The sequence below is a fragment of the Stegostoma tigrinum genome, assembly GCF_030684315.1.
Source record: "Stegostoma tigrinum isolate sSteTig4 chromosome 35 unlocalized genomic scaffold, sSteTig4.hap1 SUPER_35_unloc_1, whole genome shotgun sequence".
Taxonomy (NCBI): Eukaryota; Metazoa; Chordata; class Chondrichthyes; order Orectolobiformes; family Stegostomatidae; genus Stegostoma; species Stegostoma tigrinum.
The window spans coordinates 1,309,141-1,438,755 of record NW_026728047.1 but is presented as its reverse complement, the minus strand read 5'-3'; positions in this window follow the sequence as shown (position 1 = coordinate 1,438,755).

Here is a 129,615-nt window from a genome sequence, read left to right as displayed (position 1 = left end):
TCTGTTTCAGCCCCACTGTTTCTCGCCCTCTGTTTCTCGCCCTCTGTTTCAGCCCCTCTGTTTCAGCCCCTCTGTTTCTCGCCCTCTGTTTCTCGCCCACTGTTTCTCGCCCTCTGTTTCAGCCCCTCTGTTTCAGCCCCTCTGTTTCAGACCCTCTGTTTCAGCCCCTCTGTTTCTCGCCCTCTGTTTCAGCCCCTCTGTTTCAGCCCCTCTGTTTCAGCCCCTCTGTTTCAGCCCCCTGTTTCTCGCCCTCTGTTTCAGCCCCTCTGTTTCAGCCCCTCTGTTTCAGCCCCTCTGTTTCAGCCCCTCTGTTTCTCGCCCTCTGTTTCTCGCCCTCTGTTTCAGCCCCTCTGTTTCAGCCCCTCTGTTTCAGCCCCTCTGTTTCAGCCTCTCTGTTTCTCGCCCTCTGTTTCAGCCCCTCTGTTTCAGCCCCTCTGTTTCAGCCCCTCTCTATCAGCCCCTCTGTTTCTCGCTCTCTGTTTCTCGCCCTCTGATTCTCGCCCTCTGTTTCTCGCCCTCTGTTTCAGCCCCTCTGTTTCAGCCCCTCTGTTTCTCGCCCTCTGTTTCTCGCCCTCTGTTTATCGCCCTCTGTTTCAGCCCCTCCTTATCAGCCCCTCTGTTTCAGCCCCTCTGTTTCTCGCCCTCTGTTTCAGCCCCACTGTTTCTGCCCCTCTGTTTCAGCCCCTCTGTTTCAGCCCCTCTGTTTCAGCTCCTCTGTTTCTCGCCCTCTGTTTCTCGCCCTCTGTTTCAGCCCCTCTGTTTCGCACCCTCTGTTTCAGCCCCTCTGGTTCTTGCCCTCTGTTTCAGCCCCTCTGTTTCTCGCCCTCTGTTTCTCGCCCTCTGTTTCAGCCCCTCTGTTTCAGCCCCTCTGTTTCAGCCCCTCTGTTTCTCGCCCTCTGTTTCTCGCAAACTGTTTCTCGCCGTCTGTTTCAGGCCCTCTGTTTCAGCCCCTCTGTTTCAGCCCCTCTGTTTCAGCCCCTCTGTTTCTCGCCCTCTGTTTCAGCCCCACTGTTTCAGCCCCTCTGTTTCTCGCCCTCAGTTTCAGCCCCTCTGTTTCAGCACCTCTGTATCAGCCCCTCTGTTTCAGCCCCTCTGTTTCTCGCCCTCTGTTTCTCGCTCTCTGTTTCTCGCCCTCTGTTTCTCGCCCTCTGTTTCAGCCCCTCTGTTTCAGCCCCTCTGATTCAGCCCCTCTGTTTTTAGCCCCTCTGTTTCTCGCCCTCTGTTTCAGCCCCTCTGTTTCTCGCCTCCTGTTTCAGCCCCTCTGTTTCAGCCCCTCTGTATCAGCCCCTCTGTTTCAGCCGCTCTGTTTCTCGCCCTCTGTTTCTCGCCCTCTGTTTCAGCCACTCTGTTTCAGCCCGTCTCTTTCGGCCCCTCTGTTTCAGCCCCTCTGTTTCTCGCCCTCTGTTTCTCGCCCTCTGTTTCTCGCCCTCTGTTTCTCGCCCTCTGTTTCAGCCCCTCTGTTTCAGCCTCTCTGTTTCAGCCCCTCTGTTTCTCGCCCTCTGTTTCTCGCCCACTGTTTCTCGCCCTCTGTTTCAGCCCCTCTGTTTCAGCCCCTCTGTTTCAGACCGTCTGTTTCAGCTCCTCTGTTTCTCGCCCTCTGTTTCAGCACCTCTGTTTCAGCCCCTCTGGTTCAGCCCCTCTGTTTCTCGCCCTCTGTTTCAGCCCCTCTGTTTCAGCCCCTCTGTTTCAGCCCCTCTGTTTCACCCCCTCTGTTTCTCGCCCTCTGTTTCTCGCCCTCTGTTTCTCGCCCTCTGTTTCAGCACCTCTGTTTCAGCCCCTCTGTTTCAGCCCCTCTGTTTCAGCCTCTCTGTTTCTCGCCCTCTGTTTCAGCCCCTCTGTTTCAGCACCTCTGTTTCAGCCCCTCTGTTTCAGCCCCTCTGTTTCTCGCTCTCTGTTTCTCGACCTCTGTTTCTCGCCCTCTGTTTCTCGCCCTCTTTTTCTCGCCCTCTGTTTCAGCCCCTCTGTTTCAGCCCCTCTGTTTCTCGCCCTCTGTTTCTCGCCCTCTGTTTCTCGCCCTCTGTTTCAGCCCCTCTGTTTCAGCCCCTCTGTATCAGCCCCTCTGTTTCAGCCCCTCTGTTTCTCGCCCTCTGTTTCTAGCCCTCTGTTTCAGCCCCTCTGTTTAAGCTCCTCTCTTTCAGCCCCTATGTTTCAGCCCCTCTGTTTATCGCCCTCTGTTTCTCGCCCTCTGTTTCTCGCCCTCTGTTTCTCGCTTTCTGTTTCTCGCCCTCTGTTTCTCGCCCTCTGTTTCAGCCCCTCTGTTTCAGCCCCTCTGTTTCAGCCCCTCTGTTTCTCGCCCTCTGTTTCTCGCCCACTGTTTCTCGCCCTCTGTTTCAGGCCCTCTGTTTCAGCCCCTCTGTTTCAGCCCCTCTGTTTCAGCCCCTCTGTTTCTCGCCCTCTGTTTCAGCCCCTCTGTTTCAGCCCCTCTGTTTCTCGCCCTCTGTTTCAGCCCCTCTGTTTCAGCCCCTCTGTATCAGCCCCTCTGTTTCAGCCCCTCTGTTTCTCGCCCTCTGTTTCAGCCCCTCTGTTTCAGCCCCTCTGTTTCTCGCCCTCTGTTTCAGCCCCTCTGTTTCAGCCCCTCTGTTTCTCGCCCCTCTGTTTCAGCCCCTCTGTTTCAGCCCCTCTGTATCAGCCCCTCTGTTTCAGCCCCTCTGTTTCTCGCCCTCTGTTTCAAACCCTCTGTTTCAAACCCTCTGTTTCAGCCCCTCTGTTTCAGCCCCTCTGTTTCAGCCCCTCTGTTTCAGCCCCTCTGTTTCTCACCCTCTGTTTCTAGCCCTTTCTTTCTCGCTCTCTGTTTCTCGCCCTCTGTTTCTCGCCCTGTGTTTCAGCCCCTCTGTTAAAGACCCTCTGGTTCAGCCCCTCTGTTTCAGCCCCTCTGTTTCTCGCCCTCTGTTTCAGCCCCTCTGTTTCAGCCCCTCTGTATCAGCCCCTCTGTTTCAGCCCCTCTGTTTCTCGCCCTCTGTTTCTAGCCCTCTGTTTCAGCCCCTCTGTTTCAGCCCCTCTCTTTCAGCCCCTTTGTTTCAGCCCCTCTGTTTATCGCCCTCTGTTTCTCGCCCTCTGTTTCTCGCCTTCTGTTTCTCGCCCTCTGTTTCAGCCCCTCTGTATCAGACCCTCTGTTTCAGCCCCTCTGATTCTCGCCCTCTGTTTCTAGCCCTCTGTTTTAGCCCCTCAGGTTAAGCCCCTCTCTTTCAGCCCCTCTGTTTCAGCCCCTCTGTTTATCGCCCTCTGTTTCTCGCCCTCTGTTTCTCGCTTTCTGTTTCTCGCCCTCTGTTTCTCGCCCTCTGTTTCAGCCCCTCTGTTTCAGCCCCTCTGTTTCAGCCCCTCTGTTTCTCGCCCTCTGTTTCTCGCCCACTGTTTCTCGCCCTCTGTTTCTGGCCCTCTGTTTCAGCCCCTCTGTTTCAGCCCCTCTGTTTCAGCCCCTCTGTTTCTCGCCCTCTGTTTCAGCCCCTCTGTTTCAGCCTCTCTGTTTCTCGCCCTCTGTTTCAGCTCCTCTGTTTCAAACCCTCTGTATCAGCCCCTCTGTTCCAGCCCCTCTGTTTCTCGCCCTCTGTTTCACGCCCTCTGTTTCAGCCCCTCTGTTTCAGCCCCTCTGTTTCAGCCCCTCTGTTTCAGCCCTTCTGTTTCAGCCCCTCTGTTTCTCGCCCTCTGTTTCTCGCCCTCTGTTTCTCGCTCTCTGTTTCTCGCCCTCTGTTTCTCACCCTCTGTTTCAGCCCCTTTGATTCAGCCCCTCTGTATCAGCCCCTCTGTTTCAGCCCCTCTGTTTCTCGCACTCTGTTTCTCGCCCTCTGTTTCTCGCCCTCTGTTTCAGCCCCTCAGTTTCAGCCCTTCTGTTTCAGCCCCTCTGTTTCTCGCCCTCTGTTTCTCGCCCTCTGTTTCAGCGCCTCTGTTTCAGCCCCTCTGTTTCTCGCCCTCTGTTTCAGCCCCTCTGTTTCAGCCCCTCTGTATCAGCCCCTCTGTTTCAGCCCCTCTGTTTCTCGCACTCTGTTTCTCGCCCTCTGTTTCAGCCCCTCTGTTTCAGCCCCTCTGTTTCAGCCCCTCTGTTTCAGCCCCTCAGTTTCTCGCCCTCTGTTTCTCGCTCTCTGTTTCTCGCTCTCTGTTTCTCGCCCTCTGTTTCTCGCCCTCTGTTTCAGCCCCTCTGTTTCAGCCCCTCTGGATCAGCCCCTCTGTTCCCGCCCCTCTGTTTCAGCCCCTCTGTTTCTCGCCCTCTGTTTCAGCCCCTCAGTTTCAGCCCCTATGTATCAGCCCCTCTGTTTCAGCCCCTCTGTTTCTCTCACTCTGTTTCTCGCCCTCTGTTTCAGCCCCTCTGTTTCAGGCCCTCTGTTTCATCCCCTCTGTTTCAGCCCCTCTGTTTCTCGCCCTCTGTTTCTCGCCCTCTGTTTCTCGCCCTCTGTTTCTCGCTCTCTGTTTCTCGCCCTCTGTTTCTCGCCCTCTGTTTCAGCCCCTCTGTTTCAGCCCCTCTGTTTCAGCCCCTCTGTTTCTCGCCCTCTGTTTCTCGCCCACTGTTTCTCGCCCTCTGTTTCAGCCCGTCTGTTTCAGCCCCTCTGCTTCAGCCCCTCTGTTTCAGCCACTCTGTTTCTCGCCCTCTGTTTCAGCCCCTCTGTTTCAGCCCCTCTGTTTCAGCCCCTCTGTTTCAGCCCCTCTGTTCCTCGCCATCTGTTTCTCGCCCACTGTTTCTCGCCCTCTGTTTCAGCCCCTCTGTTTCTCGCCCTCTGTTTCAGCCCCTCTGTTTCAGCCCCTCTGTTTCTCGCCCTCAGTTTCTCGCCCACTGTTTCTCGCCCTCTGTTTCAGCCCCTCTGTTTCAGCCCCTCTGCTTCAGCCCCTCTGTTTCAGCCCCTCTGTTTCTCGCCCTCTGTTTCAGCCCCTCTGTTTCAGCCCCTCTGTTTCAGCCCCTCTGTTTCAGCCCCTCTGTTCCTCGCCATCTGTTTCTCGCCCACTGTTTCTCGCCCTCTGTTTCAGCCCCTCTGTTTCTCGCTCTCTGTTTCAGCCCCTCTGTTTCAGCCCCTCTGTTTCTCGCCCTCTGTTTCAGCCCCTCTGTTTCAGCCCCTCTGTTTCAGCCCCTCTGTTTCAGCCCCTCTGTATCAGCCCCTCTGTTTCAGCCCGTCTGTTTCTCGCCCTCTGTTTCTCGCCCTCTGTTTCAGCCCCTCTGTTTCAGCCCCTCTGTTTCAGCCCCTCTGTTTCAGCCCCTCTGTTTCTCGCCCTCTGTTTCTAGCCCTCTGTTTCTCGCTCTCTGTTTCTCGCCCTCTGTTTCTCGCCCTGTGTTTCAGCCCCTCTGTTTCAGCCCCACTGGTTCAGCACCTCTGTTTCAGCCCCTCTGTTTCTCGCCCTCTGTTTCAGCCCCTCTGTTTCTCGCCTCCTGTTTCAGCCCCTCTGTTTCAGCCCCACTGTTTCTCGCCCTCTGTTTCTCGCCCTCTGTTTCAGCCCCTCTGTTTCAGCCCCTCTGTTTCAGACCCTCTGTTCCAGCCCCTCTGTTTCTCGCCCTCTGTTTCAGCCCCTCTGTTTCTCGCCCTCTGTTTCAGCCCCTCTGTTTCTCGCCCTCTGTTTCAGCCCCTGTGTTTCAGCCCGTCTCTTTCAGCCCCACTGTTTCAGCCCCTCTGTTTCTCGACCTCTGTTTCTCGCCCTCTGTTTCTCGCCCTCTGTTTCAGCCCCTCTGTTTCAGCCCCTCTGTTTCAGCCCCTCTGTTTCTCGCCCTCTGTTTCTCGCCCACTGTTTCTCGCCCTCTGTTTCAGCCCCTCTGTTTCAGCCCCTCTGTTTCAGACCCTCTGTTTCAGCCCCTCTGTTTCTCGCCCTCTGTTTCAGCCCCTCTGTTTCAGCCCCTCTGTTTCAGCCCCCTGTTTCTCGCCCTCTGTTTCAGCCCCTCTGTTTCAGCCCCTCTGTTTCAGCCCCTCTGTTTCTCGCCCTCTGTTTCTCGCCCTCTGTTTCTCGCCCTCTGTTTCAGCCCCGCTGTTTCAGCCCCTCTGTTTCAGCCCCTCTGTTTCAGCCTCTCTGTTTCTCGCCCTCTGTTTCAGCCCCTCTGTTTCAGCCCCTCTCTTTCAGACCCTCTGTTTCAGCCCCTCTGTTTCTCGCTCTCTGTTTCTCGCCCTCTGATTCTCGCCCTCTGTTTCTCGCTCTCTGTTTCAGCCCCTCTGTTTCAGCCCCTCTGTTTCTCGCCCTCTGTTTCTCGCCCTCTGTTTCTCGCCCTCTGTTTCAGCCCCTCTGTATCAGCCCCTCTGTTTCAGCCCCTCTGTTTCTCGCCCTCTGTTTCAGCCCCTCTGTTTCAGCCCCTCTGTTTCAGCCCCTCTGTTTCAGCCCCTCTGTTTCAGCTCCTCTGTTTCTCGCCCTCTGTTTCTCGCCCTCTGTTTCAGCCCCTCTGTTTCTCGCCTCCTGTTTCAGCCCCTCTGTTTCAGCCCCACTGTTTCTCGCCCTCTGTTTCTCGCCCTCTGTTTCAGCCCCTCTGTTTCAGCCCCTCTGTTTCAGACCCTCTGTTCCAGCCCCTCTGTTTCTCGCCCTCTGTTTCAGCCCCTCTGTTTCTCGCCCTCTGTTTCAGCCCCTCTGTTTCTCGCCCTCTGTTTCAGCCCCTGTGTTTCAGCCCGTCTCTTTCAGCCCCACTGTTTCAGCCCCTCTGTTTCTCGACCTCTGTTTCTCGCCCTCTGTTTCTCGCCCTCTGTTTCAGCCCCTCTGTTTCAGCCCCTCTGTTTCAGCCCCTCTGTTTCTCGCCCTCTGTTTCTCGCCCACTGTTTCTCGCCCTCTGTTTCAGCCCCTCTGTTTCAGCCCCTCTGTTTCAGACCCTCTGTTTCAGCCCCTCTGTTTCTCGCCCTCTGTTTCAGCCCCTCTGTTTCAGCCCCTCTGTTTCAGCCCCCTGTTTCTCGCCCTCTGTTTCAGCCCCTCTGTTTCAGCCCCTCTGTTTCAGCCCCTCTGTTTCTCGCCCTCTGTTTCTCGCCCTCTGTTTCTCGCCCTCTGTTTCAGCCCCTCTGTTTCAGCCCCCTGTTTCTCGCCCTCTGTTTCAGCCCCTCTGTTTCAGCCCCTCTGTTTCAGCCCCTCTGTTTCAGCCCCTCTGTTTCTCGCCCTCTGTTTCTCGCCCTCTGTTTCAGCCCCTCTGTTTCAGCCCCTCTGTTTCAGCCCCTCTGTTTCAGCCTCTCTGTTTCTCGCCCTCTGTTTCTCGCCCACTGTTTCTCGCCCTCTGTTTCAGCCCCTCTGTTTCAGCCCCTCTGTTTCAGACCCTCTGTTTCAGCCCCTCTGTTTCTCGCCCTCTGTTTCAGCCCCTCTGTTTCAGCCCCTCTGTTTCAGCCCCCTGTTTCTCGCCCTCTGTTTCAGCCCCTCTGTTTCAGCCCCTCTGTTTCAGCCCCTCTGTTTCTCGCCCTCTGTTTCTCGCCCTCTGTTTCTCGCCCTCTGTTTCAGCCCCTCTGTTTCAGCCCCCTGTTTCTCGCCCTCTGTTTCAGCCCCTCTGTTTCAGCCCCTCTGTTTCAGCCCCTCTGTTTCAGCCCCTCTGTTTCTCGCCCTCTGTTTCTCGCCCTCTGTTTCAGCCCCTCTGTTTCAGCCCCTCTGTTTCAGCCCCTCTGTTTCAGCCTCTCTGTTTCTCGCCCTCTGTTTCTCGCCCTCTGTTTCTCGCCCTCTGTTTCAGCCCCTCTGTTTCAGCCCCTCTGTTTCAGCCCCTCTGTTTCTCGCCCTCTGTTTCTCGCCCACTGTTTCTCGCCCTCTGTTTCAGCCCCTCTGTTTCAGCCCCTCTGTTTCAGCCCCTCTGTTTCAGCCCCTCTGTTCCTCGCCATCTGTTTCTCGCCCACTGTTTCTCGCCCTCTGTTTCAGCCCCTCTGTTTCTCGCCCTCTGTTTCAGCCCCTCTGTTTCAGCCCCTCTGTTTCTCGCCCTCTGTTTCAGCCCCTCTGTTTCAGCCCCTCTGTTTCAGCCCCTCTGTTTCAGCCCCTCTGTATCAGCCCCTCTGTTTCAGCCCGTCTGTTTCTCGCCCTCTGTTTCTCGCCCTCTGTTTCAGCCCCTCTGTTTCAGCCCCTCTGTTTCAGCCCCTCTGTTTCAGCCCCTCTGTTTCTCGCCCTCTGTTTCTAGCCCTCTGTTTCTCGCTCTCTGTTTCTCGCCCTCTGTTTCTCGCCCTGTGTTTCAGCCCCTCTGTTTCAGCCCCACTGGTTCAGCACCTCTGTTTCAGCCCCTCTGTTTCTCGCCCTCTGTTTCAGCCCCTCTGTTTCTCGCCTCCTGTTTCAGCCCCTCTGTTTCAGCCCCACTGTTTCTCGCCCTCTGTTTCTCGCCCTCTGTTTCAGCCCCTCTGTTTCAGCCCCTCTGTTTCAGACCCTCTGTTCCAGCCCCTCTGTTTCTCGCCCTCTGTTTCAGCCCCTCTGTTTCTCGCCCTCTGTTTCAGCCCCTCTGTTTCTCGCCCTCTGTTTCAGCCCCTGTGTTTCAGCCCGTCTCTTTCAGCCCCACTGTTTCAGCCCCTCTGTTTCTCGTCCTCTGTTTCTCGCCCTCTGTTTCTCGCCCTCTGTTTCAGCCCCTCTGTTTCAGCCCCTCTGTTTCAGCCCCTCTGTTTCTCGCCCTCTGTTTCTCGCCCACTGTTTCTCGCCCTCTGTTTCAGCCCCTCTGTTTCAGCCCCTCTGTTTCAGACCCTCTGTTTCAGCCCCTCTGTTTCTCGCCCTCTGTTTCAGCCCCTCTGTTTCAGCCCCTCTGTTTCAGCCCCCTGTTTCTCGCCCTCTGTTTCAGCCCCTCTGTTTCAGCCCCTCTGTTTCAGCCCCTCTGTTTCTCGCCCTCTGTTTCTCGCCCTCTGTTTCTCGCCCTCTGTTTCAGCCCCGCTGTTTCAGCCCCTCTGTTTCAGCCCCTCTGTTTCAGCCACTCTTTTTCTCGCCCTCTGTTTCAGCCCCTCTGTTTCAGCCCCTCTGTTTCAGCCCCTCTGTTTCAGCCTCTCTGTTCCTCGCCATCTGTTTCTCGCCCACTGTTTCTCGCCCTCTGTTTCAGCCCCTCTGTTTCTCGCCCTCTGTTTCAGCCCCTCTGTTTCAGCCCCTCTGTTTCTCGCCCTCAGTTTCTCGCCCACTGTTTCTCGCCCTCTGTTTCAGCCCCTCTGTTTCAGCCCCTCTGCTTCAGCCCCTCTGTTTCAGCCCCTCTGTTTCTCGCCCTCTGTTTCAGCCCCTCTGTTTCAGCCCCTCTGTTTCAGCCCCTCTGTTTCAGCCCCTCTGTTCCTCGCCATCTGTTTCTCGCCCACTGTTTCTCGCCCTCTGTTTCAGCCCCTCTGTTTCTCGCCCTCTGTTTCAGCCCCTCTGTTTCAGCCCCTCTGTTTCTCGCCCTCTGTTTCAGCCCCTCTGTTTCAGCCCCTCTGTTTCAGCCCCTCTGTTTCAGCCCCTCTGTATCAGCCCCTCTGTTTCAGCCCGTCTGTTTCTCGCCCTCTGTTTCTCGCCCTCTGTTTCAGCCCTTCTGTTTCAGCCCCTCTGTTTCAGCCCCTCTGTTTCTCGCCCTCTCTTTCTCGCCCACTGTTTCTCGCCCTCTGTTTCAGCCCCTCTGTTTCAGCCCCTCTGTTTTAGACCCTCTGTTTCAGCCCCTCTGTTTCTCGCCCTCTGTTTCAGCCCCTCTGTTTCAGCCCCTCTGTTTCAGCCCCTCTGTTTCAGCCCCTATGTTTCTCGCCCTCTGTTTCAGCCCCTCTGTTTCAGCCCCTTTGTTTCAGCCCCTCTGTTTCAGCCCCTCTGTTTCTCGCCCTCTGTTTCTCGCCCTCTGTTTCTCGCCCTCTGTTTCTAGCCCTCTGTTTCACGCTCTCTGTTTCTCGCCCTCTGTTTCTCGCCCTGTGTTTCAGCCCCTCTGTTTGAGCCCCACTGGTTCAGCACCTCTGTTTCAGCCCCTCTGTTTCTCGCCCTCTGTTTCAGCCCCTCTGTTTCTCGCCTCCTGTTTCAGCCCCTCTGTTTCAGCCCCACTGTTTCTCGCCCTCTGTTTCTCGCCCTCTGTTTCAGCCCCTCTGTTTCAGCCCCTCTGTTTCTCGCCCTCTGTTTCTCGCCCACTGTTTCTCGCCCTCTGTTTCAGCCCCTCTGTTTCAGCCCCTCTGTTTCAGACCCTCTGTTTCAGCCCCTCTGTTTCTCGCCCTCTGTTTCAGCCCCTCTGTTTCAGCCCCTCTGTTTCAGCCCCTCTGTTTCAGCCCCCTGTTTCTCGCCCTCTGTTTCAGCCCCTCTGTTTCAGCCCCTCTGTTTCAGCCCCTCTGTTTCAGCCCCTCTGTTTCTCGCCCTCTGTTTCTCGCCCTCTGTTTCAGCCCCTCTGTTTCAGCCCCTCTGTTTCAGCCCCTCTGTTTCAGCCTCTCTGTTTCTCGCCCTCTGTTTCAGCCCCTCTGTTTCAGCCCCTCTGTTTCAGCCCCTCTCTATCAGCCCCTCTGTTTCTCGCTCTCTGTTTCTCGCCCTCTGATTCTCGCCCTCTGTTTCTCGCCCTCTGTTTCAGCCCCTCTGTTTCAGCCTCTCTGTTTCAGCCCCTCTGTTTCTCGCCCTCTGTTTATCGCCCTCTGTTTCAGCCCCTCCTTATCAGCCCCTCTGTTTCAGCCCCTCTGTTTCTCGCCCTCTGTTTCAGCCCCACTGTTTCTGCCCCTCTGTTTCAGCCCCTCTGTTTCAGCCCCTCTGTTTCAGCTCCTCTGTTTCTCGCCCTCTGTTTCTCGCCCTCTGTTTCAGCCCCTCTGTTTCTCACCCTCTGTTTCAGCCCCTCTGGTTCTTGCCCTCTGTTTCAGCCCCTCTGTTTCTCGCCCTCTGTTTCTCGCCCTCTGTTTCAGCCCCTCTGTTTCAGCCCCTCTGTTTCAGCCCCTCTGTTTCTCGCCCTCTGTTTCTCGCAAACTGTTTCTCGCCGTCTGTTTCAGGCCCTCTGTTTCAGCCCCTCTGTTTCAGCCCCTCTGTTTCAGCCCCTCTGTTTCTCGCCCTCTGTTTCAGCCCCACTGTTTCAGCCCCTCTGTTTCTCGCCCTCAGTTTCAGCCCCTCTGTTTCAGCACCTCTGTATCAGCCCCTCTGTTTCAGCCCCTCTGTTTCTCGCCCTCTGTTTCTCGCTCTCTGTTTCTCGCCCTCTGTTTCTCGCCCTCTGTTTCAGCCCCTCTGTTTCAGCCCCTCTGATTCAGCCCCTCTGTTTTTAGCCCCTCTGTTTCTCGCCCTCTGTTTCAGCCCCTCTGTTTCTCGCCTCCTGTTTCAGCCCCTCTGTTTCAGCCCCTCTGTATCAGCCCCTCTGTTTCAGCCGCTCTGTTTCTCGCCCTCTGTTTCTCGCCCTCTGTTTCAGCCACTCTGTTTCAGCCCGTCTCTTTCGGCCCCTCTGTTTCAGCCCCTCTGTTTCTCGCCCTCTGTTTCTCGCCCTCTGTTTCTCGCCCTCTGTTTCTCGCCCTCTGTTTCAGCCCCTCTGTTTCAGCCTCTCTGTTTCAGCCCCTCTGTTTCTCGCCCTCTGTTTCTCGCCCACTGTTTCTCGCCCTCTGTTTCAGCCCCTCTGTTTCAGCCCCTCTGTTTCAGACCGTCTGTTTCAGCTCCTCTGTTTCTCGCCCTCTGTTTCAGCACCTCTGTTTCAGCCCCTCTGGTTCAGCCCCTCTGTTTCTCGCCCTCTGTTTCAGCCCCTCTGTTTCAGCCCCTCTGTTTCAGCCCCTCTGTTTCACCCCCTCTGTTTCTCGCCCTCTGTTTCTCGCCCTCTGTTTCTCGCCCTCTGTTTCAGCACCTCTGTTTCAGCCCCTCTGTTTCAGCCCCTCTGTTTCAGCCTCTCTGTTTCTCGCCCTCTGTTTCAGCCCCTCTGTTTCAGCACCTCTGTTTCAGCCCCTCTGTTTCAGCCCCTCTGTTTCTCGCTCTCTGTTTCTCGACCTCTGTTTCTCGCCCTCTGTTTCTCGCCCTCTGTTTCTCGCCCTCTGTTTCAGCCCCTCTGTTTCAGCCCCTCTGTTTCTCGCCCTCTGTTTCTCGCCCTCTGTTTCTCGCCCTCTGTTTCAGCCCCTCTGTTTCAGCCCCTCTGTATCAGCCCCTCTGTTTCAGCCCCTCTGTTTCTCGCCCTCTGTTTCTAGCCCTCTGTTTCAGCCCCTCTGTTTAAGCTCCTCTCTTTCAGCCCCTCTGTTTCAGCCCCTCTGTTTATCGCCCTCTGTTTCTCGCCCTCTGTTTCTCGCCCTCTGTTTCTCGCTTTCTGTTTCTCGCCCTCTGTTTCTCGCCCTCTGTTTCAGCCCCTCTGTTTCAGCCCCTCTGTTTCAGCCCCTCTGTTTCTCGCCCTCTGTTTCTCGCCCACTGTTTCTCGCCCTCTGTTTCAGGCCCTCTGTTTCAGCCCCTCTGTTTCAGCCCCTCTGTTTCAGCCCCTCTGTTTCTCGCCCTCTGTTTCAGCCCCTCTGTTTCAGCCCCTCTGTTTCTCGCCCTCTGTTTCAGCCCCTCTGTTTCAGCCCCTCTGTATCAGCCCCTCTGTTTCAGCCCCTCTGTTTCTCGCCCTCTGTTTCAGCCCCTCTGTTTCAGCCCCTCTGTTTCTCGCCCTCTGTTTCAGCCCCTCTGTTTCAGCCCCTCTGTTTCTCGCCCCTCTGTTTCAGCCCCTCTGTTTCAGCCCCTCTGTATCAGCCCCTCTGTTTCAGCCCCTCTGTTTCTCGCCCTCTGTTTCAAACCCTCTGTTTCAAACCCTCTGTTTCAGCCCCTCTGTTTCAGCCCCTCTGTTTCAGCCCCTCTGTTTCAGCCCCTCTGTTTCTCACCCTCTGTTTCTAGCCCTTTCTTTCTCGCTCTCTGTTTCTCGCCCTCTGTTTCTCGCCCTGTGTTTCAGCCCCTCTGTTAAAGACCCTCTGGTTCAGCCCCTCTGTTTCAGCCCCTCTGTTTCTCGCCCTCTGTTTCAGCCCCTCTGTTTCAGCCCCTCTGTATCAGCCCCTCTGTTTCAGCCCCTCTGTTTCTCGCCCTCTGTTTCTAGCCCTCTGTTTCAGCCCCTCTGTTTCAGCCCCTCTCTTTCAGCCCCTTTGTTTCAGCCCCTCTGTTTATCGCCCTCTGTTTCTCGCCCTCTGTTTCTCGCCTTCTGTTTCTCGCCCTCTGTTTCAGCCCCTCTGTATCAGCCCCTCTGTTTCAGCCCCTCTGTTTCTCGCCCTCTGTTTCTAGCCCTCTGTTTTAGCCCCTCAGGTTAAGCCCCTCTCTTTCAGCCCCTCTGTTTCAGCCCCTCTGTTTATCGCCCTCTGTTTCTCGCCCTCTGTTTCTCGCTTTCTGTTTCTCGCCCTCTGTTTCTCGCCCTCTGTTTCAGCCCCTCTGTTTCAGCCCCTCTGTTTCAGCCCCTCTGTTTCTCGCCCTCTGTTTCTCGCCCACTGTTTCTCGCCCTCTGCTTCTGGCCCTCTGTTTCAGCCCCTCTGTTTCAGCCCCTCTGTTTCAGCCCCTCTGTTTCTCGCCCTCTGTTTCAGCCCCTCTGTTTCAGCCTCTCTGTTTCTCGCCCTCTGTTTCAGCTCCTCTGTTTCAAACCCTCTGTATCAGCCCCTCTGTTCCAGCCCCTCTGTTTCTCGCCCTCTGTTTCACGCCCTCTGTTTCAGCCCCTCTGTTTCAGCCCCTCTGTTTCAGCCCCTCTGTTTCAGCCCTTCTGTTTCAGCCCCTCTGTTTCTCGCCCTCTGTTTCTCGCCCTCTGTTTCTCGCTCTCTGTTTCTCGCCCTCTGTTTCTCACCCTCTGTTTCAGCCCCTTTGATTCAGCCCCTCTGTATCAGCCCCTCTGTTTCAGCCCCTCTGTTTCTCGCACTCTGTTTCTCGCCCTCTGTTTCTCGCCCTCTGTTTCAGCCCCTCAGTTTCAGCCCTTCTGTTTCAGCCCCTCTGTTTCTCGCCCTCTGTTTCTCGCCCTCTGTTTCAGCGCCTCTGTTTCAGCCCCTCTGTTTCTCGCCCTCTGTTTCAGCCCCTCTGTTTCAGCCCCTCTGTATCAGCCCCTCTGTTTCAGCCCCTCTGTTTCTCGCACTCTGTTTCTCGCCCTCTGTTTCAGCCCCTCTGTTTCAGCCCCTCTGTTTCAGCCCCTCTGTTTCAGCCCCTCAGTTTCTCGCCCTCTGTTTCTCGCTCTCTGTTTCTCGCTCTCTGTTTCTCGCCCTCTGTTTCTCGCCCTCTGTTTCAGCCCCTCTGTTTCAGCCCCTCTGGATCAGCCCCTCTGTTCCCGCCCCTCTGTTTCAGCCCCTCTATTTCTCGCCCTCTGTTTCAGCCCCTCAGTTTCAGCCCCTATGTATCAGCCCCTCTGTTTCAGCCCCTCTGTTTCTCTCACTCTGTTTCTCGCCCTCTGTTTCAGCCCCTCTGTTTCAGGCCCTCTGTTTCATCCCCTCTGTTTCAGCCCCTCTGTTTCTCGCCCTCTGTTTCTCGCCCTCTGTTTCTCGCCCTCTGTTTCTCGCTCTCTGTTTCTCGCCCTCTGTTTCTCGCCCTCTGTTTCAGCCCCTCTGTTTCAGCCCCTCTGTTTCAGCCCCTCTGTTTCTCGCCCTCTGTTTCTCGCCCACTGTTTCTCGCCCTCTGTTTCAGCCCGTCTGTTTCAGCCCCTCTGCTTCAGCCCCTCTGTTTCAGCCACTCTGTTTCTCGCCCTCTGTTTCAGCCCCTCTGTTTCAGCCCCTCTGTTTCAGCCCCTCTGTTTCAGCCCCTCTGTTCCTCGCCATCTGTTTCTCGCCCACTGTTTCTCGCCCTCTGTTTCAGCCCCTCTGTTTCTCGCCCTCTGTTTCAGCCCCTCTGTTTCAGCCCCTCTGTTTCTCGCCCTCAGTTTCTCGCCCACTGTTTCTCGCCCTCTGTTTCAGCCCCTCTGTTTCAGCCCCTCTGCTTCAGCCCCTCTGTTTCAGCCCCTCTGTTTCTCGCCCTCTGTTTCAGCCCCTCTGTTTCAGCCCCTCTGTTTCAGCCCCTCTGTTTCAGCCCCTCTGTTCCTCGCCATCTGTTTCTCGCCCACTGTTTCTCGCCCTCTGTTTCAGCCCCTCTGTTTCTCGCCCTCTGTTTCAGCCCCTCTGTTTCAGCCCCTCTGTTTCTCGCCCTCTGTTTCAGCCCCTCTGTTTCAGCCCCTCTGTTTCAGCCCCTCTGTTTCAGCCCCTCTGTATCAGCCCCTCTGTTTCAGCCCGTCTGTTTCTCGCCCTCTGTTTCTCGCCCTCTGTTTCAGCCCCTCTGTTTCAGCCCCTCTGTTTCAGCCCCTCTGTTTCAGCCCCTCTGTTTCTCGCCCTCTGTTTCTAGCCCTCTGTTTCTCGCTCTCTGTTTCTCGCCCTCTGTTTCTCGCCCTGTGTTTCAGCCCCTCTGTTTCAGCCCCACTGGTTCAGCACCTCTGTTTCAGCCCCTCTGTTTCTCGCCCTCTGTTTCAGCCCCTCTGTTTCTCGCCTCCTGTTTCAGCCCCTCTGTTTCAGCCCCACTGTTTCTCGCCCTCTGTTTCTCGCCCTCTGTTTCAGCCCCTCTGTTTCAGCCCCTCTGTTTCAGACCCTCTGTTCCAGCCCCTCTGTTTCTCGCCCTCTGTTTCAGCCCCTCTGTTTCTCGCCCTCTGTTTCAGCCCCTCTGTTTCTCGCCCTCTGTTTCAGCCCCTGTGTTTCAGCCCGTCTCTTTCAGCCCCACTGTTTCAGCCCCTCTGTTTCTCGACCTCTGTTTCTCGCCCTCTGTTTCTCGCCCTCTGTTTCAGCCCCTCTGTTTCAGCCCCTCTGTTTCAGCCCCTCTGTTTCTCGCCCTCTGTTTCTCGCCCACTGTTTCTCGCCCTCTGTTTCAGCCCCTCTGTTTCAGCCCCTCTGTTTCAGACCCTCTGTTTCAGCCCCTCTGTTTCTCGCCCTCTGTTTCAGCCCCTCTGTTTCAGCCCCTCTGTTTCAGCCCCCTGTTTCTCGCCCTCTGTTTCAGCCCCTCTGTTTCAGCCCCTCTGTTTCAGCCCCTCTGTTTCTCGCCCTCTGTTTCTCGCCCTCTGTTTCTCGCCCTCTGTTTCAGCCCCGCTGTTTCAGCCCCTCTGTTTCAGCCCCTCTGTTTCAGCCTCTCTGTTTCTCGCCCTCTGTTTCAGCCCCTCTGTTTCAGCCCCTCTCTTTCAGACCCTCTGTTTCAGCCCCTCTGTTTCTCGCTCTCTGTTTCTCGCCCTCTGATTCTCGCCCTCTGTTTCTCGCTCTCTGTTTCAGCCCCTCTGTTTCAGCCCCTCTGTTTCTCGCCCTCTGTTTCTCGCCCTCTGTTTCTCGCCCTCTGTTTCAGCCCCTCTGTATCAGCCCCTCTGTTTCAGCCCCTCTGTTTCTCGCCCTCTGTTTCAGCCCCTCTGTTTCAGCCCCTCTGTTTCAGCCCCTCTGTTTCAGCCCCTCTGTTTCAGCTCCTCTGTTTCTCGCCCTCTGTTTCTCGCCCTCTGTTTCAGCCCCTCTGTTTCTCGCCCTCTGTTTCAGCCCCTCGGTTTCTCGCCCTCTGATTCAGCCCCTCTGTTTCAGCCCCTCTGTTTCAGCCCCTCTGTTTCTCGCCCTCTGTTTCAGCCCCTCTGTTTCAGCCCCTCTGTATCAGCCCCTCTGTTTCAGCCCGTCTGTTTCTCGCCCTCTGTTTCTCGCCCTCTCTTTCAAACCCTCTGTTTCAGCCCCTCTGTTTCAGCCCCTCTGTTTCAGCCCCTCTGTTTCAGCCCCTCTGTTTCTCGCCCTCTGTGTCTAGCCCTCTGTTTCTCGCTCTCTGTTTCTCGCCCTCTGTTTCTCGCCCTGTGTTTCAGCCCCTCTGTTTCAGCCCCACTGGTTCAGCCCCTCTGTTTCAGCCCCTCTGTTTCTCGCCCTCTGTTTCAGCCCCTCTGTTTCTCGCCCTCTGTTTCAGCCCCTCTGTTTCAGCCCCTCTGTATCAGCCCCTCTGTTTCAGACCCTCTGTTTCTCGCCCTCTGTTTCTTGCCCTCTGTTTCTGCCCCTCTGTTTAAGCCCCTCTCTTTCAGCCCCTCTGTTTCAGCCCCTCTGTTTATCGCCCTCTGTTTCTCGCCCTCTGTTTCAGCCCCTCTGTTTCTCGCCCTTTGTTTTATCCCCTCTGTTTCTCGCCCTCTGTTTCTCGCCCTCTGTTTCAGCCCCTCTGTTTCTCGCCCTCTGTTTCAGCCCCTCTGTTTCTCGCCCTCTGTTTCAGCCCCTCTGTTTCAGCCCCTCTGTTTCTCGCCCTCTGTTTCAGCCCCTCTGTTTCAGCCCCTCTGTTTCTCGCCCCTCTGTTTCAGCCCCGCTGTTTCAGCCCCTCTGTATCAGCCCCTCTGTTTCAGCCCCTCTGTTTCTCGCCCTCTGTTTCAAACCCATTGTTTCAAACCCTCTGTTTCAGCCCCTCTGTTTCAGCCCCTCTGTTTCAGCCCCTCTGTTTCTCGCCCTCTGTTTCTAGCCCTTTCTTTCTCGCTCTCTGTTTCTCGCCCTCTGTTTCTCGCCCTGTGTTTCAGCCCCTCTGTTAAAGACCCTCTGGTTCAGCCCCTCTGTTTCAGCCCCTCTGTTTCTCGCCCTCTGTTTCAGCCCCTCTGTTTCAGCCCCTCTGTATCAGCCCCTCTGTTTCAGCCCCTCTGTTTCTCGCCCTCTGTTTCTAGCCCTCTGTTTCAGCCCCTCTGTTTCAGCCCCTCTCTTTCAGCCCCTTTGTTTCAGCCCCTCTGTTTATCGCCCTCTGTTTCTCGCCCTCTGTTTCTCGCCCTCTGTTTCTCGCTTTCTGTTTCTCGCCTTCTGTTTCTCGCCCTCTGTTTCAGCCCCTCTGTATCAGCCCCTCTGTTTCAGCCCCTCTGTTTCTCGCCCTCTGTTTCTAGCCCTCTGTTTCAGCCCCTCAGGTTAAGCCCCTCTCTTTCAGCCCCTCTGTTTCAGCCCCTCTGTTTATCGCCCTCTGTTTCTCGCCCTCTGTTTCTCGCCCTCTGTTTCTCGCTTTCTGTTTCTCGCCCTCTGTTTCTCGCCCTCTGTTTCAGCCCCTCTGTTTCAGCCCCTCTGTTTCAGCCCCTCTGTTTCTCGCCCTCTGTTTCTCGCCCACTGTTTCTCGCCCTCTGTTTCTGGCCCTCTGTTTCAGCCCCTCTGTTTCAGCCCCTCTGTTTCAGCCCCTCTGTTTCTCGCCCTCTGTTTCAGCCCCTCTGTTTCAGCCTCTCTGTTTCTCGCCCTCTGTTTCAGCTCTCCTGTTTCAAACCCTCTGTGTCAGCCCCTCTGTTCCAGCCCCTCTGTTTCTCGCCCTCTGTTTCACGCCCTCTGTTTCAGCCCCTCTGTTTCAGCCCCTCTGTTTCAGCCCCTCTGTTTCAGCCCTTCTGTTTCAGCCCCTCTGTTTCTCGCCCTCTGTTTCTCGCCCTCTGTTTCTCGCTCTCTGTTTCTCGCCCTCTGTTTCTCACCCTCTGTTTCAGCCCCTTTGATTCAGCCCCTCTGTATCAGCCCCTCTGTTTCAGCCCCTCTGTTTCTCGCACACTGTTTCTCGCCCTCTGTTTCTCGCCCTCTGTTTCAGCCCCTCTGTTTCAGCCCTTCTGTTTCAGCCCCTCTGTTTCTCGCCCTCTGTTTCTCGCCCTCTGTTTCAGCGCCTCTGTTTCAGCCCCTCTGTTTCTCGCCCTCTGTTTCAGCCCCTCTGTTTCAGCCCCTCTGTATCAGCCCCTCTGTTTCAGTCCCTCTGTTTCTCGCACTCTGTTTCTCGCCCTCTGTTTCAGCCCCTCTGTTTCAGCCCCTCTGTTTCAGCCCCTCTGTTTCAGCCCCTCAGTTTCTCGCCCTCTGTTTCTCGCTCTCTGTTTCTCGCTCTCTGTTTCTCGCCCTCTGTTTCTCGCCAACTGTTTCAGCCCCTCTGTTTCAGCCCCTCTGGATCAGCCCCTCTGTTCCAACCCCTCTGTTTCAGCCCCTCTGTTTCTCGCCCTCTGTTTCAGCCCCTCAGTTTCAGCCCCTCTGTATCAGCCCCTCTGTTTCAGCCCCTCTGTTTCTCTCACTCTGTTTCTCGCCCTCTGTTTCAGCCCCTCTGTTTCAGCCCCTCTGTTTCAGCCCATCTGTTTCAGCCCCTCTGTTTCTCGCCCTCTGTTTCTCGCCCTCTGTTTCTCGCCCTCTGTTTCTCGCTCTCTGTTTCTCGCCCTCTGTTTCTCGCCCTCTGTTTCAGCCCCTCTGTTTCAGCCCCTCTGCTTCAGCCCCTCTGTTTCTCGCCCTCTGTTTCTCGCCCACTGTTTCTCGCCCTCTGTTTCAGCCCGTCTGTTTCAGCCCCTCTGCTTCAGCCCCTCTGTTTCAGCCACTCTTTTTCTCGCCCTCTGTTTCAGCCCCTCTGTTTCAGCCCCTCTGTTTCAGCCCCTCTGTTTCAGCCCCTCTGTTCCTCGCCATCTGTTTCTCGCCCACTGTTTCTCGCCCTCTGTTTCAGCCCCTCTGTTTCTCGCCCTCTGTTTCAGCCCCTCTGTTTCAGCCCCTCTGTTTCTCGCCCTCAGTTTCTCGCCCACTGTTTCTCGCCCTCTGTTTCAGCCCCTCTGTTTCAGCCCCTCTGCTTCAGCCCCTCTGTTTCAGCCCCTCTGTTTCTCGCCCTCTGTTTCAGCCCCTCTGTTTCAGCCCCTCTGTTTCAGCCCCTCTGTTTCAGCCCCTCTGTTCCTCGCCATCTGTTTCTCGCCCACTGTTTCTCGCCCTCTGTTTCAGCCCCTCTGTTTCTCGCCCTCTGTTTCAGCCCCTCTGTTTCAGCCCCTCTGTTTCTCGCCCTCTGTTTCAGCCCCTCTGTTTCAGCCCCTCTGTTTCAGCCCCTCTGTTTCAGCCCCTCTGTATCAGCCCCTCTGTTTCAGCCCGTCTGTTTCTCGCCCTCTGTTTCTCGCCCTCTGTTTCAGCCCCTCTGTTTCAGCCCCTCTGTTTCAACCCCTCTGTTTCTCGCCCTCTCTTTCTCGCCCACTGTTTCTCGCCCTCTGTTTCAGCCCCTCTGTTTAAGCCCCTCTGTTTTAGACCCTCTGTTTCAGCCCCTCTGTTTCTCGCCCTCTGTTTCAGCCCCTCTGTTTCAGCCCCTCTGTTTCAGCCCCTCTGTTTCAGCCCCTATGTTTCTCGCCCTCTGTTTCAGCCCCTCTGTTTCAGCCCCTTTGTTTCAGCCCCTCTGTTCAAGCCCCTCTGTTTCTCGCCCTCTGTTTCTCGCCCTCTGTTTCTCGCCCTCTGTTTCTAGCCCTCTGTTTCTCGCTCTCTGTTTCTCGCCCTCTGTTTCTCGCCCTGTGTTTCAGCCCCTCTGTTTGAGCCCCACTGGTTCAGCACCTCTGTTTCAGCCCCTCTGTTTCTCGCCCTCTGTTTCAGCCCCTCTGTTTCTCGCCTCCTGTTTCAGCCCCTCTGTTTCAGCCCCACTGTTTCTCGCCCTCTGTTTCTCGCCCTCTGTTTCAGCCCCTCTGTTTCAGCCCCTCTGTTTCTCGCCCTCTGTTTCTCGCCCACTGTTTCTCGCCCTCTGTTTCAGCCCCTCTGTTTCAGCCCCTCTGTTTCAGACCCTCTGTTTCAGCCCCTCTGTTTCTCGCCCTCTGTTTCAGCCCCTCTGTTTCAGCCCCTCTGTTTCAGCCCCTCTGTTTCAGCCCCCTGTTTCTCGCCCTCTGTTTCAGCCCCTCTGTTTCAGCCCCTCTGTTTCAGCCCCTCTGTTTCAGCCCCTCTGTTTCTCGCCCTCTGTTTCTCGCCCTCTGTTTCAGCCCCTCTGTTTCAGCCCCTCTGTTTCAGCCCCTCTGTTTCAGCCTCTCTGTTTCTCGCCCTCTGTTTCAGCCCCTCTGTTTCAGCCCCTCTGTTTCAGCCCCTCTGTATCAGCCCCTCTGTTTCTCGCTCTCTGTTTCTCGCCCTCTGATTCTCGCCCTCTGTTTCTCGCCCTCTGTTTCAGCCCCTCTGTTTCAGCCCCTCTGTTTCTCGCCCTCTGTTTCTCGCCCTCTGTTTATCGCCCTCTGTTTCAGCCCCTCCTTATCAGCCCCTCTGTTTCAGCCCCTCTGTTTCTCGCCCTCTGTTTCAGCCCCACTGTTTCTGCCCCTCTGTTTCAGCCCCTCTGTTTCAGCCCCTCTGTTTCAGCTCCTCTGTTTCTCGCCCTCTGTTTCTCGCCCTCTGTTTCAGCCCCTCTGTTTCTCACCCTCTGTTTCAGCCCCTCTGGTTCTTGCCCTCTGTTTCAGCCCCTCTGTTTCAGCCCCTCTGTTTCAGCCCCTCTGTTTCTCGCCCTCTGTTTCAGCCCCTCTGTTTCAGCCCCTCTGTATCAGCCCCTCTGTTTCAGCCCGTCTGTTTCTCGCCCTCTGTTTCTCGCCCTCTCTTTCAAACCCTCTGTTTCAGCCCCTCTGTTTCAGCCCCTCTGTTTCAGCCCCTCTGTTTCAGCCCCTCTGTTTCTCGCCCTCTGTTTCTAGCCCTCTGTTTCTCGCTCTCTGTTTCTCGCCCTCTGTTTCTCGCCCTGTGTTTCAGCCCCTCTGTTTCAGGCCCTCTGTATCAGCCCGTCTGTTTCAGACCCTCTGTTTCTCGCCCTCTGTTTCAGCCCCTCTGTTTCTCGCCCTCTGTTTCAGCCCCTCTGTTTCAGCCCCTCTGTATCAGCCCCTCTCTTTCAGACCCTCTGTTTCTCGCACTCTGTTTCTAGCCCTCTGTTTCTGCCCCTCTGTTTAAGCCCCTCTCTTTCAGCCCCTCTGTTTCAGCCCCTCTGTTTATCGCCCTCTGTTTCTCGCCCTCTGTTTCAGCCCCTCTGTTTCTCGCCGTGTGTTTCAGCCCCTCTGTTTCTCGCCCTCTGTTTCTCGCCCTCTGTTTCAGCCCCTCTGTTTCTCGCCCTCTGTTTCAGCCCCTCTGTTTCTCGCCCTCTGTTTCAGCCCCTCTGATTCAGCCCCTCAGTTTCAGCCCCTCTGTTAAAGCCCCTCTGTTTCAGCCCCTCTGTTTCTCGCCCTCTGTTTCAGCCCCTCTGTTTCAGCCCCTCTGTATCAGCCCCTCCGTTTCAGCCCCCCTGTTTCTCGCCCTCTGTTTCTCGCCCTCTGTTTCAAACCCTCTGTTTCAGCCCCTCTGTTTCAGCCCCTCTGTTTCAGCCCCTCTGTTTCAGCCCCTCTGTTTCTCGCCCTCTGTTTCTAGCCCTTTGTTTCTCGCTCTCTGTTTCTCGCCCTCTGTTTCTCGCCCTGTGTTTCAGCCCCTCTGTTTCAGCCCCTCTGGTTCAGCCCCTCTGTTTCAGCCCCTCTGTTTCTCGCCCTCTGTTTCAGCCCCTCTGTTTCTCGCCCTCTGTTTCAGTCCCTCTGTTTCAGCCCCTCTGTATCAGCCCCTCTGTTTCATCCCCTCTGTTTCTCGCCCTCTGTTTCTAGCCCTCTGTTTCAGCCCCTCTGTTTCAGCCCCTTTCTTTCAGCCCCTCTGTTTATCGCCCTCTGTTTCTCGCCCTCTGTTTCTCGCCCTCTGTTTCTCGCTTTCTGTTTCTCGCCATCTGTTTCTCGCCCTCTGTTTCAGCCCCTCTGTTTCAGCCCCTCTGTTTCAGCCCCTCTGTTTCTCGCCCTCTGTTTCTCGCAAACTGTTTCTCGCCGTCTGTTTCAGGCCCTCTGTTTCAGCCCCTCTGTTTCAGCCCCTCTGTTTCAGCCCCTCTGTTTCTCGCCCTCTGTTTCAGCCCCACTGTTTCAGCCCCTCTGTTTCTCGCCCTCAGTTTCAGCCCCTCTGTTTCAGCACCTGTGTATCAGCCCCTCTGTTTCAGCCCCTCTGTTTCTCGCCCTCTGTTTCTCGCTCTCTGTTTCTCGCCCTCTGTTTCTCGCCCTCTGTTTCAGCCCCTCTGTTTCAGCCCCTCTGATTCAGCCCCTCTGTTTTTAGCCCCTCTGTTTCTCGCCCTCTGTTTCAGCCCCTCTGTTTCTCGCCTCCTGTTTCAGCCCCTCTGTTTCAGCCCCTCTGTATCAGCCCCTCTGTTTCAGCCCCTCTGTTTCTCGCCCTCTGTTTCTCGCCCTCTGTTTCAGCCACTCTGTTTCAGCCCGTCTCTTTCGGCCCCTCTGTTTCAGCCCCTCTGTTTCTCGCCCTCTGTTTCTCGCCCTCTGTTTCTCGCCCTCTGTTTCTCGCCCTCTGTTTCAGCCCCTCTGTTTCAGCCTCTCTGTTTCAGCCCCTCTGTTTCTCGCCCTCTGTTTCTCGCCCACTGTTTCTCGCCCTCTGTTTCAGCCCCTCTGTTTCAGCCCCTCTGTTTCAGACCGTCTGTTTCAGCTCCTCTGTTTCTCGCCCTCTGTTTCAGCCCCTCTTTTTCAGCCCCTCTGGTTCAGCCCCTCTGTTTCTCGCCCTCTGTTTCAGCCCCTCTGTTTCAGCCCCTCTGTTTCAGCCCCTCTGTTTCACCCCCTCTGTTTCTCGCCCTCTGTTTCTCGCCCTCTGTTTCTCGCCCTCTGTTTCAGCACCTCTGTTTCAGCCCCTCTGTTTCAGCCCCTCTGTTTCAGCCTCTCTGTTTCTCGCCCTCTGTTTCAGCCCCTCTGTTTCAGCACCTCTGTTTCAGCCCCTCTGTTTCAGCCCCTCTGTTTCTCGCTCTCTGTTTCTCGACCTCTGTTTCTCGCCCTCTGTTTCTCGCCCTCTGTTTCTCGCCCTCTGTTTCAGCCCCTCTTTTTCAGCCCCTCTGTTTCTCGCCCTCTGTTTCTCGCCCTCTGTTTCTCGCCCTCTGTTTCAGCCCCTCTGTTTCAGCCCCTCTGTATCAGCCCCTCTGTTTCAGCCCCTCTGTTTCTCGCCCTCTGTTTCTAGCCCTCTGTTTCAGCCCCTCTGTTTAAGCTCCTCTCTTTCAGCCCCTCTGTTTCAGCCCCTCTGTTTATCGCCCTCTGTTTCTCGCCCTCTGTTTCTCGCCCTCTGTTTCTCGCTTTCTGTTTCTCGCCCTCTGTTTCTCGCCCTCTGTTTCAGCCCCTCTGTTTCAGCCCCTCTGTTTCAGCCCCTCTGTTTCTCGCCCTCTGTTTCTCGCCCACTGTTTCTCGCCCTCTGTTTCAGGCCCTCTGTTTCAGCCCCTCTGTTTCAGCCCCTCTGTTTCAGCCCCTCTGTTTCTCGCCCTCTGTTTCAGCCCCTCTGTTTCAGCCCCTCTGTTTCTCGCCCTCTGTTTCAGCCCCTCTGTTTCAGCCCCTCTGTATCAGCCCCTCTGTTCCAGCCCCTCTGTTTCTCGCCCTCTGTTTCACGCCCTCTGTTTCAGCCCCTCTGTTTCAGCCCCTCTGTTTCAGCCCCTCTGTTTCAGCCCTTCTGTTTCAGCCCCTCTGTTTCTCGCCCTCTGTTTCTCGCCCTCTGTTTCTCGCTCTCTGTTTCTCGCCCTCTGTTTCTCACCCTCTGTTTCAGCCCCTCTGTTAGAGCCCCTCTGTATCAGCCCCTCTGTTTCAGCCCCTCTGTTTCTCGCACTCTGTTTCTCGCCCTCTGTTTCAGCCCCTCTGTTTCAGCCCCTCTGTTTCAGCCACTCTGTTTCAGCTCCTCAGTTTCTCGCCCTCTGTTTCTCGCTCTCTGTTTCTCGCTCTATGTTTCTCGCCCATCGTTTCTCGCCCTCTGTTTCAGCCCCTCTGTTTCAGCCCTTCTGTTTCAGCCCCTCTGTTTCTCGCCCTCTGTTTCTCGCCCTCTGTTTCAGCCCCTCTGTTTCAGCCCCTCTGTTTCTCGCCCTCTGTTTCAGCCCCTCTGTTTCAGCCCCTCTGTATCAGCCCCTCTGTTTCAGCCCCTCTGTTTCTCGCACTCTGTTTCTCGCCCTCTGTATCAGCCCCTCTGTTTCAGCCCCTCTGTTTCAGCCCCTCTGTTTCAGCCCCTCTGTTTCTCGCCCTCTGTTTCAGCCCCTCTGTTTCAGCCCAACTGTTTCAGCCCCTCTGTTTCAGCCCCTCTGTATCAGCCCCTCTGTTTCAGCCCGTCTGTTTCTCGCCCTCTGTTTCTCGCCCTCTGTTTCAGCCCCTCTGTTTCAGCTCCTCTGTTTCAGCCCCTCTGTTTCAGCCCCTCTGTTTCAGCCCCTCTGTTTCTCGCCCTCTGTTTCTTGCCCTCTGTTTCTCGCTCTCTGTTTCTCGCCCTCTGTTTCTTGCCCTCTGTTTCAGCCCCTCTGTTTCAGCCCCACTGGTTCAGCCCCTCTGTTTCAGCCCCTCTGTTTCTCGCCCTCTGTTTCAGCCCCTCTGTTTCTCGCCTCCTGTTTCAGCCCCTCTGTTTCAGCCCCACTGTTTCTCGCCCTCTGTTTCTCGCCCTCTGTTTCAGCCCCTCTGTTTCAGCCCCTCTGTTTCTCGCCCTCTGTTTCTCGCCCTCTGTTTCTCGCCCTCTGTTTCAGCCCCTCTGTTTCAGCCTCTCTGTTTCAGCCCCTCTGTTTCTCGCCCTCTGTTTCTCGCCCACTGTTTCTCGCCCTCTGTTTCAGCCCCTCTGTTTCAGCCCCTCTGTTTCAGACCGTCTGTTTCAGCTCCTCTGTTTCTCGCCCTCTGTTTCAGCCCCTCTTTTTCAGCCCCTCTGGTTCAGCCCCTCTGTTTCTCGCCCTCTGTTTCAGCCCCTCTGTTTCAGCCCCTCTGTTTCAGCCCCTCTGTTTCACCCCCTCTGTTTCTCGCCCTCTGTTTCTCGCCCTCTGTTTCTCGCCCTCTGTTTCAGCACCTCTGTTTCAGCCCCTCTGTTTCAGCCCCTCTGTTTCAGCCTCTCTGTTTCTCGCCCTCTGTTTCAGCCCCTCTGTTTCAGCACCTCTGTTTCAGCCCCTCTGTTTCAGCCCCTCTGTTTCTCGCTCTCTGTTTCTCGACCTCTGTTTCTCGCCCTCTGTTTCTCGCCCTCTGTTTCTCGCCCTCTGTTTCAGCCCCTCTTTTTCAGCCCCTCTGTTTCTCGCCCTCTGTTTCTCGCCCTCTGTTTCTCGCCCTCTGTTTCAGCCCCTCTGTTTCAGCCCCTCTGTATCAGCCCCTCTGTTTCAGCCCCTCTGTTTCTCGCCCTCTGTTTCTAGCCCTCTGTTTCAGCCCCTCTGTTTAAGCTCCTCTCTTTCAGCCCCTCTGTTTCAGCCCCTCTGTTTATCGCCCTCTGTTTCTCGCCCTCTGTTTCTCGCCCTCTGTTTCTCGCTTTCTGTTTCTCGCCCTCTGTTTCTCGCCCTCTGTTTCAGCCCCTCTGTTTCAGCCCCTCTGTTTCAGCCCCTCTGTTTCTCGCCCTCTGTTTCTCGCCCACTGTTTCTCGCCCTCTGTTTCAGGCCCTCTGTTTCAGCCCCTCTGTTTCAGCCCCTCTGTTTCAGCCCCTCTGTTTCTCGCCCTCTGTTTCAGCCCCTCTGTTTCAGCCCCTCTGTTTCTCGCCCTCTGTTTCAGCCCCTCTGTTTCAGCCCCTCTGTATCAGCCCCTCTGTTCCAGCCCCTCTGTTTCTCGCCCTCTGTTTCACGCCCTCTGTTTCAGCCCCTCTGTTTCAGCCCCTCTGTTTCAGCCCCTCTGTTTCAGCCCTTCTGTTTCAGCCCCTCTGTTTCTCGCCCTCTGTTTCTCGCCCTCTGTTTCTCGCTCTCTGTTTCTCGCCCTCTGTTTCTCACCCTCTGTTTCAGCCCCTCTGTTAGAGCCCCTCTGTATCAGCCCCTCTGTTTCAGCCCCTCTGTTTCTCGCACTCTGTTTCTCGCCCTCTGTTTCAGCCCCTCTGTTTCAGCCCCTCTGTTTCAGCCACTCTGTTTCAGCTCCTCAGTTTCTCGCCCTCTGTTTCTCGCTCTCTGTTTCTCGCTCTATGTTTCTCGCCCATCGTTTCTCGCCCTCTGTTTCAGCCCCTCTGTTTCAGCCCTTCTGTTTCAGCCCCTCTGTTTCTCGCCCTCTGTTTCTCGCCCTCTGTTTCAGCCCCTCTGTTTCAGCCCCTATGTTTCTCGCCCTCTGTTTCAGCCCCTCTGTTTCAGCCCCTCTGTATCAGCCCCTCTGTTTCAGCCCCTCTGTTTCTCGCACTCTGTTTCTCGCCCTCTGTATCAGCCCCTCTGTTTCAGCCCCTCTGTTTCAGCCCCTCTGTTTCAGCCCCTCTGTTTCTCGCCCTCTGTTTCAGCCCCTCTGTTTCAGCCCAACTGTTTCAGCCCCTCTGTTTCAGCCCCTCTGTATCAGCCCCTCTGTTTCAGCCCGTCTGTTTCTCGCCCTCTGTTTCTCGCCCTCTGTTTCAGCCCCTCTGTTTCAGCTCCTCTGTTTCAGCCCCTCTGTTTCAGCCCCTCTGTTTCAGCCCCTCTGTTTCTCGCCCTCTGTTTCTTGCCCTCTGTTTCTCGCTCTCTGTTTCTCGCCCTCTGTTTCTTGCCCTCTGTTTCAGCCCCTCTGTTTCAGCCCCACTGGTTCAGCCCCTCTGTTTCAGCCCCTCTGTTTCTCGCCCTCTGTTTCAGCCCCTCTGTTTCTCGCCTCCTGTTTCAGCCCCTCTGTTTCAGCCCCACTGTTTCTCGCCCTCTGTTTCTCGCCCTCTGTTTCAGCCCCTCTGTTTCAGCCCCTCTGTTTCTCGCCCTCTGTTTCTCGCCCACTGTTTCTCGCCCTCTGTTTCAGCCCCTCTGTTTCAGCCCCTCTGTTTCAGACCCTCTGTTTCAGCCCCTCTGTTTCTCGCCCTCTGTTTCAGCCCCTCTGTTTCAGCCCCTCTGTTTCAGCCCCTCTGTTTCAGCCCCCTGTTTCTCGCCCTCTGTTTCAGCCCCTCTGTTTCAGCCCCTCTGTTTCAGCCCCTCTGTTTCAACCCCTCTGTTTCTCGCCCTCTGTTTCTCGCCCTCTGTTTCTCGCCCTCTGTTTCAGCCCCTCTGTTTCAGCCCCTCTGTTTCAGCCCCTCCGTTTCAGCCTCTCTGTTTCTCGCCCTCTGTTTCAGCCCCTCTGTTTCAGCCCCTCTGTTTCAGCCCCTCTGTTTCAGCCCCTCTGTTTCTCGCTCTCTGTTTCTCGCCCTCTGATTCTCGCCCTCTGTTTCTCGCCCTCTGTTTCAGCCCCTCTGTTTCAGCCCCTCTGTTTCTCGCCCTCTGTTTCTCGCCCTCTGTTTCAGCCCCTCCTTATCAGACCCTCTGTTTCAGCCCCTCTGTTTCTCGCCCTCTGTTTCAGCCCCTCTGTTTCAGCCCCTCTGTTTCAGCCCCTCAGTTTCAGCCCCTCTGTTTCAGCTCCTCTGTTTCTCGCCCTCTGTTTCTCGCCCTCTGTTTCAGCCCCTCTGTTTCTCACCCTCTGTTTCAGCCCCTCTGGTTCTCGCCGTCTGTTTCAGCCCCTCTGTTTCAGCCCCTCTGTATCAGCCCCTCTGTTTCAGACCTTCTGTTTCTCGCCCTCTGTTTCAGCCACTCTGTTTCTCGCCCTCTGTTTCCGCCCCTCAGTTTCAGCCCCTCTGTATCAGCCCCTCTGTTTCAGACCCTCTGTTTCTCGCCCTCTGTTTCTAGCCCTCTGTTTCTGCCCCTCTGTTTAAGCCCCTCTCTTTCAGCCCCTCTGTTTCAGCCCCTCTGTTTATCGCCCTCTGTTTCTCGCCCTCTGTTTCAGCCCCTCTGTTTCTCGCCCTGTGTTTCAGCCCCTCTGTTTCAGCCCCTCTGGATCAGCCCCTCTGTTCCAGCCCCTCTGTTTCAGCCCCTCTGTTTCTCGCCCTCTGTTTCAGCCCCTCAGTTTCAGCCCCTCTGTATCAGCCCCTCTGTTTCAGCCCCTCTGTTTCTCTCACTCTGTTTCTCGCCCTCTGTTTCAGCCCCTCTGTTTCAGCCCCTCTGTTTCATCCCCTCTGTTTCAGCCCCTCTGTTTCTCGCCCTCTGTTTCTCGCCCTCTGTTTCTCGCCCTCTGTTTCTCGCTCTCTGTTTCTCGCCCTCTGTTTCTCGCCCTCTGTTTCAGCCCCTCTGTTTCAGCCCCTCTGTTTCAGCCCCTCTGTTTCTCGCCCTCTGTTTCTCGCCCACTGTTTCTCGCCCTCTGTTTCAGCCCGTCTGTTTCAGCCCCTCTGCTTCAGCCCCTCTGTTTCAGCCACTCTGTTTCTCGCCCTCTGTTTCAGCCCCTCTGTTTCAGCCCCTCTGTTTCAGCCCCTCTGTTTCAGCCCCTCTGTTCCTCGCCATCTGTTTCTCGCCCACTGTTTCTCGCCCTCTGTTTCAGCCCCTCTGTTTCTCGCCCTCTGTTTCAGCCCCTCTGTTTCAGCCCCTCTGTTTCTCGCCCTCAGTTTCTCGCCCACTGTTTCTCGCCCTCGGTTTCAGCCCCTCTGTTTCAGCCCCTCTGCTTCAGCCCCTCTGTTTCAGCCCCTCTGTTTATCGCCCTCTGTTTCTCGCCCTCTGTTTCAGCCCATCTGTTTCTCGCCGTGTGTTTCAGCCCCTCTGTTTCTCGCCCTCTGTTTCTCGCCCTCTGTTTCAGCCCCTCTGTTTCTCGCCCTCTGTTTCAGCCCCTCTGTTTCTCGCCCTCTGTTTCAGCCCCTCTGATTCAGCCCCTCAGTTTCAGCCCCTCTGTTAAAGCCCCTCTGTTTCAGCCCCTCTGTTTCTCGCCCTCTGTTTCAGCCCCTCTGTTTCAGCCCCTCTGTATCAGCCCCTCCGTTTCAGCCCCCCTGTTTCTCGCCCTCTGTTTCTCGCCCTCTGTTTCAAACCCTCTGTTTCAGCCCCTCTGTTTCAGCCCCTCTGTTTCAGCCCCTCTGTTTCAGCCCCTCTGTTTCTCGCCCTCTGTTTCTAGCCCTTTGTTTCTCGCTCTCTGTTTCTCGCCCTCTGTTTCTCGCCCTGTGTTTCAGCCCCTCTGTTTCAGCCCCTCTGGTTCAGCCCCTCTGTTTCAGCCCCTCTGTTTCTCGCCCTCTGTTTCAGCCCCTCTGTTTCTCGCCCTCTGTTTCAGTCCCTCTGTTTCAGCCCCTCTGTATCAGCCCCTCTGTTTCATCCCCTCTGTTTCTCGCCCTCTGTTTCTAGCCCTCTGTTTCAGCCCCTCTGTTTCAGCCCCTTTCTTTCAGCCCCTCTGTTTATCGCCCTCTGTTTCTCGCCCTCTGTTTCTCGCCCTCTGTTTCTCGCTTTCTGTTTCTCGCCATCTGTTTCTCGCCCTCTGTTTCAGCCCCTCTGTTTCAGCCCCTCTGTTTCAGCCCCTCTGTTTCTCGCCCTCTGTTTCTCGCAAACTGTTTCTCGCCGTCTGTTTCAGGCCCTCTGTTTCAGCCCCTCTGTTTCAGCCCCTCTGTTTCAGCCCCTCTGTTTCTCGCCCTCTGTTTCAGCCCCACTGTTTCAGCCCCTCTGTTTCTCGCCCTCAGTTTCAGCCCCTCTGTTTCAGCACCTGTGTATCAGCCCCTCTGTTTCAGCCCCTCTGTTTCTCGCCCTCTGTTTCTCGCTCTCTGTTTCTCGCCCTCTGTTTCTCGCCCTCTGTTTCAGCCCCTCTGTTTCAGCCCCTCTGATTCAGCCCCTCTGTTTTTAGCCCCTCTGTTTCTCGCCCTCTGTTTCAGCCCCTCTGTTTCTCGCCTCCTGTTTCAGCCCCTCTGTTTCAGCCCCTCTGTATCAGCCCCTCTGTTTCAGCCCCTCTGTTTCTCGCCCTCTGTTTCTCGCCCTCTGTTTCAGCCACTCTGTTTCAGCCCGTCTCTTTCGGCCCCTCTGTTTCAGCCCCTCTGTTTCTCGCCCTCTGTTTCTCGCCCTCTGTTTCTCGCCCTCTGTTTCTCGCCCTCTGTTTCAGCCCCTCTGTTTCAGCCTCTCTGTTTCAGCCCCTCTGTTTCTCGCCCTCTGTTTCTCGCCCACTGTTTCTCGCCCTCTGTTTCAGCCCCTCTGTTTCAGCCCCTCTGTTTCAGACCGTCTGTTTCAGCTCCTCTGTTTCTCGCCCTCTGTTTCAGCCCCTCTTTTTCAGCCCCTCTGGTTCAGCCCCTCTGTTTCTCGCCCTCTGTTTCAGCCCCTCTGTTTCAGCCCCTCTGTTTCAGCCCCTCTGTTTCACCCCCTCTGTTTCTCGCCCTCTGTTTCTCGCCCTCTGTTTCTCGCCCTCTGTTTCAGCACCTCTGTTTCAGCCCCTCTGTTTCAGCCCCTCTGTTTCAGCCTCTCTGTTTCTCGCCCTCTGTTTCAGCCCCTCTGTTTCAGCACCTCTGTTTCAGCCCCTCTGTTTCAGCCCCTCTGTTTCTCGCTCTCTGTTTCTCGACCTCTGTTTCTCGCCCTCTGTTTCTCGCCCTCTGTTTCTCGCCCTCTGTTTCTCGCCCTCTGTTTCAGCCCCTCTGTTTCAGCCCCTCTGTATCAGCCCCTCTGTTTCAGCCCCTCTGTTTCTCGCCCTCTGTTTCTAGCCCTCTGTTTCAGCCCCTCTGTTTAAGCTCCTCTCTTTCAGCCCCTCTGTTTCAGCCCCTCTGTTTATCGCCCTCTGTTTCTCGCCCTCTGTTTCTCGCCCTCTCTTTCTCGCTTTCTGTTTCTCGCCCTCTGTTTCTCGCCCTCTGTTTCAGCCCCTCTGTTTCAGCCCCTCTGTTTCTCGCCCTCTGTTTCTCGCCCACTGTTTCTCGCCCTCTGTTTCAGGCCCTCTGTTTCAGCCCCTCTGTTTCAGCCCCTCTGTTTCAGCCCCTCTGTTTCTCGCCCTCTGTTTCAGCCCCTCTGTTTCAGCCCCTCTGTTTCTCGCCCTCTGTTTCAGCCCCTCTGTTTCAGCCCCTCTGTATCAGCCCCTCTGTTCCAGCCCCTCTGTTTCTCGCCCTCTGTTTCACGCCCTCTGTTTCAGCCCCTCTGTTTCAGCCCCTCTGTTTCAGCCCCTCTGTTTCAGCCCTTCTGTTTCAGCCCCTCTGTTTCTCGCCCTCTGTTTCTCGCCCTCTGTTTCTCGCACTCTGTTTCTCGCCCTCTGTTTCTCACCCTCTGTTTCAGCCCCTCTGTTTCAGCCCCTCTGTATCAGCCCCTCTGTTTCAGCCCCTCTGTTTCTCGCACTCTGTTTCTCGCCCTCTGTTTCAGCCCCTCTGTTTCAGCCCCTCTGTTTCAGCCACTCTGTTTCAGCTCCTCAGTTTCTCGCCCTCTGTTTCTCGCTCTCTGTTTCTCGCTCTATGTTTCTCGCCCATCGTTTCTCGCCCTCTGTTTCAGCCCCTCTGTTTCAGCCCTTCTGTTTCAGCCCCTCTGTTTCTCGCCCTCTGTTTCTCGCCCTCTGTTTCAGCCCCTCTGTTTCAGCCCCTCTGTTTCTCGCCCTCTGTTTCAGCCCCTCTGTTTCAGCCCCTCTGTATCAGCCCCTCTGTTTCAGCCCCTCTGTTTCTCGCACTCTGTTTCTCGCCCTCTGTATCAGCCCCTCTGTTTCAGCCCCTCTGTTTCAGCCCCTCTGTTTCAGCCCCTCTGTTTCTCGCCCTCTGTTTCAGCCCCTCTGTTTCAGCCCCTCTGTTTCAGCCCCTCTGTTTCAGCCCCTCTGTATCAGCCCCTCTGTTTCAGCCCGTCTGTTTCTCGCCCTCTGTTTCTCGCCCTCTGTTTCAGCCCCTCTGTTTCAGCTCCTCTGTTTCAGCCCCTCTGTTTCAGCCCCTCTGTTTCAGCCCCTCTGTTTCTCGCCCTCTGTTTCTTGCCCTCTGTTTCTCGCTCTCTGTTTCTCGCCCTCTGTTTCTTGCCCTCTGTTTCAGCCCCTCTGTTTCAGCCCCACTGGTTCAGCCCCTCTGTTTCAGCCCCTCTGTTTCTCGCCCTCTGTTTCAGCCCCTCTGTTTCTCGCCTCCTGTTTCAGCCCCTCTGTTTCAGCCCCACTGTTTCTCGCCCTCTGTTTCTCGCCCTCTGTTTCAGCCCCTCTGTTTCAGCCCCTCTGTTTCTCGCCCTCTGTTTCTCGCCCACTGTTTCTCGCCCTCTGTTTCAGCCCCTCTGTTTCAGCCCCTCTGTTTCAGACCCTCTGTTTCAGCCCCTCTGTTTCTCGCCCTCTGTTTCAGCCCCTCTGTTTCAGCCCCTCTGTTTCAGCCCCTCTGTTTCAGCCCCCTGTTTCTCGCCCTCTGTTTCAGCCCCTCTGTTTCAGCCCCTCTGTTTCAGCCCCTCTGTTTCAACCCCTCTGTTTCTCGCCCTCTGTTTCTCGCCCTCTGTTTCTCGCCCTCTGTTTCAGCCCCTCTGTTTCAGCCCCTCTGTTTCAGCCCCTCCGTTTCAGCCTCTCTGTTTCTCGCCCTCTGTTTCAGCCCCTCTGTTTCAGCCCCTCTGTTTCAGCCCCTCTGTTTCAGCCCCTCTGTTTCTCGCTCTCTGTTTCTCGCCCTCTGATTCTCGCCCTCTGTTTCTCGCCCTCTGTTTCAGCCCCTCTGTTTCAGCCCCTCTGTTTCTCGCCCTCTGTTTCTCGCCCTCTGTTTCTCGCCCTCTGTTTCAGCCCCTCCTTATCAGACCCTCTGTTTCAGCCCCTCTGTTTCTCGCCCTCTGTTTCAGCCCCTCTGTTTCAGCCCCTCTGTTTCAGCCCCTCTGTTTCAGCCCCTCTGTTTCAGCTCCTCTGTTTCTCGCCCTCTGTTTCTCGCCCTCTGTTTCAGCCCCTCTGTTTCTCACCCTCTGTTTCAGCCCCTCTGGTTCTCGCCCTCTGTTTCAGCCCCTCTGTTTCAGCCCCTCTGTATCAGCCCCTCTGTTTCAGACCTTCTGTTTCTCGCCCTCTGTTTCAGCCACTCTGTTTCTCGCCCTCTGTTTCCGCCCCTCAGTTTCAGCCCCTCTGTATCAGCCCCTCTGTTTCAGACCCTCTGTTTCTCGCCCTCTGTTTCTAGCCCTCTGTTTCTGCCCCTCTGTTAAAGCCCCTCTCTTTCAGCCCCTCTGTTTCAGCCCCTCTGTTTATCGCCCTCTGTTTCTCGCCCTCTGTTTCAGCCCCTCTGTTTCTCGCCCTGTGTTTCAGCCCCTCTGTTTCAGCCCCTCTGGATCAGCCCCTCTGTTCCAGCCCCTCTGTTTCAGCCCCTCTGTTTCTCGCCCTCTGTTTCAGCCCCTCAGTTTCAGCCCCTCTGTATCAGCCCCTCTGTTTCAGCCCCTCTGTTTCTCTCACTCTGTTTCTCGCCCTCTGTTTCAGCCCCTCTGTTTCAGCCCCTCTGTTTCATCCCCTCTGTTTCAGCCCCTCTGTTTCTCGCCCTCTGTTTCTCGCCCTCTGTTTCTCGCCCTCTGTTTCTCGCTCTCTGTTTCTCGCCCTCTGTTTCTCGCCCTCTGTTTCAGCCCCTCTGTTTCAGCCCCTCTGTTTCAGCCCCTCTGTTTCTCGCCCTCTGTTTCTCGCCCACTGTTTCTCGCCCTCTGTTTCAGCCCGTCTGTTTCAGCCCCTCTGCTTCAGCCCCTCTGTTTCAGCCACTCTGTTTCTCGCCCTCTGTTTCAGCCCCTCTGTTTCAGCCCCTCTGTTTCAGCCCCTCTGTTTCAGCCCCTCTGTTCCTCGCCATCTGTTTCTCGCCCACTGTTTCTCGCCCTCTGTTTCAGCCCCTCTGTTTCTCGCCCTCTGTTTCAGCCCCTCTGTTTCAGCCCCTCTGTTTCTCGCCCTCAGTTTCTCGCCCACTGTTTCTCGCCCTCTGTTTCAGCCCCTCTGTTTCAGCCCCTCTGCTTCAGCCCCTCTGTTTCAGCCCCTCTGTTTCTCGCCCTCTGTTTCAGCCCCTCTGTTTCAGCCCCTCTGTTTCAGCCCCTCTGTTTCAGCCCCTCTGTTCCTCGCCATCTGTTTCTCGCCCACTGTTTCTCGCCCTCTGTTTAAGCCCCTCTGTTTCTCGCCCTCTGTTTCAGCCCCTCTGTTTCAGCCCCTCTGTTTCTCGCCCTCTGTTTCAGCCCCTCTGTTTCAGCCCCTCTGTTTCAGCCCCTCTGTTTCAGCCCCTCTGTATCAGCCCCTCTGTTTCAGCCCGTCTGTTTCTCGCCCTCTGTTTCTCGCCCTCTGTTTCAGCCCCTCTGTTTCAGCCCCTCTGTTTCAGCCCCTTGGTTTCAGCCCCTCTGTTTCTCGCCCTCTGTTTCTAGCCCTCTGTTTCTCGCTCTCTGTTTCTCGCCCTCTGTTTCTCGCCCTGTGTTTCAGCCCCTCTGTTTCAGCCCCACTGGTTCAGCACCTCTGTTTCAGCCCCTCTGTTTCTCGCCCTCTGTTTCAGCCCCTCTGTTTCTCGCCTCCTGTTTCAGCCCCTCTGTTTCAGCCCCACTGTTTCTCGCCCTCTGTTTCTCGCCCTCTGTTTCAGCCCCTCTGTTTCAGCCCCTCTGTTTCAGACCCTCTGTTCCAGCCCCTCTGTTTCTCGCCCTCTGTTTCAGCCCCTCTGTATCTCGCCCTCTGTTTCAGCCCCTCTGTTTCTCGCCCTCTGTTTCAGCCCCTCTGTTTCAGCCCGTCTCTTTCAGCCCCACTGTTTCAGCCCCTCTGTTTCTCGACCTCTGTTTCTCGCCCTCTGTTTCTCGCCCTCTGTTTCAGCCCCTCTGTTTCTCGCCCTCTGTTTCAGCCCCTCTGTTTCAGCCCCTCTGTTTCAGCCCCCTGTTTCTCGCCCTCTGTTTCAGCCCCTCTGTTTCAGCCCCTCTGTTTCAGCCCCTCTGTTTCTCGCCCTCTGTTTCTCGCCCTCTGTTTCTCGCCCTCTGTTTCAGCCCCGCTGTTTCAGCCCCTCTGTTTCAGCCCCTCTGTTTCAGCCTCTTTGTTTCTCGCCCTCTGTTTCAGCCCCTCTGTTTCAGCCCCTCTGTTTCAGACCCTCTGTTTCAGCCCCTCTGTTTCTCGCTCTCTGTTTCTCGCCCTCTGATTCTCGCCCTCTGTTTCTCGCTCTCTGTTTCAGCCCCTCTGTTTCAGCCCCTCTGTTTCTCGCCCTCTGTTTCTCGCCCTCTGTTTCTCGCCCTCTGTTTCAGCCCCTCTGTTTCTCGCCCTCTGTTTCAGCCCCTCTGTTTCAGCCCCTCTGTTTCAGCCCCCTGTTTCTCGCCCTCTGTTTCAGCCCCTCTGTTTCAGCCCCTCTGTTTCAGCCCCTCTGTTTCTCGCCCTCTGTTTCTCGCCCTCTGTTTCTCGCCCTCTGTTTCAGCCCCGCTGTTTCAGCCCCTCTGTTTCAGCCCCTCTGTTTCAGCCTCTTTGTTTCTCGCCCTCTGTTTCAGCCCCTCTGTTTCAGCCCCTCTGTTTCAGACCCTCTGTTTCAGCCCCTCTATTTCTCGCTCTCTGTTTCTCGCCCTCTGATTCTCGCCCTCTGTTTCTCGCTCTCTGTTTCAGCCCCTCTGTTTCAGCCCCTCTGTTTCTCGCCCTCTGTTTCTCGCCCTCTGTTTCTCGCCCTCTGTTTCAGCCCCTCTGTTTCAGCCCCTCTGTTTCAGCCCCTCTGTTTCAGCCCCTCTGTTTCAGCTCCACTGTTTCTCGCCCTCTGTTTCTCGCCCTCTGTTTCAGCCCCTCTGTTTCTCGCCCTCTGTTTCAGCCCCTCTGTTTCTCGCCCTCTGTTTCAGCCCCTCTGTTTCTCGCTCTCTGTTTCTCGCCCTCTGATTCTCGCCCTCTGTTTCAGCCCCTCTGTTTCTCGCTCTCTGTTTCTCGCCCTCTGATTCTCGCCCTCTGTTTCTCGCTCTCTGTTTCAGCCCCTCTGTTTCAGCCCCTCTGTTTCTCGCCCTCTGTTTCTCGCCCTCTGTTTCTCGCCCTCTGTTTCAGCCCCTCTGTTTCAGCCCCTCTGTTTCAGCCCCTCTGTTTCAGCCCCTCTGTTTCAGCTCCTCTGTTTCTCGCCCTCTGTTTCTCGCCCTCTGTTTCAGCCCCTCTGTTTCTCGCCCTCTGTTTCAGCCCCTCTGTTTCTCGCCCTCTGTTTCAGCCCCTCTGTTTCAGCCCCTCTGTTTCAGCCCCTCTGTTTCTCGCCCTCTGTTTCTCGCCCACTGTTTCTCGCCCTCTGTTTCTCGCCCTCTGTTTCAGCCCATCTGTTTCTCGCCGTGTGTTTCAGCCCCTCTGTTTCTCGCCCTCTGTTTCTCGCCCTCTGTTTCAGCCCCTCTGTTTCTCGCCCTCTGTTTCAGCCCCTCTGTTTCTCGCCCTCTGTTTCAGCCCCTCTGATTCAGCCCCTCAGTTTCAGCCCCTCTGTTAAAGCCCCTCTGTTTCAGCCCCTCTGTTTCTCGCCCTCTGTTTCAGCCCCTCTGTTTCAGCCCCTCTGTATCAGCCCCTCCGTTTCAGCCCCCCTGTTTCTCGCCCTCTGTTTCTCGCCCTCTGTTTCAAACCCTCTGTTTCAGCCCCTCTGTTTCAGCCCCTCTGTTTCAGCCCCTCTGTTTCAGCCCCTCTGTTTCTCGCCCTCTGTTTCTAGCCCTTTGTTTCTCGCTCTCTGTTTCTCGCCCTCTGTTTCTCGCCCTGTGTTTCAGCCCCTCTGTTTCAGCCCCTCTGGTTCAGCCCCTCTGTTTCAGCCCCTCTGTTTCTCGCCCTCTGTTTCAGCCCCTCTGTTTCTCGCCCTCTGTTTCAGTCCCTCTGTTTCAGCCCCTCTGTATCAGCCCCTCTGTTTCATCCCCTCTGTTTCTCGCCCTCTGTTTCTAGCCCTCTGTTTCAGCCCCTCTGTTTCAGCCCCTTTCTTTCAGCCCCTCTGTTTATCGCCCTCTGTTTCTCGCCCTCTGTTTCTCGCCCTCTGTTTCTCGCTTTCTGTTTCTCGCCATCTGTTTCTCGCCCTCTGTTTCAGCCCCTCTGTTTCAGCCCCTCTGTTTCAGCCCCTCTGTTTCTCGCCCTCTGTTTCTCGCAAACTGTTTCTCGCCGTCTGTTTCAGGCCCTCTGTTTCAGCCCCTCTGTTTCAGCCCCTCTGTTTCAGCCCCTCTGTTTCTCGCCCTCTGTTTCAGCCCCACTGTTTCAGCCCCTCTGTTTCTCGCCCTCAGTTTCAGCCCCTCTGTTTCAGCACCTGTGTATCAGCCCCTCTGTTTCAGCCCCTCTGTTTCTCGCCCTCTGTTTCTCGCTCTCTGTTTCTCGCCCTCTGTTTCTCGCCCTCTGTTTCAGCCCCTCTGTTTCAGCCCCTCTGATTCAGCCCCTCTGTTTTTAGCCCCTCTGTTTCTCGCCCTCTGTTTCAGCCCCTCTGTTTCTCGCCTCCTGTTTCAGCCCCTCTGTTTCAGCCCCTCTGTATCAGCCCCTCTGTTTCAGCCCCTCTGTTTCTCGCCCTCTGTTTCTCGCCCTCTGTTTCAGCCACTCTGTTTCAGCCCGTCTCTTTCGGCCCCTCTGTTTCAGCCCCTCTGTTTCTCGCCCTCTGTTTCTCGCCCTCTGTTTCTCGCCCTCTGTTTCTCGCCCTCTGTTTCAGCCCCTCTGTTTCAGCCTCTCTGTTTCAGCCCCTCTGTTTCTCGCCCTCTGTTTCTCGCCCACTGTTTCTCGCCCTCTGTTTCAGCCCCTCTGTTTCAGCCCGTCTGTTTCAGACCGTCTGTTTCAGCTCCTCTGTTTCTCGCCCTCTGTTTCAGCCCCTCTTTTTCAGCCCCTCTGGTTCAGCCCCTCTGTTTCTCGCCCTCTGTTTCAGCCCCTCTGTTTCAGCCCCTCTGTTTCAGCCCCTCTGTTTCACCCCCTCTGTTTCTCGCCCTCTGTTTCTCGCCCTCTGTTTCTCGCCCTCTGTTTCAGCACCTCTGTTTCAGCCCCTCTGTTTCAGCCCCTCTGTTTCAGCCTCTCTGTTTCTCGCCCTCTGTTTCAGCCCCTCTGTTTCAGCACCTCTGTTTCAGCCCCTCTGTTTCAGCCCCTCTGTTTCTCGCTCTCTGTTTCTCGACCTCTGTTTCTCGCCCTCTGTTTCTCGCCCTCTGTTTCTCGCCCTCTGTTTCTCGCCCTCTGTTTCAGCCCCTCTGTTTCAGCCCCTCTGTATCAGCCCCTCTGTTTCAGCCCCTCTGTTTCTCGCCCTCTGTTTCTAGCCCTCTGTTTCAGCCCCTCTGTTTAAGCTCCTCTCTTTCAGCCCCTCTGTTTCAGCCCCTCTGTTTATCGCCCTCTGTTTCTCGCCCTCTGTTTCTCGCCCTCTCTTTCTCGCTTTCTGTTTCTCGCCCTCTGTTTCTCGCCCTCTGTTTCAGCCCCTCTGTTTCAGCCCCTCTGTTTCAGCCCCTCTGTTTCTCGCCCTCTGTTTCTCGCCCACTGTTTCTCGCCCTCTGTTTCAGGCCCTCTGTTTCAGCCCCTCTGTTTCAGCCCCTCTGTTTGAGCCCCTCTGTTTCTCGCCCTCTGTTTCAGCCCCTCTGTTTCAGCCCCTCTGTTTCTCGCCCTCTGTTTCAGCCCCTCTGTTTCAGCCCCTCTGTATCAGCCCCTCTGTTCCAGCCCCTCTGTTTCTCGCCCTCTGTTTCACGCCCTCTGTTTCAGCCCCTCTGTTTCAGCCCCTCTGTTTCAGCCCCTCTGTTTCAGCCCTTCTGTTTCAGCCCCTCTGTTTCTCGCCCTCTGTTTCTCGCCCTCTGTTTCTCGCACTCTGTTTCTCGCCCTCTGTTTCTCACCCTCTGTTTCAGCCCCTCTGTTTCAGCCCCTCTGTATCAGCCCCTCTGTTTCAGCCCCTCTGTTTCTCGCACTCTGTTTCTCGCCCTCTGTTTCAGCCCCTCTGTTTCAGCCCCTCTGTTTCAGCCACTCTGTTTCAGCTCCTCAGTTTCTCGCCCTCTGTTTCTCGCTCTCTGTTTCTCGCTCTATGTTTCTCGCCCATCGTTTCTCGCCCTCTGTTTCAGCCCCTCTGTTTCAGCCCTTCTGTTTCAGCCCCTCTGTTTCTCGCCCTCTGTTTCTCGCCCTCTGTTTCAGCCCCTCTGTTTCAGCCCCTCTGTTTCTCGCCCTCTGTTTCAGCCCCTCTGTTTCAGCCCCTCTGTATCAGCCCCTCTGTTTCAGCCCCTCTGTTTCTCGCACTCTGTTTCTCGCCCTCTGTATCAGCCCCTCTGTTTCAGCCCCTCTGTTTCAGCCCCTCTGTTTCAGCCCCTCTGTTTCTCGCCCTCTGTTTCAGCCCCTCTGTTTCAGCCCCTCTGTTTCAGCCCCTCTGTTTCAGCCCCTCTGTATCAGCCCCTCTGTTTCAGCCCGTCTGTTTCTCGCCCTCTGTTTCTCGCCCTCTGTTTCAGCCCCTCTGTTTCAGCTCCTCTGTTTCAGCCCCTCTGTTTCAGCCCCTCTGTTTCAGCCCCTCTGTTTCTCGCCCTCTGTTTCTTGCCCTCTGTTTCTCGCTCTCTGTTTCTCGCCCTCTGTTTCTTGCCCTCTGTTTCAGCCCCTCTGTTTCAGCCCCACTGGTTCAGCCCCTCTGTTTCAGCCCCTCTGTTTCTCGCCCTCTGTTTCAGCCCCTCTGTTTCTCGCCTCCTGTTTCAGCCCCTCTGTTTCAGCCCCACTGTTTCTCGCCCTCTGTTTCTCGCCCTCTGTTTCAGCCCCTCTGTTTCAGCCCCTCTGTTTCTCGCCCTCTGTTTCTCGCCCACTGTTTCTCGCCCTCTGTTTCAGCCCCTCTGTTTCAGCCCCTCTGTTTCAGACCCTCTGTTTCAGCCCCTCTGTTTCTCGCCCTCTGTTTCAGCCCCTCTGTTTCAGCCCCTCTGTTTCAGCCCCTCTGTTTCAGCCCCCTGTTTCTCGCCCTCTGTTTCAGCCCCTCTGTTTCAGCCCCTCTGTTTCAGCCCCTCTGTTTCAACCCCTCTGTTTCTCGCCCTCTGTTTCTCGCCCTCTGTTTCTCGCCCTCTGTTTCAGCCCCTCTGTTTCAGCCCCTCTGTTTCAGCCCCTCCGTTTCAGCCTCTCTGTTTCTCGCCCTCTGTTTCAGCCCCTCTGTTTCAGCCCCTCTGTTTCAGCCCCTCTGTTTCAGCCCCTCTGTTTCTCGCTCTCTGTTTCTCGCCCTCTGATTCTCGCCCTCTGTTTCTCGCCCTCTGTTTCAGCCCCTCTGTTTCAGCCCCTCTGTTTCTCGCCCTCTGTTTCTCGCCCTCTGTTTCTCGCCCTCTGTTTCAGCCCCTCCTTATCAGACCCTCTGTTTCAGCCCCTCTGTTTCTCGCCCTCTGTTTCAGCCCCTCTGTTTCAGCCCCTCTGTTTCAGCCCCTCTGTTTCAGCCCCTCTGTTTCAGCTCCTCTGTTTCTCGCCCTCTGTTTCTCGCCCTCTGTTTCAGCCCCTCTGTTTCTCACCCTCTGTTTCAGCCCCTCTGGTTCTCGCCCTCTGTTTCAGCCCCTCTGTTTCAGCCCCTCTGTATCAGCCCCTCTGTTTCAGACCTTCTGTTTCTCGCCCTCTGTTTCAGCCACTCTGTTTCTCGCCCTCTGTTTCCGCCCCTCAGTTTCAGCCCCTCTGTATCAGCCCCTCTGTTTCAGACCCTCTGTTTCTCGCCCTCTGTTTCTAGCCCTCTGTTTCTGCCCCTCTGTTAAAGCCCCTCTCTTTCAGCCCCTCTGTTTCAGCCCCTCTGTTTATCGCCCTCTGTTTCTCGCCCTCTGTTTCAGCCCCTCTGTTTCTCGCCCTGTGTTTCAGCCCCTCTGTTTCAGCCCCTCTGGATCAGCCCCTCTGTTCCAGCCCCTCTGTTTCAGCCCCTCTGTTTCTCGCCCTCTGTTTCAGCCCCTCAGTTTCAGCCCCTCTGTATCAGCCCCTCTGTTTCAGCCCCTCTGTTTCTCTCACTCTGTTTCTCGCCCTCTGTTTCAGCCCCTCTGTTTCAGCCCCTCTGTTTCATCCCCTCTGTTTCAGCCCCTCTGTTTCTCGCCCTCTGTTTCTCGCCCTCTGTTTCTCGCCCTCTGTTTCTCGCTCTCTGTTTCTCGCCCTCTGTTTCTCGCCCTCTGTTTCAGCCCCTCTGTTTCAGCCCCTCTGTTTCAGCCCCTCTGTTTCTCGCCCTCTGTTTCTCGCCCACTGTTTCTCGCCCTCTGTTTCAGCCCGTCTGTTTCAGCCCCTCTGCTTCAGCCCCTCTGTTTCAGCCACTCTGTTTCTCGCCCTCTGTTTCAGCCCCTCTGTTTCAGCCCCTCTGTTTCAGCCCCTCTGTTTCAGCCCCTCTGTTCCTCGCCATCTGTTTCTCGCCCACTGTTTCTCGCCCTCTGTTTCAGCCCCTCTGTTTCTCGCCCTCTGTTTCAGCCCCTCTGTTTCAGCCCCTCTGTTTCTCGCCCTCAGTTTCTCGCCCACTGTTTCTCGCACTCTGTTTCAGCCCCTCTGTTTCAGCCCCTCTGCTTCAGCCCCTCTGTTTCAGCCCCTCTGTTTCTCGCCCTCTGTTTCAGCCCCTCTGTTTCAGCCCCTCTGTTTCAGCCCCTCTGTTTCAGCCCCTCTGTTCCTCGCCATCTGTTTCTCGCCCACTGTTTCTCGCCCTCTGTTTAAGCCCCTCTGTTTCTCGCCCTCTGTTTCAGCCCCTCTGTTTCAGCCCCTCTGTTTCTCGCCCTCTGTTTCAGCCCCTCTGTTTCAGCCCCTCTGTTTCAGCCCCTCTGTTTCAGCCCCTCTGTATCAGCCCCTCTGTTTCAGCCCGTCTGTTTCTCGCCCTCTGTTTCTCGCCCTCTGTTTCAGCCCCTCTGTTTCAGCCCCTCTGTTTCAGCCCCTTGGTTTCAGCCCCTCTGTTTCTCGCCCTCTGTTTCTAGCCCTCTGTTTCTCGCTCTCTGTTTCTCGCCCTCTGTTTCTCGCCCTGTGTTTCAGCCCCTCTGTTTCAGCCCCACTGGTTCAGCACCTCTGTTTCAGCCCCTCTGTTTCTCGCCCTCTGTTTCAGCCCCTCTGTTTCTCGCCTCCTGTTTCAGCCCCTCTGTTTCAGCCCCACTGTTTCTCGCCCTCTGTTTCTCGCCCTCTGTTTCAGCCCCTCTGTTTCAGCCCCTCTGTTTCAGACCCTCTGTTCCAGCCCCTCTGTTTCTCGCCCTCTGTTTCAGCCCCTCTGTATCTCGCCCTCTGTTTCAGCCCCTCTGTTTCAGCCCCTCTGTTTCAGCCCCTCTGTTTCTCGCCCTCTGTTTCTCGCCCTCTGTTTCTCGCCCTCTGTTTCAGCCCCTCTGTTTCAGCCCCTCTGTTTCAGCCCCTCTGTTTCAGCCCCTCTGTTTCAGCTCCTCTGTTTCTCGCCCTCTGTTTCTCGCCCTCTGTTTCAGCCCCTCTGTTTCTCGCCCTCTGTTTCAGCCCCTCTGTTTCTCGCCCTCTGTTTCAGCCCCTCTGTTTCTCGCTCTCTGTTTCTCGCCCTCTGATTCTCGCCCTCTGTTTCAGCCCCTCTGTTTCTCGCTCTCTGTTTCTCGCCCTCTGATTCTCGCCCTCTGTTTCTCGCTCTCTGTTTCAGCCCCTCTGTTTCAGCCCCTCTGTTTCTCGCCCTCTGTTTCTCGCCCTCTGTTTCTCGCCCTCTGTTTCAGCCCCTCTGTTTCAGCCCCTCTGTTTCAGCCCCTCTGTTTCAGCCCCTCTGTTTCAGCTCCTCTGTTTCTCGCCCTCTGTTTCTCGCCCTCTGTTTCAGCCCCTCTGTTTCTCGCCCTCTGTTTCAGCCCCTCTGTTTCTCGCCCTCTGTTTCAGCCCCTCTGTTTCAGCCCCTCTGTTTCAGCCCCTCTGTTTCTCGCCCTCTGTTTCTCGCCCACTGTTTCTCGCCCTCTGTTTCTCGCCCTCTGTTTCAGCCCATCTGTTTCTCGCCGTGTGTTTCAGCCCCTCTGTTTCTCGCCCTCTGTTTCTCGCCCTCTGTTTCAGCCCCTCTGTTTCTCGCCCTCTGTTTCAGCCCCTCTGTTTCTCGCCCTCTGTTTCAGCCCCTCTGATTCAGCCCCTCAGTTTCAGCCCCTCTGTTAAAGCCCCTCTGTTTCAGCCCCTCTGTTTCTCGCCCTCTGTTTCAGCCCCTCTGTTTCAGCCCCTCTGTATCAGCCCCTCCGTTTCAGCCCCCCTGTTTCTCGCCCTCTGTTTCTCGCCCTCTGTTTCAAACCCTCTGTTTCAGCCCCTCTGTTTCAGCCCCTCTGTTTCAGCCCCTCTGTTTCAGCCCCTCTGTTTCTCGCCCTCTGTTTCTAGCCCTTTGTTTCTCGCTCTCTGTTTCTCGCCCTCTGTTTCTCGCCCTGTGTTTCAGCCCCTCTGTTTCAGCCCCTCTGGTTCAGCCCCTCTGTTTCAGCCCCTCTGTTTCTCGCCCTCTGTTTCAGCCCCTCTGTTTCTCGCCCTCTGTTTCAGTCCCTCTGTTTCAGCCCCTCTGTATCAGCCCCTCTGTTTCATCCCCTCTGTTTCTCGCCCTCTGTTTCTAGCCCTCTGTTTCAGCCCCTCTGTTTCAGCCCCTTTCTTTCAGCCCCTCTGTTTATCGCCCTCTGTTTCTCGCCCTCTGTTTCTCGCCCTCTGTTTCTCGCTTTCTGTTTCTCGCCATCTGTTTCTCGCCCTCTGTTTCAGCCCCTCTGTTTCAGCCCCTCTGTTTCAGCCCCTCTGTTTCTCGCCCTCTGTTTCTCGCAAACTGTTTCTCGCCGTCTGTTTCAGGCCCTCTGTTTCAGCCCCTCTGTTTCAGCCCCTCTGTTTCAGCCCCTCTGTTTCTCGCCCTCTGTTTCAGCCCCACTGTTTCAGCCCCTCTGTTTCTCGCCCTCAGTTTCAGCCCCTCTGTTTCAGCACCTGTGTATCAGCCCCTCTGTTTCAGCCCCTCTGTTTCTCGCCCTCTGTTTCTCGCTCTCTGTTTCTCGCCCTCTGTTTCTCGCCCTCTGTTTCAGCCCCTCTGTTTCAGCCCCTCTGATTCAGCCCCTCTGTTTTTAGCCCCTCTGTTTCTCGCCCTCTGTTTCAGCCCCTCTGTTTCTCGCCTCCTGTTTCAGCCCCTCTGTTTCAGCCCCTCTGTATCAGCCCCTCTGTTTCAGCCCCTCTGTTTCTCGCCCTCTGTTTCTCGCCCTCTGTTTCAGCCACTCTGTTTCAGCCCGTCTCTTTCGGCCCCTCTGTTTCAGCCCCTCTGTTTCTCGCCCTCTGTTTCTCGCCCTCTGTTTCTCGCCCTCTGTTTCTCGCCCTCTGTTTCAGCCCCTCTGTTTCAGCCTCTCTGTTTCAGCCCCTCTGTTTCTCGCCCTCTGTTTCTCGCCCACTGTTTCTCGCCCTCTGTTTCAGCCCCTCTGTTTCAGCCCCTCTGTTTCAGACCGTCTGTTTCAGCTCCTCTGTTTCTCGCCCTCTGTTTCAGCCCCTCTTTTTCAGCCCCTCTGGTTCAGCCCCTCTGTTTCTCGCCCTCTGTTTCAGCCCCTCTGTTTCAGCCCCTCTGTTTCAGCCCCTCTGTTTCACCCCCTCTGTTTCTCGCCCTCTGTTTCTCGCCCTCTGTTTCTCGCCCTCTGTTTCAGCACCTCTGTTTCAGCCCCTCTGTTTCAGCCCCTCTGTTTCAGCCTCTCTGTTTCTCGCCCTCTGTTTCAGCCCCTCTGTTTCAGCACCTCTGTTTCAGCCCCTCTGTTTCAGCCCCTCTGTTTCTCGCTCTCTGTTTCTCGACCTCTGTTTCTCGCCCTCTGTTTCTCGCCCTCTGTTTCTCGCCCTCTGTTTCTCGCCCTCTGTTTCAGCCCCTCTGTTTCAGCCCCTCTGTATCAGCCCCTCTGTTTCAGCCCCTCTGTTTCTCGCCCTCTGTTTCTAGCCCTCTGTTTCAGCCCCTCTGTTTAAGCTCCTCTCTTTCAGCCCCTCTGTTTCAGCCCCTCTGTTTATCGCCCTCTGTTTCTCGCCCTCTGTTTCTCGCCCTCTCTTTCTCGCTTTCTGTTTCTCGCCCTCTGTTTCTCGCCCTCTGTTTCAGCCCCTCTGTTTCAGCCCCTCTGTTTCAGCCCCTCTGTTTCTCGCCCTCTGTTTCTCGCCCACTGTTTCTCGCCCTCTGTTTCAGGCCCTCTGTTTCAGCCCCTCTGTTTCAGCCCCTCTGTTTGAGCCCCTCTGTTTCTCGCCCTCTGTTTCAGCCCCTCTGTTTCAGCCCCTCTGTTTCTCGCCCTCTGTTTCAGCCCCTCTGTTTCAGCCCCTCTGTATCAGCCCCTCTGTTCCAGCCCCTCTGTTTCTCGCCCTCTGTTTCACGCCCTCTGTTTCAGCCCCTCTGTTTCAGCCCCTCTGTTTCAGCCCCTCTGTTTCAGCCCTTCTGTTTCAGCCCCTCTGTTTCTCGCCCTCTGTTTCTCGCCCTCTGTTTCTCGCACTCTGTTTCTCGCCCTCTGTTTCTCACCCTCTGTTTCAGCCCCTCTGTTTCAGCCCCTCTGTATCAGCCCCTCTGTTTCAGCCCCTCTGTTTCTCGCACTCTGTTTCTCGCCCTCTGTTTCAGCCCCTCTGTTTCAGCCCCTCTGTTTCAGCCACTCTGTTTCAGCTCCTCAGTTTCTCGCCCTCTGTTTCTCGCTCTCTGTTTCTCGCTCTATGTTTCTCGCCCATCGTTTCTCGCCCTCTGTTTCAGCCCCTCTGTTTCAGCCCTTCTGTTTCAGCCCCTCTGTTTCTCGCCCTCTGTTTGTCGCCCTCTGTTTCAGCCCCTCTGTTTCAGCCCCTCTGTTTCTCGCCCTCTGTTTCAGCCCCTCTGTTTCAGCCCCTCTGTATCAGCCCCTCTGTTTCAGCCCCTCTGTTTCTCGCACTCTGTTTCTCGCCCTCTGTATCAGCCCCTCTGTTTCAGCCCCTCTGTTTCAGCCCCTCTGTTTCAGCCCCTCTGTTTCTCGCCCTCTGTTTCAGCCCCTCTGTTTCAGCCCCTCTGTTTCAGCCCCTCTGTTTCAGCCCCTCTGTATCAGCCCCTCTGTTTCAGCCCGTCTGTTTCTCGCCCTCTGTTTCTCGCCCTCTGTTTCAGCCCCTCTGTTTCAGCTCCTCTGTTTCAGCCCCTCTGTTTCAGCCCCTCTGTTTCAGCCCCTCTGTTTCTCGCCCTCTGTTTCTTGCCCTCTGTTTCTCGCTCTCTGTTTCTCGCCCTCTGTTTCTTGCCCTCTGTTTCAGCCCCTCTGTTTCAGCCCCACTGGTTCAGCCCCTCTGTTTCAGCCCCTCTGTTTCTCGCCCTCTGTTTCAGCCCCTCTGTTTCTCGCCTCCTGTTTCAGCCCCTCTGTTTCAGCCCCACTGTTTCTCGCCCTCTGTTTCTCGCCCTCTGTTTCAGCCCCTCTGTTTCAGCCCCTCTGTTTCTCGCCCTCTGTTTCTCGCCCACTGTTTCTCGCCCTCTGTTTCAGCCCCTCTGTTTCAGCCCCTCTGTTTCAGACCCTCTGTTTCAGCCCCTCTGTTTCTCGCCCTCTGTTTCAGCCCCTCTGTTTCAGCCCCTCTGTTTCAGCCCCTCTGTTTCAGCCCCCTGTTTCTCGCCCTCTGTTTCAGCCCCTCTGTTTCAGCCCCTCTGTTTCAGCCCCTCTGTTTCAACCCCTCTGTTTCTCGCCCTCTGTTTCTCGCCCTCTGTTTCTCGCCCTCTGTTTCAGCCCCTCTGTTTCAGCCCCTCTGTTTCAGCCCCTCCGTTTCAGCCTCTCTGTTTCTCGCCCTCTGTTTCAGCCCCTCTGTTTCAGCCCCTCTGTTTCAGCCCCTCTGTTTCAGCCCCTCTGTTTCTCGCTCTCTGTTTCTCGCCCTCTGATTCTCGCCCTCTGTTTCTCGCCCTCTGTTTCAGCCCCTCTGTTTCAGCCCCTCTGTTTCTCGCCCTCTGTTTCTCGCCCTCTGTTTCTCGCCCTCTGTTTCAGCCCCTCCTTATCAGACCCTCTGTTTCAGCCCCTCTGTTTCTCGCCCTCTGTTTCAGCCCCTCTGTTTCAGCCCCTCTGTTTCAGCCCCTCTGTTTCAGCCCCTCTGTTTCAGCTCCTCTGTTTCTCGCCCTCTGTTTCTCGCCCTCTGTTTCAGCCCCTCTGTTTCTCACCCTCTGTTTCAGCCCCTCTGGTTCTCGCCCTCTGTTTCAGCCCCTCTGTTTCAGCCCCTCTGTATCAGCCCCTCTGTTTCAGACCTTCTGTTTCTCGCCCTCTGTTTCAGCCACTCTGTTTCTCGCCCTCTGTTTCCGCCCCTCAGTTTCAGCCCCTCTGTATCAGCCCCTCTGTTTCAGACCCTCTGTTTCTCGCCCTCTGTTTCTAGCCCTCTGTTTCTGCCCCTCTGTTAAAGCCCCTCTCTTTCAGCCCCTCTGTTTCAGCCCCTCTGTTTATCGCCCTCTGTTTCTCGCCCTCTGTTTCAGCCCCTCTGTTTCTCGCCCTGTGTTTCAGCCCCTCTGTTTCAGCCCCTCTGGATCAGCCCCTCTGTTCCAGCCCCTCTGTTTCAGCCCCTCTGTTTCTCGCCCTCTGTTTCAGCCCCTCAGTTTCAGCCCCTCTGTATCAGCCCCTCTGTTTCAGCCCCTCTGTTTCTCTCACTCTGTTTCTCGCCCTCTGTTTCAGCCCCTCTGTTTCAGCCCCTCTGTTTCATCCCCTCTGTTTCAGCCCCTCTGTTTCTCGCCCTCTGTTTCTCGCCCTCTGTTTCTCGCCCTCTGTTTCTCGCTCTCTGTTTCTCGCCCTCTGTTTCTCGCCCTCTGTTTCAGCCCCTCTGTTTCAGCCCCTCTGTTTCAGCCCCTCTGTTTCTCGCCCTCTGTTTCTCGCCCACTGTTTCTCGCCCTCTGTTTCAGCCCGTCTGTTTCAGCCCCTCTGCTTCAGCCCCTCTGTTTCAGCCACTCTGTTTCTCGCCCTCTGTTTCAGCCCCTCTGTTTCAGCCCCTCTGTTTCAGCCCCTCTGTTTCAGCCCCTCTGTTCCTCGCCATCTGTTTCTCGCCCACTGTTTCTCGCCCTCTGTTTCAGCCCCTCTGTTTCTCGCCCTCTGTTTCAGCCCCTCTGTTTCAGCCCCTCTGTTTCTCGCCCTCAGTTTCTCGCCCACTGTTTCTCGCACTCTGTTTCAGCCCCTCTGTTTCAGCCCCTCTGCTTCAGCCCCTCTGTTTCAGCCCCTCTGTTTCTCGCCCTCTGTTTCAGCCCCTCTGTTTCAGCCCCTCTGTTTCAGCCCCTCTGTTTCAGCCCCTCTGTTCCTCGCCATCTGTTTCTCGCCCACTGTTTCTCGCCCTCTGTTTAAGCCCCTCTGTTTCTCGCCCTCTGTTTCAGCCCCTCTGTTTCAGCCCCTCTGTTTCTCGCCCTCTGTTTCAGCCCCTCTGTTTCAGCCCCTCTGTTTCAGCCCCTCTGTTTCAGCCCCTCTGTATCAGCCCCTCTGTTTCAGCCCGTCTGTTTCTCGCCCTCTGTTTCTCGCCCTCTGTTTCAGCCCCTCTGTTTCAGCCCCTCTGTTTCAGCCCCTTGGTTTCAGCCCCTCTGTTTCTCGCCCTCTGTTTCTAGCCCTCTGTTTCTCGCTCTCTGTTTCTCGCCCTCTGTTTCTCGCCCTGTGTTTCAGCCCCTCTGTTTCAGCCCCACTGGTTCAGCACCTCTGTTTCAGCCCCTCTGTTTCTCGCCCTCTGTTTCAGCCCCTCTGTTTCTCGCCTCCTGTTTCAGCCCCTCTGTTTCAGCCCCACTGTTTCTCGCCCTCTGTTTCTCGCCCTCTGTTTCAGCCCCTCTGTTTCAGCCCCTCTGTTTCAGACCCTCTGTTCCAGCCCCTCTGTTTCTCGCCCTCTGTTTCAGCCCCTCTGTATCTCGCCCTCTGTTTCAGCCCCTCTGTTTCTCGCCCTCTGTTTCAGCCCCTCTGTTTCAGCCCGTCTCTTTCAGCCCCACTGTTTCAGCCCCTCTGTTTCTCGACCTCTGTTTCTCGCCCTCTGTTTCTCGCCCTCTGTTTCAGCCCCTCTGTTTCTCGCCCTCTGTTTCAGCCCCTCTGTTTCAGCCCCTCTGTTTCAGCCCCCTGTTTCTCGCCCTCTGTTTCAGCCCCTCTGTTTCAGCCCCTCTGTTTCAGCCCCTCTGTTTCTCGCCCTCTGTTTCTCGCCCTCTGTTTCTCGCCCTCTGTTTCAGCCCCGCTGTTTCAGCCCCTCTGTTTCAGCCCCTCTGTTTCAGCCTCTCTGTTTCTCGCCCTCTGTTTCAGCCCCTCTGTTTCAGCCCCTCTGTTTCAGACCCTCTGTTTCAGCCCCTCTGTTTCTCGCTCTCTGTTTCTCGCCCTCTGATTCTCGCCCTCTGTTTCTCGCTCTCTGTTTCAGCCCCTCTGTTTCAGCCCCTCTGTTTCTCGCCCTCTGTTTCTCGCCCTCTGTTTCTCGTCCTCTGTTTCAGCCCCTCTGTTTCAGCCCCTCTGTTTCAGCCCCTCTGTTTCAGCCCCTCTGTTTCAGCTCCTCTGTTTCTCGCCCTCTGTTTCTCGCCCTCTGTTTCAGCCCCTCTGTTTCTCGCCCTCTGTTTCAGCCCCTCTGTTTCTCGCCCTCTGTTTCAGCCCCTCTGTTTCTCGCTCTCTGTTTCTCGCCCTCTGATTCTCGCCCTCTGTTTCAGCCCCTCTGTTTCTCGCTCTCTGTTTCTCGCCCTCTGATTCTCGCCCTCTGTTTCTCGCTCTCTGTTTCAGCCCCTCTGTTTCAGCCCCTCTGTTTCTCGCCCTCTGTTTCTCGCCCTCTGTTTCTCGCCCTCTGTTTCAGCCCCTCTGTTTCATCCCCTCTGTTTCAGCCCCTCTGTTTCAGCCCCTCTGTTTCAGCTCCTCTGTTTCTCGCCCTCTGTTTCTCGCCCTCTGTTTCAGCCCCTCTGTTTCTCGCCCTCTGTTTCAGCCCCTCTGTTTCTCGCCCTCTGTTTCAGCCCCTCTGTTTCAGCCCCTCTGTTTCAGCCCCTCTGTTTCTCGCCCTCTGTTTCTCGCCCACTGTTTCTCGCCCTCTGTTTCAGCCCGTCTGTTTCAGCCCCTCTGCTTCAGCCCCTCTGTTTCAGCCACTCTGTTTCTCGCCCTCTGTTTCAGCCCCTCTGTTTCAGCCCCTCTGTTTCAGCCCCTCTGTTTCAGCCCCTCTGTTCCTCGCCATCTGTTTCTCGCCCACTGTTTCTCGCCCTCTGTTTCAGCCCCTCTGTTTCTCGCCCTCTGTTTCAGCCCCTCTGTTTCAGCCCCTCTGTTTCTCGCCCTCAGTTTCTCGCCCACTGTTTCTCGCCCTCTGTTTCAGCCCCTCTGTTTCAGCCCCTCTGCTTCAGCCCCTCTGTTTCAGCCCCTCTGTTTCTCGCCCTCTGTTTCAGCCCCTCTGTTTCAGCCCCTCTGTTTCAGCCCCTCTGTTTCAGCCCCTCTGTTCCTCGCCATCTGTTTCTCGCCCACTGTTTCTCGCCCTCTGTTTAAGCCCCTCTGTTTCTCGCCCTCTGTTTCAGCCCCTCTGTTTCAGCCCCTCTGTTTCTCGCCCTCTGTTTCAGCCCCTCTGTTTCAGCCCCTCTGTTTCAGCCCCTCTGTTTCAGCCCCTCTGTATCAGCCCCTCTGTTTCAGCCCGTCTGTTTCTCGCCCTCTGTTTCTCGCCCTCTGTTTCAGCCCCTCTGTTTCAGCCCCTCTGTTTCAGCCCCTTGGTTTCAGCCCCTCTGTTTCTCGCCCTCTGTTTCTAGCCCTCTGTTTCTCGCTCTCTGTTTCTCGCCCTCTGTTTCTCGCCCTGTGTTTCAGCCCCTCTGTTTCAGCCCCACTGGTTCAGCACCTCTGTTTCAGCCCCTCTGTTTCTCGCCCTCTGTTTCAGCCCCTCTGTTTCTCGCCTCCTGTTTCAGCCCCTCTGTTTCAGCCCCACTGTTTCTCGCCCTCTGTTTCTCGCCCTCTGTTTCAGCCCCTCTGTTTCAGCCCCTCTGTTTCAGACCCTCTGTTCCAGCCCCTCTGTTTCTCGCCCTCTGTTTCAGCCCCTCTGTATCTCGCCCTCTGTTTCAGCCCCTCTGTTTCTCGCCCTCTGTTTCAGCCCCTCTGTTTCAGCCCGTCTCTTTCAGCCCCACTGTTTCAGCCCCTCTGTTTCTCGACCTCTGTTTCTCGCCCTCTGTTTCTCGCCCTCTGTTTCAGCCCCTCTGTTTCTCGCCCTCTGTTTCAGCCCCTCTGTTTCAGCCCCTCTGTTTCAGCCCCCTGTTTCTCGCCCTCTGTTTCAGCCCCTCTGTTTCAGCCCCTCTGTTTCAGCCCCGCTGTTTCAGCCCCTCTGTTTCAGCCCCTCTGTTTCAGCCTCTCTGTTTCTCGCCCTCTGTTTCAGCCCCTCTGTTTCAGCCCCTCTGTTTCAGACCCTCTGTTTCAGCCCCTCTGTTTCTCGCTCTCTGTTTCTCGCCCTCTGATTCTCGCCCTCTGTTTCTCGCTCTCTGTTTCAGCCCCTCTGTTTCAGCCCCTCTGTTTCTCGCCCTCTGTTTCTCGCCCTCTGTTTCTCGCCCTCTGTTTCAGCCCCTCTGTTTCAGCCCCTCTGTTTCAGCCCCTCTGTTTCAGCCCCTCTGTTTCAGCTCCTCTGTTTCTCGCCCTCTGTTTCTCGCCCTCTGTTTCAGCCCCTCTGTTTCTCGCCCTCTGTTTCAGCCCCTCTGTTTCTCGCCCTCTGTTTCAGCCCCTCTGTTTCTCGCTCTCTGTTTCTCGCCCTCTGATTCTCGCCCTCTGTTTCAGCCCCTCTGTTTCTCGCTCTCTGTTTCTCGCCCTCTGATTCTCGCCCTCTGTTTCTCGCTCTCTGTTTCAGCCCCTCTGTTTCAGCCCCTCTGTTTCTCGCCCTCTGTTTCTCGCCCTCTGTTTCTCGCCCTCTGTTTCAGCCCCTCTGTTTCAGCCCCTCTGTTTCAGCCCCTCTGTTTCAGCCCCTCTGTTTCAGCTCCTCTGTTTCTCGCCCTCTGTTTCTCGCCCTCTGTTTCAGCCCCTCTGTTTCTCGCCCTCTGTTTCAGCCCCTCTGTTTCTCGCCCTCTGTTTCAGCCCCTCTGTTTCAGCCCCTCTGTTTCAGCCCCTCTGTTTCTCGCCCTCTGTTTCAGCCCCTCTGTTTCAGCCCATCTGTATCAGCCCCTCTGTTTCAGCCCCTCTGTTTCTCGCCCTCTGTTTCAGCCCCTCTGTTTCAGCCCCTCTGTTTCAGCCCCTCTGTTTCAGCCCCTCTGTTCCTCGCCATCTGTTTCTCGCCCACTGTTTCTCGCCCTCTGTTTAAGCCCCTCTGTTTCTCGCCCTCTGTTTCAGCCCCTCTGTTTCAGCCCCTCTGTTTCTCGCCCTCTGTTTCAGCCCCTCTGTTTCAGCCCCTCTGTTTCAGCCCCTCTGTTTCAGCCCCTCTGTATCAGCCCCTCTGTTTCAGCCCGTCTGTTTCTCGCCCTCTGTTTCTCGCCCTCTGTTTCAGCCCCTCTGTTTCAGCCCCTCTGTTTCAGCCCCTTGGTTTCAGCCCCTCTGTTTCTCGCCCTCTGTTTCTAGCCCTCTGTTTCTCGCTCTCTGTTTCTCGCCCTCTGTTTCTCGCCCTGTGTTTCAGCCCCTCTGTTTCAGCCCCACTGGTTCAGCACCTCTGTTTCAGCCCCTCTGTTTCTCGCCCTCTGTTTCAGCCCCTCTGTTTCTCGCCTCCTGTTTCAGCCCCTCTGTTTCAGCCCCACTGTTTCTCGCCCTCTGTTTCTCGCCCTCTGTTTCAGCCCCTCTGTTTCAGCCCCTCTGTTTCAGACCCTCTGTTCCAGCCCCTCTGTTTCTCGCCCTCTGTTTCAGCCCCTCTGTATCTCGCCCTCTGTTTCAGCCCCTCTGTTTCTCGCCCTCTGTTTCAGCCCCTCTGTTTCAGCCCGTCTCTTTCAGCCCCACTGTTTCAGCCCCTCTGTTTCTCGACCTCTGTTTCTCGCCCTCTGTTTCTCGCCCTCTGTTTCAGCCCCTCTGTTTCTCGCCCTCTGTTTCAGCCCCTCTGTTTCAGCCCCTCTGTTTCAGCCCCCTGTTTCAAGCCCTCTGTTTCAGCCCCTCTGTTTCAGCCCCTCTGTTTCAGCCCCTCTGTTTCTCGCCCTCTGTTTCTCGCCCTCTGTTTCTCGCCCTCTGTTTCAGCCCCGCTGTTTCAGCCCCTCTGTTTCAGCCCCTCTGTTTCAGCCTCTCTGTTTCTCGCCCTCTGTTTCAGCCCCTCTGTTTCAGCCCCTCTGTTTCAGACCCTCTGTTTCAGCCCCTCTGTTTCTCGCTCTCTGTTTCTCGCCCTCTGATTCTCGCCCTCTGTTTCTCGCTCTCTGTTTCAGCCCCTCTGTTTCAGCCCCTCTGTTTCTCGCCCTCTGTTTCTCGCCCTCTGTTTCTCGCCCTCTGTTTCAGCCCCTCTGTTTCAGCCCCTCTGTTTCAGCCCCTCTGTTTCAGCCCCTCTGTTTCAGCTCCTCTGTTTCTCGCCCTCTGTTTCTCGCCCTCTGTTTCAGCCCCTCTGTTTCTCGCCCTCTGTTTCAGCCCCTCTGTTTCTCGCCCTCTGTTTCAGCCCCTCTGTTTCAGCCCCTCTGTTTCAGCCCCTCTGTTTCTCGCCCTCTGTTTCAGCCCCTCTGTTTCAGCCCATCTGTATCAGCCCCTCTGTTTCAGCCCGTCTGTTTCTCGCCCTCTGTTTCTCGCCCTCTCTTTCAAACCCTCTGTTTCAGCCCCTCTGTTTCAGCCCCTCTGTTTCAGCCCCTCTGTTTCAGCCCCTCTGTTTCTCGCCCTCTGTGTCTAGCCCTCTGTTTCTCGCTCTCTGTTTCTCGCCCTCTGTTTCTCGCCCTGTGTTTCAGCCCCTCTGTTTCAGCCCCACTGGTTCAGCCCCTCTGTTTCAGCCCCTCTGTTTCTCGCCCTCTGTTTCAGCCCCTCTGTTTCTCGCCCTCTGTTTCAGCCCCTCTGTTTCAGCCCCTCTGTATCAGCCCCACTGTTTCAGACCCTCTGTTTCTCGCCCTCTGTTTCTTGCCCTCTGTTTCTGCCCCTCTGTTTAAGCCCCTCTCTTTCAGCCCCTCTGTTTCAGCCCCTCTGTTTATCGCCCTCTGTTTCTCGCCCTCTGTTTCAGCCCCTCTGTTTCTCGCCCTGTGTTTAAGCCCCTCTGTTTCTCGCCCTCTGTTTCTCGCCCTCTGTTTCAGCCCCTCTGTTTCTCGCCCTCTGTTTCAGCCCCTCTGTTTCTCGCCCTCTGTTTCAGCCCCTCTGTTTCAGCCCCTCTGTTTCTCGCCCTCTGTTTCAGCCCCTCTGTTTCAGCCCCTCTGTTTCTCGCCCCTCTGTTTCAGCCCCGCTGTTTCAGCCCCTCTGTATCAGCCCCTCTGTTTCAGCCCCTCTGTTTCTCGCCCTCTGTATCAAACCCTCTGTTTCAAACCCTCTGTTTCAGCCCCTCTGTTTCAGCCCCTCTGTTTCAGCCCCTCTGTTTCTCGCCCTCTGTTTCTAGCCCTTTCTTTCTCGCTCTCTGTTTCTCGCCCTCTGTTTCTCGCCCTGTGTTTCAGCCCCTCTGTTAAAGACCCTCTGGTTCAGCCCCTCTGTTTCAGCCCCTCTGTTTCTCGCCCTCTGTTTCAGCCCCTCTGTTTCAGCCCCTCTGTATCAGCCCCTCTGTTTCAGCCCCACTGTTTCTCGCCCTCTGTTTCTAGCCCTCTGTTTCAGCCCCTCTGTTTCAGCCCCTCTCTTTCAGCCCCTTTGTTTCAGCCCCTCTGTTTATCGCCCTCTGTTTCTCGCCCTCTGTTTCTCGCCCTCTGTTTCTCGCTTTCTGTTTCTCGCCTTCTGTTTCTCGCCCTCTGTTTCAGCCCCTCTGTATCAGCCCCTCTGTTTCAGCCCCTCTGTTTCTCGCCCTCTGTTTCTAGCCCTCTGTTTCAGCCCCTCAGGTTAAGCCCCTCTCTTTCAGCCCCTCTGTTTCAGCCCCTCTGTTTATCGCCCTCTGTTTCTCGCCCTCTGTTTCTCGCCCTCTGTTTCTCGCTTTCTGTTTCTCGCCCTCTGTTTATCGCCCTCTGTTTCAGCCCCTCTGTTTCAGCCCCTCTGTTTCAGCCCCTCTGTTTCTCGCCCTATGTTTCTCGCCCACTGTTTCTCGCCCTCTGTTTCTGGCCCTCTGTTTCAGCCCCTCTGTTTCAGCCCCTCTGTTTCAGCCCCTCTGTTTCTCGCCCTCTGTTTCAGCCCCTCTGTTTCAGCCTCTCTGTTTCTCGCCCTCTGTTTCAGCTCTCCTGTTTCAAACCCTCTGTATCAGCCCCTCTGTTCCAGCCCCTCTGTTTCTCGCCCTCTGTTTCACGCCCTCTGTTTCAGCCCCTCTGTTTCAGCCCCTCTGTTTCAGCCCCTCTGTTTCAGCCCTTCTGTTTCAGCCCCTCTGTTTCTCGCCCTCTGTTTCTCGCCCTCTGTTTCTCGCTCTCTGTTTCTCGCCCTCTGTTTCTCACCCTCTGTTTCAGCCCCTTTGATTCAGCCCCTCTGTATCAGCCCCTCTGTTTCAGCCCCTCTGTTTCTCGCACACTGTTTCTCGCCCTCTGTTTCTCGCCCTCTGTTTCAGCCCCTCTGTTTCAGCCCTTCTGTTTCAGCCCCTCTGTTTCTCGCCCTCTGTTTCTCGCCCTCTGTTTCAGCGCCTCTGTTTCAGCACCTCTGTTTCTCGCCCTCTGTTTCAGCCCCTCTGTTTCAGCCCCTCTGTATCAGCCCCTCTGGTTCAGCCCCTCTGTTTCTCGCACTCTGTTTCTCGCCCTCTGTTTCAGCCCCTCTGTTTCAGCCCCTCTGTTTCAGCCCCTCAGTTTCTCGCCCTCTGTTTCTCGCTCTCTGTTTCTCGCTCTCTGTTTCTCGCCCTCTGTTTCTCGCCCTCTGTTTCAGCCCCTCTGTTTCAGCCCCTCTGGATCAGCCCCTCTGTTCCAGCCCCTCTGTTTCAGCCCCTCTGTTTCTCGCCCTCTGTTTCAGCCCCTCAGTTTCAGCCCCTCTGTATCAGCCCCTCTGTTTCAGCCCTTCTGTTTCTCTCACTCTGTTTCTCGCCCTCTGTTTCAGCCCCTCTGTTTCAGCCCCTCTGTTTCAGCCCCTCTGTTTCAGCCCCTCTGTTTCTCGCCCTCTGTTTCTCGCCCTCACTTTTCTCGCCCTCTGTTTCTCGCTCTCTGTTTCTCGCCCTCTGTTTCTCGCCCTCTGTTTCAGCCCCTCTGTTTCAGCCCCTCTGCTTCAGCCCCTCTGTTTCTCGCCCTCTGTTTCTCGCCCACTGTTTCTCGCCCTCTGCTTCAGCCCGTCTGTTTCAGCCACTCTGTTTCTCGCCCTCTGTTTCTAGCCCTTTCTTTCTCGCTCTCTGTTTCTCGCCCTCTGTTTCTCGCCCTGTGTTTCAGCCCCTCTGTTAAAGACCCTCTGGTTCAGCCCCTCTGTTTCAGCCCCTCTGTTTCTCGCCCTCTGTTTCAGCCCCTCTGTTTCAGCCCCTCTGTATCAGCCCCTCTGTTTCAGCCCCACTGTTTCTCGCCCTCTGTTTCTAGCCCTCTGTTTCAGCCCCTCTGTTTCAGCCCCTCTCTTTCAGCCCCTTTGTTTCAGCCCCTCTGTTTATCGCCCTCTGTTTCTCGCCCTCTGTTTCTCGCCCTCTGTTTCTCGCTTTCTGTTTCTCGCCTTCTGTTTCTCGCCCTCTGTTTCAGCCCCTCTGTATCAGCCCCTCTGTTTCAGCCCCTCTGTTTCTCGCCCTCTGTTTGTAGCCCTCTGTTTCAGCCCCTCAGGTTAAGCCCCTCTCTTTCAGCCCCTCTGTTTCAGCCCCTCTGTTTATCGCCCTCTGTTTCTCGCCCTCTGTTTCTCGCCCTCTGTTTCTCGCTTTCTGTTTCTCGCCCTCTGTTTATCGCCCTCTGTTTCAGCCCCTCTGTTTCAGCCCCTCTGTTTCAGCCCCTCTGTTTCTCGCCCTATGTTTCTCGCCCACTGTTTCTCGCCCTCTGTTTCTGGCCCTCTGTTTCAGCCCCTCTGTTTCAGCCCCTCTGTTTCAGCCCCTCTGTTTCTCGCCCTCTGTTTCAGCCCCTCTGTTTCAGCCTCTCTGTTTCTCGCCCTCTGTTTCAGCTCTCCTGTTTCAAACCCTCTGTATCAGCCCCTCTGTTCCAGCCCCTCTGTTTCTCGCCCTCTGTTTCACGCCCTCTGTTTCAGCCCCTCTGTTTCAGCCCCTCTGTTTCAGCCCCTCTGTTTCAGCCCTTCTGTTTCAGCCCCTCTGTTTCTCGCCCTCTGTTTCTCGCCCTCTGTTTCTCGCTCTCTGTTTCTCGCCCTCTGTTTCTCACCCTCTGTTTCAGCCCCTTTGATTCAGCCCCTCTGTATCAGCCCCTCTGTTCCAGCCCCTCTGTTTCTCGCACACTGTTTCTCGCCCTCTGTTTCTCGCCCTCTGTTTCAGCCCCTCTGTTTCAGCCCTTCTGTTTCAGCCCCTCTGTTTCTCGCCCTCTGTTTCTCGCCCTCTGTTTCAGCGCCTCTGTTTCAGCACCTCTGTTTCTCGCCCTCTGTTTCAGCCCCTCTGTTTCAGCCCCTCTGTATCAGCCCCTCTGGTTCAGCCCCTCTGTTTCTCGCACTCTGTTTCTCGCCCTCTGTTTCAGCCCCTCTGTTTCAGCCCCTCTGTTTCAGCCCCTCAGTTTCTCGCCCTCTGTTTCTCGCTCTCTGTTTCTCGCTCTCTGTTTCTCGCCCTCTGTTTCTCGCCCTCTGTTTCAGCCCCTCTGTTTCAGCCCCTCTGGATCAGCCCCTCTGTTCCAGCCCCTCTGTTTCAGCCCCTCTGTTTCTCGCCCTCTGTTTCAGCCCCTCAGTTTCAGCCCCTCTGTATCAGCCCCTCTGTTTCAGCCCTTCTGTTTCTCTCACTCTGTTTCTCGCCCTCTGTTTCAGCCCCTCTGTTTCAGCCCCTCTGTTTCAGCCCCTCTGTTTCAGCCCCTCTGTTTCTCGCCCTCTGTTTCTCGCCCTCTGTTTCTCGCCCTCTGTTTCTCGCTCTCTGTTTCTCGCCCTCTGTTTCTCGCCCTCTGTTTCAGCCCCTCTGTTTCAGCCCCTCTGCTTCAGCCCCTCTGTTTCTCGCCCTCTGTTTCTCGCCCACTGTTTCTCGCCCTCTGCTTCAGCCCCTCTGTTTCAGCCACTCTGTTTCTCGCCCTCTGTTTCAGCCCCTCTGTTTCAGCCCCTCTGTTTCAGCCCCTCTGTTTCAGCCCCTCTGTTCCTCGCCATCTGTTTCTCGCCCACTGTTTCTCGCCCTCTGTTTCAGCCCCTCTGTTTCTCGCCCTCTGTTTCAGCCCCTCTGTTTCAGCCCCTCTGTTTCTCGCCCTCAGTTTCTCGCCCACTGTTTCTCGCACTCTGTTTCAGCCCCTCTGTTTCAGCCCCTCTGCTTCAGCCCCTCTGTTTCAGCCCCTCTGTTTCTCGCCCTCTGTTTCAGCCCCTCTGTTTCAGCCCCTCTGTTTCAGCCCCTCTGTTTCAGCCCCTCTGTTCCTCGCCATCTGTTTCTCGCCCACTGTTTCTCGCCCTCTGTTTCAGCCCCTCTGTTTCTCGCCCTCTGTTTCAGCCCCTCTGTTTCAGCCCCTCTGTTTCTCGCCCTCTGTTTCAGCCCCTCTGTATCAGCCCCTCTGTTTCAGCCCCTCTGTTTCAGCCCCTCTGTATCAGCCCCTCTGTTTCAGCCCGTCTGTTTCTCGCCCTCTGTTTCTCGCCCTCTGTTTCAGCCCCTCTGTTTCAGCCCCTCTGTTTCAACCCCTCTGTTTCTCGCCCTCTCTTTCTCGCCCACTGTTTCTCGCCCTCTGTTTCAGCCCCTCTGTTTCAGCCCCTCTGTTTTAGACCCTCTGTTTCAGCCCCTCTGTTTCTCGCCCTCTGTTTCAGCCCCTCTGTTTCAGCCCCTCTGTTTCAGCCCCTCTGTTTCAGCCCCTATGTTTCTCGCCCTCTGTTTCAGCCCCTCTGTTTCAGCCCCTTTGTTTCAGCCCCTCTGTTTCAGCCCCTCTGTTTCTCGACCTCTGTTTCTCGCCCTCTGTTTCTCGCCCTCTGTTTCTAGCCCTCTGTTTCTCGCTCTCTGTTTCTCGCCCTCTGTTTCTCGCCCTGTGTTTCAGCCCCTCTGTTTGAGCCCCACTGGTTCAGCACCTCTGTTTCAGCCCCTCTGTTTCTCGCCCTCTGTTTCAGCCCCTCTGTTTCTCGCCTCCTGTTTCAGCCCCACTGTTTCAGCCCTACTGTTTCTCGCCCTCTGTTTCTCGCCCTCTGTTTCAGCCCCTCTGTTTCAGCCCCTCTGTTTCTCGCCCTCTGTTTCTCGCCCACTGTTTCTCGCCCTCTGTTTCAGCCCCTCTGTTTCAGACCCTCTGTTTCAGCCCCTCTGTTTCTCGCCCTCTGTTTCAGCCCCTCTGTTTCAGCCCCTCTGTTTCAGCCCCTCTGTTTCAGCCCCCTGTTTCTCGCCCTCTGTTTCAGCCCCTCTGTTTCAGCCCCTCTGTTTCAGCCCCTCTGTTTCAGCCCCTCTGTTTCTCGCCCTCTGTTTCAGCCCCTCTGTTTCAGCCCCTCTGTTTCAGCCCCTCTGTTTCAGCCCCTCTGTTTCAGCCTCTCTGTTTCTCGCCCTCTGTTTCAGCCCCTCTGTTTCAGCCCCTCTGTTTCAGCCCCTCTGTATCAGCCCCTCTGTTTCTCGCTCTCTGTTTCTCGCCCTCTGATTCTCGCCCTCTGTTTCTCGCCCTCTGTTTCAGCCCCTCTGTTTCAGCCCCTCTGTTTCTCGCCCTCTGTTTCTCGCCCTCTGTTTCTCGCCCTCTGTTTCAGCCCCTCCTTATCAGCCCCTCTGTTTTAGCCCCTCTGTTTCTCGCCCTCTGTTTCAGCCCCACTGTTTCTGCCCCTCTGTTTCAGCCCCTGTGTTTCAGCCCCTCTGTTTCAGCTCCTCTGTTTCTCGCCCTCTGTTTCTCGCCCTCTGTTTCAGCCCCTCTGTTTCTCACCCTCTGTTTCAGCCCCTCTGGTTCTCGCCCTCTGTTTCAGCCCCTCTGTTTCAGCCCCTCTGTTTCAGCCCCTCTGTTTCTCGCCCTCTGTTTCTCGCCCTCTGTTTCAGCCCCTCTGTATCAGCCCCTCTGTTTCAGCCCGTCTGTTTCTCGCCCTCTGTTTCTCGCCCTCTCTTTCAAACCCTCTGTTTCAGCCCCTCTGTTTCAGCCCCTCTGTTTCAGCCCCTCTGTTTCAGCCCCTCTGTTTCTCGCCCTCTGTTTCTAGCCCTCTGTTTCTCGCTCTCTGTTTCTCGCCCTCTGTTTCTCGCCCTGTGTTTCAGCCCCTCTGTTTCAGGCCCTCTGTATCAGCCCGTCTGTTTCAGACCCTCTGTTTCTCGCCCTCTGTTTCAGCCCCTCTGTTTCTCGCCCTCTGTTTCAGCCCCTCTGTTTCAGCCCCTCTGTATCAGCCCCTCTGTTTCAGACCCTCTGTTTCTCGCCCTCTGTTTCTAGCCCTCTGTTTCTGCCCCTCTGTTTAAGCCCCTCTCTTTCAGCCCCTCTGTTTCAGCCCCTCTGTTTATCGCCCTCTGTTTCTCGCCCTCTGTTTCAACCCCTCGGTTTCTCGCCGTGTGTTTCAGCCCCTCTGTTTCTCGCCCTCTGTTTCTCGCCCTCTGTTTCAGCCCCTCTGTTTCTCGCCCTCTGTTTCAGCCCCTCTGTTTCTCGCCCTCTGTTTCAGCCCCTCTGATTCAGCCCCTCAGTTTCAGCCCCTCTGTTTCAGCCCCTCTGTTTCAGCCCCTCTGTTTCTCGCCCTCTGTTTCAGCCCCTCTGTTTCAGCCCCTCTGTATCAGCCCCTCCGTTTCAGCCCCCCTGTTTCTCGCCCTCTGTTTCTCGCCCTCTGTTTCAAACCCTCTGTTTCAGCCCCTCTGTTTCAGCCCCTCTGTTTCAGCCCCTCTGTTTCAGCCCCTCTGTTTCTCGCCCTCTGTTTCTAGCCCTTTGTTTCTCGCTCTCTGTTTCTCGCCCTCTGTTTCTCGCCCTGTGTTTCAGCCCCTCTGTTTCAGCCCCTCTGGTACAGCCCCTCTGTTTCAGCCCCTCTGTTTCTCGCCCTCTGTTTCAGCCCCTCTGTTTCTCGCCCTCTGTTTCAGTCCCTCTGTTTCAGCCCCTCTGTATCAGCCCCTCTGTTTCATCCCCACTGTTTCTCAACCTCTGTTTCTAGCCCTCTGTTTCAGCCCCTCTGTTTCAGCCCCTTTCTTTCAGCCCCTCTGTTTATCGCCCTCTGTTTCTCGCCCTCTGTTTCTCGCCCTCTGTTTCTCGCTTTCTGTTTCTCGCCATCTGTTTCAGCCCCTCTGTTTCAGCCCCTCTGTATCAGCCCCTCTGTTTCAGGCCCTCTGTATCAGCCCGTCTGTTTCAGACCCTCTGTTTCTCGCCCTCTGTTTCAGCCCCTCTGTTTCTCGCCCTCTGTTTCAGCCCCTCTGTTTCAGCCCCTCTGTATCAGCCCCTCTGTTTCAGACCCTCTGTTTCTCGCCCTCTGTTTCTAGCCCTCTGTTTCTGCCCCTCTGTTTAAGCCCCTCTCTTTCAGCCCCTCTGTTTCAGCCCCTCTGTTTATCGCCCTCTGTTTCTCGCCCTCTGTTTCAACCCCTCGGTTTCTCGCCGTGTGTTTCAGCCCCTCTGTTTCTCGCCCTCTGTTTCTCGCCCTCTGTTTCAGCCCCTCTGTTTCTCGCCCTCTGTTTCAGCCCCTCTGTTTCTCGCCCTCTGTTTCAGCCCCTCTGATTCAGCCCCTCAGTTTCAGCCCCTCTGTTTCAGCCCCTCTGTTTCAGCCCCTCTGTTTCTCGCCCTCTGTTTCAGCCCCTCTGTTTCAGCCCCTCTGTATCAGCCCCTCCGTTTCAGCCCCCCTGTTTCTCGCCCTCTGTTTCTCGCCCTCTGTTTCAAACCCTCTGTTTCAGCCCCTCTGTTTCAGCCCCTCTGTTTCAGCCCCTCTGTTTCAGCCCCTCTGTTTCTCGCCCTCTGTTTCTAGCCCTTTGTTTCTCGCTCTCTGTTTCTCGCCCTCTGTTTCTCGCCCTGTGTTTCAGCCCCTCTGTTTCAGCCCCTCTGGTACAGCCCCTCTGTTTCAGCCCCTCTGTTTCTCGCCCTCTGTTTCAGCCCCTCTGTTTCTCGCCCTCTGTTTCAGTCCCTCTGTTTCAGCCCCTCTGTATCAGCCCCTCTGTTTCATCCCCACTGTTTCTCAACCTCTGTTTCTAGCCCTCTGTTTCAGCCCCTCTGTTTCAGCCCCTTTCTTTCAGCCCCTCTGTTTATCGCCCTCTGTTTCTCGCCCTCTGTTTCTCGCCCTCTGTTTCTCGCTTTCTGTTTCTCGCCATCTGTTTCTCGCCCTCTGTTTCAGCCCCTCTGTTTCAGCCCCTCTGTTTCAGCCCCACTGTTTCTCGCCCTCTGTTTCTCGCAAACTGTTTCTCGCCGTCTGTTTCAGGCCCTCTGTTTCAGCCCCTCTGTTTCAGCCCCACTGTTTCAGCCCCTCTGTTTCTCGCCCTCTGTTTCAGCCCCACTGTTTCAGCCCCTCTGTTTCTCGCCCTCAGTTTCAGCCCCTCTGTTTCAGCACCTCTGTATCAGCCCCTCTGTTTCAGCCCCTCTGTTTCAGACCGTCTGTTTCAGCTCCTCTGTTTCTCGCCCTCTGTTTCAGCCCCTCTGTTTCAGCCCCTCTGGTTCAGCCCCTCTGTTTCTCGCCCTCTGTTTCAGCCCCTCTGTTTCAGCCCCTCTGTTTCAGCCCCTCTGTTTCACCCCCTCTGTTTCTCGCCCTCTGTTTCTCGCCCTCTGTTTCTCGCCCTCTGTTTCAGCACCTCTGTTTCAGCCCCTCTGTTTCAGCCCCTCTGTTTCAGCCTCTCTGTTTCTCGCCCTCTGTTTCAGCCCCTCTGTTTCAGCACCTCTGTTTCAGCCCCTCTGTTTCAGCCCCTCTGTTTCTCGCTCTCTGTTTCTCGACCTCTGTTTCTCGCACTCTGTTTCTCGCCCTCTGTTTCTCGCCCTCTGTTTCAGCCCCTCTGTTTCAGCCCCTCTGTTTCTCGCCCTCTGTTTCTCGCCCTCTGTTTCTCGCCTTCTGTTTCAGCCCCACTGTTTCAGCCCCTCTGTATCAGCCCCTCTGTTTCAGCCCCTCAGTTTCTCGCCCTCTGTTTCTAGCCCTCTGTTTCAGCCCCTCTGTTTAAGCTCCTCTCTTTCAGCCCCTCTGTTTCAGCCCCTCTGTTTATCGCCCTCTGTTTCTCGCCCTCTGTTTCTCGCCCTCTGTTTCTCGCTTTCTGTTTCTCGCCCTCTGTTTCTCGCCCTCTGTTTCAGCCCCTCTGTTTCAGCCCCTCTGTTTCAGCCCCTCTGTTTCTCGCCCTCTGTTTCCCGCCCACTGTTTCTCGCCCTCTGTTTCAGGCCCTCTGTTTCAGCCCCTCTGTTTCAGCCCCTCTGTTTCAGCCCCTCTGTTTCTCGCCCTCTGTTTCAGCCCCTCTGTTTCAGCCCCTCTGTTTCAGCCCCTCTGGTTCAGCCCCTCTGTTTCAGCCCCTCTGTTTCTCGCCCTCTGTTTCAGCCCCTCTGTTTCTCGCCCTCTGTTTCAGTCCCTCTGTTTCAGCCCCTCTGTATCAGCCCCTCTGTTTCATCCCCTCTGTTTCTCGCCCTCTGTTTCTAGCCCTCTGTTTCAGCCCCTCTGTTTCAGCCCCTTTCTTTCAGCCCCTCTGTTTATCGCCCTCTGTTTCTCGCCCTCTGTTTCTCGCCCTCTGTTTCTCGCTTTCTGTTTCTCGCCATCTGTTTCTCGCCCTCTGTTTCAGCCCCTCTGTTTCAGCCCCTCTGTTTCAGCCCCACTGTTTCTCGCCCTCTGTTTCTCGCAAACTGTTTCTCGCCGTCTGTTTCAGGCCCTCTGTTTCAGCCCCTCTGTTTCAGCCCCTCTGTTTCAGCCCCTCTGTTTCTCGCCCTCTGTTTCAGCCCCACTGTTTCAGCCCCTCTGTTTCTCGCCCTCAGTTTCAGCCCCTCTGTTTCAGCACCTCTGTATCAGCCCCTCTGTTTCAGCCCCTCTGTTTCAGACCGTCTGTTTCAGCTCCTCTGTTTCTCGCCCTCTGTTTCAGCCCCTCTGTTTCAGCCCCTCTGGTTCAGCCCCTCTGTTTCTCGCCCTCTGTTTCAGCCCCTCTGTTTCAGCCCCTCTGTTTCAGCCCCTCTGTTTCACCCCCTCTGTTTCTCGCCCTCTGTTTCTCGCCCTCTGTTTCTCGCCCTCTGTTTCAGCACCTCTGTTTCAGCCCCTCTGTTTCTCGACCTCTGTTTCTCGCACTCTGTTTCTCGCCCTCTGTTTCTCGCCCTCTGTTTCAGCCCCTCTGTTTCAGCCCCTCTGTTTCTTGCCCTCTGTTTCTCGCCCTCTGTTTCTCGCCTTCTGTTTCAGCCCCACTGTTTCAGCCCCTCTGTATCAGCCCCTCTGTTTCAGCCCCTCTGTTTCTCGCCCTCTGTTTCTAGCCCTCTGTTTCAGCCCCTCTGTTTAAGCTCCTCTCTTTCAGCCCCTCTGTTTCAGCCCCTCTGTTTATCGCCCTCTGTTTCTCGCCCTCTGTTTCTCGCCCTCTGTTTCTCGCTTTCTGTTTCTCGCCCTCTGTTTCTCGCCCTCTGTTTCAGCCCCTCTGTTTCAGCCCCTCTGTTTCAGCCCCTCTGTTTCTCGCCCTCTGTTTCTCGCCCACTGTTTCTCGCCCTCTGTTTCAGGCCCTCTGTTTCAGCCCCTCTGTTTCAGCCCCTCTGTTTCAGCCCCTCTGTTTCTCGCCCTCTGTTTCAGCCCCTCTGTTTCAGCCCCTCTGTTTCTCGCCCTCTGTTTCAGCCCCTCTGTTTCAGCCCCTCTGTATCAGCCCCTCTGTTCCAGCCCCTCTGTTTCTCGCCCTCTGTTTCACGCCCTCTGTTTCAGCCCCTCTGTTTCAGCCCCTCTGTTTCAGCCCCTCTGTTTCAGCCCTTCTGTTTCAGCCCCTCTGTTTCTCGCCCTCTGTTTCTCGCCCTCTGTTTCTCGCTCTCTGTTTCTCGCCCTCTGTTTCTCACCCTCTGTTTCAGCCCCTCTGTTTCAGCCCCTCTGTATCAGCCCCTCTGTTTCAGCCCCTCTGTTTCTCGCACTCTGTTTCTCGCCCTCTGTTTCAGCCCCTCTGTTTCAGCCCCTCTGTTTCAGCCACTCTGTTTCAGCTCCTCAGTTTCTCGCCCTCTGTTTCTCGCTCTCTGTTTCTCGCTCTCTGTTTCTCGCCCTCTGTTTCTCGCCCTCTGTTTCAGCCCCTCTGTTTCAGCCCTTCTGTTTCAGCCCCTCTGTTTCTCGCCCTCTGTTTCTCGCCCTCTGTTTCAGCCCCTCTGTTTCAGCCCCTCTGTTTCTCGCCCTCTGTTTCAGCCCCTCTGTATCAGCCCCACTGTTTCAGACCCTCTGTTTCTCGCCCTCTGTTTCTTGCCCTCTGTTTCTGCCCCTCTGTTTAAGCCCCTCTCTTTCAGCCCCTCTGTTTCAGCCCCTCTGTTTATCGCCCTCTGTTTCTCGCCCTCTGTTTCAGCCCCTCTGTTTCTCGCCCTGTGTTTCAGCCCCTCTGTTTCTCGCCCTCTGTTTCTCGCCCTCTGTTTCAGCCCCTCTGTTTCTCGCCCTCTGTTTCAGCCCCTCTGTTTCTCGCCCTCTGTTTCAGCCCCTCTGTTTCAGCCCCTCTGTTTCTCGCCCTCTGTTTCAGCCCCTCTGTTTCAGCCCCTCTGTTTCTCGCCCCTCTGTTTCAGCCCCGCTGTTTCAGCCCCTCTGTATCAGCCCCTCTGTTTCAGCCCCTCTGTTTCTCGCCCTCTGTTTCAAACCCTCTGTTTCAAACCCTCTGTTTCAGCCCCTCTGTTTCAGCCCAACTGTTTCAGCCCCTCTGTTTCTCGCCCTCTGTTTCTAGCCCTTTCTTTCTCGCTCTCTGTTTCTCGCCCTCTGTTTCTCGCCCTGTGTTTCAGCCCCTCTGTTAAAGACCCTCTGGTTCAGCCCCTCTGTTTCAGCCCCTCTGTTTCTCGCCCTCTGTTTCAGCCCCTCTGTTTCAGCCCCTCTGTATCAGCCCCTCTGTTTCAGCCCCACTGTTTCTCGCCCTCTGTTTCTAGCCCTCTGTTTCAGCCCCTCTGTTTCAGCCCCTCTCTTTCAGCCCCTTTGTTTCAGCCCCTCTGTTTATCGCCCTCTGTTTCTCGCCCTCTGTTTCAGCCCCTCTGTTTCAGGCCGTCTCTTTCAGCCCCACTGTTTCAGCCCCTCTGTTTCTCGACCTCTGTTTCTCGCCCTCTGTTTCTCGCCCTCTGTTTCAGCCCCTCTGTTTCTCGCCCTCTGTTTCAGCCCCTCTGTTTCAGCCCCTCTGTTTCAGCCCCCTGTTTCTCGCCCTCTGTTTCAGCCCCTCTGTTTCAGCCCCTCTGTTTCAGCCCCTCTGTTTCTCGCCCTCTGTTTCTCGCCCTCTGTTTCTCGCCCTCTGTTTCAGCCCCGCTGTTTCAGCCCCTCTGTTTCAGCCCCTCTATTTCAGCCTCTCTGTTTCTCGCCCTCTGTTTCAGCCCCTCTGTTTCAGCCCCTCTGTTTCAGACCCTCTGTTTCAGCCCCTCTGTTTCTCGCTCTCTGTTTCTCGCCCTCTGATTCTCGCCCTCTGTTTCTCGCTCTCTGTTTCAGCCCCTCTGTTTCAGCCCCTCTGTTTCTCGCCCTCTGTTTCTCGCCCTCTGTTTCTCGCCCTCTGTTTCAGCCCCTCTGTATCAGCCCCTCTGTTTCAGCCCCTCTGTTTCTCGCCCTCTGTTTCAGCCCCTCTGTTTCAGCCCCTCTGTTTCAGCCCCTCTGTTTCAGCCCCTCTGTTTCAGCTCCTCTGTTTCTCTCCCTCTGTTTCTCGCCCTCTGTTTCAGCCCCTCTGTTTCTCGCCCTCTGTTTCAGCCCCTCTGTTTCTCGCCCTCTGTTTCAGCCCCTCTGTTTCAGCCCCTCTGTTTCAGCCCCTCTGTTTCTCGCCCTCTGTTTCAGCCCCTCTGTTTCAGCCCATCTGTATCAGCCCCTCTGTTTCAGCCCGTCTGTTTCTCGCCCTCTGTTTCTCGCCCTCTCTTTCAAACCCTCTGTTTCAGCCCCTCTGTTTCAGCCCCTCTGTTTCAGCCCCTCTGTTTCAGCCCCTCTGTTTCTCGCCCTCTGTGTCTAGCCCTCTGTTTCTCGCTCTCTGTTTCTCGCCCTCTGTTTCTCGCCCTGTGTTTCAGCCCCTCTGTTTCAGCCCCACTGGTTCAGCCCCTCTGTTTCAGCCCCTCTGTTTCTCGCCCTCTGTTTCAGCCCCTCTGTTTCTCGCCCTCTGTTTCAGCCCCTCTGTTTCAGCCCCTCTGTATCAGCCCCTCTCTTTCAGACCCTCTGTTTCTCGCCCTCTGTTTCTTGCCCTCTGTTTCTGCCCCTCTGTTTAAGCCCCTCTCTTTCAGCCCCTCTGTTTCAGCCCCTCTGTTTATCGCCCTCTGTTTCTCGCCCTCTGTTTCAGCCCCTCTGTTTCTCGCCCTGTGTTTCAGCCCCTCTGTTTCTCGCCCTCTGTTTCTCGCCCTCTGTTTCAGCCCCTCTGTTTCTCGCCCTCTGTTTCAGCCCCTCTGTTTCTCGCCCTCTGTTTCAGCCCCTCTGTTTCAGCCCCTCTGTTTCTCGCCCTCTGTTTCAGCCCCTCTGTTTCAGCCCCTCTGTTTCTCGCCCCTCTGTTTCAGCCCCGCTGTTTCAGCCCCTCTGTATCAGCCCCTCTGTTTCAGCCCCTCTGTTTCTCGCCCTCTGTTTCAAACCCTCTGTTTCAAACCCTCTGTTTCAGCCCCTCTGTTTCAGCCCCTCTGTTTCAGCCCCTCTGTTTCTCGCCCTCTGTTTCTAGCCCTTTCTTTCTCGCTCTCTGTTTCTCGCCCTCTGTTTCTCGCCCTGTGTTTCAGCCCCTCTGTTAAAGACCCTCTGGTTCAGCCCCTCTGTTTCAGCCCCTCTGTTTCTCGCCCTCTGTTTCAGCCCCTCTGGTTCAGCCCCTCTGTTTCAGCCCCTCTGTTTCTCGCCCTCTGTTTCAGCCCCTCTGTTTCAGCCCCTCTGTATCAGCCCCTCTGTTTCAGCCCCACTGTTTCTCGCCCTCTGTTTCTAGCCCTCTGTTTCAGCCCCTCTGTTTCTCGCCCTCTGTTTCTAGCCCTCTGTTTCAGCCCCTCAGGTTAAGCCCCTCTCTTTCAGCCCCTCTGTTTCAGCCCCTCTGTTTATCGCCCTCTGTTTCTCGCCCTCTGTTTCTCGCCCTCTGTTTCTCGCTTTCTGTTTCTCGCCCTCTGTTTATCGCCCTCTGTTTCAGCCCCTCTGTTTCAGCCCCTCTGTTTCAGCCCCTCTGTTTCTCGCCCTATGTTTCTCGCCCACTGTTTCTCGCCCTCTGTTTCTGGCCCTCTGTTTCAGCCCCTCTGTTTCAGCCCCTCTGTTTCAGCCCCTCTGTTTCTCGCCCTCTGTTTCAGCCCCTCTGTTTCAGCCTCTCTGTTTCTCGCCCTCTGTTTCAGCTCTCCTGTTTCAAACCCTCTGTATCAGCCCCTCTGTTCCAGCCCCTCTGTTTCTCGCCCTCTGTTTCACGCCCTCTGTTTCAGCCCCTCTGTTTCAGCCCCTCTGTTTCAGCCCCTCTGTTTCAGCCCTTCTGTTTCAGCCCCTCTGTTTCTCGCCCTCTGTTTCTCGCCCTCTGTTTCTCGCTCTCTGTTTCTCGCCCTCTGTTTCTCACCCTCTGTTTCAGCCCCTTTGATTCAGCCCCTCTGTATCAGCCCCTCTGTTTCAGCCCCTCTGTTTCTCGCACACTGTTTCTCGCCCTCTGTTTCTCGCCCTCTGTTTCAGCCCCTCTGTTTCAGCCCTTCTGTTTCAGCCCCTCTGTTTCTCGCCCTCTGTTTCTCGCCCTCTGTTTCAGCGCCTCTGTTTCAGCACCTCTGTTTCTCGCCCTCTGTTTCAGCCCCTCTGTTTCAGCCCCTCTGTATCAGCCCCTCTGTTTCAGCCCCTCTGTTTCTCGCACTCTGTTTCTCGCCCTCTGTTTCAGCCCCTCTGTTTCAGCCCCTCTGTTTCAGCCCCTCAGTTTCTCGCCCTCTGTTTCTCGCTCTCTGTTTCTCGCTCTCTGTTTCTCGCCCTCTGTTTCTCGCCCTCTGTTTCAGCCCCTCTGTTTCAGCCCCTCTGGATCAGCCCCTCTGTTCCAGCCCCTCTGTTTCAGCCCCTCTGTTTCTCGCCCTCTGTTTCAGCCCCTCAGTTTCAGCCCCTCTGTATCAGCCCCTCTGTTTCAGCCCTTCTGTTTCTCTCACTCTGTTTCTCGCCCTCTGTTTCAGCCCCTCTGTTTCAGCCCCTCTGTTTCAGCCCCTCTGTTTCAGCCCCTCTGTTTCTCGCCCTCTGTTTCTCGCCCTCTGTTTCTCGCCCTCTGTTTCTCGCTCTCTGTTTCTCGCCCTCTGTTTCTCGCCCTCTGTTTCAGCCCCTCTGTTTCAGCCCCTCTGCTTCAGCCCCTCTGTTTCTCGCCCTCTGTTTCTCGCCCACTGTTTCTCGCCCTCTGTTTCAGCCCGTCTGTTTCAGCCCCTCTGCTTCAGCCCCTCTGTTTCAGCCACTCTGTTTCTCGCCCTCTGTTTCAGCCCCTCTGTTTCAGCCCCTCTGTTTCAGCCCCTCTGTTTCAGCCCCTCTGTTCCTCGCCATCTGTTTCTCGCCCACTGTTTCTCGCCCTCTGTTTCAGCCCCTCTGTTTCTCGCCCTCTGTTTCAGCCCCTCTGTTTCAGCCCCTCTGTTTCTCGCCCTCAGTTTCTCGCCCACTGTTTCTCGCACTCTGTTTCAGCCCCTCTGTTTCAGCCCCTCTGCTTCAGCCCCTCTGTTTCAGCCCCTCTGTTTCTCGCCCTCTGTTTCAGCCCCTCTGTTTCTGCCCCTCTGTTTCAGCCCCTCTGTTTCAGCCCCTCTGTTCCTCGCCATCTGTTTCTCGCCCACTGTTTCTCGCCCTCTGTTTCAGCCCCTCTGTTTCTCGCCCTCTGTTTCAGCCCCTCTGTTTCAGCCCCTCTGTTTCTCGCCCTCTGTTTCAGCCCCTCTGTATCAGCCCCTCTGTTTCAGCCCCTCTGTTTCAGCCCCTCTGTATCAGCCCCTCTGTTTCAGCCCGTCTGTTTCTCGCCCTCTGTTTCTCGCCCTCTGTTTCAGCCCCTCTGTTTCAGCCCCTCTGTTTCAACCCCTCTGTTTCTCGCCCTCTCTTTCTCGCCCACTGTTTCTCGCCCTCTGTTTCAGCCCCTCTGTTTCAGCCCCTCTGTTTTAGACCCTCTGTTTCAGCCCCTCTGTTTCTCGCCCTCTGTTTCAGCCCCTCTGTTTCAGCCCCTCTGTTTCAGCCCCTCTGTTTCAGCCCCTATGTTTCTCGCCCTCTGTTTCAGCCCCTCTGTTTCAGCCCCTTTGTTTCAGCCCCTCTGTTTCAGCCCCTCTGTTTCTCGACCTCTGTTTCTCGCCCTCTGTTTCTCGCCCTCTGTTTCTAGCCCTCTGTTTCTCGCTCTCTGTTTCTCGCCCTCTGTTTCTCGCACTGTGTTTCAGCCCCTCTGTTTGAGCCCCACTGGTTCAGCACCTCTGTTTCAGCCCCTCTGTTCCTCGCCCTCTGTTTCAGCCCCTCTGTTTCTCGCCTCCTGTTTCAGCCCCACTGTTTCAGCCCTACTGTTTCTCGCCCTCTGTTTCTCGCCCTCTGTTTCAGCCCCTCTGTTTCAGCCCCTCTGTTTCTCGCCCTCTGTTTCTCGCCCACTGTTTCTCGCCCTCTGTTTCAGCCCCTCTGTTTCAGACCCTCTGTTTCAGCCCCTCTGTTTCTCGCCCTCTGTTTCAGCCCCTCTGTTTCAGCCCCTCTGTTTCAGCCCCTCTGTTTCAGCCCCCTGTTTCTCGCCCTCTGTTTCAGCCCCTCTGTTTCAGCCCCTCTGTTTCAGCCCCTCTGTTTCAGCCCCTCTGTTTCTCGCCCTCTGTTTCAGCCCCTCTGTTTCAGCCCCTCTGTTTCAGCCCCTCTGTTTCAGCCCCTCTGTTTCAGCCTCTCTGTTTCTCGCCCTCTGTTTCAGCCCCTCTGTTTCAGCCCCTCTGTTTCAGCCCCTCTGTATCAGCCCCTCTGTTTCTCGCTCTCTGTTTCTCGCCCTCTGATTCTCGCCCTCTGTTTCTCGCCCTCTGTTTCAGCCCCTCTGTTTCAGCCCCTCTGTTTCTCGCCCTCTGTTTCTCGCCCTCTGTTTCTCGCCCTCTGTTTCAGCCCCTCCTTATCAGCCCCTCTGTTTTAGCCCCTCTGTTTCTCGCCCTCTGTTTCAGCCCCACTGTTTCTGCCCCTCTGTTTCAGCCCCTGTGTTTCAGCCCCTCTGTTTCAGCTCCTCTGTTTCTCGCCCTCTGTTTCTCGCCCTCTGTTTCAGCCCCTCTGTTTCTCACCCTCTGTTTCAGCCCCTCTGGTTCTCGCCCTCTGTTTCAGCCCCTCTGTTTCAGCCCCTCTGTTTCAGCCCCTCTGTTTCTCGCCCTCTGTTTCTCGCCCTCTGTTTCAGCCCCTCTGTATCAGCCCCTCTGTTTCAGCCCGTCTGTTTCTCGCCCTCTGTTTCTCGCCCTCTCTTTCAAACCCTCTGTTTCAGCCCCTCTGTTTCAGCCCCTCTGTTTCAGCCCCTCTGTTTCAGCCCCTCTGTTTCTCGCCCTCTGTTTCTAGCCCTCTGTTTCTCGCTCTCTGTTTCTCGCCCTCTGTTTCTCGCCCTGTGTTTCAGCCCCTCTGTTTCAGGCCCTCTGTATCAGCCCGTCTGTTTCAGACCCTCTGTTTCTCGCCCTCTGTTTCAGCCCCTCTGTTTCTCGCCCTCTGTTTCAGCCCCTCTGTTTCAGCCCCTCTGTATCAGCCCCTCTGTTTCAGACCCTCTGTTTCTCGCCCTCTGTTTCTAGCCCTCTGTTTCTGCCCCTCTGTTTAAGCCCCTCTCTTTCAGCCCCTCTGTTTCAGCCCCTCTGTTTATCGCCCTCTGTTTCTCGCCCTCTGTTTCAACCCCTCGGTTTCTCGCCGTGTGTTTCAGCCCCTCTGTTTCTCGCCCTCTGTTTCTCGCCCTCTGTTTCAGCCCCTCTGTTTCTCGCCCTCTGTTTCAGCCCCTCTGTTTCTCGCCCTCTGTTTCAGCCCCTCTGATTCAGCCCCTCAGTTTCAGCCCCTCTGTTTCAGCCCCTCTGTTTCAGCCCCTCTGTTTCTCGCCCTCTGTTTCAGCCCCTCTGTTTCAGCCCCTCTGTATCAGCCCCTCCGTTTCAGCCCCCCTGTTTCTCGCCCTCTGTTTCTCGCCCTCTGTTTCAAACCCTCTGTTTCAGCCCCTCTGTTTCAGCCCCTCTGTTTCAGCCCCTCTGTTTCAGCCCCTCTGTTTCTCGCCCTCTGTTTCTAGCCCTTTGTTTCTCGCTCTCTGTTTCTCGCCCTCTGTTTCTCGCCCTGTGTTTCAGCCCCTCTGTTTCAGCCCCTCTGGTACAGCCCCTCTGTTTCAGCCCCTCTGTTTCTCGCCCTCTGTTTCAGCCCCTCTGTTTCTCGCCCTCTGTTTCAGTCCCTCTGTTTCAGCCCCTCTGTATCAGCCCCTCTGTTTCATCCCCACTGTTTCTCAACCTCTGTTTCTAGCCCTCTGTTTCAGCCCCTCTGTTTCAGCCCCTTTCTTTCAGCCCCTCTGTTTATCGCCCTCTGTTTCTCGCCCTCTGTTTCTCGCCCTCTGTTTCTCGCTTTCTGTTTCTCGCCATCTGTTTCTCGCCCTCTGTTTCAGCCCCTCTGTTTCAGCCCCTCTGTTTCAGCCCCACTGTTTCTCGCCCTCTGTTTCTCGCAAACTGTTTCTCGCCGTCTGTTTCAGGCCCTCTGTTTCAGCCCCTCTGTTTCAGCCCCTCTGTTTCAGCCCCTCTGTTTCTCGCCCTCTGTTTCAGCCCCACTGTTTCAGCCCCTCTGTTTCTCGCCCTCAGTTTCAGCCCCTCTGTTTCAGCACCTCTGTATCAGCCCCTCTGTTTCAGCCCCTCTGTTTCAGACCGTCTGTTTCAGCTCCTCTGTTTCTCGCCCTCTGTTTCAGCCCCTCTGTTTCAGCCCCTCTGGTTCAGCCCCTCTGTTTCTCGCCCTCTGTTTCAGCCCCTCTGTTTCAGCCCCTCTGTTTCAGCCCCTCTGTTTCACCCCCTCTGTTTCTCGCCCTCTGTTTCTCGCCCTCTGTTTCTCGCCCTCTGTTTCAGCACCTCTGTTTCAGCCCCTCTGTTTCAGCCCCTCTGTTTCAGCCTCTCTGTTTCTCGCCCTCTGTTTCAGCCCCTCTGTTTCAGCACCTCTGTTTCAGCCCCTCTGTTTCAGCCCCTCTGTTTCTCGCTCTCTGTTTCTCGACCTCTGTTTCTCGCACTCTGTTTCTCGCCCTCTGTTTCTCGCCCTCTGTTTCAGCCCCTCTGTTTCAGCCCCTCTGTTTCTCGCCCTCTGTTTCTCGCCCTCTGTTTCTCGCCTTCTGTTTCAGCCCCACTGTTTCAGCCCCTCTGTATCAGCCCCTCTGTTTCAGCCCCTCTGTTTCTCGCCCTCTGTTTCTAGCCCTCTGTTTCAGCCCCTCTGTTTAAGCTCCTCTCTTTCAGCCCCTCTGTTTCAGCCCCTCTGTTTATCGCCCTCTGTTTCTCGCCCTCTGTTTCTCGCCCTCTGTTTCTCGCTTTCTGTTTCTCGCCCTCTGTTTCTCGCCCTCTGTTTCAGCCCCTCTGTTTCAGCCCCTCTGTTTCAGCCCCTCTGTTTCTCGCCCTCTGTTTCTCGCCCACTGTTTCTCGCCCTCTGTTTCAGGCCCTCTGTTTCAGCCCCTCTGTTTCAGCCCCTCTGTTTCAGCCCCTCTGTTTCTCGCCCTCTGTTTCAGCCCCTCTGTTTCAGCCCCTCTGTTTCAGCCCCTCTGGTTCAGCCCCTCTGTTTCAGCCCCTCTGTTTCTCGCCCTCTGTTTCAGCCCCTCTGTTTCTCGCCCTCTGTTTCAGTCCCTCTGTTTCAGCCCCTCTGTATCAGCCCCTCTGTTTCATCCCCTCTGTTTCTCGCCCTCTGTTTCTAGCCCTCTGTTTCAGCCCCTCTGTTTCAGCCCCTTTCTTTCAGCCCCTCTGTTTATCGCCCTCTGTTTCTCGCCCTCTGTTTCTCGCCCTCTGTTTCTCGCTTTCTGTTTCTCGCCATCTGTTTCTCGCCCTCTGTTTCAGCCCCTCTGTTTCAGCCCCTCTGTTTCAGCCCCACTGTTTCTCGCCCTCTGTTTCTCGCAAACTGTTTCTCGCCGTCTGTTTCAGGCCCTCTGTTTCAGCCCCTCTGTTTCAGCCCCTCTGTTTCAGCCCCTCTGTTTCTCGCCCTCTGTTTCAGCCCCACTGTTTCAGCCCCTCTGTTTCTCGCCCTCAGTTTCAGCCCCTCTGTTTCAGCACCTCTGTATCAGCCCCTCTGTTTCAGCCCCTCTGTTTCAGACCGTCTGTTTCAGCTCCTCTGTTTCTCGCCCTCTGTTTCAGCCCCTCTGTTTCAGCCCCTCTGGTTCAGCCCCTCTGTTTCTCGCCCTCTGTTTCAGCCCCTCTGTTTCAGCCCCTCTGTTTCAGCCCCTCTGTTTCACCCCCTCTGTTTCTCGCCCTCTGTTTCTCGCCCTCTGTTTCTCGCCCTCTGTTTCAGCACCTCTGTTTCAGCCCCTCTGTTTCTCGACCTCTGTTTCTCGCACTCTGTTTCTCGCCCTCTGTTTCTCGCCCTCTGTTTCAGCCCCTCTGTTTCAGCCCCTCTGTTTCTCGCCCTCTGTTTCTCGCCCTCTGTTTCTCGCCTTCTGTTTCAGCCCCACTGTTTCAGCCCCTCTGTATCAGCCCCTCTGTTTCAGCCCCTCTGTTTCTCGCCCTCTGTTTCTAGCCCTCTGTTTCAGCCCCTCTGTTTAAGCTCCTCTCTTTCAGCCCCTCTGTTTCAGCCCCTCTGTTTATCGCCCTCTGTTTCTCGCCCTCTGTTTCTCGCCCTCTGTTTCTCGCTTTCTGTTTCTCGCCCTCTGTTTCTCGCCCTCTGTTTCAGCCCCTCTGTTTCAGCCCCTCTGTTTCAGCCCCTCTGTTTCTCGCCCTCTGTTTCTCGCCCACTGTTTCTCGCCCTCTGTTTCAGGCCCTCTGTTTCAGCCCCTCTGTTTCAGCCCCTCTGTTTCAGCCCCTCTGTTTCTCGCCCTCTGTTTCAGCCCCTCTGTTTCAGCCCCTCTGTTTCTCGCCCTCTGTTTCAGCCCCTCTGTTTCAGCCCCTCTGTATCAGCCCCTCTGTTCCAGCCCCTCTGTTTCTCGCCCTCTGTTTCACGCCCTCTGTTTCAGCCCCTCTGTTTCAGCCCCTCTGTTTCAGCCCCTCTGTTTCAGCCCTTCTGTTTCAGCCCCTCTGTTTCTCGCCCTCTGTTTCTCGCCCTCTGTTTCTCGCTCTCTGTTTCTCGCCCTCTGTTTCTCACCCTCTGTTTCAGCCCCTCTGTTTCAGCCCCTCTGTATCAGCCCCTCTGTTTCAGCCCCTCTGTTTCTCGCACTCTGTTTCTCGCCCTCTGTTTCAGCCCCTCTGTTTCAGCCCCTCTGTTTCTCGCCCTCTGTTTCAGCCCCTCTGTATCAGCCCCACTGTTTCAGACCCTCTGTTTCTCGCCCTCTGTTTCTTGCCCTCTGTTTCTGCCCCTCTGTTTAAGCCCCTCTCTTTCAGCCCCTCTGTTTCAGCCCCTCTGTTTATCGCCCTCTGTTTCTCGCCCTCTGTTTCAGCCCCTCTGTTTCTCGCCCTGTGTTTCAGCCCCTCTGTTTCTCGCCCTCTGTTTCTCGCCCTCTGTTTCAGCCCCTCTGTTTCTCGCCCTCTGTTTCAGCCCCTCTGTTTCTCGCCCTCTGTTTCAGCCCCTCTGTTTCAGCCCCTCTGTTTCTCGCCCTCTGTTTCAGCCCCTCTGTTTCAGCCCCTCTGTTTCTCGCCCCTCTGTTTCAGCCCCGCTGTTTCAGTCCCTCTGTATCAGCCCCTCTGTTTCAGCCCCTCTGTTTCTCGCCCTCTGTTTCAAACCCTCTGTTTCAAACCCTCTGTTTCAGCCCCTCTGTTTCAGCCCCTCTGTTTCAGCCCCTCTGTTTCTCGCCCTCTGTTTCTAGCCCTTTCTTTCTCGCTCTCTGTTTCTCGCCCTCTGTTTCTCGCCCTGTGTTTCAGCCCCTCTGTTAAAGACCCTCTGGTTCAGCCCCTCTGTTTCAGCCCCTCTGTTTCTCGCCCTCTGTTTCAGCCCCTCTGTTTCAGCCCCTCTGTATCAGCCCCTCTGTTTCAGCCCCACTGTTTCTCGCCCTCTGTTTCTAGCCCTCTGTTTCAGCCCCTCTGTTTCAGCCCCTCTCTTTCAGCCCCTTTGTTTCAGCCCCTCTGTTTATCGCCCTCTGTTTCTCGCCCTCTGTTTCTCGCCCTCTGTTTCTCGCTTTCTGTTTCTCGCCTTCTGTTTCTCGCCCTCTGTTTCAGCCCCTCTGTATCAGCCCCTCTGTTTCAGCCCCTCTGTTTCTCGCCCTCTGTTTCTAGCCCTCTGTTTCAGCCCCTCAGGTTAAGCCCCTCTCTTTCAGCCCCTCTGTTTCAGCCCCTCTGTTTATCGCCCTCTGTTTCTCGCCCTCTGTTTCTCGCCCTCTGTTTCTCGCTTTCTGTTTCTCGCCCTCTGTTTATCGCCCTCTGTTTCAGCCCCTCTGTTTCAGCCCCTCTGTTTCAGCCCCTCTGTTTCTCGCCCTATGTTTCTCGCCCACTGTTTCTCGCCCTCTGTTTCTGGCCCTCTGTTTCAGCCCCTCTGTTTCAGCCCCTCTGTTTCAGCCCCTCTGTTTCTCGCCCTCTGTTTCAGCCCCTCTGTTTCAGCCTCTCTGTTTCTCGCCCTCTGTTTCAGCTCTCCTGTTTCAAACCCTCTGTATCAGCCCCTCTGTTCCAGCCCCTCTGTTTCTCGCCCTCTGTTTCACGCCCTCTGTTTCAGCCCCTCTGTTTCAGCCCCTCTGTTTCAGCCCCTCTGTTTCAGCCCTTCTGTTTCAGCCCCTCTGTTTCTCGCCCTCTGTTTCTCGCCCTCTGTTTCTCGCTCTCTGTTTCTCGCCCTCTGTTTCTCACCCTCTGTTTCAGCCCCTTTGATTCAGCCCCTCTGTATCAGCCCCTCTGTTCCAGCCCCTCTGTTTCTCGCACACTGTTTCTCGCCCTCTGTTTCTCGCCCTCTGTTTCAGCCCCTCTGTTTCAGCCCTTCTGTTTCAGCCCCTCTGTTTCTCGCCCTCTGTTTCTCGCCCTCTGTTTCAGCGCCTCTGTTTCAGCACCTCTGTTTCTCGCCCTCTGTTTCAGCCCCTCTGTTTCAGCCCCTCTGTATCAGCCCCTCTGGTTCAGCCCCTCTGTTTCTCGCACTCTGTTTCTCGCCCTCTGTTTCAGCCCCTCTGTTTCAGCCCCTCTGTTTCAGCCCCTCAGTTTCTCGCCCTCTGTTTCTCGCTCTCTGTTTCTCGCTCTCTGTTTCTCGCCCTCTGTTTCTCGCCCTCTGTTTCAGCCCCTCTGTTTCAGCACCTCTGGATCAGCCCCTCTGTTCCAGCCCCTCTGTTTCAGCCCCTCTGTTTCTCGCCCTCTGTTTCAGCCCCTCAGTTTCAGCCCCTCTGTATCAGCCCCTCTGTTTCAGCCCTTCTGTTTCTCTCACTCTGTTTCTCGCCCTCTGTTTCAGCCCCTCTGTTTCAGTCCCTCTGTTTCAGCCCCTCTGTTTCAGCCCCTCTGTTTCTCGCCCTCTGTTTCTCGCCCTCTGTTTCTCGCCCTCTGTTTCTCGCTCTCTGTTTCTCGCCCTCTGTTTCTCGCCCTCTGTTTCAGCCCCTCTGTTTCAGCCCCTCTGCTTCAGCCCCTCTGTTTCTCGCCCTCTGTTTCTCGCCCACTGTTTCTCGCCCTCTGTTTCAGCCCGTCTGTTTCAGCCCCTCTGCTTCAGCCCCTCTGTTTCAGCCACTCTGTTTCTCGCCCTCTGTTTCAGCCCCTCTGTTTCAGCCCCTCTGTTCCTCGCCATCTGTTTCTCGCCCACTGTTTCTCGCCCTCTGTTTCAGCCCCTCTGTTTCTCGCCCTCTGTTTCAGCCCCTCTGTTTCAGCCCCTCTGTTTCTCGCCCTCAGTTTCTCGCCCACTGTTTCTCGCACTCTGTTTCAGCCCCTCTGTTTCAGCCCCTCTGCTTCAGCCCCTCTGTTTCAGCCCCTCTGTTTCTCGCCCTCTGTTTCAGCCCCTCTCTTTCAGCCCCTCTGTTTCAGCCCCTCTGTTTCAGCCCCTCTGTTCCTCGCCATCTGTTTCTCGCCCACTGTTTCTCGCCCTCTGTTTCAGCCCCTCTGTTTCTCGCCCTCTGTTTCAGCCCCTCTGTTTCAGCCCCTCTGTTTCTCGCCCTCTGTTTCAGCCCCTCTGTATCAGCCCCTCTGTTTCAGCCCCTCTGTTTCAGCCCCTCTGTATCAGCCCCTCTGTTTCAGCCCGTCTGTTTCCCGCCCTCTGTTTCTCGCCCTCTGTTTCAGCCCCTCTGTTTCAGCCCCTCTGTTTCAACCCCTCTGTTTCTCGCCCTCTCTTTCTCGCCCACTGTTTCTCGCCCTCTGTTTCAGCCCCTCTGTTTCAGCCCCTCTGTTTTAGACCCTCTGTTTCAGCCCCTCTGTTTCTCGCCCTCTGTTTCAGCCCCTCTGTTTCAGCCCCTCTGTTTCAGCCCCTCTGTTTCAGCCCCTATGTTTCTCGCCCTCTGTTTCAGCCCCTCTGTTTCAGCCCCTTTGTTTCAGCCCCTCTGTTTCAGCCCCTCTGTTTCTCGACCTCTGTTTCTCGCCCTCTGTTTCTCGCCCTCTGTTTCTAGCCCTCTGTTTCTCGCTCTCTGTTTCTCGCCCTCTGTTTCTCGCCCTCTGTTTCAGCCCCTCTGTTTGAGCCCCACTGGTTCAGCACCTCTGTTTCAGCCCCTCTGTTTCTCGCCCTCTGTTTCAGCCCCTCTGTTTCTCGCCTCCTGTTTCAGCCCCACTGTTTCAGCCCTACTGTTTCTCGCCCTCTGTTTCTCGCCCTCTGTTTCAGCCCCTCTGTTTCAGCCCCTCTGTTTCTCGCCCTCTGTTTCTCGCCCACTGTTTCTCGCCCTCTGTTTCAGCCCCTCTGTTTCAGACCCTCTGTTTCAGCCCCTCTGTTTCTCGCCCTCTGTTTCAGCCCCTCTGTTTCAGCCCCTCTGTTTCAGCCCCTCTGTTTCAGCCCCCTGTTTCTCGCCCTCTGTTTCAGCCCCTCTGTTTCAGCCCCTCTGTTTCAGCCCCTCTGTTTCAGCCCCTCTGTTTCTCGCCCTCTGTTTCAGCCCCTCTGTTTCAGCCCCTCTGTTTCAGCCCCTCTGTTTCAGCCCCTCTGTTTCAGCCTCTCTGTTTCTCGCCCTCTGTTTCAGCCCCTCTGTTTCAGCCCCTCTGTTTCAGCCCCTCTGTATCAGCCCCTCTGTTTCTCGCTCTCTGTTTCTCGCCCTCTGATTCTCGCCCTCTGTTTCTCGCCCTCTGTTTCAGCCCCTCTGTTTCAGCCCCTCTGTTTCTCGCCCTCTGTTTCTCGCCCTCTGTTTCTCGCCCTCTGTTTCAGCCCCTCCTTATCAGCCCCTCTGTTTTAGCCCCTCTGTTTCTCGCCCTCTGTTTCAGCCCCACTGTTTCTGCCCCTCTGTTTCAGCCCCTGTGTTTCAGCCCCTCTGTTTCAGCTCCTCTGTTTCTCGCCCTCTGTTTCTCGCCCTCTGTTTCAGCCCCTCTGTTTCTCACCCTCTGTTTCAGCCCCTCTGGTTCTCGCCCTCTGTTTCAGCCCCTCTGTTTCAGCCCCTCTGTTTCAGCCCCTCTGTTTCTCGCCCTCTGTTTCTCGCCCTCTGTTTCAGCCCCTCTGTATCAGCCCCTCTGTTTCAGCCCGTCTGTTTCTCGCCCTCTGTTTCTCGCCCTCTCTTTCAAACCCTCTGTTTCAGCCCCTCTGTTTCAGCCCCTCTGTTTCAGCCCCTCTGTTTCAGCCCCTCTGTTTCTCGCCCTCTGTTTCTAGCACTCTGTTTCTCGCTCTCTGTTTCTCGCCCTCTGTTTCTCGCCCTGTGTTTCAGCCCCTCTGTTTCAGGCCCTCTGTATCAGCCCGTCTGTTTCAGACCCTCTGTTTCTCGCCCTCTGTTTCAGCCCCTCTGTTTCTCGCCCTCTGTTTCAGCCCCTCTGTTTCAGCCCCTCTGTATCAGCCCCTCTGTTTCAGACCCTCTGTTTCTCGCCCTCTGTTTCTAGCCCTCTGTTTCTGCCCCTCTGTTTAAGCCCCTCTCTTTCAGCCCCTCTGTTTCAGCCCCTCTGTTTATCGCCCTCTGTTTCTCGCCCTCTGTTTCAACCCCTCGGTTTCTCGCCGTGTGTTTCAGCCCCTCTGTTTCTCGCCCTCTGTTTCTCGCCCTCTGTTTCAGCCCCTCTGTTTCTCGCCCTCTGTTTCAGCCCCTCTGTTTCTCGCCCTCTGTTTCAGCCCCTCTGATTCAGCCCCTCAGTTTCAGCCCCTCTGTTTCAGCCCCTCTGTTTCAGCCCCTCTGTTTCTCGCCCTCTGTTTCAGCCCCTCTGTTTCAGCCCCTCTGTATCAGCCCCTCCGTTTCAGCCCCCCTGTTTCTCGCCCTCTGTTTCTCGCCCTCTGTTTCAAACCCTCTGTTTCAGCCCCTCTGTTTCAGCCCCTCTGTTTCAGCCCCTCTGTTTCAGCCCCTCTGTTTCTCGCCCTCTGTTTCTAGCCCTTTGTTTCTCGCTTTCTGTTTCTCGCCCTCTGTTTCTCGCCCTGTGTTTCAGCCCCTCTGTTTCAGCCCCTCTGGTACAGCCCCTCTGTTTCAGCCCCTCTGTTTCTCGCCCTCTGTTTCAGCCCCTCTGTTTCTCGCCCTCTGTTTCAGTCCCTCTGTTTCAGCCCCTCTGTATCAGCCCCTCTGTTTCATCCCCACTGTTTCTCAACCTCTGTTTCTAGCCCTCTGTTTCAGCCCCTCTGTTTCAGCCCCTTTCTTTCAGCCCCTCTGTTTATCGCCCTCTGTTTCTCGCCCTCTGTTTCTCGCCCTCTGTTTCTCGCTTTCTGTTTCTCGCCATCTGTTTCTCGCCCTCTGTTTCAGCCCCTCTGTTTCAGCCCCTCTGTTTCAGCCCCACTGTTTCTCGCCCTCTGTTTCTCGCAAACTGTTTCTCGCCGTCTGTTTCAGGCCCTCTGTTTCAGCCCCTCTGTTTCAGCCCCTCTGTTTCAGCCCCTCTGTTTCTCGCCCTCTGTTTCAGCCCCACTGTTTCAGCCCCTCTGTTTCTCGCCCTCAGTTTCAGCCCCTCTGTTTCAGCACCTCTGTATCAGCCCCTCTGTTTCAGCCCCTCTGTTTCAGACCGTCTGTTTCAGCTCCTCTGTTTCTCGCCCTCTGTTTCAGCCCCTCTGTTTCAGCCCCTCTGGTTCAGCCCCTCTGTTTCTCGCCCTCTGTTTCAGCCCCTCTGTTTCAGCCCCTCTGTTTCAGCCCCTCTGTTTCACCCCCTCTGTTTCTCGCCCTCTGTTTCTCGCCCTCTGTTTCTCGCCCTCTGTTTCAGCACCTCTGTTTCAGCCCCTCTGTTTCAGCCCCTCTGTTTCAGCCTCTCTGTTTCTCGCCCTCTGTTTCAGCCCCTCTGTTTCAGCACCTCTGTTTCAGCCCCTCTGTTTCAGCCCCTCTGTTTCTCGCTCTCTGTTTCTCGACCTCTGTTTCTCGCACTCTGTTTCTCGCCCTCTGTTTCTCGCCCTCTGTTTCAGCCCCTCTGTTTCAGCCCCTCTGTTTCTCGCCCTCTGTTTCTCGCCCTCTGTTTCTCGCCTTCTGTTTCAGCCCCACTGTTTCAGCCCCTCTGTATCAGCCCCTCTGTTTCAGCCCCTCTGTTTCTCGCCCTCTGTTTCTAGCCCTCTGTTTCAGCCCCTCTGTTTAAGCTCCTCTCTTTCAGCCCCTCTGTTTCAGCCCCTCTGTTTATCGCCCTCTGTTTCTCGCCCTCTGTTTCTCGCCCTCTGTTTCTCGCTTTCTGTTTCTCGCCCTCTGTTTCTCGCCCTCTGTTTCAGCACCTCTGTTTCAGCCCCTCTGTTTCAGCCCCTCTGTTTCTCGCCCTCTGTTTCTCGCCCACTGTTTCTCGCCCTCTGTTTCAGGCCCTCTGTTTCAGCCCCTCTGTTTCAGCCCCTCTGTTTCAGCCCCTCTGTTTCTCGCCCTCTGTTTCAGCCCCTCTGTTTCAGCCCCTCTGTTTCAGCCCCTCTGGTTCAGCCCCTCTGTTTCAGCCCCTCTGTTTCTCGCCCTCTGTTTCAGCCCCTCTGTTTCTCGCCCTCTGTTTCAGTCCCTCTGTTTCAGCCCCTCTGTATCAGCCCCTCTGTTTCATCCCCTCTGTTTCTCGCCCTCTGTTTCTAGCCCTCTGTTTCAGCCCCTCTGTTTCAGCCCCTTTCTTTCAGCCCCTCTGTTTATCGCCCTCTGTTTCTCGCCCTCTGTTTCTCGCCCTCTGTTTCTCGCTTTCTGTTTCTCGCCATCTGTTTCTCGCCCTCTGTTTCAGCCCCTCTGTTTCAGCCCCTCTGTTTCAGCCCCACTGTTTCTCGCCCTCTGTTTCTCGCAAACTGTTTCTCGCCGTCTGTTTCAGGCCCTCTGTTTCAGCCCCTCTGTTTCAGCCCCTCTGTTTCAGCCCCTCTGTTTCTCGCCCTCTGTTTCAGCCCCACTGTTTCAGCCCCTCTGTTTCTCGCCCTCAGTTTCAGCCCCTCTGTTTCAGCACCTCTGTATCAGCCCCTCTTTTTCAGCCCCTCTGTTTCAGACCGTCTGTTTCAGCTCCTCTGTTTCTCGCCCTCTGTTTCAGCCCCTCTGTTTCAGCCCCTCTGGTTCAGCCCCTCTGTTTCTCGCCCTCTGTTTCAGCCCCTCTGTTTCAGCCCCTCTGTTTCAGCCCCTCTGTTTCACCCCCTCTGTTTCTCGCCCTCTGTTTCTCGCCCTCTGTTTCTCGCCCTCTGTTTCAGCACCTCTGTTTCAGCCCCTCTGTTTCTCGAACTCTGTTTCTCGCACTCTGTTTCTCGCCCTCTGTTTCTCGCCCTCTGTTTCAGCCCCTCTGTTTCAGCCCCTCTGTTTCTCGCCCTCTGTTTCTCGCCCTCTGTTTCTCGCCTTCTGTTTCAGCCCCACTGTTTCAGCCCCTCTGTATCAGCCCCTCTGTTTCAGCCCCTCTGTTTCTCGCCCTCTGTTTCTAGCCCTCTGTTTCAGCCCCTCTGTTTAAGCTCCTCTCTTTCAGCCCCTCTGTTTCAGCCCCTCTGTTTATCGCCCTCTGTTTCTCGCCCTCTGTTTCTCGCCCTCTGTTTCTCGCTTTCTGTTTCTCGCCCTCTGTTTCTCGCCCTCTGTTTCAGCCCCTCTGTTTCAGCCCCTCTGTTTCAGCCCCTCTGTTTCTCGCCCTCTGTTTCTCGCCCACTGTTTCTCGCCCTCTGTTTCAGGCCCTCTGTTTCAGCCCCTCTGTTTCAGCCCCTCTGTTTCAGCCCCTCTGTTTCTCGCCCTCTGTTTCAGCCCCTCTGTTTCAGCCCCTCTGTTTCTCGCCCTCTGTTTCAGCCCCTCTGTTTCAGCCCCTCTGTATCAGCCCCTCTGTTCCAGCCCCTCTGTTTCTCGCCCTCTGTTTCACGCCCTCTGTTTCAGCCCCTCTGTTTCAGCCCCTCTGTTTCAGCCCCTCTGTTTCAGCCCTTCTGTTTCAGCCCCTCTGTTTCTCGCCCTCTGTTTCTCGCCCTCTGTTTCTCGCTCTCTGTTTCTCGCCCTCTGTTTCTCACCCTCTGTTTCAGCCCCTCTGTTTCAGCCCCTCTGTATCAGCCCCTCTGTTTCAGCCCCTCTGTTTCTCGCACTCTGTTTCTCGCCCTCTGTTTCAGCCCCTCTGTTTCAGCCCCTCTGTTTCAGCCACTCTGTTTCAGCTCCTCAGTTTCTCGCCCTCTGTTTTTCGCTCTCTGTTTCTCGCTCTCTGTTTCTCGCCCTCTGTTTCTCGCCCTCTGTTTCAGCCCCTCTGTTTCAGCCCTTCTGTTTCAGCCCCTCTGTTTCTCGCCCTCTGTTTCTCGCCCTCTGTTTCAGCCCCTCTGTTTCAGCCCCTCTGTTTCTCGCCCTCTGTTTCAGCCCCTCTGTTTCAGCCCCTCTGTATCAGCCCCTCTGTTTCAGCCCCTCTGTTTCTCGCACTCTGTTTCTCGCCCTCTGTTTCAGCCCCTCTGTTTCAGCCCCTCTGTTTCAGCCCCTCTGTTTCAGCCCCTCTGTTTCTCGCCCTCTGTTTCAGCCCCTCTGTTTCAGCCCCTCTGTTTCAGCCCCTCTGTTTAAGCCCCTCTCTTTCAGCCCCTCTGTTTCAGCCCCTCTGTTTATCGCCCTCTGTTTCTCGCCCTCTGTTTCAGCCCCTCTGTTTCTCGCCCTGTGTTTCAGCCCCTCTGTTTCAGCCCCTCTGGATCAGCCCCTCTGTTCCAGCCCCTCTGTTTCAGCCCCTCTGTTTCTCGCCCTCTGTTTCAGCCCCTCAGTTTCAGCCCCTCTGTATCAGCCCCTCTGTTTCAGACCCTCTGTTTCTCTCACTCTGTTTCTCGCCCTCTGTTTCAGCCCCTCTGTTTCAGCCCCTCTGTTTCATCCCCTCTGTTTCAGCCCCTCTGTTTCTCGCCCTCTGTTTCTCGCCCTCTGTTTCTCGCCCTCTGTTTCTCGCTCTCTGTTTCTCGCCCTCTGTTTCTCGCCCTCTGTTTCAGCCCCTCTGTTTCAGCACCTCTGTTTCAGCCCCTCTGTTTCTCGCCCTCTGTTTCTCGCCCACTGTTTCTCGCCCTCTGTTTCAGCCCGTCTGTTTCAGCCCCTCTGCTTCAGCCCCTCTGTTTCAGCCACTCTGTTTCTCGCCCTCTGTTTCAGCCCCTCTGTTTCAGCCCCTCTGTTTCAGCCCCTCTGTTTCAGCCGCTCTGTTCCTCGCCATCTGTTTCTCGCCCACTGTTTCTCGCCCTCTGTTTCAGCCCCTCTGTTTCTCGCCCTCTGTTTCAGCCCCTCTGTTTCAGCCCCTCTGTTTCTCGCCCTCAGTTTCTCGCCCACTGTTTCTCGCCCTCTGTTTCAGCCCCTCTGTTTCAGCCCCTCTGCTTCAGCCCCTCTGTTTCAGCCCCTCTGTTTCTCGCCCTCTGTTTCAGCCCCTCTGTTTCAGCCCCTCTGTTTCAGCCCCTCTGTTTCAGCCCCTCTGTTCCTCGCCATCTGTTTCTCGCCCACTGTTTCTCGCCCTCTGTTTCAGCCCCTCTGTTTCTCGCCCTCTGTTTCAGCCCCTCTGTTTCAGCCCCTCTGTTTCTCGCCCTCTGTTTCAGCCCCTCTGTTTCAGCCCCTCTGTTTCAGCCCCTCTGTTTCAGCCCCTCTGTATCAGCCCCTCTGTTTCAGCCCGTCTGTTTCTCGCCCTCTGTTTCTCGCCCTCTGTTTCAGCCCCTCTGTTTCAGCCCCTCTGTTTCAGCCCCTCTGTTTCAGCCCCTCTGTTTCTCGCCCTCTGTTTCTAGCCCTCTGTTTCTCGCTCTCTGTTTCTCGCCCTCTGTTTCTCGCCCTGTGTTTCAGCCCCTCTGTTTCAGCCCCACTGGTTCAGCACCTCTGTTTCAGCCCCTCTGTTTCTCGCCCTCTGTTTCAGCCCCTCTGTTTCTCGCCTCGTGTTTCAGCCCCTCTGTTTCAGCCCCACTGTTTCTCGCCCTCTGTTTCTCGCCCTCTGTTTCAGCCCCTCTGTTTCAGCCCCTCTGTTTCAGACCCTCTGTTCCAGCCCCTCTGTTTCTCGCCCTCTGTTTCAGCCCCTCTGTATCTCGCCCTCTGTTTCAGCCCCTCTGTTTCTCGCCCTCTGTTTCAGCCCCTCTGTTTCAGCCCGTCTCTTTCAGCCCCACTGTTTCAGCCCCTCTGTTTCTCGACCTCTGTTTCTCGCCCTCTGTTTCTCGCCCTCTGTTTCAGCCCCTCTGTTTCAGCCCCTCTGTTTCAGCCCCTCTGTTTGTCGCCCTCTGTTTCTCGCCCACTGTTTCTCGCCCTCTATTTCAGCCCCTCTGTTTCAGCCCCTCTGTTTCAGACCCTCTGTTTCAGCCCCTCTGTTTCTCGCCCTCTGTTTCAGCCCATCTGTTTCAGCCCCTCTGTTTCAGCCCCCTGTTTCTCGCCCTCTGTTTCAGCCCCTCTGTTTCAGCCCCTCTATTTCAGCCCCTCTGTTTCTCGCCCTCTGTTTCTCGCCCTCTGTTTCAGCCCCGCTGTTTCAGCCCCTCTGTTTCAGCCCCTCTGTTTCAGCCTCTCTGTTTCTCGCCCTCTGTTTCAGCCCCTCTGTTTCAGCCCCTCTGTTTCAGACCCTCTGTTTCAGCCCCTCTGTTTCTCGCTCTCTGTTTCTCGCCCTCTGATTCTCGCCCTCTGTTTCTCGCTCTCTGTTTCAGCCCCTCTGTTTCAGCCCCTCTGTTTCTCGCCCTCTGTTTCTCGCCCTCTGTTTCTCGCCCTCTGTTTCAGCCCCTCTGTATCAGCCCCTCTGTTTCAGCCCCTCTGTTTCTCGCCCTCTGTTTCAGCCCCTCTGTTTCAGCCCCTCTGTTTCAGCCCCTCTGTTTCAGCCCCTCTGTTTCAGCTCCTCTGTTTCTCGCCCTCTGTTTCTCGCCCTCTGTTTCAGCCCCTCTGTTTCTCGCCCTGAGTTTCAGCCCCTCTGTTTCTCGCCCTCTGTTTCAGCCCCTCTGTTTCAGCCCCTCTGTTTCAGCCCCTCTGTTTCTCGCCCTCTGTTTCAGCCCCTCTGTTTCAGCCCATCTGTATCAGCCCCTCTGTTTCAGCCCGTCTGTTTCTCGCCCTCTGTTTCTCGCCCTCTCTTTCAAACCCTCTGTTTCAGCCCCTCTGTTTCAGCCCCTCTGTTTCAGCCCCTCTGTTTCAGCCCCTCTGTTTCTCGCCCTCTGTGTCTAGCCCTCTGTTTCTCGCTCTCTGTTTCTCGCCCTCTGTTTCTCGCCCTGTGTTTCAGCCCCTCTGTTTCAGCCCCACTGGTTCAGCCCCTCTGTTTCAGCCCCTCTGTTTCTCGCCCTCTGTTTCAGCCCCTCTGTTTCTCGCCCTCTGTTTCAGCCCCTCTGTTTCAGCCCCTCTGTATCAGCCCCTCTGTTTCAGACCCTCTGTTTCTCGCCCTCTGTTTCTTGCCCTCTGTTTCTGCCCCTCTGTTTAAGCCCCTCTCTTTCAGCCCCTCTGTTTCAGCCCCTCTGTTTATCGCCCTCTGTTTCTCGCCCTCTGTTTCAGCCCCTCTGTTTCTCGCCCTGTGTTTCAGCCCCTCTGTTTCTCGCCCTCTGTTTCTCGCCCTCTGTTTCAGCCCCTCTGTTTCTCGCCCTCTGTTTCAGCCCCTCTGTTTCTCGCCCTCTGTTTCAGCCCCTCTGTTTCAGCCCCTCTGTTTCTCGCCCTCTGTTTCAGCCCCTCTGTTTCAGCCCCTCTGTTTCTCGCACCTCTGTTTCAGCCCCGCTGTTTCAGCCCCTCTGTATCAGCCCCTCTGTTTCAGCCCCTCTGTTTCTCGCCCTCTGTTTCAAACCCTCTGTTTCAAACCCTCTGTTTCAGCCCCTCTGTTTCAGCACCTCTGTTTCAGCCCCTCTGTTTCTCGCCCTCTGTTTCTAGCCCTTTCTTTCTCGCTCTCTGTTTCTCGCCCTCTGTTTCTCGCCCTGTGTTTCAGCCCCTCTGTTAAAGACCCTCTGGTTCAGCCCCTCTGTTTCAGCCCCTCTGTTTCTCGCCCTCTGTTTCAGCCCCTCTGTTTCAGCCCCTCTGTATCAGCCCCTCTGTTTCAGCCCCTCTGTTTCTCGCCCTCTGTTTCTAGCCCTCTGTTTCAGCCCCTCTGTTTCAGCCCCTCTCTTTCAGCCCCTTTGTTTCAGCCCCTCTGTTTATCGCCCTCTGTTTCTCGCCCTCTGTTTCTCGCCCTCTGTTTCTCGCTTTCTGTTTCTCGCCTTCTGTTTCTCGCCCTCTGTTTCAGCCCCTCTGTATCAGCCCCTCTGTTTCAGCCCCTCTGTTTCTCGCCCTCTGTTTCTAGCCCTGTGTTTCAGCCCCTCAGGTTAAGCCCCTCTCTTTCAGCCCCTCTGTTTCAGCCCCTCTGTTTATCGCCCTCTGTTTCTCGCCCTCTGTTTCTCGCCCTCTGTTTCTCGCTTTCTGTTTCTCGCCCTCTGTTTATCGCCCTCTGTTTCAGCCCCTCTGTTTCAGCCCCTCTGTTTCAGCCCCTCTGTTTCTCGCCCTATGTTTCTCGCCCACTGTTTCTCGCCCTCTGTTTCTGGCCCTCTGTTTCAGCCCCTCTGTTTCAGCCCCTCTGTTTCAGCCCCTCTGTTTCTCGCCCTCTGTTTCAGCCCCTCTGTTTCAGCCTCTCTGTTTCTCGCCCTCTGTTTCAGCTCTCCTGTTTCAAACCCTCTGTATCAGCCCCTCTGTTCCAGCCCCTCTGTTTCTCGCCCTCTGTTTCACGCCCTCTGTTTCAGCCCCTCTGTTTCAGCCCCTCTGTTTCAGCCCCTCTGTTTCAGCCCTTCTGTTTCAGCCCCTCTGTTTCTCGCCCTCTGTTTCTCGCCCTCTGTTTCTCGCTCTCTGTTTCTCGCCCTCTGTTTCTCACCCTCTGTTTCAGCCCCTTTGATTCAGCCCCTCTGTATCAGCCCCTCTGTTTCAGCCCCTCTGTTTCTCGCACACTGTTTCTCGCCCTCTGTTTCTCGCCCTCTGTTTCAGCCCCTCTGTTTCAGCCCTTCTGTTTCAGCCCCTCTGTTTCTCGCCCTCTGTTTCTCGCCCTCTGTTTCAGCGCCTCTGTTTCAGCCCCTCTGTTTCTCGCCCTCTGTTTCAGCCCCTCTGTTTCAGCCCCTCTGTATCAGCCCCTCTGTTTCAGCCCCTCGGTTTCTCGCACTCTGTTTCTCGCCCTCTGTTTCAGCCCCTCTGTTTCAGCCCCTCTGTTTCAGCCCCTCTGTTTCAGCCCCTCAGTTTCTCGCCCTCTGTTTCTCGCTCTCTGTTTCTCGCTCTCTGTTTCTCGCCCTCTGTTTCTCGCCCTCTGTTTCAGCCCCTCTGTTTCAGCCCCTCTGGATCAGCCCCTCTGTTCCAGCCCCTCTGTTTCAGCCCCTCTGTTTCTCGCCCTCTGTTTCAGCCCCTCAGTTTCAGCCCCTCTGTATCAGCCCCTCTGTTTCAGCCCCTCTGTTTCTCTCACTCTGTTTCTCGCCCTCTGTTTCAGCCCCTCTGTTTCAGCCCCTCTGTTTCAGCCCCTCTGTTTCAGCCCCTCTGTATCTCGCCCTCTATTTCTCGCCCTCTGTTTCTCGCCCTCTGTTTCTCGCTCTCTGTTTCTCGCCCTCTGTTTCTCGCCCTCTGTTTCAGCCCCTCTGTTTCAGCCCCTCTGCTTCAGCCCCTCTGTTTCTCGCCCTCTGTTTCTCGCCCACTGTTTCTCGCCCTCTGTTTCAGCCCGTCTGTTTCAGCCCCTCTGCTTCAGCCCCTCTGTTTCAGCCACTCTGTTTCTCGCCCTCTGTTTCAGCCCCTCTGTTTCAGCCCCTCTGTTTCAGCCCCTCTGTTTCAGCCCCTCTGTTCCTCGCCATCTGTTTCTCGCCCACTGTTTCTCGCCCTCTGTTTCAGCCCCTCTGTTTCTCGCCCTCTGTTTCAGCCCCTCTGTTTCAGCCCCTCTGTTTCTCGCCCTCAGTTTCTCGCCCACTGTTTCTCGCACTCTGTTACAGCCCCTCTGTTTCAGCCCCTCTGCTTCAGCCCCTCTGTTTCAGCCCCTCTGTTTCTCGCCCTCTGTTTCAGCCCCTCTGTTTCAGCCCCTCTGTTTCAGCCCCTCTGTTTCAGCCGCTCTGTTCCTCGCCATCTGTTTCTCGCCCACTGTTTCTCTCCCTCTGTTTCAGCCCCTCTGTTTCTCGCCCTCTGTTTCAGCCCCTCTGTTTCAGCCCCTCTGTTTCTTGCCCTCTGTTTCAGCCCCTCTGTTTCAGCCCCTCTGTTTCAGCCCCTCTGTTTCAGCCCCTCTGTATCAGCCCCTCTGTTTCAGCCCGTCTGTTTCTCGCCCTCTGTTTCTCGCCCTCTGTTTCAGCCCCTCTGTTTCAGCCCCTCTGTTTCAGCCCCTCTGTTTCTCGCCCTCTCTTTCTCGCCCACTGTTTCTCGCCCTCTGTTTCAGCCCCTCTGTTTCAGCCCCTCTGTTTTAGACCCTCTGTTTCAGCCCCTCTGTTTCTCGCCCTCTGTTTCAGCCCCTCTGTTTCAGCCCCTCTGTTTCAGCCCCTCTGTTTCAGCCCCTATGTTTCTCGCCCTCTGTTTCTGCCCCTCTGTTTCAGCCCCTTTGTTTCAGCCCCTCTGTTTCAGCCCCTCTGTTTCTCGCCCTCTGTTTCTCGCCCTCTGTTTCTCGCCCTCTGTTTCTAGCCCCTCTGTTTCTCGCTCTCTGTTTCTCGCCCTCTGTTTCTCGCCCTGTGTTTCAGCCCCTCTGTTTGAGCCCCACTGGTTCAGCACCTCTGTTTCAGCCCCTCTGTTTCTCGCCCTCTGTTTCAGCCCCTCTGTTTCTCGCCTCCTGTTTCAGCCCCTCTGTTTCAGCCCCACTGTTTCTCGCCCTCTGTTTCTCGCCCTCTGTTTCAGCCCCTCTGTTTCAGCCCCTCTGTTTCTCGCCCTCTGTTTCTCGCCCACTGTTTCTCGCCCTCTGTTTCAGCCCCTCTGTTTCAGCCCCTCTGTTTCAGACCCTCTGTTTCAGCCCCTCTGTTTCTCGCCCTCTGTTTCAGCCCCTCTGTTTCAGCCCCTCTGTTTCAGCCCCTCTGTTTCAGCCCCCTGTTTCTCGCCCTCTGTTTCAGCCCCTCTGTTTCAGCCCCTCTGTTTCAGCCCCTCTGTTTCAGCCCCTCTGTTTCTCGCCCTCTGTTTCTCGCCCTCTGTTTCAGCCCCTCTGTTTCAGCCCCTCTGTTTCACCCCCTCTGTTTCAGCCTCTCTGTTTCTCGCCCTCTGTTTCAGCCCCTCTGTTTCAGCCCCTCTGTTTCAGCCCCTCTGTATCAGCCCCTCTGTTTCTCGCTCTCTGTTTCTCGCCCTCTGATTCTCGCCCTCTGTTTCTCGCCCTCTGTTTCAGCCCCTCTGTTTCAGCCCCTCTGTTTCTCGCCCTCTGTTTCTCGCCCTCTGTTTCTCGCCCTCTGTTTCAGCCCCTGCTTATCAGCCCCTCTGTTTCAGCCCCTCTGTTTCTCGCCCTCTGTTTCAGCCCCACTGTTTCTGCCCCTCTGTTTCAGCCCCTGTGTTTCAGCCCCTCTGTTTCAGCTCCTCTGTTTCTCGCCCTCTGTTTCTCGCCCTCTGTTTCAGCCCCTCTGTTTCTCACCCTCTGTTTCAGCCCCTCTGGTTCTCGCCCTCTGTTTCAGCCCCTCTGTTTCAGCCCCTCTGTTTCAGCCCCTCTGTTTCTCGCCCTCTGTTTCTCGCCCTCTGTTTCAGCCCCTCTGTATCAGCCCCTCTGTTTCAGCCCGTCTGTTTCTCGCCCTCTGTTTCTCGCCCTCTCTTTCAAACCCTCTGTTTCAGACCCTCTGTTTCAGCCCCTCTGTTTCAGCCCCTCTGTTTCAGCCCCTCTGTTTCTCGCCCTCTGTTTCTAGCCCTCTGTTTCTCGCTCTCTGTTTCTCGCCCTCTGTTTCTCGCCCTGTGTTTCAGCCCCTCTGTTTCAGGCCCTCTGTATCAGCCCGTCTGTTTCAGACCCTCTGTTTCTCGCCCTCTGTTTCAGCCCCTCTGTTTCTCGCCCTCTGTTTCAGCCCCTCTGTTTCAGCCCCTCTGTATCAGCCCCTCTGTTTCAGACCCTCTGTTTCTCGCCCTCTGTTTCTAGCCCTCTGTTTCTGCCCCTCTGTTTAAGCCCCTCTCTTTCAGCCCCTCTGTTTCAGCCCCTCTGTTTATCGCCCTCTGTTTCTCGCCCTCTGTTTCAGCCCCTCGGTTTCTCGCCGTGTGTTTCAGCCCCTCTGTTTCTCGCCCTCTGTTTCTCGCCCTCTGTTTCAGCCCCTCTGTTTCTCGCCCTCTGTTTCAGCCCCTCTGTTTCTCGCCCTCTGTTTCAGCCCCTCTGATTCAGCCCCTCAGTTTCAGCCCCTCTGTTTCAGCCCCTCTGTTTCAGCCCCTCTGTTTCTCGCCCTCTGTTTCAGCCCCTCTGTTTCAGCCCCTCTGTATCAGCCCCTCCGTTTCAGCCCCCCTGTTTCTCGCCCTCTGTTTCTCGCCCTCTGTTTCAAACCCTCTGTTTCAGCCCCTCTGTTTCAGCCCCTCTGTTTCAGCCCCTCTGTTTCAGCCCCTCTGTTTCTCGCCCTCTGTTTCTAGCCCTTTGTTTCTCGCTCTCTGTTTCTCGCCCTCTGTTTCTCGCCCTGTGTTTCAGCCCCTCTGTTTCAGCCCCTCTGGTTCAGCCCCTCTGTTTCAGCCCCTCTGTTTCTCGCCCTCTGTTTCAGCCCCTCTGTTTCTCGCCCTCTGTTTCAGTCCCTCTGTTTCAGCCCCTCTGTACCAGCCCCTCTGTTTCATCCCCTCTGTTTCTCGCCCTCTGTTTCTAGCCCTCTGTTTCAGCCCCTCTGTTTCAGCCCCTTTCTTTCAGCCCCTCTGTTTATCGCCCTCTGTTTCTCGCCCTCTGTTTCTCGCCCTCTGTTTCTCGCTTTCTGTTTCTCGCCATCTGTTTCTCGCCCTCTGTTTCAGCCCCTCTGTTTCAGCCCCTCTGTTTCAGCCCCTCTGTTTCTCGCCCTCTGTTTCTCGCAAACTGTTTCTCGCCGTCTGTTTCAGGCCCTCTGTTTCAGCCCCTCTGTTTCAGCCCCTCTGTTTCAGCCCCTCTGTTTCTCGCCCTCTGTTTCAGCCCCACTGTTTCAGCCCCTCTGTTTCTCGCCCTCAGTTTCAGCCCCTCTGTTTCAGCACCTCTGTATCAGCCCCTCTGTTTCAGCCCCTCTGTTTCTCGCCCTCTGTTTCTCGCTCTCTGTTTCTCGCCCTCTGTTTCTCGCCCTCTGTTTCAGCCCCTCTGTTTCAGCCCCTCTGATTCAGCCCCTCTGTTTTTAGCCCCTCTGTTTCTCGCCCTCTGTTTCAGCCCCTCTGTTTCTCGCCTCCTGTTTCAGCCCCTCTGTTTCAGCCCCTCTGTATCAGCCCCTCTGTTTCAGCCCCTCTGTTTCTCGCCCTCTGTTTCTCGCCCTCTGTTTCAGCCACTCTGTTTCAGCCCGTCTCTTTCGGCCCCTCTGTTTCAGCCCCTCTGTTTCTCGCCCTCTGTTTCTCGCCCTCTGTTTCTCGCCCTCTGTTTCTCGCCCTCTGTTTCAGCCCCTCTGTTTCAGCCCCTCTGTTTCAGCCCCTCTGTTTCTCGCCCTCTCTTTCTCGCCCACTGTTTCTCGCCCTCTGTTTCAGCCCCTCTGTTTCAGCCCCTCTGTTTCAGACCGTCTGTTTCAGCTCCTCTGTTTCTCGCCCTCTGTTTCAGCCCCTCTGTTTCAGCCCCTCTGGTTCAGCCCCTCTGTTTCTCGCCCTCTGTTTCAGCCCCTCTGTTTCAGCCCCTCTGTTTCAGCCCCTCTGTTTCACCCCCTCTGTTTCTCGCCCTCTGTTTCTCGCCCTCTGTTTCTCGCCCTCTGTTTCAGCACCTCTGTTTCAGCCCCTCTGTTTCAGCCCCTCTGTTTCAGCCTCTCTGTTTCTCGCCCTCTGTTTCAGCCCCTCTGTTTCAGCACCTCTGTTTCAGCCCCTCTGTTTCAGCCCCTCTGTTTCTCGCTCTCTGTTTCTCGACCTCTGTTTCTCGCCCTCTGTTTCTCGCCCTCTGTTTCTCGCCCTCTGTTTCAGCCCCTCTGTTTCAGCCCCTCTGTTTCTCGCCCTCTGTTTCTCGCCCTCTGTTTCTCGCCTTCTGTTTCAGCCCCTCTGTTTCAGCCCCTCTGTAACAGCCCCTCTGTTTCAGCCCCTCTGTTTCAGCCCCTCTGTTTCTAGCCCTCTGTTTCAGCCCCTCTGTTTAAGCTCCTCTCTTTCAGCCCCTCTGTTTCAGCCCCTCTGTTTATCGCCCTCTGTTTCTCGCCCTCTGTTTCTCGCCCTCTGTTTCTCGCTTTCTGTTTCTCGCCCTCTGTTTCTCGCCCTCTGTTTCAGCCCCTCTGTTTCAGCCCCTCTGTTTCAGCCCCTCTGTTTCTCGCCCTCTGTTTCTCGCCCACTGTTTCTCGCCCTCTGTTTCTCGCCCTCTGTTTCAGCCCCTCTGTTTCAGCCCCTCTGTTTCAGCCCCTCTGTTTCAGCCGCTCTGTTCCTCGCCATCTGTTTCTCGCCCACTGTTTCTCGCCCTCTGTTTCAGCCCCTCTGTTTCTCGCCCTCTGTTTCAGCCCCTCTGTTTCAGCCCCTCTGTTTCTCGCCCTCAGTTTCTCGCCCACTGTTTCTCGCCCTCTGTTTCAGCCCCTCTGTTTCAGCCCCTCTGCTTCAGCCCCTCTGTTTCAGCCCCTCTGTTTCTCGCCCTCTGTTTCAGCCCCTCTGTTTCAGCCCCTCTGTTTCAGCCCCTCTGTTCCTCGCCATCTGTTTCTCGCCCACTGTTTCTCGCCCTCTGTTTCAGCCCCTCTGTTTCTCGCCCTCTGTTTCAGCCCCTCTGTTTCAGCCCCTCTGTTTCTCGCCCTCTGTTTCAGCCCCTCTGTTTCAGCCCCTCTGTTTCAGCCCCTCTGTTTCAGCCCCTCTGTATCAGCCCCTCTGTTTCAGCCCGTCTGTTTCTCGCCCTCTGTTTCTCGCCCTCTGTTTCAGCCCCTCTGTTTCAGCCCCTCTGTTTCAGCCCCTCTGTTTCAGCCCCTCTGTTTCTCGCCCTCTGTTTCTAGCCCTCTGTTTCTCGCTCTCTGTTTCTCGCCCTCTGTTTCTCGCCCTGTGTTTCAGCCCCTCTGTTTCAGCCCCACTGGTTCAGCACCTCTGTTTCAGCCCCTCTGTTTCTCGCCCTCTGTTTCAGCCCCTCTGTTTCTCGCCTCGTGTTTCAGCCCCTCTGTTTCAGCCCCACTGTTTCTCGCCCTCTGTTTCTCGCCCTCTGTTTCAGCCCCTCTGTTTCAGCCCCTCTGTTTCAGACCCTCTGTTCCAGCCCCTCTGTTTCTCGCCCTCTGTTTCAGCCCCTCTGTATCTCGCCCTCTGTTTCAGCCCCTCTGTTTCTCGCCCTCTGTTTCAGCCCCTCTGTTTCAGCCCGTCTCTTTCAGCCCCACTGTTTCAGCCCCTCTGTTTCTCGACCTCTGTTTCTCGCCCTCTGTTTCTCGCCCTCTGTTTCAGCCCCTCTGTTTCAGCCCCTCTGTTTCAGCCCCTCTGTTTCTCGCCCTCTGTTTCTCGCCCACTGTTTCTCGCCCTCTGTTTCAGCCCCTCTGTTTCAGCCCCTCTGTTTCAGACCCTCTGTTTCAGCCCCTCTGTTTCTCGCCCTCTGTTTCAGCCCCTCTGTTTCAGCCCCTCTGTTTCAGCCCCCTGTTTCTCGCCCTCTGTTTCAGCCCCTCTGTTTCAGCCCCTCTGTTTCAGCCCCTCTGTTTCTCGCCCTCTGTTTCTCGCCCTCTGTTTCTCGCCCTCTGTTTCAGCCCCGCTGTTTCAGCCCCTCTGTTTCAGCCCCTCTGTTTCAGCCTCTCTGTTTCTCGCCCTCTGTTTCAGCCCCTCTGTTTCAGCACCTCTGTTTCAGACCCTCTGTTTCAGCCCCTCTGTTTCTCGCTCTCTGTTTCTCGCCCTCTGATTCTCGCCCTCTGTTTCTCGCTCTCTGTTTCAGCCCCTCTGTTTCAGCCCCTCTGTTTCTCGCCCTCTGTTTCTCGCCCTCTGTTTCTCGCCCTCTGTTTCAGCCCCTCTGTATCAGCCCCTCTGTTTCAGCCCCTCTGTTTCTCGCCCTCTGTTTCAGCCCCTCTGTTTCAGCCCCTCTGTTTCAGCCCCTCTGTTTCAGCCCCTCTGTTTCAGCTCCTCTGTTTCTCGCCCTCTGTTTCTCGCCCTCTGTTTCAGCCCCTCTGTTTCTCGCCCTGAGTTTCAGCCCCTCTGTTTCTCGCCCTCTGTTTCAGCCCCTCTGTTTCAGCCCCTCTGTTTCAGCCCCTCTGTTTCTCGCCCTCTGTTTCAGCCCCTCTGTTTCAGCCCATCTGTATCAGCCCCTCTGTTTCAGCCCGTCTGTTTCTCGCCCTCTGTTTCTCGCCCTCTCTTTCAAACCCTCTGTTTCAGCCCCTCTGTTTCAGCCCCTCTGTTTCAGCCCCTCTGTTTCAGCCCCTCTGTTTCTCGCCCTCTGTGTCTAGCCCTCTGTTTCTCGCTCTCTGTTTCTCGCCCTCTGTTTCTCGCCCTGTGTTTCAGCCCCTCTGTTTCAGCCCCACTGGTTCAGCCCCTCTGTTTCAGCCCCTCTGTTTCTCGCCCTCTGTTTCAGCCCCTCTGTTTCTCGCCCTCTGTTTCAGCCCCTCTGTTTCAGCCCCTCTGTATCAGCCCCTCTCTTTCAGACCCTCTGTTTCTCGCCCTCTGTTTCTTGCCCTCTGTTTCTGCCCCTCTGTTTAAGCCCCTCTCTTTCAGCCCCTCTGTTTCAGCCCCTCTGTTTATCGCCCTCTGTTTCTCGCCCTCTGTTTCAGCCCCTCTGTTTCTCGCCCTGTGTTTCAGCCCCTCTGTTTCTCGCCCTCTGTTTCTCGCCCTCTGTTTCAGCCCCTCTGTTTCTCGCCCTCTGTTTCAGCCCCTCTGTTTCTCGCCCTCTGTTTCAGCCCCTCTGTTTCAGCCCCTCTGTTTCTCGCCCTCTGTTTCAGCCCCTCTGTTTCAGCCCCTCTGTTTCTCGCACCTCTGTTTCAGCCCCGCTGTTTCAGCCCCTCTGTATCAGCCCCTCTGTTTCAGCCCCTCTGTTTCTCGCCCTCTGTTTCAAACCCTCTGTTTCAAACCCTCTGTTTCAGCCCCTCTGTTTCAGCACCTCTGTTTCAGCCCCTCTGTTTCTCGCCCTCTGTTTCTAGCCCTTTCTTTCTCGCTCTCTGTTTCTCGCCCACTGTTTCTCGCCCTCTGTTTCAGCCCCTCTGTTTCAGCCCCTCTGTTTCAGCCCCTCTGTTTCAGCCCCTCTGTTTCTCGCACCTCTGTTTCAGCCCCGCTGTTTCAGCCCCTCTGTATCAGCCCCTCTGTTTCAGCCCCTCTGTTTCTCGCCCTCTGTTTCAAACCCTCTGTTTCAAACCCTCTGTTTCAGCCCCTCTGTTTCAGCACCTCTGTTTCAGCCCCTCTGTTTCTCGCCCTCTGTTTCTAGCCCTTTCTTTCTCGCTCTCTGTTTCTCGCCCTCTGTTTCTCGCCCTGTGTTTCAGCCCCTCTGTTAAAGACCCTCTGGTTCAGCCCCTCTGTTTCAGCCCCTCTGTTTCTCGCCCTCTGTTTCAGCCCCTCTGTTTCAGCCCCTCTGTATCAGCCCCTCTGTTTCAGCCCCTCTGTTTCTCGCCCTCTGTTTCTAGCCCTCTGTTTCAGCCCCTCTGTTTCAGCCCCTCTCTTTCAGCCCCTTTGTTTCAGCCCCTCTGTTTATCGCCCTCTGTTTCTCGCCCTCTGTTTCTCGCCCTCTGTTTCTCGCTTTCTGTTTCTCGCCTTCTGTTTCTCGCCCTCTGTTTCAGCCCCTCTGTATCAGCCCCTCTGTTTCAGCCCCTCTGTTTCTCGCCCTCTGTTTCTAGCCCTGTGTTTCAGCCCCTCAGGTTAAGCCCCTCTCTTTCAGCCCCTCTGTTTCAGCCCCTCTGTTTATCGCCCTCTGTTTCTCGCCCTCTGTTTCTCGCCCTCTGTTTCTCGCTTTCTGTTTCTCGCCCTCTGTTTATCGCCCTCTGTTTCAGCCCCTCTGTTTCAGCCCCTCTGTTTCAGCCCCTCTGTTTCTCGCCCTATGTTTCTCGCCCACTGTTTCTCGCCCTCTGTTTCTGGCCCTCTGTTTCAGCCCCTCTGTTTCAGCCCCTCTGTTTCAGCCCCTCTGTTTCTCGCCCTCTGTTTCAGCCCCTCTGTTTCAGCCTCTCTGTTTCTCGCCCTCTGTTTCAGCTCTCCTGTTTCAAACCCTCTGTATCAGCCCCTCTGTTCCAGCCCCTCTGTTTCTCGCCCTCTGTTTCACGCCCTCTGTTTCAGCCCCTCTGTTTCAGCCCCTCTGTTTCAGCCCCTCTGTTTCAGCCCTTCTGTTTCAGCCCCTCTGTTTCTCGCCCTCTGTTTCTCGCCCTCTGTTTCTCGCTCTCTGTTTCTCGCCCTCTGTTTCTCACCCTCTGTTTCAGCCCCTTTGATTCAGCCCCTCTGTATCAGCCCCTCTGTTTCAGCCCCTCTGTTTCTCGCACACTGTTTCTCGCCCTCTGTTTCTCGCCCTCTGTTTCAGCCCCTCTGTTTCAGCCCTTCTGTTTCAGCCCCTCTGTTTCTCGCCCTCTGTTTCTCGCCCTCTGTTTCAGCGCCTCTGTTTCAGCCCCTCTGTTTCTCGCCCTCTGTTTCAGCCCCTCTGTTTCAGCCCCTCTGTATCAGCCCCTCTGTTTCAGCCCCTCGGTTTCTCGCACTCTGTTTCTCGCCCTCTGTTTCAGCCCCTCTGTTTCAGCCCCTCTGTTTCAGCCCCTCTGTTTCAGCCCCTCAGTTTCTCGCCCTCTGTTTCTCGCTCTCTGTTTCTCGCTCTCTGTTTCTCGCCCTCTGTTTCTCGCCCTCTGTTTCAGCCCCTCTGTTTCAGCCCCTCTGGATCAGCCCCTCTGTTCCAGCCCCTCTGTTTCAGCCCCTCTGTTTCTCGCCCTCTGTTTCAGCCCCTCAGTTTCAGCCCCTCTGTATCAGCCCCTCTGTTTCAGCCCCTCTGTTTCTCTCACTCTGTTTCTCGCCCTCTGTTTCAGCCCCTCTGTTTCAGCCCCTCTGTTTCAGCCCCTCTGTTTCAGCCCCTCTGTATCTCGCCCTCTATTTCTCGCCCTCTGTTTCTCGCCCTCTGTTTCTCGCTCTCTGTTTCTCGCCCTCTGTTTCTCGCCCTCTGTTTCAGCCCCTCTGTTTCAGCCCCTCTGCTTCAGCCCCTCTGTTTCTCGCCCTCTGTTTCTCGCCCACTGTTTCTCGCCCTCTGTTTCAGCCCGTCTGTTTCAGCCCCTCTGCTTCAGCCCCTCTGTTTCAGCCACTCTGTTTCTCGCCCTCTGTTTCAGCCCCTCTGTTTCAGCCCCTCTGTTTCAGCCCCTCTGTTTCAGCCCCTCTGTTCCTCGCCATCTGTTTCTCGCCCACTGTTTCTCGCCCTCTGTTTCAGCCCCTCTGTTTCTCGCCCTCTGTTTCAGCCCCTCTGTTTCAGCCCCTCTGTTTCTCGCCCTCAGTTTCTCGCCCACTGTTTCTCGCACTCTGTTACAGCCCCTCTGTTTCAGCCCCTCTGCTTCAGCCCCTCTGTTTCAGCCCCTCTGTTTCTCGCCCTCTGTTTCAGCCCCTCTGTTTCAGCCCCTCTGTTTCAGCCCCTCTGTTTCAGCCGCTCTGTTCCTCGCCATCTGTTTCTCGCCCACTGTTTCTCTCCCTCTGTTTCAGCCCCTCTGTTTCTCGCCCTCTGTTTCAGCCCCTCTGTTTCAGCCCCTCTGTTTCTTGCCCTCTGTTTCAGCCCCTCTGTTTCAGCCCCTCTGTTTCAGCCCCTCTGTTTCAGCCCCTCTGTATCAGCCCCTCTGTTTCAGCCCGTCTGTTTCTCGCCCTCTGTTTCTCGCCCTCTGTTTCAGCCCCTCTGTTTCAGCCCCTCTGTTTCAGCCCCTCTGTTTCTCGCCCTCTCTTTCTCGCCCACTGTTTCTCGCCCTCTGTTTCAGCCCCTCTGTTTCAGCCCCTCTGTTTTAGACCCTCTGTTTCAGCCCCTCTGTTTCTCGCCCTCTGTTTCAGCCCCTCTGTTTCAGCCCCTCTGTTTCAGCCCCTCTGTTTCAGCCCCTATGTTTCTCGCCCTCTGTTTCTGCCCCTCTGTTTCAGCCCCTTTGTTTCAGCCCCTCTGTTTCAGCCCCTCTGTTTCTCGCCCTCTGTTTCTCGCCCTCTGTTTCTCGCCCTCTGTTTCTAGCCCCTCTGTTTCTCGCTCTCTGTTTCTCGCCCTCTGTTTCTCGCCCTGTGTTTCAGCCCCTCTGTTTGAGCCCCACTGGTTCAGCACCTCTGTTTCAGCCCCTCTGTTTCTCGCCCTCTGTTTCAGCCCCTCTGTTTCTCGCCTCCTGTTTCAGCCCCTCTGTTTCAGCCCCACTGTTTCTCGCCCTCTGTTTCTCGCCCTCTGTTTCAGCCCCTCTGTTTCAGCCCCTCTGTTTCTCGCCCTCTGTTTCTCGCCCACTGTTTCTCGCCCTCTGTTTCAGCCCCTCTGTTTCAGCCCCTCTGTTTCAGACCCTCTGTTTCAGCCCCTCTGTTTCTCGCCCTCTGTTTCAGCCCCTCTGTTTCAGCCCCTCTGTTTCAGCCCCTCTGTTTCAGCCCCCTGTTTCTCGCCCTCTGTTTCAGCCCCTCTGTTTCAGCCCCTCTGTTTCAGCCCCTCTGTTTCAGCCCCTCTGTTTCTCGCCCTCTGTTTCTCGCCCTCTGTTTCAGCCCCTCTGTTTCAGCCCCTCTGTTTCACCCCCTCTGTTTCAGCCTCTCTGTTTCTCGCCCTCTGTTTCAGCCCCTCTGTTTCAGCCCCTCTGTTTCAGCCCCTCTGTATCAGCCCCTCTGTTTCTCGCTCTCTGTTTCTCGCCCTCTGATTCTCGCCCTCTGTTTCTCGCCCTCTGTTTCAGCCCCTCTGTTTCAGCCCCTCTGTTTCTCGCCCTCTGTTTCTCGCCCTCTGTTTCTCGCCCTCTGTTTCAGCCCCTGCTTATCAGCCCCTCTGTTTCAGCCCCTCTGTTTCTCGCCCTCTGTTTCAGCCCCACTGTTTCTGCCCCTCTGTTTCAGCCCCTGTGTTTCAGCCCCTCTGTTTCAGCTCCTCTGTTTCTCGCCCTCTGTTTCTCGCCCTCTGTTTCAGCCCCTCTGTTTCTCACCCTCTGTTTCAGCCCCTCTGGTTCTCGCCCTCTGTTTCAGCCCCTCTGTTTCAGCCCCTCTGTTTCAGCCCCTCTGTTTCTCGCCCTCTGTTTCTCGCCCTCTGTTTCAGCCCCTCTGTATCAGCCCCTCTGTTTCAGCCCGTCTGTTTCTCGCCCTCTGTTTCTCGCCCTCTCTTTCAAACCCTCTGTTTCAGACCCTCTGTTTCAGCCCCTCTGTTTCAGCCCCTCTGTTTCAGCCCCTCTGTTTCTCGCCCTCTGTTTCTAGCCCTCTGTTTCTCGCTCTCTGTTTCTCGCCCTCTGTTTCTCGCCCTGTGTTTCAGCCCCTCTGTTTCAGGCCCTCTGTATCAGCCCGTCTGTTTCAGACCCTCTGTTTCTCGCCCTCTGTTTCAGCCCCTCTGTTTCTCGCCCTCTGTTTCAGCCCCTCTGTTTCAGCCCCTCTGTATCAGCCCCTCTGTTTCAGACCCTCTGTTTCTCGCCCTCTGTTTCTAGCCCTCTGTTTCTGCCCCTCTGTTTAAGCCCCTCTCTTTCAGCCCCTCTGTTTCAGCCCCTCTGTTTATCGCCCTCTGTTTCTCGCCCTCTGTTTCAGCCCCTCGGTTTCTCGCCGTGTGTTTCAGCCCCTCTGTTTCTCGCCCTCTGTTTCTCGCCCTCTGTTTCAGCCCCTCTGTTTCTCGCCCTCTGTTTCAGCCCCTCTGTTTCTCGCCCTCTGTTTCAGCCCCTCTGATTCAGCCCCTCAGTTTCAGCCCCTCTGTTTCAGCCCCTCTGTTTCAGCCCCTCTGTTTCTCGCCCTCTGTTTCAGCCCCTCTGTTTCAGCCCCTCTGTATCAGCCCCTCCGTTTCAGCCCCCCTGTTTCTCGCCCTCTGTTTCTCGCCCTCTGTTTCAAACCCTCTGTTTCAGCCCCTCTGTTTCAGCCCCTCTGTTTCAGCCCCTCTGTTTCAGCCCCTCTGTTTCTCGCCCTCTGTTTCTAGCCCTTTGTTTCTCGCTCTCTGTTTCTCGCCCTCTGTTTCTCGCCCTGTGTTTCAGCCCCTCTGTTTCAGCCCCTCTGGTTCAGCCCCTCTGTTTCAGCCCCTCTGTTTCTCGCCCTCTGTTTCAGCCCCTCTGTTTCTCGCCCTCTGTTTCAGTCCCTCTGTTTCAGCCCCTCTGTACCAGCCCCTCTGTTTCATCCCCTCTGTTTCTCGCCCTCTGTTTCTAGCCCTCTGTTTCAGCCCCTCTGTTTCAGCCCCTTTCTTTCAGCCCCTCTGTTTATCGCCCTCTGTTTCTCGCCCTCTGTTTCTCGCCCTCTGTTTCTCGCTTTCTGTTTCTCGCCATCTGTTTCTCGCCCTCTGTTTCAGCCCCTCTGTTTCAGCCCCTCTGTTTCAGCCCCTCTGTTTCTCGCCCTCTGTTTCTCGCAAACTGTTTCTCGCCGTCTGTTTCAGGCCCTCTGTTTCAGCCCCTCTGTTTCAGCCCCTCTGTTTCAGCCCCTCTGTTTCTCGCCCTCTGTTTCAGCCCCACTGTTTCAGCCCCTCTGTTTCTCGCCCTCAGTTTCAGCCCCTCTGTTTCAGCACCTCTGTATCAGCCCCTCTGTTTCAGCCCCTCTGTTTCTCGCCCTCTGTTTCTCGCTCTCTGTTTCTCGCCCTCTGTTTCTCGCCCTCTGTTTCAGCCCCTCTGTTTCAGCCCCTCTGATTCAGCCCCTCTGTTTTTAGCCCCTCTGTTTCTCGCCCTCTGTTTCAGCCCCTCTGTTTCTCGCCTCCTGTTTCAGCCCCTCTGTTTCAGCCCCTCTGTATCAGCCCCTCTGTTTCAGCCCCTCTGTTTCTCGCCCTCTGTTTCTCGCCCTCTGTTTCAGCCACTCTGTTTCAGCCCGTCTCTTTCGGCCCCTCTGTTTCAGCCCCTCTGTTTCTCGCCCTCTGTTTCTCGCCCTCTGTTTCTCGCCCTCTGTTTCTCGCCCTCTGTTTCAGCCCCTCTGTTTCAGCCCCTCTGTTTCAGCCCCTCTGTTTCTCGCCCTCTCTTTCTCGCCCACTGTTTCTCGCCCTCTGTTTCAGCCCCTCTGTTTCAGCCCCTCTGTTTCAGACCGTCTGTTTCAGCTCCTCTGTTTCTCGCCCTCTGTTTCAGCCCCTCTGTTTCAGCCCCTCTGGTTCAGCCCCTCTGTTTCTCGCCCTCTGTTTCAGCCCCTCTGTTTCAGCCCCTCTGTTTCAGCCCCTCTGTTTCACCCCCTCTGTTTCTCGCCCTCTGTTTCTCGCCCTCTGTTTCTCGCCCTCTGTTTCAGCACCTCTGTTTCAGCCCCTCTGTTTCAGCCCCTCTGTTTCAGCCTCTCTGTTTCTCGCCCTCTGTTTCAGCCCCTCTGTTTCAGCACCTCTGTTTCAGCCCCTCTGTTTCAGCCCCTCTGTTTCTCGCTCTCTGTTTCTCGACCTCTGTTTCTCGCCCTCTGTTTCTCGCCCTCTGTTTCTCGCCCTCTGTTTCAGCCCCTCTGTTTCAGCCCCTCTGTTTCTCGCCCTCTGTTTCTCGCCCTCTGTTTCTCGCCTTCTGTTTCAGCCCCTCTGTTTCAGCCCCTCTGTAACAGCCCCTCTGTTTCAGCCCCTCTGTTTCAGCCCCTCTGTTTCTAGCCCTCTGTTTCAGCCCCTCTGTTTAAGCTCCTCTCTTTCAGCCCCTCTGTTTCAGCCCCTCTGTTTATCGCCCTCTGTTTCTCGCCCTCTGTTTCTCGCCCTCTGTTTCTCGCTTTCTGTTTCTCGCCCTCTGTTTCTCGCCCTCTGTTTCAGCCCCTCTGTTTCAGCCCCTCTGTTTCAGCCCCTCTGTTTCTCGCCCTCTGTTTCTCGCCCACTGTTTCTCGCCCTCTGTTTCTCGCCCTCTGTTTCAGCCCCTCTGTTTCAGCCCCTCTGTTTCAGCCCCTCTGTTTCAGCCGCTCTGTTCCTCGCCATCTGTTTCTCGCCCACTGTTTCTCGCCCTCTGTTTCAGCCCCTCTGTTTCTCGCCCTCTGTTTCAGCCCCTCTGTTTCAGCCCCTCTGTTTCTCGCCCTCAGTTTCTCGCCCACTGTTTCTCGCCCTCTGTTTCAGCCCCTCTGTTTCAGCCCCTCTGCTTCAGCCCCTCTGTTTCAGCCCCTCTGTTTCTCGCCCTCTGTTTCAGCCCCTCTGTTTCAGCCCCTCTGTTTCAGCCCCTCTGTTCCTCGCCATCTGTTTCTCGCCCACTGTTTCTCGCCCTCTGTTTCAGCCCCTCTGTTTCTCGCCCTCTGTTTCAGCCCCTCTGTTTCAGCCCCTCTGTTTCTCGCCCTCTGTTTCAGCCCCTCTGTTTCAGCCCCTCTGTTTCAGCCCCTCTGTTTCAGCCCCTCTGTATCAGCCCCTCTGTTTCAGCCCGTCTGTTTCTCGCCCTCTGTTTCTCGCCCTCTGTTTCAGCCCCTCTGTTTCAGCCCCTCTGTTTCAGCCCCTCTGTTTCAGCCCCTCTGTTTCTCGCCCTCTGTTTCTAGCCCTCTGTTTCTCGCTCTCTGTTTCTCGCCCTCTGTTTCTCGCCCTGTGTTTCAGCCCCTCTGTTTCAGCCCCACTGGTTCAGCACCTCTGTTTCAGCCCCTCTGTTTCTCGCCCTCTGTTTCAGCCCCTCTGTTTCTCGCCTCGTGTTTCAGCCCCTCTGTTTCAGCCCCACTGTTTCTCGCCCTCTGTTTCTCGCCCTCTGTTTCAGCCCCTCTGTTTCAGCCCCTCTGTTTCAGACCCTCTGTTCCAGCCCCTCTGTTTCTCGCCCTCTGTTTCAGCCCCTCTGTATCTCGCCCTCTGTTTCAGCCCCTCTGTTTCTCGCCCTCTGTTTCAGCCCCTCTGTTTCAGCCCGTCTCTTTCAGCCCCACTGTTTCAGCCCCTCTGTTTCTCGACCTCTGTTTCTCGCCCTCTGTTTCTCGCCCTCTGTTTCAGCCCCTCTGTTTCAGCCCCTCTGTTTCAGCCCCTCTGTTTCTCGCCCTCTGTTTCTCGCCCACTGTTTCTCGCCCTCTGTTTCAGCCCCTCTGTTTCAGCCCCTCTGTTTCAGACCCTCTGTTTCAGCCCCTCTGTTTCTCGCCCTCTGTTTCAGCCCCTCTGTTTCAGCCCCTCTGTTTCAGCCCCCTGTTTCTCGCCCTCTGTTTCAGCCCCTCTGTTTCAGCCCCTCTGTTTCAGCCCCTCTGTTTCTCGCCCTCTGTTTCTCGCCCTCTGTTTCTCGCCCTCTGTTTCAGCCCCGCTGTTTCAGCCCCTCTGTTTCAGCCCCTCTGTTTCAGCCTCTCTGTTTCTCGCCCTCTGTTTCAGCCCCTCTGTTTCAGCCCCTCTGTTTCAGACCCTCTGTTTCAGCCCCTCTGTTTCTCGCTCTCTGTTTCTCGCCCTCTGATTCTCGCCCTCTGTTTCTCGCTCTCTGTTTCAGCCCCTCTGTTTCAGCCCCTCTGTTTCTCGCCCTCTGTTTCTCGCCCTCTGTTTCTCGCCCTCTGTTTCAGCCCCTCTGTATCAGCCCCTCTGTTTCAGCCCCTCTGTTTCTCGCCCTCTGTTTCAGCCCCTCTGTTTCAGCCCCTCTGTTTCAGCCCCTCTGTTTCAGCCCCTCTGTTTCAGCTCCTCTGTTTCTCGCCCTCTGTTTCTCGCCCTCTGTTTCAGCCCCTCTGTTTCTCGCCCTGAGTTTCAGCCCCTCTGTTTCTCGCCCTCTGTTTCAGCCCCTCTGTTTCAGCCCCTCTGTTTCAGCCCCTCTGTTTCTCGCCCTCTGTTTCAGCCCCTCTGTTTCAGCCCATCTGTATCAGCCCCTCTGTTTCAGCCCGTCTGTTTCTCGCCCTCTGTTTCTCGCCCTCTCTTTCAAACCCTCTGTTTCAGCCCCTCTGTTTCAGCCCCTCTGTTTCAGCCCCTCTGTTTCAGCCCCTCTGTTTCTCGCCCTCTGTGTCTAGCCCTCTGTTTCTCGCTCTCTGTTTCTCGCCCTCTGTTTCTCGCCCTGTGTTTCAGCCCCTCTGTTTCAGCCCCACTGGTTCAGCCCCTCTGTTTCAGCCCCTCTGTTTCTCGCCCTCTGTTTCAGCCCCTCTGTTTCTCGCCCTCTGTTTCAGCCCCTCTGTTTCAGCCCCTCTGTATCAGCCCCTCTCTTTCAGACCCTCTGTTTCTCGCCCTCTGTTTCTTGCCCTCTGTTTCTGCCCCTCTGTTTAAGCCCCTCTCTTTCAGCCCCTCTGTTTCAGCCCCTCTGTTTATCGCCCTCTGTTTCTCGCCCTCTGTTTCAGCCCCTCTGTTTCTCGCCCTGTGTTTCAGCCCCTCTGTTTCTCGCCCTCTGTTTCTCGCCCTCTGTTTCAGCCCCTCTGTTTCTCGCCCTCTGTTTCAGCCCCTCTGTTTCTCGCCCTCTGTTTCAGCCCCTCTGTTTCAGCCCCTCTGTTTCTCGCCCTCTGTTTCAGCCCCTCTGTTTCAGCCCCTCTGTTTCTCGCACCTCTGTTTCAGCCCCGCTGTTTCAGCCCCTCTGTATCAGCCCCTCTGTTTCAGCCCCTCTGTTTCTCGCCCTCTGTTTCAAACCCTCTGTTTCAAACCCTCTGTTTCAGCCCCTCTGTTTCAGCACCTCTGTTTCAGCCCCTCTGTTTCTCGCCCTCTGTTTCTAGCCCTTTCTTTCTCGCTCTCTGTTTCTCGCCCTCTGTTTCTCGCCCTGTGTTTCAGCCCCTCTGTTAAAGACCCTCTGGTTCAGCCCCTCTGTTTCAGCCCCTCTGTTTCTCGCCCTCTGTTTCAGCCCCTCTGTTTCAGCCCCTCTGTATCAGCCCCTCTGTTTCAGCCCCTCTGTTTCTCGCCCTCTGTTTCTAGCCCTCTGTTTCAGCCCCTCTGTTTCAGCCCCTCTCTTTCAGCCCCTTTGTTTCAGCCCCTCTGTTTATCGCCCTCTGTTTCTCGCCCTCTGTTTCTCGCCCTCTGTTTCTCGCTTTCTGTTTCTCGCCTTCTGTTTCTCGCCCTCTGTTTCAGCCCCTCTGTATCAGCCCCTCTGTTTCAGCCCCTCTGTTTCTCGCCCTCTGTTTCTAGACCTCTGTTTCAGCCCCTCAGGTTAAGCCCCTCTCTTTCAGCCCCTCTGTTTCAGCCCCTCTGTTTATCGCCCTCTGTTTCTCGCCCTCTGTTTCTCGCCCTCTGTTTCTCGCTTTCTGTTTCTCGCCCTCTGTTTATCGCCCTCTGTTTCAGCCCCTCTGTTTCAGCCCCTCTGTTTCAGCCCCTCTGTTTCTCGCCCTATGTTTCTCGCCCACTGTTTCTCGCCCTCTGTTTCTGGCCCTCTGTTTCAGCCCCTCTGTTTCAGCCCCTCTGTTTCAGCCCCTCTGTTTCTCGCCCTCTGTTTCAGCCCCTCTGTTTCAGCCTCTCTGTTTCTCGCCCTCTGTTTCAGCTCTCCTGTTTCAAACCCTCTGTATCAGCCCCTCTGTTCCAGCCCCTCTGTTTCTCGCCCTCTGTTTCACGCCCTCTGTTTCAGCCCCTCTGTTTCAGCCCCTCTGTTTCAGCCCCTCTGTTTCAGCCCTTCTGTTTCAGCCCCTCTGTTTCTCGCCCTCTGTTTCTCGCCCTCTGTTTCTCGCTCTCTGTTTCTCGCCCTCTGTTTCTCACCCTCTGTTTCAGCCCCTTTGATTCAGCCCCTCTGTATCAGCCCCTCTGTTTCAGCCCCTCTGTTTCTCGCACACTGTTTCTCGCCCTCTGTTTCTCGCCCTCTGTTTCAGCCCCTCTGTTTCAGCCCTTCTGTTTCAGCCCCTCTGTTTCTCGCCCTCTGTTTCTCGCCCTCTGTTTCAGCGCCTCTGTTTCAGCCCCTCTGTTTCTCGCCCTCTCTTTCAAACCCTCTGTTTCAGCCCCTCTGTTTCAGCCCCTCTGTTTCAGCCCCTCTGTTTCAGCCCCTCTGTTTCTCGCCCTCTGTGTCTAGCCCTCTGTTTCTCGCTCTCTGTTTCTCGCCCTCTGTTTCTCGCCCTGTGTTTCAGCCCCTCTGTTTCAGCCCCACTGGTTCAGCCCCTCTGTTTCAGCCCCTCTGTTTCTCGCCCTCTGTTTCAGCCCCTCTGTTTCTCGCCCTCTGTTTCAGCCCCTCTGTTTCAGCCCCTCTGTATCAGCCCCTCTGTTTCAGACCCTCTGTTTCTCGCCCTCTGTTTCTTGCCCTCTGTTTCTGCCCCTCTGTTTAAGCCCCTCTCTTTCAGCCCCTCTGTTTCAGCCCCTCTGTTTATCGCCCTCTGTTTCTCGCCCTCTGTTTCAGCCCCTCTGTTTCTCGCCCTGTGTTTCAGCCCCTCTGTTTCTCGCCCTCTGTTTCTCGCCCTCTGTTTCAGCCCCTCTGTTTCTCGCCCTCTGTTTCAGCCCCTCTGTTTCTCGCCCTCTGTTTCAGCCCCTCTGTTTCAGCCCCTCTGTTTCTCGCCCTCTGTTTCAGCCCCTCTGTTTCAGCCCCTCTGTTTCTCGCACCTCTGTTTCAGCCCCGCTGTTTCAGCCCCTCTGTATCAGCCCCTCTGTTTCAGCCCCTCTGTTTCTCGCCCTCTGTTTCAAACCCTCTGTTTCAAACCCTCTGTTTCAGCCCCTCTGTTTCAGCACCTCTGTTTCAGCCCCTCTGTTTCTCGCCCTCTGTTTCTAGCCCTTTCTTTCTCGCTCTCTGTTTCTCGCCCTCTGTTTCTCGCCCTGTGTTTCAGCCCCTCTGTTAAAGACCCTCTGGTTCAGCCCCTCTGTTTCAGCCCCTCTGTTTCTCGCCCTCTGTTTCAGCCCCTCTGTTTCAGCCCCTCTGTATCAGCCCCTCTGTTTCAGCCCCTCTGTTTCTCGCCCTCTGTTTCTAGCCTTCTGTTTCAGCCCCTCTGTTTCAGCCCCTCTCTTTCAGCCCCTTTGTTTCAGCCCCTCTGTTTATCGCCCTCTGTTTCTCGCCCTCTGTTTCTCGCCCTCTGTTTCTCGCTTTCTGTTTCTCGCCTTCTGTTTCTCGCCCTATGTTTCAGCCCCTCTGTATCAGCCCCTCTGTTTCAGCCCCTCTGTTTCTCGCCCTCTGTTTCTAGCCCTCTGTTTCAGCCCCTCAGGTTAAGCCCCTCTCTTTCAGCCCCTCTGTTTCAGCCCCTCTGTTTATCGCCCTCTGTTTCTCGCCCTCTGTTTCTCGCCCTCTGTTTCTCGCTTTCTGTTTCTCGCCCTCTGTTTATCGCCCTCTGTTTCAGCCCCTCTGTTTCAGCCCCTCTGTTTCAGCCCCTCTGTTTCTCGCCCTATGTTTCTCGCCCACTGTTTCTCGCCCTCTGTTTCTGGCCCTCTGTTTCAGCCCCTCTGTTTCAGCCCCTCTGTTTCAGCCCCTCTGTTTCTCGCCCTCTGTTTCAGCCCCTCTGTTTCAGCCTCTCTGTTTCTCGCCCTCTGTTTCAGCTCTCCTGTTTCAAACCCTCTGTATCAGCCCCTCTGTTCCAGCCCCTCTGTTTCTCGCCCTCTGTTTCACGCCCTCTTTTTCAGCCCCTCTGTTTCAGCCCCTCTGTTTCAGCCCCTCTGTTTCAGCCCTTCTGTTTCAGCCCCTCTGTTTCTCGCCCTCTGTTTCTCGCCCTCTGTTTCTCGCTCTCTGTTTCTCGCCCTCTGTTTCTCACCCTCTGTTTCAGCCCCTTTGATTCAGCCCCTCTGTATCAGCCCCTCTGGTTCAGCCCCTCTGTTTCTCGCACACTGTTTCTCGCCCTCTGTTTCTCGCCCTCTGTTTCAGCCCCTCTGTTTCAGCCCTTCTGTTTCAGCCCCTCTGTTTCTCGCCCTCTGTTTCTCGCCCTCTGTTTCAGCTCCTCTGTATCAGCCCCTCTGTTTCTCGCCCTCTGTTTCAGCCCCTCTGTTTCAGCCCCTCTGTATCAGCCCCTCTGTTTCAGCCCCTCTGTTTCTCGCACTCTGTTTCTCGCCCTCTGTTTCAGCCCCTCTGTTTCAGCCCCTCTGTTTCAGCCCCTCTGTTTCAGCCCCTCAGTTTCTCGCCCTCTGTTTCTCGCTCTCTGTTTCTCGCTCTCTGTTTCTCGCCCTCTGTTTCTCGCCCTCTGTTTCAGCCCCTCTGTTTCAGCCCCTCTGGATCAGCCCCTCTGTTCCAGCCCCTCTGTTTCAGCCCCTCTGTTTCTCGCCCTCTGTTTCAGCCCCTCAGTTTCAGCCCCTCTGTATCAGCCCCTCTGTTTCAGCCCCTCTGTTTCTCTCACTCTGTTTCTCGCCCTCTGTTTCAGCCCCTCTGTTTCAGCCCCTCTGTTTCAGCCCCTCTGTTTCAGCCCCTCTGTTTCTCGCCCTCTGTTTCTCGCCCTCTGTTTCTCGCCCTCTGTTTCTCGCTCTCTGTTTCTCGCCCTCTGTTTCTCGCCCTCTGTTTCAGCCCCTCTGTTTCAGCCCCTCTGCTTCAGCCCCTCTGTTTCTCGCCCTCTGTTTCTCGCCCACTGTTTCTCGCCCTCTGTTTCAGCCCGTCTGTTTCAGCCCCTCTGCTTCAGCCCCTCTGTTTCAGCCACTCTGTTTCTCGCCCTCTGTTTCAGCCCCTCTGTTTCAGCCCCTCTGTTTCAGCCCCTCTGTTTCAGCCCCTCTGTTCCTCGCCATCTGTTTCTCGCCCACTGTTTCTCGCCCTCTGTTTCAGCCCCTCTGTTTCTCGCCCTCTGTTTCAGCCCCTCTGTTTCAGCCCCTCTTTTTCTCGCCCTCAGTTTCTCGCCCACTGTTTCTCGCACTCTGTTTCAGCCCCTCTGTTTCAGCCCCTCTGCTTCAGCCCCTCTGTTTCAGCCCCTCTGTTTCTCGCCCTCTGTTTCAGCCCCTCTGTTTCAGCCCCTCTGTTTCATCCCCTCTGTTTCAGCCGCTCTGTTCCTCGCCATCTGTTTCAGCCCCTCTGTTTCAGCCCCTCTGTTTCTCGCCCTCTGTTTCAGCCCCTCTGTTTCTCGCCCTCTGTTTCAGCCCCTCTGTTTCAGCCCCTCTGTTTCTCGCCCTCTGTTTCAGCCCCTCTGTTTCAGCCCCTCTGTTTCAGCCCCTCTGTTTCAGCCCCTCTGTATCAGCCCCTCTGTTTCAGCCCGTCTGTTTCTCGCCCTCTGTTTCTCGCCCTCTGTTTCAGCCCCTCTGTTTCAGCCCCTCTGTTTCAGCCCCTCTGTTTCTCGCCCTCTCTTTCTCGCCCACTGTTTCTCGCCCTCTGTTTCAGCCCCTCTGTTTCAGCCCCTCTGTTTTAGACCCTCTGTTTCAGCCCCTCTGTTTCTCGCCCTCTGTTTCAGCCCCTCTGTTTCAGCCCCTCTGTTTCAGCCCCTCTGTTTCAGCCCCTATGTTTCTCGCCCTCTGTTTCAGCCCCTCTGTTTCAGCCCCTTTGTTTCAGCCCCTCTGTTTCAGCCCCTCTGTTTCTCGCCCTCTGTTTCTCGCCCTCTGTTTCTCGCCCTCTGTTTCTAGCCCCTCTGTTTCTCGCTCTCTGTTTCTCGCCCTCTGTTTCTCGCCCTGTGTTTCAGCCCCTCTGTTTGAGCCCCACTGGTTCAGCACCTCTGTTTCAGCCCCTCTGTTTCTCGCCCTCTGTTTCAGCCCCTCTGTTTCTCGCCTCCTGTTTCAGCCCCTCTGTTTCAGCCCCACTGTTTCTCGCCCTCTGTTTCTCGCCCTCTGTTTCAGCCCCTCTGTTTCAGCCCCTCTGTTTCTCGCCCTCTGTTTCTCGCCCACTGTTTCTCGCCCTCTGTTTCAGCCCCTCTGTTTCAGCCCCTCTGTTTCAGACCCTCTGTTTCAGCCCCTCTGTTTCTCGCCCTCTGTTTCAGCCCCTCTGTTTCAGCCCCTCTGTTTCAGCCCCTCTGTTTCAGCCCCCTGTTTCTCGCCCTCTGTTTCAGCCCCTCTGTTTCAGCCCCTCTGTTTCAGCCCCTCTGTTTCAGCCCCTCTGTTTCTCGCCCTCTGTTTCTCGCCCTCTGTTTCAGCCCCTCTGTTTCAGCCCCTCTGTTTCACCCCCTCTGTTTCAGCCTCTCTGTTTCTCGCCCTCTGTTTCAGCCCCTCTGTTTCAGCCCCTCTGTTTCAGCCCCTCTGTATCAGCCCCTCTGTTTCTCGCTCTCTGTTTCTCGCCCTCTGATTCTCGCCCTCTGTTTCTCGCCCTCTGTTTCAGCCCCTCTGTTTCAGCCCCTCTGTTTCTCGCCCTCTGTTTCTCGCCCTCTGTTTCTCGCCCTCTGTTTCAGCCCCTCCTTATCAGCCCCTCTGTTTCAGCCCCTCTGTTTCTCGCCCTCTGTTTCAGCCCCACTGTTTCTGCCCCTCTGTTTCAGCCCCTGTGTTTCAGCCCCTCTGTTTCAGCTCCTCTGTTTCTCGCCCTCTGTTTCTCGCCCTCTGTTTCAGCCCCTCTGTTTCTCACCCTCTGTTTCAGCCCCTCTGGTTCTCGCCCTCTGTTTCAGCCCCTCTGTTTCAGCCCCTCTGTTTCAGCCCCTCTGTTTCTCGCCCTCTGTTTCTCGCCCTCTGTTTCAGCCCCTCTGTATCAGCCCCTCTGTTTCAGCCCGTCTGTTTCTCGCCCTCTGTTTCTCGCCCTCTCTTTCAAACCCTCTGTTTCAGCCCCTCTGTTTCAGCCCCTCTGTTTCAGCCCCTCTGTTTCAGCCCCTCTGTTTCTCGCCCTCTGTTTCTAGCCCTCTGTTTCTCGCTCTCTGTTTCTCGCCCTCTGTTTCTCGCCCTGTGTTTCAGCCCCTCTGTTTCAGGCCCTCTGTATCAGCCCGTCTGTTTCAGACCCTCTGTTTCTCGCCCTCTGTTTCAGCCCCTCTGTTTCTCGCCCTCTGTTTCAGCCCCTCTGTTTCAGCCCCTTGGTATCAGCCCCTCTGTTTCAGACCCTCTGTTTCTCGCCCTCTGTTTCTAGCCCTCTGTTTCTGCCCCTCTGTTTAAGCCCCTCTCTTTCAGCCCCTCTGTTTCAGCCCCTCTGTTTATCGCCCTCTGTTTCTCGCCCTCTGTTTCAGCCCCTCGGTTTCTCGCCGTGTGTTTCAGCCCCTCTGTTTCTCGCCCTCTGTTTCTCGCCCTCTGTTTCAGCCCCTCTGTTTCTCGCCCTCTGTTTCAGCCCCTCTGTTTCTCGCCCTCTGTTTCAGCCCCTCTGATTCAGCCCCTCAGTTTCAGCCCCTCTGTTTCAGCCCCTCTGTTTCAGCCCCTCTGTTTCTCGCCCTCTGTTTCAGCCCCTCTGTTTCAGCCCCTCTGTATCAGCCCCTCCGTTTCAGCCCCCCTGTTTCTCGCCCTCTGTTTCTCGCCCTCTGTTTCAAACCCTCTGTTTCAGCCCCTCTGTTTCAGCCCCTCTGTTTCAGCCCCTCTGTTTCAGCCCCTCTGTTTCTCGCCCTCTGTTTCTAGCCCTTTGTTTCTCGCTCTCTGTTTCTCGCCCTCTGTTTCTCGCCCTGTGTTTCAGCCCCTCTGTTTCAGCCCCTCTGGTTCAGCCCCTCTGTTTCAGCCCCTCTGTTTCTCGCCCTCTGTTTCAGCCCCTCTGTTTCTCGCCCTCTGTTTCAGTCCCTCTGTTTCAGCCCCTCTGTACCAGCCCCTCTGTTTCATCCCCTCTGTTTCTCGCCCTCTGTTTCTAGCCCTCTGTTTCAGCCCCTCTGTTTCAGCCCCTTTCTTTCAGCCCCTCTGTTTATCGCCCTCTGTTTCTCGCCCTCTGTTTCTCGCCCTCTGTTTCTCGCTTTCTGTTTCTCGCCATCTGTTTCTCGCCCTCTGTTTCAGCCCCTCTGTTTCAGCCCCTCTGTTTCAGCCCCTCTGTTTCTCGCCCTCTGTTTCTCGCAAACTGTTTCTCGCCGTCTGTTTCAGGCCCTCTGTTTCAGCCCCTCTGTTTCAGCCCCTCTGTTTCAGCCCCTCTGTTTCTCGCCCTCTGTTTCAGCCCCACTGTTTCAGCCCCTCTGTTTCTCGCCCTCAGTTTCAGCCCCTCTGTTTCAGCACCTCTGTATCAGCCCCTCTGTTTCAGCCCCTCTGTTTCTCGCCCTCTGTTTCTCGCTCTCTGTTTCTCGCCCTCTGTTTCTCGCCCTCTGTTTCAGCCCCTCTGTTTCAGCCCCTCTGATTCAGCCCCTCTGTTTTTAGCCCCTCTGTTTCTCGCCCTCTGTTTCAGCCCCTCTGTTTCTCGCCTCCTGTTTCAGCCCCTCTGTTTCAGCCCCTCTGTATCAGCCCCTCTGTTTCAGCCCCTCTGTTTCTCGCCCTCTGTTTCTCGCCCTCTGTTTCAGCCACTCTGTTTCAGCCCGTCTCTTTCGGCCCCTCTGTTTCAGCCCCTCTGTTTCTCGCCCTCTGTTTCTCGCCCTCTGTTTCTCGCCCTCTGTTTCTCGCCCTCTGTTTCAGCCCCTCTGTTTCAGCCCCTCTGTTTCAGCCCCTCTGTTTCTCGCCCTCTCTTTCTCGCCCACTGTTTCTCGCCCTCTGTTTCAGCCCCTCTGTTTCAGCCCCTCTGTTTCAGACCGTCTGTTTCAGCTCCTCTGTTTCTCGCCCTCTGTTTCAGCCCCTCTGTTTCAGCCCCTCTGGTTCAGCCCCTCTGTTTCTCGCCCTCTGTTTCAGCCCCTCTGTTTCAGCCCCTCTGTTTCAGCCCCTCTGTTTCACCCCCTCTGTTTCTCGCCCTCTGTTTCTCGCCCTCTGTTTCTCGCCCTCTGTTTCAGCACCTCTGTTTCAGCCCCTCTGTTTCAGCCCCTCTGTTTCAGCCTCTCTGTTTCTCGCCCTCTGTTTCAGCCCCTCTGTTTCAGCACCTCTGTTAAAGCCCCTCTGTTTCAGCCCCTCTGTTTCTCGCTCTCTGTTTCTCGACCTCTGTTTCTCGCCCTCTGTTTCTCGCCCTCTGTTTCTCGCCCTCTGTTTCAGCCCCTCTGTTTCAGCCCCTCTGTTTCTCGCCCTCTGTTTCTCGCCCTCTGTTTCTCGCCTTCTGTTTCAGCCCCTCTGTTTCAGCCCCTCTGTAACAGCCCCTCTGTTTCAGCCCCTCTGTTTCAGCCCCTCTGTTTCTAGCCCTCTGTTTCAGCCCCTCTGTTTAAGCTCCTCTCTTTCAGCCCCTCTGTTTCAGCCCCTCTGTTTATCGCCCTCTGTTTCTCGCCCTCTGTTTCTCGCCCTCTGTTTCTCGCTTTCTGTTTCTCGCCCTCTGTTTCTCGCCCTCTGTTTCAGCCCCTCTGTTTCAGCCCCTCTGTTTCAGCCCCTCTGTTTCTCGCCCTCTGTTTCTCGCCCACTGTTTCTCGCCCTCTGTTTCAGGCCCTCTGTTTCAGCCCCTCTGTTTCAGCCCCTCTGTTTCAGCCCCTCTGTTTCTCGCCCTCTGTTTCAGCCCCTCTGTTTCAGCCCCTCTGTTTCTCGCCCTCTGTTTCAGCTCCTCTGTTTCAGCCCCTCTGTATCAGCCCTTCTGTTCCAGCCCCTCTGTTTCTCGCCCTCTGTTTCACGCCCTCTGTTTCAGCCCCTCTGTTTCAGCCCCTCTGTTTCAGCCCCTCTGTTTCAGCCCTTCTGTTTCAGCCCCTCTGTTTCTCGCCCTCTGTTTCTCGCCCTCTGTTTCAGCCCCACTGTTTCAGCCCCTCTGTTTCTCGCCCTCAGTTTCAGCCCCTCTGTTTCAGCACCTCTGTATCAGCCCCTCTGTTTCAGCCCCTCTGTTTCAGCCCCTCTGTTTCAGCCCCTCTGTTTCAGCCCCTCTGTTTCAGCCCTTCTGTTTCAGCCCCTCTGTTTCTCGCCCTCTGTTTCTCGCCCTCTGTTTCAGCCCCACTGTTTCAGCCCCTCTGTTTCTCGCCCTCAGTTTCAGCCCCTCTGTTTCAGCACCTCTGTATCAGCCCCTCTGTTTCAGCCCCTCTGTTTCAGACCGTCTGTTTCAGCTCCTCTGTTTCTCGCCCTCTGTTTCAGCCCCTCTGTTTCAGCCCCTCTGGTTCAGCCCCTCTGTTTCTCGCCCTCTGTTTCAGCCCCTCTGTTTCAGCCCCTCTGTTTCAGCCCCTCTGTTTCACCCCCTCTGTTTCTCGCCCTCTGTTTCTCGCCCTCTGTTTCTCGCCCTCTGTTTCAGCACCTCTGTTTCAGCCCCTCTGTTTCAGCCCCTCTGTTTCAGCCTCTCTGTTTCTCGCCCTCTGTTTCAGCCCCTCTGTTTCAGCACCTCTGTTTCAGCCCCTCTGTTTCAGCCCCTCTGTTTCTCGCTCTCTGTTTCTCGACCTCTGTTTCTCGCACTCTGTTTCTCGCCCTCTGTTTCTCGCCCTCTGTTTCAGCCCCTCTGTTTCAGCCCCTCTGTTTCTCGCCCTCTGTTTCTCGCCCTCTGTTTCTCGCCTTCTGTTTCAGCCCCACTGTTTCAGCCCCTCTGTATCAGCCCCTCTGTTTCAGCCCCTCTGTTTCTCGCCCTCTGTTTCTAGCCCTCTGTTTCAGCCCCTCTGTTTAAGCTCCTCTCTTTCAGCCCCTCTGTTTCAGCCCCTCTGTTTATCGCCCTCTGTTTCTCGCCCTCTGTTTCTCGCCCTCTGTTTCTAGCTTTCTGTTTCTCGCCCTCTGTTTCTCGCCCTCTGTTTCAGCCCCTCTGTTTCAGCCCCTCTGTTTCTCGCCCACTGTTTCTCGCCCTCTGTTTCAGGCCCTCTGTTTCAGCCCCTCTGTTTCAGCCCCTCTGTTTCAGCCCCTCTGTTTCTCGCCCTCTGTTTCAGCCCCTCTGTTTCAGCCCCTCTGTTTCTCGCCCTCTGTTTCAGCCCCTCTGTTTCAGCCCCTCTGTATCAGCCCCTATGTTCCAGCCCCTCTGTTTCTCGCCCTCTGTTTCACGCCCTCTGTTTCAGCCCCTCTGTTTCAGCCCCTCTGTTTCAGCCCCTCTGTTTCAGCCCTTCTGTTTCAGCCCCTCTGTTTCTCGCCCTCTGTTTCTCGCCCTCTGTTTCTCGCTCTCTGTTTCTCGCCCTCTGTTTCTCACCCTCTGTTTCAGCCCCTCTGTTTCAGCCCCTCTGTATCAGCCCCTCTGTTTCAGCCCCTCTGTTTCTCGCACTCTGTTTCTCGCCCTCTGTTTCAGCCCCTCTGTTTCAGCCCCTCTGTTTCAGCCACTCTGTTTCAGCTCCTCAGTTTCTCGCCCTCTGTTTCTCGCTCTCTGTTTCTCGCTCTCTGTTTCTCGCCCTCTGTTTCTCGCCCTCTGTTTCAGCCCCTCTGTTTCAGCCCTTCTGTTTCAGCCCCTCTGTTTCTCGCCCTCTGTTTCTCGCCCTCTGTTTCAGCCCCTCTGTTTCAGCCCCTCTGTTTCTCGCCCTCTGTTTCAGCCCCTCTGTTTCAGCCCCTCTGTATCAGCCCCTCTGTTTCAGCCCCTCTGTTTCTCGCACTCTGTTTCTCGCCCTCTGTTTCAGCCCCTCTGTTTCAGCCCCTCTGTTTCAGCCCCTCTGTTTCAGCCCCTCTGTTTCTCGCCCTCTGTTTCAGCCCCTCTGTTTCAGCCCCTCTGTTTCAGCCCCTCTGTTTAAGCCCCTCTCTTTCAGCCCCTCTGTTTCAGCCCCTCTGTTTATAGCCCTCTGTTTCTCGCCCTCTGTTTCAGCCCCTCTGTTTCTCGCCCTGTGTTTCAGCCCCTCTGTTTCAGCCCCTCTGGATCAGCCCCTCTGTTCCAGCCCCTCTGTTTCAGCCCCTCTGTTTCTCGCCCTCTGTTTCAGCCCCTCAGTTTCAGCCCCTCTGTATCAGCCCCTCTGTTTCAGCCCCTCTGTTTCTCTCACTCTGTTTCTCGCCCTCTGTTTCAGCCCCTCTGTTTCAGCCCCTCTGTTTCATCCCCTCTGTTTCAGCCCCTCTGTTTCTCGCCCTCTGTTTCTCGCCCTCTGTTTCTCGCCCTCTGTTTCTCGCTCTCTGTTTCTCGCCCTCTGTTTCTCGCCCTCTGTTTCAGCCCCTCTGTTTCAGCACCTCTGTTTCAGCCCCTCTGTTTCTCGCCCTCTGTTTCTCGCCCACTGTTTCTCGCCCTCTGTTTCAGCCCGTCTGTTTCAGCCCCTCTGCTTCAGCCCCTCTGTTTCAGCCACTCTGTTTCTCGCCCTCTGTTTCAGCCCCTCTGTTTCAGCCCCTCTGTTTCAGCCCCTCTGTTTCAGCCGCTCTGTTCCTCGCCATCTGTTTCTCGCCCACTGTTTCTCGCCCTCTGTTTCAGGCCCTCTGTTTCTCGCCCTCTGTTTCAGCCCCTCTGTTTCAGCCCCTCTGTTTCTCGCCCTCAGTTTCTCGCCACCTGTTTCTCGCCCTCTGTTTCAGCCCCTCTGTTTCAGCCCCTCTGCTTCAGCCCCTCTGTTTCAGCCCCTCTGTTTCTCGCCCTCTGTTTCAGCCCCTCTGTTTCAGCCCCTCTGTTTCAGCCCCTCTGTTTCAGCCCCTCTGTTCCTCGCCATCTGTTTCTCGCCCACTGTTTCTCGCCCTCTGTTTCAGCCCCTCTGTTTCTCGCCCTCTGTTTCAGCCCCTCTGTTTCAGCCCCTCTGTTTCTCGCCCTCTGTTTCAGCCCCTCTGTTTCAGCCCCTCTGTTTCAGCCCCTCTGTTTCAGCCCCTCTGTATCAGCCCCTCTGTTTCAGCGCGTCTGTTTCTCGCCCTCTGTTTCTCGCCCTCTGTTTCAGCCCCTCTGTTTCAGCCCCTCTGTTTCAGCCCCTCTGTTTCAGCCCCTCTGTTTCTCGCCCTCTGTTTCTAGCCCTCTGTTTCTCGCTCTCTGTTTCTCGCCCTCTGTTTCTCGCCCTGTGTTTCAGCCCCTCTGTTTCAGCCCCACTGGTTCAGCACCTCTGTTTCAGCCCCTCTGTTTCTCGCCCTCTGTTTCAGCCCCTCTGTTTCTCGCCTCGTGTTTCAGCCCCTCTGTTTCAGCCCCACTGTTTCTCGCCCTCTGTTTCTCGCCCTCTGTTTCAGCCCCTCTGTTTCAGCCCCTCTGTTTCAGACCCTCTGTTCCAGCCCCTCTGTTTCTCGCCCTCTGTTTCAGCCCCTCTGTATCTCGCCCTCTGTTTCAGCCCCTCTGTTTCTCGCCCTCTGTTTCAGCCCCTCTGTTTCAGCCCGTCTCTTTCAGCCCCACTGTTTCAGCCCCTCTGTTTCTCGACCTCTGTTTCTCGCCCTCTGTTTCTCGCCCTCTGTTTCAGCCCCTCTGTTTCAGCCCCTCTGTTTCAGCCCCTCTGTTTCTCGCCCTCTGTTTCTCGCCCACTGTTTCTCGCCCTCTGTTTCAGCCCCTCTGTTTCAGCCCCTCTGTTTCAGACCCTCTGTTTCAGCCCCTCTGTTTCTCGCCCTCTGTTTCAGCCCCTCTGTTTCAGCCCCTCTGTTTCAGCCCCCTGTTTCTCGCCCTCTGTTTCAGCCCCTCTGTTTCAGCCCCTCTGTTTCAGCCCCTCTGTTTCTCGCCCTCTGTTTCTCGCCCTCTGTTTCTCGCCCTCTGTTTCAGCCCCGCTGTTTCAGCCCCTCTGTTTCAGCCCCTCTGTTTCAGCCTCTCTGTTTCTCGCCCTCTGTTTCAGCCCCTCTGTTTCAGCCCCTCTGTTTCAGACCCTCTGTTTCAGCCCCTCTGTTTCTCGCTCTCTGTTTCTCGCCCTCTGATTCTCGCCCTCTGTTTCTCGCTCTCTGTTTCAGCCCCTCTGTTTCAGCCCCTCTGTTTCTCGCCCTCTGTTTCTCGCCCTCTGTTTCTCGCCCTCTGTTTCAGCCCCTCTGTATCAGCCCCTCTGTTTCAGCCCCTCTGTTTCTCGCCCTCTGTTTCAGCCCCTCTGTTTCAGCCCCTCTGATTCAGCCCCTCTGTTTCAGCCCCTCTGTTTCAGCTCCTCTGTTTCTCGCCCTCTGTTTCTCGCCCTCTGTTTCAGCCCCTCTGTTTCTCGCCCTGAGTTTCAGCCCCTCTGTTTCTCGCCCTCTGTTTCAGCCCCTCTGTTTCAGCCCCTCTGTTTCAGCCCCTCTGTTTCTCGCCCTCTGTTTCAGCCCCTCTGTTTCAGCCCATCTGTATCAGCCCCTCTGTTTCAGCCCGTCTGTTTCTCGCCCTCTGTTTCTCGCCCTCTCTTTCAAACCCTCTGTTTCAGCCCCTCTGTTTCAGCCCCTCTGTTTCAGCCCCTCTGTTTCAGCCCCTCTGTTTCTCGCCCTCTGTGTCTAGCCCTCTGTTTCTCGCTCTCTGTTTCTCGCCCTCTGTTTCTCGCCCTGTGTTTCAGCCCCTCTGTTTCAGCCCCACTGGTTCAGCCCCTCTGTTTCAGCCCCTCTGTTTCTCGCCCTCTGTTTCAGCCCCTCTGTTTCTCGCCCTCTGTTTCAGCCCCTCTGTTTCAGCCCCTCTGTATCAGCCCCTCTGTTTCAGACCCTCTGTTTCTCGCCCTCTGTTTCTTGCCCTCTGTTTCTGCCCCTCTGTTTAAGCCCCTCTCTTTCAGCCCCTCTGTTTCAGCCCCTCTGTTTATCGCCCTCTGTTTCTCGCCCTCTGTTTCAGCCCCTCTGTTTCTCGCCCTGTGTTTCAGCCCCTCTGTTTCTCGCCCTCTGTTTCTCGCCCTCTGTTTCAGCCCCTCTGTTTCTCGCCCTCTGTTTCAGCCCCTCTGTTTCTCGCCCTCTGTTTCAGCCCCTCTGTTTCAGCCCCTCTGTTTCTCGCCCTCTGTTTCAGCCCCTCTGTTTCAGCCCCTCTGTTTCTCGCACCTCTGTTTCAGCCCCGCTGTTTCAGCCCCTCTGTATCAGCCCCTCTGTTTCAGCCCCTCTGTTTCTCGCCCTCTGTTTCAAACCCTCTGTTTCAAACCCTCTGTTTCAGCCCCTCTGTTTCAGCACCTCTGTTTCAGCCCCTCTGTTTCTCGCCCTCTGTTTCTAGCCCTTTCTTTCTCGCTCTCTGTTTCTCGCCCTCTGTTTCTCGCCCTGTGTTTCAGCCCCTCTGTTAAAGACCCTCTGGTTCAGCCCCTCTGTTTCAGCCCCTCTGTTTCTCGCCCTCTGTTTCAGCCCCTCTGTTTCAGCCCCTCTGTATCAGCCCCTCTGTTTCAGCCCCTCTGTTTCTCGCCCTCTGTTTCTAGCCCTCTGTTTCAGCCCCTCTGTTTCAGCCCCTCTCTTTCAGCCCCTTTGTTTCAGCCCCTCTGTTTATCGCCCTCTGTTTCTCGCCCTCTGTTTCTCGCCCTCTGTTTCTCGCTTTCTGTTTCTCGCCTTCTGTTTCTCGCCCTCTGTTTCAGCCCCTCTGTATCAGCCCCTCTGTTTCAGCCCCTCTGTTTCTCGCCCTCTGTTTCTAGCCCTCTGTTTCAGCCCCTCAGGTTAAGCCCCTCTCTTTCAGCCCCTCTGTTTCAGCCCCTCTGTTTAACGCCCTCTGTTTCTCGCCCTCTGTTTCTCGCCCTCTGTTTCTCGCTTTCTGTTTCTCGCCCTCTGTTTATCGCCCTCTGTTTCAGCCCCTCTGTTTCAGCCCCTCTGTTTCAGCCCCTCTGTTTCTCGCCCTATGTTTCTCGCCCACTGTTTCTCGCCCTCTGTTTCTGGCCCTCTGTTTCAGCCCCTCTGTTTCAGCCCCTCTGTTTCTCGCCCTCTGTTTCAGCCCCTCTGTTTCAGCCTCTCTGTTTCTCGCCCTCTGTTTCAGCTCTCCTGTTTCAAACCCTCTGTATCAGCCCCTCTGTTCCAGCCCCTCTGTTTCTCGCCCTCTGTTTCACGCCCTCTGTTTCAGTCCCTCTGTTTCAGCCCCTCTGTTTCAGCCCCTCTGTTTCAGCCCTTCTGTTTCAGCCCCTCTGTTTCTCGCCCTCTGTTTCTCGCCCTCTGTTTCTCGCTCTCTGTTTCTCGCCCTCTGTTTCTCACCCTCTGTTTCAGCCCCTTTGATTCAGCCCCTCTGTATCAGCCCCTCTGTTTCAGCCCCTCTGTTTCTCGCACACTGTTTCTCGCCCTCTGTTTCTCGCCCTCTGTTTCAGCCCCTCTGTTTCAGCCCTTCTGTTTCAGCCCCTCTGTTTCTCGCCCTCTGTTTCTCGCCCTCTGTTTCAGCGCCTCTGTTTCAGCCCCTCTGTTTCTCGCCCTCTGTTTCAGCCCCTCTGTTTCAGCCCCTCTGTATCAGCCCCTCTGTTTCAGCCCCTCTGTTTCTCGCACTCTGTTTCTCGCCCTCTGTTTCAGCCCCTCTGTTTCAGCCCCTCTGTTTCAGCCCCTCTGTTTCAGCCCCTCAGTTTCTCGCCCTCTGTTTCTCGCTCTCTGTTTCTCGCTCTCTGTTTCTCGCCCTCTGTTTCTCGCCCTCTGTTTCAGCCCCTCTGTTTCAGCCCCTCTGGATCAGCCCCTCTGTTCCAGCCCCTCTGTTTCAGCCCCTCTGTTTCTCGCCCTCTGTTTCAGCCCCTCAGTTTCAGCCCCTCTGTATCAGCCCCTCTGTTTCAGCCCCTCTGTTTCTCTCACTCTGTTTCTCGCCCTCTGTTTCAGCCCCTCTGTTTCAGCCCCTCTGTTTCAGCCCCTCTGTTTCAGCCCCTCTGTTTCTCGCCCTCTGTTTCTCGCCCTCTGTTTCTCGCCCTCTGTTTCTCGCTCTCTGTTTCTCGCCCTCTGTTTCTCGCCCTCTGTTTCAGCCCCTCTGTTTCAGCCCCTCTGCTTCAGCCCCTCTGTTTCTCGCCCTCTGTTTCTCGCCCACTGTTTCTCGCCCTCTGTTTCAGCCCGTCTGTTTCAGCCCCTCTGCTTCAGCCCCTCTGTTTCAGCCACTCTGTTTCTCGCCCTCTGTTTCAGCCCCTCTGTTTCAGCCCCTCTGTTTCAGCCCCTCTGTTTCAGCCCCTCTGTTCCTCGCCATCTGTTTCTCGCCCACTGTTTCTCGCCCTCTGTTTCAGCCCCTCTGTTTCTCGCCCTCTGTTTCAGCCCCTCTGTTTCAGCCCCTCTGTTTCTCGCCCTCAGTTTCTCGCCCACTGTTTCTCGCACTCTGTTTCAGCCCCTCTGTTTCAGCCCCTCTGCTTCAGCCCCTCTGTTTCAGCCCCTCTGTTTCTCGCCCTCTGTTTCAGCCCCTCTGTTTCAGCCCCTCTGTTTCAGCCCCTCTGTTTCAGCCGCTCTGTTCCTCGCCATCTGTTTCTCGCCCACTGTTTCTCGCCCTCTGTTTCAGCCCCTCTGTTTCTCGCCCTCTGTTTCAGCCCCTCTGTTTCAGCCCCTCTGTTTCTCGCCCTCTGTTTCAGCCCCTCTGTTTCAGCCCCTCTGTTTCAGCCCCTCTGTTTCAGCCCCTCTGTATCAGCCCCTCTGTTTCAGCCCGTCTGTTTCTCGCCCTCTGTTTCTCGCCCTCTGTTTCAGCCCCTCTGTTTCAGCCCCTCTGTTTCAGCCCCTCTGTTTCTCGCCCTCTCTTTCTCGCCCACTGTTTCTCGCCCTCTGTTTCAGCCCCTCTGTTTCAGCCCCTCTGTTTTAGACCCTCTGTTTCAGCCCCTCTGTTTCTCGCCCTCTGTTTCAGCCCCTCTGTTTCAGCCCCTCTGTTTCAGCCCCTCTGTTTCAGCCCCTATGTTTCTCGCCCTCTGTTTCAGCCCCTCTGTTTCAGCCCCTCTGTTTCTCGCACCTCTGTTTCAGCCCCGCTGTTTCAGCCCCTCTGTATCAGCCCCTCTGTTTCAGCCCCTCTGTTTCTCGCCCTCTGTTTCAAACCCTCTGTTTCAAACCCTCTGTTTCAGCCCCTCTGTTTCAGCACCTCTGTTTCAGCCCCTCTGTTTCTCGCCCTCTGTTTCTAGCCCTTTCTTTCTCGCTCTCTGTTTCTCGCCCTCTGTTTCTCGCCCTGTGTTTCAGCCCCTCTGTTAAAGACCCTCTGGTTCAGCCCCTCTGTTTCAGCCCCTCTGTTTCTCGCCCTCTGTTTCAGCCCCTCTGTTTCAGCCCCTCTGTATCAGCCCCTCTGTTTCAGCCCCTCTGTTTCTCGCCCTCTGTTTCTAGCCCTCTGTTTCAGCCCCTCTGTTTCAGCCCCTCTCTTTCAGCCCCTTTGTTTCAGCCCCTCTGTTTATCGCCCTCTGTTTCTCGCCCTCTGTTTCTCGCCCTCTGTTTCTCGCTTTCTGTTTCTCGCCTTCTGTTTCTCGCCCTCTGTTTCAGCCCCTCTGTATCAGCCCCTCTGTTTCAGCCCCTCTGTTTCTCGCCCTCTGTTTCTAGCCCTCTGTTTCAGCCCCTCAGGTTAAGCCCCTCTCTTTCAGCCCCTCTGTTTCAGCCCCTCTGTTTAACGCCCTCTGTTTCTCGCCCTCTGTTTCTCGCCCTCTGTTTCTCGCTTTCTGTTTCTCGCCCTCTGTTTATCGCCCTCTGTTTCAGCCCCTCTGTTTCAGCCCCTCTGTTTCAGCCCCTCTGTTTCTCGCCCTATGTTTCTCGCCCACTGTTTCTCGCCCTCTGTTTCTGGCCCTCTGTTTCAGCCCCTCTGTTTCAGCCCCTCTGTTTCTCGCCCTCTGTTTCAGCCCCTCTGTTTCAGCCTCTCTGTTTCTCGCCCTCTGTTTCAGCTCTCCTGTTTCAAACCCTCTGTATCAGCCCCTCTGTTCCAGCCCCTCTGTTTCTCGCCCTCTGTTTCACGCCCTCTGTTTCAGTCCCTCTGTTTCAGCCCCTCTGTTTCAGCCCCTCTGTTTCAGCCCTTCTGTTTCAGCCCCTCTGTTTCTCGCCCTCTGTTTCTCGCCCTCTGTTTCTCGCTCTCTGTTTCTCGCCCTCTGTTTCTCACCCTCTGTTTCAGCCCCTTTGATTCAGCCCCTCTGTATCAGCCCCTCTGTTTCAGCCCCTCTGTTTCTCGCACACTGTTTCTCGCCCTCTGTTTCTCGCCCTCTGTTTCAGCCCCTCTGTTTCAGCCCTTCTGTTTCAGCCCCTCTGTTTCTCGCCCTCTGTTTCTCGCCCTCTGTTTCAGCGCCTCTGTTTCAGCCCCTCTGTTTCTCGCCCTCTGTTTCAGCCCCTCTGTTTCAGCCCCTCTGTATCAGCCCCTCTGTTTCAGCCCCTCTGTTTCTCGCACTCTGTTTCTCGCCCTCTGTTTCAGCCCCTCTGTTTCAGCCCCTCTGTTTCAGCCCCTCTGTTTCAGCCCCTCAGTTTCTCGCCCTCTGTTTCTCGCTCTCTGTTTCTCGCTCTCTGTTTCTCGCCCTCTGTTTCTCGCCCTCTGTTTCAGCCCCTCTGTTTCAGCCCCTCTGGATCAGCCCCTCTGTTCCAGCCCCTCTGTTTCAGCCCCTCTGTTTCTCGCCCTCTGTTTCAGCCCCTCAGTTTCAGCCCCTCTGTATCAGCCCCTCTGTTTCAGCCCCTCTGTTTCTCTCACTCTGTTTCTCGCCCTCTGTTTCAGCCCCTCTGTTTCAGCCCCTCTGTTTCAGCCCCTCTGTTTCAGCCCCTCTGTTTCTCGCCCTCTGTTTCTCGCCCTCTGTTTCTCGCCCTCTGTTTCTCGCTCTCTGTTTCTCGCCCTCTGTTTCTCGCCCTCTGTTTCAGCCCCTCTGTTTCAGCCCCTCTGCTTCAGCCCCTCTGTTTCTCGCCCTCTGTTTCTCGCCCACTGTTTCTCGCCCTCTGTTTCAGCCCGTCTGTTTCAGCCCCTCTGCTTCAGCCCCTCTGTTTCAGCCACTCTGTTTCTCGCCCTCTGTTTCAGCCCCTCTGTTTCAGCCCCTCTGTTTCAGCCCCTCTGTTTCAGCCCCTCTGTTCCTCGCCATCTGTTTCTCGCCCACTGTTTCTCGCCCTCTGTTTCAGCCCCTCTGTTTCTCGCCCTCTGTTTCAGCCCCTCTGTTTCAGCCCCTCTGTTTCTCGCCCTCAGTTTCTCGCCCACTGTTTCTCGCACTCTGTTTCAGCCCCTCTGTTTCAGCCCCTCTGCTTCAGCCCCTCTGTTTCAGCCCCTCTGTTTCTCGCCCTCTGTTTCAGCCCCTCTGTTTCAGCCCCTCTGTTTCAGCCCCTCTGTTTCAGCCGCTCTGTTCCTCGCCATCTGTTTCTCGCCCACTGTTTCTCGCCCTCTGTTTCAGCCCCTCTGTTTCTCGCCCTCTGTTTCAGCCCCTCTGTTTCAGCCCCTCTGTTTCTCGCCCTCTGTTTCAGCCCCTCTGTTTCAGCCCCTCTGTTTCAGCCCCTCTGTTTCAGCCCCTCTGTATCAGCCCCTCTGTTTCAGCCCGTCTGTTTCTCGCCCTCTGTTTCTCGCCCTCTGTTTCAGCCCCTCTGTTTCAGCCCCTCTGTTTCAGCCCCTCTGTTTCTCGCCCTCTCTTTCTCGCCCACTGTTTCTCGCCCTCTGTTTCAGCCCCTCTGTTTCAGCCCCTCTGTTTTAGACCCTCTGTTTCAGCCCCTCTGTTTCTCGCCCTCTGTTTCAGCCCCTCTGTTTCAGCCCCTCTGTTTCAGCCCCTCTGTTTCAGCCCCTATGTTTCTCGCCCTCAGTTTCAGCCCCTCTGTTTCAGCCCCTCTGTTTCAGCCCCTCTGTTTCAGCCCGTCTGTTTCAGCCCTTCTGTTTCAGCCACTCTGTTTCTCGCCCTCTGTTTCTCGCCCTCTGTTTCTCGCTCTCTGTTTCTCGCCCTCTGTTTCTCACACTCTGTTTCAGCCCCTCTGTTTCAGCCCCTCTGTATCAGCCCCTCTGTTTCAGCCCCTCTGTTTCTCGCACTCTGTTTCTCGCCCTCTGTTTCAGCCCCTCTGTTTCAGCCCCTCTGTTTCAGCCCCTCTGTTTCAGCTCCTCAGTTTCTCGCCCTCTGTTTCTCGCTCTCTGTTTCTCGCTCTCTGTTTCTCGCCCTCTGTTTCTCGCCCTCTGTTTCAGCCCCTCTGTTTCAGCCCTTCTGTTTCAGCCCCTCTGTTTCTCGCCCTCTGTTTCTCGCCCTCTGTTTCAGCCCCTCTGTTTCAGCCCCTCTGTTTCAGCCCCTCTGTATCAGCCCCTCTGTTTCAGCCCCTCTGTTTCTCGCACTCTGTTTCTCGCCCTCTGTTTCAGCCCCTCTGTTTCAGCCCCTCTGTTTCAGCCCCTCTGTTTCAGCCCCTCTGTTTCTCGCCCTCTGTTTCAGCCCCTCTGTTTCAGCCCCTCTGTTTCAGCCCCTCTGTTTCAGCCCCTCTGTATCAGCCCCTCTGTTTCAGCCCGTCTGTTTCTCGCCCTCTGTTTCTCGCCCTCTGTTTCAGCCCCTCTGTTTCAGCCCCTCTGTTTCTCGCCCTCTGTTTCAGCCCCTCTGTTTCAGCCCCTCTGTATCAGCCCCTCTGTTTCATCCCCTCTGTTTCTCGCCCTCTGTTTCTAGCCCTCTGTTTCAGCCCCTCTGTTTCAGCCCCTTTCTTTCAGCCCCTCTGTTTATCGCCCTCTGTTTCTCGCCCTCTGTTTCTCGCCCTCTGTTTCTCGCTTTCTGTTTCTCGCCCTCTGTTTCTCGCCCTCTGTTTCAGCCCCTCTGTTTCAGCCCCTCTGTTTCAGCCCCTCTGTTTCTCGCCCTCTGTTTCTCGCAAACTGTTTCTCGCCGTCTGTTTCAGGCCCTGTGTTTCAGCCCCTCTGTTTCAGCACCTCTGTTTCTCGCCCTCTGTTTCAGCCCCACTGTTTCAGCCCCTCTGTTTCTCGCCCTCAGTTTCAGCCCCTCTGTTTCAGCACCTCTGTATCAGCCCCTCTGTTTCAGCCCCTCTGTTTCTCGCCCTCTGTTTCTCGCTCTCTGTTTCTCACCCTCTGTTTCTCGCCCTCTGTTTCAGCCCCTCTGTTTCAGCCCCTCTGATTCAGCCCCTCTGTTTTTAGCCCCTCTGTTTCTCGCCCTCTGTTTCAGCCCCTCTGTTTCTCGCCTCCTGTTTCAGCCCCTCTGTTTCAGCCCCTCTGTATCAGCCCCTCTGTTTCAGCCCCTCTGTTTCTCGCCCTCTGTTTCTCGCCCTCTGTTTCAGCCACTCTGTTTCAGCCCGTCTCTTTCAGCCCCTCTGTTTCAGCCCCTCTGTTTCTCGCCCTTGGTTTCTCGCCCTCTGTTTCTCGCCCTCTGTTTCAGCCCCTCTGTTTCAGCCCCTCTGTTTCAGCCCCTCTGTTTCTCGCCCTCTGTTTCTCGCACACTGTTTCTCACCCTCTGTTACAGCCCCTCTGTTTCAGCCCCTCTGTTTCAGACCGTCTGTTTCAGCTCCTCTGTTTCTCGCCCTCTGTTTCAGCCCCTCTTTTTCAGCCCCTCTGGTTCAGCCCCTCTGTTTCTCCCCCTCTGTTTCAGCCCCTCTGTTTCAGCCCCTCTGTTTCAGCCCCTCTGTTTCACCCCCTCTGTTTCTCGCCCTCTGTTTCTCGCCCTCTGTTTCTCGCCCTCTGTTTCAGCACCTCTGTTTCAGCCCCTCTGTTTCAGCCCCTCTGTTTCAGCCTCTCTGTTTCTCGCCCTCTGTTTCAGCCCCTCTGTTTCAGCCCCTCTGTTTCAGCCCCTCTGTTTCAGCCCCTCTGTTTCTCGCTCTCTGTTTCTCGCCCTCTGTTTCTCGCCCTCTGTTTCTCGCCCTCTGTTTCTCGCCCTCTGTTTCAGCCCCTCTGTTTCAGCCCCTCTGTTTCTCGCCCTCTGTTTCTCGCCCTCTGTTTCTCGCCCTCTGTTTCAGCCCCTCTGTTTCAGCCCCTCTGTTTCAGCCCCTCTGTTTCTCGCCCTCTGTTTCTCGCCCACTGTTTCTCACCCTCTGTTTCAGCCCCTCTGTTTCAGCCCCTCTGTTTCAGACCGTCTGTTTCAGCTCCTCTGTTTCTCGCCCTCTGTTTCAGCCCCTCTGTTTCAGCCCCTCTGGTTCAGCCCCTATGTTTCTCGCCCTCTGTTTCAGCCCCTCTGTTTCAGCCCCTCTGTTTCAGCCCCTCTGTTTCACCCCCTCTGTTTCTCGCCCTCTGTTTCTCGCCCTCTGTTTCTCGCCCTCTGTTTCAGCACCTCTGTTTCAGCCCCTCTGTTTCAGCCCCTCTGTTTCAGCCTCTCTGTTTCTCGCCCTCTGTTTCAGCCCCTCTGTTTCAGCCCCTCTGTTTCAGCCCCTCTGTTTCAGCCCCTCTGTTTCTCGCTCTCTGTTTCTCGCCCTCTGTTTCTCGCCCTCTGTTTCTCGCCCTCTGTTTCTCGCCCTCTGTTTCAGCCCCTCTGTTTCAGCCCCTCTGTTTCTCGCCCTCTGTTTCTCGCCCTCTGTTTCTCGCCCTCTGTTTCTCGCTTTCTGTTTCTAGCCCTCTGTTTCTCGCCCTCTGTTTCAGCCCCTCTGTTTCAGCCCCTCTGTTTCAGCCCCTCTGTTTCTCGCCCTCTGTTTCTCGCCCACTGTTTCTCGCCCTCTGTTTCAGGCCCTCTGTTTCAGCCCCTCTGTTTCAGCCCCTCTGTTTCAGCCCCTCTGTTTCTCGCCCTCTGTTTCAGCCCCTCTGTTTCAGCCCCTCTGTTTCTCGCCCTCTGTTTCAGCCCCTCTGTTTCAGCCCCTCTGTATCAGCCCCTCTGTTCCAGCCCCTCTGTTTCTCGCCCTCTGTTTCACGCCCTCTGTTTCAGCCCCTCTGTTTCAGCCCCTCTGTTTCAGCCCCTCTGTTTCAGCCCTTCTGTTTCAGCCCCTCTGTTTCTCGCCCTCTGTTTCTCGCCCTCTGTTTCTCGCTCTCTGTTTCTCGCCCTCTGTTTCTCACCCTCTGTTTCAGCCCCTCTGTTTCAGCCCCTCTGTATCAGCCCCTCTGTTTCAGCCCCTCTGTTTCTCGCCCTCAGTTTCAGCCCCTCTGTTTCAGCACCTCTGTATCAGCCCCTATGTTTCAGCCCCTCTGTTTCTCGCCCTCTGTTTCTCGCTCTCTGTTTCTCGCCCTCTGTTTCTCGCCCTCTGTTTCAGCCCCTCTGTTTCAGCCCCTCTGATTCAGCCCCTCTGTTTTTAGCCCCTCAGTTTCTCGCCCTCTGTTTCAGCCCCTCTGTTTCTCGCCTCCTGTTTCAGCCCCTCTGTTTCAGCCCCTCTGTATCAGCCCCTCTGTTTCAGCCCCTCTGTTTCTCGACCTCTGTTTCTCGCCCTCTGTTTCAGCCACTCTGTTTCAGCCCGTCTCTTTCAGCCCCTCTGTTTCAGCCCCTCTGTTTCTCGCCCTCTGTTTCTCGCCCTCTGTTTCTCGCCCTCTGTTTCTCGCCCTCTGTTTCAGCCCCTCTGTTTCAGCCCCTCTGTTTCAGCCCCTCTGTTTCTCGCCCTCTGTTTCTCGCCCACTGTTTCTCGCCCTCTGTTTCAGCCCCTCTGTTTCAGCCCCTCTGTTTCAGACCGTCTGTTTCAGCTCCTCTGTTTCTCGCCCTCTGTTTCAGCCCCTCTGTTTCAGCCCCTCTGGTTCAGCCCCTCTGTTTCTCGCCCTCTGTTTCAGCCCCTCTGTTTCAGCCCCTCTGTTTCAGCCCCTCTGTTTCACCCCCTCTGTTTCTCGCCCTCTGTTTCTCGCCCTCTGTTTCTCGCCCTCTGTTTCAGCACCTCTGTTTCAGCCCCTCTGTTTCAGCCCCTCTGTTTCAGCCTCTCTGTTTCTCGCCCTCTGTTTCAGCCTCTCTGTTTCAGCCCCTCTGTTTCAGCCCCTCTGTTTCAGCCCCTCTGTTTCTCGCTCTCTGTTTCTCGACCTCTGTTTCTCGCCCTCTGTTTCTCGCCCTCTGTTTCAGCCCCTCTGTTTCAGCCACTCTGTTTCTCGCCCTCTGTTTCAGTCCCTCTGTTTCAGCCCCTCTGTATCAGCCCCTCTGTTTCAGCCACTGTGTTTCTCGCCCTCTGTTTCTCGCTCTCTGTTTCTCGCCCTCTGTTTCTCGCCCTCTGTTTCTCGCCCTCTGTTTCAGCCCCTCTGTTTCAGCCCCTCTGTATCAGCCCCTCTGTTTCAGCCCCTCTGTTTCTCGCCCTCTGTTTCTAGCCCTCTGTTTCAGCCCCTCTGTTTAAGCTCCTCTCTTTCAGCCCCTCTGTTTCAGCCCCTCTGTTAATCGCCCTCTGTTTCTCGCCCTCTGTTTCTCGCCCTCTGTTTCTCGCTTTCTGTTTCTCGCCCTCTGTTTCTCGCCCTCTGTTTCAGCCCCTCTGTTTCAGCCCCTCTGTTTCAGCCCCTCTGTTTCTCGCCCTCTGTTTCTCGCCCACTGTTTCTCGCCCTCTGTTTCAGGCCCTCTGTTTCAGCCCCTCTGTTTCAGCCCCTCTGTTTCAGCCCCTCTGTTTCTCGCCCTCTGTTTCAGCCCCTCTGTTTCAGTCCCTCTGTTTCTCGCCCTCTGTTTCAGCCCCTCTGTTTCAGCCCCTCTGTATCAGCCCCTCTGTTCAAGCCCCTCTGTTTCTCGCCCTCTGTTTCACGCCCTCTGTTTCAGCCCCTCTGTTTCAGCCCCTCTGTTTCAGCCCGTCTGTTTCAGCCCTTCTG